This window comes from Pempheris klunzingeri, chromosome 24 (assembly GCF_042242105.1).
Source record: "Pempheris klunzingeri isolate RE-2024b chromosome 24, fPemKlu1.hap1, whole genome shotgun sequence".
In the NCBI taxonomy this organism is placed as follows: Eukaryota; Metazoa; Chordata; class Actinopteri; order Acropomatiformes; family Pempheridae; genus Pempheris; species Pempheris klunzingeri.
In genome coordinates this window covers 10,801,020-10,945,198 of record NC_092035.1, presented here as the reverse complement: position 1 = coordinate 10,945,198, position 144,179 = coordinate 10,801,020, and the positions used below count along the sequence as shown (strand labels likewise).

Here is a 144,179-nt window from a genome sequence, read left to right as displayed (position 1 = left end):
ACATAAGGGTGAGGACAAGGAAAGGAGACAGGAAAATGAGTTTAAATCCAAGAAACCGAGAGAGGTGAGAGGAGAAAAGAGGAGAAGAAACAAGGTGAGATGAAATGAAATAAAAGAAGAGAAGAGGAGAGAGACGAGAAGGGGAGGAGAGATGAAAGGACATAAAAAAAGGGAAATTCAATGAAATAAAAGAAAAGGAACAGAATGTAAAAGAGGAGAGGAAACATGAGGAACGACTGAATGAAATAAAAGGAAAACAGAAAGGACAAGAAATTGGAGAGGAGAGGAGAGGGTTACCCTTCCATAGTACCACAGTAGTGTCACCATAGTAACACACATGGAGAAAACCTTTACACATCATCCCTCTACCTCCCTCTCTGTTTCCCCCATCTCTCTCTCTCTCTCTCTCTCTCTCTCTTACAAAACCACCACCACATTCACAGTCAAACACACACATGCCAACAATATCCCGAGCCCATCTCCTGTTGTAACCCGGCCCCATCATGTGGGGACTGTGTGAGCCACGTTGCCATGGAAACTGAACACCTCACAGCGGCCCTTGGAGGGAAGACACAGAGCCTTACCTCTCCACTTTCACCTCCCAGTCGGTCACGTGACCCGCTCTGGTGCTGCAGCTGGAGCGACGGAGCAGCAACAGACTGAATGGTTGTCATGTACACTGCAAAAAGTGTCCTAAAACCTTCGTGTATTTGCACACGAGGCCACTGAAGAGCTCACTGACAGCTTCCAACCAGCTACTGACAACAAGTACACAAGCCGTGAGAACTTTGACAACGGCGTCTATGTTACATTCGTCTGTGATGGAAAAAAAAATGCTAAATCTGAAATATAAGTTCTGAAATCATAAGTTAGGAAAGAAACTTAAGTTGTGATGATGAGCTAACATATTTGCAATTGCATTGCAATGGCAAGTCCTGCACCTTTGCCTGTGCTGTGTTGTGTTTTCAGCTGTGAATTTACACTTTTTCCAAGTAAAAGAATTTATTTTTGCTAACCTAAGAGGGAGAAGTAAATATGTGCATCTAAATATTGGTGCAAAACCTCTCTATCAAGTAATATCAGTCTAGTTCGAGCCCCGAAAACCCAATTTCCGACCCCATTTTCTAGACATGAGCGTCTATGTGTGTGAATAAGAAAGATGAAGGCAGGTTTCCACACTGGAATCAAGAAAAATTAAACTTGAATTAGCAAAATACCTACAACAAGTTGAGTTTCACTGGAAACAAGTTGAAATATTCCTGTAAAACAAGACTCTCTGTACTCAAATACAGACAAAAAATCAATCTTTACAGCGGTCAAATAATATTTCTCTCATGGAGGCTACATGAATGTCCCCTCTAAAGTATGAGGAACAAGGGTACAAAGATAGGCCATGCCTAGGGGTACAGTAACAAGAGTACATCCCTGGTGGCAAGTATCTGTCCCATTTTACAGTGTAGGTACAACAGTTGATGTGGATCTCTATAAACCACAAGGCTGGGGTCAATTAGAAAAACCTTCATTTCCCATGTCGATTTATTGATGCTTTAACATGAGCGTTTCTAACAGTGAGAAAAATTCCAGAAAAACGTAAAGAAAATGAAAGAAAAGGGCCAAGGCTGAGCAAAAGCTGGGACCGAATGAACAAAATGGGTTGGGGATCCATTGCACAGGGTCGAGGAGATATATAACGAGTGTGTGTGCGTGTGTGTGTGTGTCTGCAAAGGCACTAACAAGCTCCACACGCATTTACACACACATACGAGAGAGTGCGACAAGGGGAGCGTGGTGGGATTGAGCACACGGGTGTAGAGATAAGGAGCTGCGGCAATGGGGCGGGGGGGTTGCTGCTGGTGTTGGCGCTGGTGGGAGGGTGTTGGGGCTTGAAGAGACGGGCGGCTGCAGCACTGCACGCTACGGCGTCACCACAAGCAAAATCCCATCATCGCCAGACTTTATAACACCACCGCTGCCCAGAGAGCTCGCAGTCGAGGGAGAGTTACAGCACTGCAACACTCAAGTTTCCAACCTTTTGACTGATATTTCAGGATGGAGGCATTTCTTGGTGCAGAATTAGAGCCACAGATGAGGGCAAAAAACGAAAGATACGAAGGCACATGAAAGGTGTCTTCGCTTTATGATAATATTCTCACTAGGGGACAGATTATTTTTAAAAACTGCTGAGGATGCATCGCATTAAGCTGATTTGGTCAGTGTTTCCTGCCTCAGGACAACTGCTATAAAAAAAAAAAAAAAAAAGAAAAAAGGTCCCTCTTTGCTCTAGAGACGCTCACGGCGTTTGGGAAAAAAAGGCAGGGAAAGAAAAACCACCTCCAAAAAAACGATCCCACCCATCACCATTCATCAGAGGATCACCTCAGGCACTCTTTCTGGCGTCCTCGCGTGTGTGCAAGTGCATGTGTAAGTGTGTGGAAGAAGAAATAGTGCCATTTAGGCATACCACAGTTGTTACACATGATTGATTATCTAGCTAGAGAGGAGCAAAAAAAAAAAAGCAAAGATTGCCATCCAGGTTTTTGCTAATAACACTGACTCAGACGGAGTGTGCATCCAGCTGATACCATTCAATGAACTCCGTTTGGCCTTTCTTGCTCATACACATGTGCAAATCGGAATATGGCGCAGCGATGAAAGACTCACAACCCCCTCATCGGAAAAAAAGAGCAAGGCAATGGCAGGAAATGAATGGGGGAAAATAATGAGCTCTTTCATTGGAATCCGCGAACCCTCAATAATGGTGCATTATAATTGCAGTTGCGAAAGGAAGGTGACCCTAAGTATCAGGAGCAACTATCATTTGTTCCATGTGGTTGCAAGCAGGCACCTGACTCTGGTGGCATGTCCAAAATCTGATCCCCATGGTTCCCCTCTATCTCCATCTGGAGCAGCTGCCTGGAGATAACTTGGAGATGTAACACTGACCTTGAATCAGCACTTAAGAGGGACACCAACCAGGCTTCCACAGCCAATGGTCCATGCCCAGTCGCCAAGCTCGTTTTCACAACTACGTCATTTGGTGGTTTAGGTAAAGCTGGCTGAATGCATGTCATGGTTGGGGCGGTGTGAGCGAGAACAAGGCCCATCCTGGTGTAGGTTTTCCAGCAGGATGAGAATTGCAGATGGATTTTCGTGGCGTTTATTGTTGGAGAAAGTCAACCGGAGGGGTTGAAGAGAGACGTGAAAGACGACATGTGCAGAACTCGTCCCCTCTAAGCCCGTCGAATCCCTTTCCCGGCAACCCCTTCTCTCTCCCCCCCCTGTCGTGAAAGTCTTACCTTGTCTCGCTTGGCCCCCCGCAGAGGAAAGAAGCAGGCGAAGAGGAACTTGCCCCAGCTGATGACGGCAGCCAGGCACCAGTTGAGGCGAGCCATGCCTGCGTCTGTCCCGTCTCGTCTGCCAGCCTCTTATCTCTGGGATAGGATCCTGCAACCCCCGTAAAAAGAACGATGTCAAGCAAAAAAAAAAAAAAAAAAAAGACCCTGCAGAGACTGGAGACCCTCTTGTCCTAGTCCGTGGAGCAGAAATGAACTGAGAACCTTCCCTCAAGTCAGACAACGACTGGGGATTTATTTTCCTTTCAGGGTTTTTTTTTTTTTGGCAATTTTGTCTACCTGTCTGGTTATGTGTCTGCAATTCCAATTTGTGGGGGAACAAGGGGGGCCACTGTGAAGCTGCTGGCGTCCCACAAACGCACTAGACCCTTGGACGGTCTAGAGGGACCCAAAGCATGAAGAGCCTAAAACTGTCTCCCTGTCTCTCCATCCATCTGTCTCTCTCTCTCTCTCTACCTCTACCTCTCGTCTACTGTGTCTCCACAAGCCTGGTCTAGATGAGTCAGTCCTCAAAGTGTGATGAGCACCGTCGGCTGCATAATGCGAAGAGCCCGTCGCTGATCGACGACACTGTTACACACACACACACACACACACACACACACTGGCATGCCCACTCTCACTGTCTGCCACACACACATTCACGCACACGTACGCTCGCCTGCAAGAAAAAAAAAAAAGAAAAACGCTGTCCTGGCACATACATCCACAGGCAGAAGAGCCCCCCTCTCGTCACACGGCTCTCCTCCAGGCTCAGGATCCACGGTGCTTCGCGCTCACACACTCTCCTCACACACACTCCTCTCTCTCTCTCTCTCTCTCTCTCTCTCTGTGTGTGCCGCTCTCTCACACACACATGCACCGATGCTGCAGCACTTCAGCCAGCGCGGGAGGAGGGGAGCGAAAGAGTGAGGAGGGGTGGTGGTGGTGGTGGTGGTGGTAGGGTGGTGGGGGGAGAATAGGAGAAATGACTGGGAACATAACGGTGGGGAGAGGGAGAGGAGGAGAAAAAAAAAAAAAAAAGATGGAAAGCAGAAGGGGTTTCTGTTGAGAATGACAGATTGAGTGAATTCATTCAGTGTTGGTGTTGCGGAGTTGGAGCCCGGAGGAGACGGGGACGCGCGTGTGAGCGAAAGTGCGCATCAAGTAGTGATGCGAGGCGGAGGAGCAACAGAAGGAGGTGAAAAGAGTGGATGGAGGAGTCGAGATGGACGGGTGAGGAGGAGAGGAAAGGAGAGGAGAAGAATGAGAGAGAGAGAGAGAGAGAGAGAGAGAGAGAGAGAGAGAAAAGGGAAGGCAGCGAGTCACAGAAGGAGATGCAGGAGGGGAGGATGTGTTTGAGAATATTGAGCAGAGACTGCTGGTGGACACGCGCGCCAGCATGCGCAAAACACACACACACACACACACACACACAGGCGGACACACACACACACACACACACAGGCGGACACGCAGCAGCCGTCACGGTGCAAGGCGGATACAAGGCAGGCAGAGGGTGAGATGATTGTAGTGTGTGTGGAGAATTGGGTCGAAGGGAGAGAAGGAGGGAGGGAGTGGGGGGGGGGGGGGGGAAAGAAAGGATAGAGGATGACAGAGGAGGAGAGGAGCGGGGTGTTGAATCATTGTGTCTTGGGTGATTATTTCCCTCTCTCTCTCTCTCTCTCTCTCTCTCTCACACACACACACACACACACACACTCACACACACGCGACTGCAGGTGGTGCACAGGCTCGTTCACTGTGCTGCAGTCTCTCTACGCTTCAGTGGGAGCACATTTTCACTGCAGAACGCTTTTCTCTGCTACGTCCAACCCCCCCACCACCACCCCATCCCCTCTCTACAACACCCCCTTATCCCCAACCCCTCCCAGCCGGCACACCACCGCCACACCAACGCAATCACAACACATCAAAGCAATGAGCGAGGGAGATAAAGTGTAGAGAGGATGTTGTTCTGTCAACCAAAGCTTGCTTAGCCTGAAGGAAGGGGGGGTGGGGGGTTTGGGAGGGATGGTGGTGGTGGTGGGGGGTGATGTTTGAGGGAACATAACACAAATTGTTTTTGGCCATATGGAGAGGGGCTGGCAATAAGAAAAATACAAATCTTTCCATTGGCACAGAAGTGCTCCCGTTAGAGCTTCTCCTCATGTTATCATACGTGCTGAACTTTACACTCAGTGCACACCAGAGTGTAAATACAGAGTGCCATCTGTCCACACGCGCTCCTGTTCGCACAGAGTCTTGCGTCAATGACTATGCATAACCAAATAATCCAGTTTTGCCCTTATTTAAAAAAAAAAAAGACAATGCTCCTGCTAAGCCGTTTACATGGCTCGTGAAAATATATTCCACTGATGTACACTCCAGCTCTGGACTGCGTTTGACAGAGGTTGATGCATTGGTGTGACGTTTATCACGCCAACAAGTGGAAAAGTGAAAGGGCTGGAGTCGTCTGTGCACCAAAGTTTTCCCCTGGTGGCGGACTTGTGCTTTCATTCCTTTAACTATCGTCTTGCATAAATATTTGTGCTCATCCAAAAACTTGTTGACAGCCAAGTCTTTCAAAAATGTTTAAAAGTATCTACTGGCTAGTTGGTTTGTTTCCAACACGTGTCACAACTTTCACCAGAAACTGAGACGCACTTTCCAAATGTGCTCTGTCCGTCCAGAAGTCTTGTGCACCGTGTATGTCCCTGCAACTAAAACACAAATAATATATAGGCGCAAGGAGTCATCAACCACCACAACCATTCAGCACCATAAGATCTCTGCTGGTACAAACCCCAACAGGCAGGAAGGAAAAGCTGCTGCGGTGCATGACATCACTTGCAACAGCTGCAGCGAACACCACACTGGTCAAACAGGAAGGACCCCGGGGGGAAAAGACCGCTCGAGCATCGGAGGCACGCATCAGCTGTTTGCAAACAACAGAACATGACCGGTCACAGCATCAGCCAGGAGTCAGCGGACGGCCGGAGGAATGTCATTCAATACCGGAGACCATCTTTGAGCAGGTGCAGGAGTTAGAATGCCAACTAAATTCATAACCACCTGTTATCACATGATCAGAGTCCTCTGAGGAGGTCTAACGATGACACCTGAGCAAGTTCTCAGCACGCCGGCACGGTTCCTGCAACTGGAAATTTCAGAGGCAAGTTCTGTTACCGCTGAGGCCGGTTGGTATGAATATTTGAAGGATTTTTATGAACAAAGCAGTACAGATTCCACCTGCAAAAAAATATTTTTATGCAAATTGTACCCACTGGATCTGAAAAAAAAAAAAAACGAGTTCATTTTGACGTGTGAAAACTGAACTTTGAGCTCTTGTGAAGTGGAAACTTGCGCACAACGCTGGCTGAGGCCACTGTTGGCGTAAAAACACAAATATCTTACTTTACCATAATGGCGGACGTATGATGTCAGCGTGATGCTGATGCAAAATGGCAGCTCTATAGAAAGAACCCCCTCGCTGTCTGAGTGTGACGGACCAACGCCAGAACTGACACATACCATTCATATTTAGATCTGGCTTTTCTAGATGGAAAAATCTGCATAACATTACACATCAACGCTCGGCTACTTGTCTGCAGGAATAAGAAAAATGTGCCACCGAAAAGCAAATGGGCCCAGAAATGCAAAGCAGACAGTGAATTTTTCCTTTATGTCAACGTTATTGATGACGTCTCGTGGACCTGCTCCTTTTGCAGCGAATTGGTTACTTTGCAAGGGGGGGGGGGGCGACGCATCTACAAACAGCATTTGTTTTTACAGACATATGAAGCCATTTAGATATTAAACAGGTAGCATTTAATACAAGTTTGTAGCAAAAATGAAAATATTTCTAAGATTGGAATCATTATTTTCATCAGTAATATTTCTTTACTTTCGGCAGCACAGAGAAACGAGGAATGTGTTTTGAAAGCGCAGTATTCTACAGCAGTGTGTACTGTACATCGCAGTGTGAGACTGGGCTTGTGTCCCACTCTCTTGGCAATGCGCTGACCTTTCTCATTAGGCATAAGCAACTTGCATAATCACTGCTGACTTCTATTGACTGGCCTGTCACACTTGCCTATCCGTTTGACTGGAAACCCTGTGAAAAAGTGCAGGCTGCCAAAAAAAAAAAAAACTTCTCCCTCAATGACTTTCCCCTGTCATCTGCAGCAGGATCAGAATCTATCATTTTTCACCAAGTGCACAAAAACAGGGGCTTTGTAATGCTAGCTATGATTTCTCCTCTATTGCACCAAGGGCTTTTCTAGTAAAGTGTCTATCACTATTTATCAATGTGAGCTACTTCCCTTCTATTCAAATATATGCACTGAAATATTCACATCATATCCATAGGCTCAAGCTTTGAAAGACCCTCTCTCCATGTCTAAAGCCACACCTGCAAACTTTTAATAACATGTTTTATGCATGCAGGACATCGCTATATTTAAAAGGACTGTTATTTTGGTGAAATGTGACTTTGTTGAGACTGAGATGAGAACACTGATGCCGCTCTCGTGTTTTCTCACCTACGCTGAGGCAATAAGTGTTTTTCCCAAAATGTCAAACTTTTCCTTAAAGATGTCCTTGAGCAAGGAATCTCTGCAGCGGATGATGCAGGATGTTGCCAGAAAATTAGCACACAGTTCTCGGTAAAGTATATAGGTTTTCGTGGCATTTCAGGCACGTTGCTGATTATTTGGGGGTGGCTTCCAAACAGAAAGCAGGGTGGGATATCTTCGGTGAGCTCAAGGATAGTTTCACGAGACAGATTGGAAACGTGACCTTCCGGTTCTGATAAAGTCTGTCACATCGAAGCACGTAATCGAAATAATTAGTAAATGCGCCCCCAGAGTTTGCAGGCATGCGATGATGTCATGCGGGCCTCCCGAAAAGAGACCGACTTGGTCACGGTTGTGATTAACAGCTGGGCAGCCTGGTACACAAGCTGCAAGAGAAACGAGAGACAGAAGGAGGTGCAGAGTTTAGTTTTCTGCACCAGCATCCCATTCGCATTCAGAGCACAGAGTGTGCACTGTACTGAGCAGACAGCAGATTAGGTCCCATCACACACCTCATCATTCACTAACACGCAGACTCATCTGCCTTCCATTTCTCTCCCATTCGTCCTTATATTCCCTTCTTTTTCACTTTCACCTCTCCTCCGTCTGAACTCCTTTGTCTTGTTTCTCCTCCTCTTTGCGCCACATTATGAGCCTCCTTCTCTGCAACAAAAAGATACCGAACTTGCGTTTTCACCCTCTTTACTATTATTCCTTTCTTCTGTTGCTCAGTTTTTTTTTACAATTATTTGACTAAATTAATTGTTAGATTATGTTTAGCAGTGAAAGTGTACATTTCAAACTCTGACACACATACATGGAGCATCAACGCCCCCTCCCATTGCACTGCAGGCCTGCCAGTCCTGACTCCTGGGTGCAGGATGCCATACATAATACATAATAATACATAATAATGACGACACCTCGTTGTTTCAGAGATGTCCCTCTCCATCAGATCTAATCCAGGAGAGAGCACTGCAGAGACAGAGGTGACCCCTGTGGCCTGTGATCAATGATTCAGTCTATTAAGTGAAGGTGCGTTTGATCACTGATTCTCAATGACACTGGATCATTGGACTTCAGTGATTCCACAAACGATTCACCGCTTTAACCAACTGACTGAAGCCGAATTTGATCTCATTCATGAAAAATAATTATTTATTAAGATAAATGGCGCTCATGTACACCACCTAGAGAAAAGGTGTGATAATCATCCTCTTGTACCACGTGCACACACGAGTGCGGAGTCCATCTCTACTGGGAAAAACCTCCAGGTGACAGCTTCATCTTTAGCTGGAGCAAATTATGTGCAGGGACAGGGAAGCACTTGGATGCGCTTAGAGTGGAGGTCTATGAGCGGTGACACTTCCGGGGCCCGCTGCCAAGGGAAACTCAGTTATCCAGCGATGTCTACTCCCCTCCCCCCCAACACACACACGGCGACTTCCAACCTTTCTTCCGACCCCAAGGGAGAAGGAAAGACAAGAGGGAAGGCGTGACGACGAAGCCATGGAAGTGGATCTCCACTCTCTCAGGACATCAGCACGATTAGTTTGGACCCTTTTAGTTTTATTTGCAACATTTCAACAGATTGGAGGTTTAGTTAATGGACAATTCCAGATTATTACAATGTTGGATGTTGTCCTGGTAGTTCTGAGAGTTGGACTACTTGTTGAGAGCAAAATGTCAAAAGAAGGGTTGTGAACAAACCCCAGATAAAGGTAAAGCCTAAAGTGCAACAGAAGACAGCGAAGACTGTAGATCAAAGTTGAACAAGGAAGTTGGTCTGTAAACTAAGTTTGGTTAACCTGGGGTTTGTTTAAAAGCTGCTCATGTTTCTCACAATCTCACCAAAACCAAAAGAAATACTGGTCAAATCGGAAAATATGGGATACTTATTGTAATTAACTTGAATTATTCTTTGATTATGTGTGCTATTTATGCAAATTCCATTATTCATAAGGTTAAATGTGGCACTGGTCACTGCTTTGGAATCATTCAATCATCATTCACATAGTTGTCATTATCAGGAATTCCATGTTTTGTTTTTTTTGTGTGTCAGTTTTACTGTCTTACAGCAAGGACAGCTGATCTGAGGTCAGCCGCAGCAGGCAGAAGGTAATCAGTGATGTAAATGCCCCCGATAAGCCGCAATCAGGTATCAGCCAGACGACAGCAGCGTAATGCAACTCAACAGCACCGTTATCACCGCAATCAGCTGCAGTCCGAGGCCAAATTAGAATCGACCCCTGACTCTCCACTCCATTCCTTTAAATCATCCGCACTACGCAGCTTTCACCTTCTCCAGCCGGGAGCGAGTGGGAAAGGTTGATTCTTGTTTGGCTTTTGTGGTACTGACAAACACGGACACGTGGATGGCACAGCAGGATGATAATTGTGATTGAAGGAGATGCAGTTAGCTGGATTTATGTCACAAATTTTACACTGATATAAAGAGAAAGAAATTCGCTGAATCAAGCTTTTAAACATGCAATTACCGCAATGTATTCCTCTAAATATACCAGCTGTTTAGATCACAGGTTTATTATTTTTAAACCACGTCCATCTCTTCAAATCACGAAATTACCACTCTCAGATTCGGTTCATCGCTCTCTGCGTCTTTTTGTCATTGGAATGTTTCTGATGCGCGATCTCAAGAAAGGCCAGCACAGCGGAAAAAATCTAATACACTGTCCTCCCTCTGGTCATCACACGATGTGTGCCTGGAACACAGCAGCAGGATAGTGTATTGTGGCTATTTTCATTTGGAACAAGCTTGGAAAAAGCCTGAGGGAAGCTATCCACCCCCCCCTTATGTCCGAACATCCAGATCATAGCTCACGTCCTGCTGCTGACTTGGCTGTTTTCCAGTAGGCTTTGTGGCGTGCTTTTAGCCCTGCTAATGTAGCTACCTATGTAGGTTAAAGACCCCCTCGTGGTCGACAAACACACCAGTGCCAGGGGAGACATCTCAAGGTGAACACAGATCATACACACTGCGCCTTCAGTGGCGGCGGCAACAATAAATAGGACAACAGTGTCAGGGAGACACATTTCAGATGTAACTGATTTATTCTGTGTGCCACAGGACAAAGAAAAGATTTAATCATGACAAATAGGAAAAAGCATGTTGACTCTCTCCTTCTCTCAGTGTATAATTTATTTATATGTCGTAAAACGTCTTAAGAATATTAAATGAGATCACATATTGCAGCTGGTCTGGCACCCTGTGATCACCTGTCACTCACAAGAATTTCTACAAATAACTGTAAGCACACGTCGGAATTTTCTCGCTGAACGTCGGGACCTTATCCATTTAATCCCTGGTCCTGTCTGCTGTGCTTAGGAATTTGCAGACCCCTTAATTCCCTAAATGAGCCAAGAAATCGATATGAAGACTACGGGCCTTTACTCAGTCTAATTATACACATTTATCACCAATCACAGCCTTGGATTTGAATACTGGCTGCTGAGACTCCACCGTACTGTAAGGCAAAGTGACAGTCCGGCAATCCAGTTCATCCGTAAAGCAAGACTCAGCAATGTGATATCAGGAGAGGAGCAATTTGCAGTGCCGAGGATAAAGATGAGAGAAAATAACCATGAAACTGGAGGGATAGAACATAGAGTAGAGAGCAAACGTCCTCTGGATAATCACAGAACATGCATCTCAGATCGTACGAGACCAGCACATCGCTTCACGCGCTTAAAGCCGTTCACAAGGAGAAAAAAAAAAAAAAAAAATGCTTTAATCCCAGCAATTACTGTGCACTGGGAAGATGCAGAGATCTGTCCGGACCAATCAGGAGGAGACTTATTGGGCTTTAGAGCTCAAAATCAACAACGTGATCCCATGTTCCTGGCAACAGAGTCCTCGCTAACACTTAGTCGCTACGAGCTAAAACCTAAAGAAGTGCAGATCTTTTGTTTTAGAGGCGCAGTATTGTGTTTCTGCAGTAATGAGAAATACTAAGTCACACAATGCTGAGGTCCAGTAATGCTATGGAGTCCATGCAATGTTTCAAGCTGGAATTATGCGCATTGTTGCATTGTTGGGAATAGCTGTGACAAAAACTAGAAACACTTCTGCTTAGAAGCTGACTGGACAAATGGCCCAAATATTCTGTAACAAACCAAACTTTTAAGCAATTTATTTAAAATTAGTTACACACACAATGTGAACTGGAGAACAGGACTCAAAAAAGCTGCTTTTTTATGTGCAAAAACATGATTTTTACACTAACTAAGGCCAGTTGGGGGCGGCTGGGTCATTTTCCAGCAGGCTTGTAAAACCACGCAACGATGATTTGAAAGCCAAGGTGCTGCGCCACGATTTCCTCAAACACGTCCTTCATGCGGACACACATACAGAACTAGAATTTGTTTCAATAGAAAGTACACCGTGGCCTTGAAGGAGAAAGAGCAAGAAAGATGCAAAGTCTAGACCAGAGAGCGCAAGGACACAGTGGATATGGCCAATACTACTGTCACAAAGAGTGACATTAAATGTGCATGGTGACACTGAAGTCGGCCGGCTTTTAAGCAAATAAGAACATTCGGGAAATGGGCAGAAAAAATGAGCAAAAGGCAAAACATTTCCCACTCGACAGGCATCGGAGCAGTTCCCTTCCCTATAAATCTCCTTATCACAGCTGAGAGGCAGAGAGAAGAGGAAAAGGGACAAATGGGGAAAGGACGGAGCAAAGCAGACGGAGAAACAGAGACAATGACACATAGAGAGGGGGGGGGGGGCGGGGGTCAAATTAACAGCAGAGAGTGAAGGTGGAGGAATTAAGACAATTAGAACGAAAGAGGGATGGTAAGATGACAGTTTTACTTCATATGTGACCAAAATCGGTTGCTTTTGTCAAAAGATGAACCATATTATTGTCCTCTGATCAGCTCTTTTGCACATGGTGTATTGCTTGGTTGAGATGAATTAAGAATTGTGGTCGTGGGTAAAACGGGATGCTAACAGTGATCTCTGGGGTCAAAGTCACGCATCCACCCGCCCCAAACTGCTCCCCGATGGGCTGCTGTGTCACAATAACGTCATGTCATTACTCTGGGTTGAGGACAGCCGCCGCACCACTATGTTTTGGCATTTTCTAAATTAGATCGTTGGGCAAAAAGGGTCAGAACTCAACATTAAAAAAACAAGGTGACATTAACTCCATCGTTCGTGGGCGACAACATGATTATTATTCATTGGTTGCGGTCCGGTTTGGGACGGCCAGTCAACCTTCCCTTAAGCCTGAAACTGTGTGCACTTCGGTTGTGAGGATAAATGTGCGTGTGTCTCCCCCCGGTTTATTGTTTGTAAATGTGAGTTTGAATTGCAGTTCACAAATTGTTGCGCATAATGTGGCACCTCTAAATGAGCTGCTAACTGTCTAAACAGCCAGTTCCACTGTTAAACTAGGTGTGCGTCAAGCACGAAGGCAGGGAGGCCGGGCAAGAAGTGAAAATGCCGGATTCTCCTCCATCCCCCTAAAAGCTCTGGCAAACCTGACCTCTTACGGGACAGAAAATGTCGACCAGATATATCAGCGAAAGACGCCGAGTCTCTCCTTCAGTGCCGAAGCCATAAGAGACAGTGAGCAATGTGTCTGTCCTGGGGGAATTATGGGAAATGAACCGTTCTAAAGGCCTAGTATATCCAACGGGACACAACTTCAGGCATCGCTGCCAAAGTGTCACAACACAGGCAGGCCACAAAACATTGACGCGCACAAACACAGATACGCAGAGACTGCACAGAGGGGACCGACGCACACAAAGAGCATTCCAAATGCAGCCTTTTGGCTCGAAACATAGCAGAGACCAAAAGCGATGGTGGTATCCTGCAAAACGAGATTTTACTGCTCAGTTGTTGACTAAAGGATGAGCTACGATGGACACATTTCATATGCACAGGAAACATATGGCTGCAAACATCACACAGTAAAGCCAGCTGACACTCAGCTGACCAGGCCGATGGCGCTCTGCGTTGACGGGCTCCTCTCCCTGCCTTTGCCTGGCGCCGGTGCACTGTTGCCATGGGAGATGTTTATGTAAGCCATGCCTAATCCTGTTAACTGTTACTGCGGCTACTAAGCAGCACAAGTGTTCGCCGATGCCGCACTGCAAAAAATGTCTATCTTAAGTCCTTTCATTGAATGCTGAGTTTTATTTTTTATTTTTTTCTTGAAACAAGCAGAAAAGGAAAATGGAAAGATATCGTTTCAGACCTTGATTGGGGAGAATCGAGCAAGAGAGGCACACATATTTACATTTTGGAATAATTTTTTCACATTAACGTGTGATGTGCAGAGCTAAAGCTACATTCGATAAATATCATATATAATAAGCAATGGGATTTTTGGGAACATACACATTTCCCTTGCTGGAATCAAACTGAGCCCATTGGAATCTTTCGTTCTCCTCGTTCTAGCAGGCTTCAGCCATAAACCTTGATTTGAGTGTACAAGCCAAAACGTAGAATTTAAGTTGCTTAATTTGAAAAATCCCATCTTTTAACACCTTCCTAGTCATTCAAGCTATTTACAAAACCATTAAATGATGAAAAGAAATAACATATAAACCAGGACACATCATGCTGCAGTGTGAGCGATATCTGGATGCAGAGAACGCTGCCCGTTGTCTTTCGTTAGATGGATTGTTGGCACAAAAGACAGATATAGTGGACTTTTCTAAAACTATTGACCCGTAGTGCGAATGAAATAAGATCATTTTGCATCAGGAACAGAGGAGACAATGAGGACAGGCAAGGCAGAAATTATGTAAAGCTGAGCCGGACCCTGTGATGCAGCCTTGTACCGTCTCCTTTCCTACACTAGAGCAGAACGCAGTCACTAAAATGGATTTTTTTTTTTTTCTGGACAATCTACAGCATCACGGGCCATAAACCCCACCTCACCGGCTTATCGTCAGCCTCCACCACCGTCGTAAATAGAACCTTTAAATAATTTTTTTTTTTTTTTTTTTTACACGATTATGCTTCAATAATGAGAGCATTATTTAGGCATTCCACCACCTTCTGTAGGAAACGAACGGCAAGGGAGAAATCTAAGCCTAATTATCCCGATTAAAAAGCAGAGAGTATGAACGAGTCATACAAAAGAGGATTATGCAGACATGAAAGGGGAGAGAGTGGGAGAGGAACAGAGACGGGAGAGCTCGTGTAAAGACAGACGTGGATGATGAGACGCCACATACATGCAGTCTATACGCCTCACAAAGGAGATTGGACGGGGAACCTATGCATTGCTGTCTCCTGGTCTCCTCCCCCCATTCTCTCTACTCTCTTTTGCTCCATTAGCTTTATTACAGTCTCTTGGCCGAGGAATCGGGCTATTGTACAGCTACTTGATCATGAAGGTCAACAATAGATCCACTGTGGCTTGGATACTGTTCTGCAGTCTGTTTCAGGGTTTTCCCAAAGCCATTGGCCGAGGGACCACAGACGAAGCTGCGCTTTTAGCTGTCGTAATAAATGCAGTAAGCATTAATGTTGGGTTTTCATGCAATGTAAATGTGCAGGGGACGTGGACGTGCGTTCTTTTCCACGTTCTTCACGGAAAACGAGCTGCGGCCACGCTGAGGAAAAGTGTTACTGTCCAATTTTTCTTTTAGGAAACAATGGCAGGCCCAAGCTAAGATAACACTGGTGGTGTCGCAAGTGGCTTATTTCAGACTTCCAGCGTCAAATACTGATTAAAACAGGCAAAAACAGATATTTGGTCTTTTAGTTTTCCACACACACACACACACACACACCACCTCCCCTTCCTGTCCTGTGCCAGCACTGCACAGCAGCCGGGCCTCTAGCCCATTAAACACAGTTTTGTTCTACTCAGCGCGTCATCATCACTCTGATGCATCTGCTGATCACAGTGCGCAGAGGAACATTAAAACACAGGCTCCGCCAGTTGCCAGGGGACCACGGGGCCTCGGCCTCATCCCAAATCTCCTGAACCGCCTCCCTTCGTAGCTCTCCGTTCGCACCTCCTGTCCAGTCGGACTTTATCTGATAATGGAACTAGAAAGAAGCAAAAATGCCTGAAGGAATTTCAGTGTCAATTATCACCCGTAAGATCAGAGATGAACAGGGCCATTTCTTAACCTCATACTCAAAGAATCACATTTTCTAAAGGCTATCATGTAAAGTATAATTCTGACAGGACCATCTTGACCGCAAATTAACCTTTAGTCCGTCTTTCCTACATGCATTTGTGTGAACTGCTGATCTCGAGTCATGTTACAGCTTTAAAGACTCAAATCTGTGAGTGACCTTGGCAGCGGTCAGCTTACTGAGGAATAGAAAAGAGAATTAAATGGAGAATATGGTTTTAAGAGTAACTCTTTTCGATTAGATACATATTCAGTGAAACGCATTTTACCTTCTTGTGACTCCAAAAAAATACACTACCATCAATGTGTACTGCTGTTCCACAAGCTACGGGCAGGAGAACACTGCATGGCTGCATATTGTGCGCGCTGCGTCATAAAAGGCAAAACTCAGGACAAATCGCATTTGAATGCCTTCAGCTAGCAGGATAAAAAAAAAAAAATCACCCTGGTTCAGCACAGCCAACATTTTCTAATTTGCTGTGCAAATGAAAACACGGTTATGGATAAGCAGTTTTGTGTTTTTGATGGGAGATATAGAGAAAAGAGCTGTTGACTCTTACCAGCCAGCACAGCACAGCAGCTCAGTCATGTATAACATTTTCAATCGTAGATGTCCGTGTAGCATTACGGACTACACGTACCGTGATTCACTCGGTGTCCTCTAGCTAATGGTTTAATGTTGTAGCCTGCAGTGAGGCTTAGGAAGGGAAAGGGAAAACCATTTTTCTCCCCAACCTTCCACTCCCATTAAAGGTCAAAGTGCATTTGGCCCTCTTTTGGCATCTGCCTGATGCCTGGTTTAACACTGACAGACTGGCTGGTATTTTTTGCGCAATGCCAGGAGCCAGGGGTGAAAAACAAGGTTTCAGTCTTACACCGAGCTCATTAGTAGAGAGATGAACCAGCAGCAGTCAACCACCAGTTTAGTGCCAGCTCAGCAGTAGCAACAGTGGGGCGGCAAAGTTGACACGGAAGCCATGCCATGAGACGGTGGGAGCTTGGATCAGAGACCCAGGCGTGGACACACACACCAAACGAAAACTTGAACAAACACACACACATTCTTACTTTTTAAATCGGCTATTTAGGTGCGACTTTTGGTGCGTTACAACTCTTCTGTGAATTAGCTGGAAATTTCACTCTTTCCTTGCTGAAGGTAGGAAAGCATCTGAGAAACAGAAGTCTTGCACCCGCTTTTAAAAAAAAAAAGGCCCCCGGCATGAATGAATTCATTTCATCAGGGAGCCATTGCGAAGGTGGCCTGAGGATAGTCAGATGGAGAGAGAGCACCAACGTGCTTCCTCCTGACAAGCAGCCACAAAAAAAAGATGGTAAAACCTGCCCTCCAAAACGCCAATTAGACTAAATGATGATTTGGACCCTGCTATGTCAGAAGTCCGCCCATGAAGACATTAAAACACTTTCTCAAGTGGGGAGACAACATTTTACACTCAAATCACAAGCGGCTGTGGTGTAAAATGATTGTCATTCAACAAAGCTGTCAGGATCCAGCGGCACGCCATGTGAGAATCACAGAGGTGCCTTTACAGGGACTGGCCGGTGCATCAGAGCAGCGTGGAAGCCCAAACGCGCTACATCCTCACAGGTTAATTTAATCCATTAAGTGTCGTTTATTTTCTCATTCACGCGAGGGAAGACGCTTTTCTCTTCGGAGAAGTTTTTGCGGCGGAATCCACTCGGGGACGCTTGACTGGTGCCAAGGTGCACTGCTTTGAAAGGGAAGGGAAACAGGTGATTTGATTAGATCTGATTGGATCATGACTGACAATCCTGCAGCCACTGATGTGTTCCTCTCAGTCCCACTTTGTCAGCCACCGTGTTCAAAGCCGCCGAAGGAAACCATACATTTCCTTTCATTGTTCTCGAGCTGGTTGATGTTTAAAGACGTCTGACGCCGTTTCACTCTGTAGTGACTGTATACAGCGAATCTCATCCCTATGTGAGAGGCTTGAGATATTTATAGTGATGTATTTTGTAATGCAATCAGTATATGTGCTTTCCTATGCATTATTGAGGGGAAATAAATATTTATGATATACAGTCGTGGCACAGTTTTCCCTTTTGCTACTTGAAGATATCATGCAACTCATTCTGTATGACCCACATACTGCTCAAAAAAAAAAAAAAGTCTCACTGTCTAATAAACACCTCTCACCTTCAATCACTCTTCACGCGCGGCCAAACACGAATACGCGCACGCAAATATGCGCATCACACACATTCTGTGCAGATCAGCAGCAGCGGCTCTGCGTTTTCAGGCCTGCTGGAGGGTTTGACATTGTTTAGTTGAAGAGTGTGTGATATGAGGAGTGACCCGAGTGTGTGGAGGGTAAACGGAGTGACTCCCCGGGGGGGCAGCTTGTTCTCTCCAGCTCTCTTTTAGAGTTCAGACAAGTCCCACGATGCCAAGAGATTAATGAAGCTGCACTGGCACTGTGATCCCTACAGGATACACACACACACACACACACACACACACACAGTCACAGGCATATGTGCACACACACTATTCATCAAAGATTCTGACAGTTTTCATATATCTGCACTGTTATGAGCTTTACACCACTCAAGTATTGATTTCACTAAGTGTACACACTTAAGTACGTTTAAGTAAACCTTAAGCACTAGCTTTTAATTGGATTATCTAATTAAAATGGGCATTTCCATCACATCACGTTCTCCCATCACACTGTTTAACTCCAAGCATAATATTTCTAACACGGCATTTTAACGGCACCTGTCATTTCAGCATCATGTCGCTCAGTAATTCATTAACCTGGTCATTTGAGTCTTCACCTCAAAAGCGCAGATGAAACAGGCCCGGTTGTGTCCATCCCCATCCTCCGGTCTGGCAGTGATACAGGCAAGCTTGCACCACAGCTCGGGAGAGCCGGGAGGATGTCGCATTAACACATGGACTAATCTCACACCTGCAGTCAAGGCCGGCTGTCTTCCACACTGCAGCACTGCCTCTCTGTGCTCACAAGCGGGTACTGCAAACCTTGCAAGTAGCAACCTCCCAGCTTGGTTCAGCTGGAAAAAAGGAAAAGGACAGTGAGGTAAAATATCCCCCCAAGGATATACACTACTTTAAAAGTATTTGAGGTCAGGAAGAGGAAACAAGATGCATATTTTTGGGGTCAATTATCACAGATAGAGCACTTCTATGATGATGGGTGTGAACAACAAGTGGGACTGTAATAACACTTCTGGGGATTTGTCTTACTTTTTGCCTTCATTGCATGTTCCATCGCTGCAGCCATACATCCGAGCTTGCTCACACACTATAGAAGAAAACACAACCAAAGCATGTCGCATGGCTCACCCCAACACCACAGCGGATATATTTCTTAGCAGAGTGCATTGTGGTTGCCATAGCAGCTGCTTATATCTCATCGTCAGTAAACACAGATCCATTTTGCTGTGGATAAAAAAAAAAATAGGACTGACTGAAATGTAAAGCAAAGCCTAAATATTCTTTATGTGTTTTGCTGCTCATGTTCTCTTCTTTTTTTTTTTTTTGGATAAGCTACAACATTTCACCTACTGGCTAAAAAAAAAAAAGATGATGTGCAGTCGCTCTGCAAATCAAGTCTGCTGACATTTCGGTAACCTGGCAACTGCATCAGTAATAACTGCTTATCTGACATAAAGGTAATAATGCTCTGTGCCGTGTGCCTGTATAAACACACATATGGTTTGTATAATCACAGTTTAACTATGAAATTAAAGACATATCTATAAAACTAAAACACTAAAACCTGTATATGACATCACATCGTAGTCTAAATGTTTACAGACTGCATGCATTTCCTTTTTTAACAATATCAAGTTGCTTAAAAATGTCTTTAACTCAATGAAAAAAAAGCAAAAGATGTTTTTTTTTTTTTAGTCAGAGCTTTATTTGATTGACTTTACATTCCTGCCACATTGAGCCGCCTTTTCACAGCATCAAGCGTGAGGAAATCTCTCAAACAGTGGAAGCACTTAACAGAGCTGCACCCGTCAGAACCCCACCGGTCGTGAAGAACAGTCACCTAAACTGAACACAAAGGGTCGACGGGGAAGGATATATACGTTTTCCTTTTCTCTCTGGGAGATGATCCGCCATAAGGTAGGCAAATGTCACCGTGATCTCACCAAGCCTCGACACAGGCACCAGCCACGGACCGCTCCTTCAAGGCCAGAAGCATCATCTGGGCTCGGGGGGCCTGATTATGCAGTTTTCATGTTCAAGTAGCGCATGAGCCTGTGGGTGCCATGTGAGACAGGACAGGCTCTTGTGGCGATGGGGCTTCTGTTTGGGACATCAACCATCTATTGCCTCCATGAGGCCAGACTGACACAAGCACCTCCCAAGTCAGACTTTAATGTCAGGACTATGGGGGGGAAATCTTTTAGATTTAATATCTGTCTGCATACTTGTGGAGTGCATGGATGGTTTCATTGGAGGAGCTAGTATGTGCAAACAGAATCAGCTGTAATAGTTACAAAGTGCACTCGTGAATTTATAACGCGCTTCACACATGCTGACATTCACCAGTGGCCGAAGTCTCTTCAGACCTGAATCAACCTGCTTTGCGTGAATCCATTTTTCCCCTCTCTGTACAATTATTAAGCCAAGACCAAGTGTAACGTCTCTCAGCAGTGCTGTCCAGCCAATGTCAAGCTGTGCTTTGGCTTTGAACGGAGTTCAGCTTTTCTAACAGCTGCACGACTTTGAAGTGCTTTCTCTGACCTTGTGCTGGAGAACACTCTGCATTACTTTGTTCCGTACATGTTGAAACACATACGGTAATTCTTCTCATATAATTGTAAAGCCACAAGTCAGTGTTTTTTTCTTTTTTTTTTTTACAAACATCTTCATTCGGCAAAAAGACGTCACGGCTCCCGAAAAAAACGAGAACCACCACGACAAAGTCTCCCACCTAAGCAGCCTCGACTTTAAACAGCGACTGAAATTTATTTGAATTAAATAAAGTCTTGTACATTTCACAGCTATAGGGGCCTACATAGTAAGCAAAACAAAGTCTACTCTTCGTCCATGTGCAGAACTACACCACAGGGTAGTTCGAGACAGTCTGTCATCATGTGAATAAAGGAGAGGGGAACGCGGCTGGTGGAGAGGAGGGGGCCAAAGCCAGAGAAACGAGTCCCCGCAAGATCGGCTGATGAATAAAAAAAAAAAATAAGAAAAAAAGACAGAAAGATGAGGTCTTCAATTTGTGTGACTTCAGGAAGCATTTCCATGCTGATTCCTTCCAAAGTTGCAAGTCCACCATTTGGAAAAAAAATACGACAATCTGCAAAATATTAAACCTAAACACCATGCTTGAAGGCAGATAGCTTAAGTTCCTTGTAATGAACACATAGAGACTGGATTCATACATTAGAGATAGTGTATGGAAAACTTCTCCTCTCCTCTTCCTCCCCAAAGTCCACATTTAACATTTTGTAACGGAACTTTTTAAGTTACTGATATTAACATAATCTACTTTGGAAAAAGTCTCTTGGCGAATGCTGTCTGGCTTCTTGAATGTGGCGTCACATCCTGTAGCGTCGCCCTAAACCCGTTGCTCCGCCTCCTCGCCAGATCTAAGATGGCTGTCGCAGACTTAAGACAGCACCGCCTGGGAGTTCTTGACACCAACCAGGTTGTCTGCGCTGACGGACCTCCTCATAGCAGCTTTACTGAGGTCTCTGTACTTGTCCTCGCACAGCCTGGAGATGGCCTGGAGGCAAAGCCATAAGCACAAAGACTGTTACTACCTCAACACTGACACAAGGAAGACACACATTTTCCTGCAGAAAACATCACAGTTTGGTGAAAATAAAACAATTTGACTTTGGACATGCTCGCCTAGACCGTATAAAAGAAGTAAATGTAGCTTCTGGGTCTGAAAAGTGAAGCCAATGCTGAAGTGTCTTAAACCTGCATTCTTTCCAAAGGCCAGCAGGGGGCGATTCTGCTGACTGCAAAAAGAAGTCTGAAAGAATGGAAGTCTATGAGAAAACATACACACTCAATTTATTACCTCAACAAACACCTTCCTAATGAGTTTATAGTCTTCAAGTCCTCTGCAACACAGCACGATGTTCATTTCATTAATTATGGTGTCATTGTGAGGAAAATAGAGGGTCATCTTTAGGACGGGACTATGTTGTGACTGACCAATCAGAGGTGATCTTCTGGCTGTAATACAACAAGATAGTGATCGCCATGAAACCAAGGCGGCGATGCACGTGAAGCGATCCACACACACACACACACACACACACACACACACACACACCAATGGGTGACGTCACGGCGGATGCGCCCACTTCTTCGAGAGCGTGAACGCAGCCTTGGGCGCACTCACCTCCAGTTTCTGGGCGCGTTTGTTGCTCAGCGGCTCCAGAGGGAAACTGAGGTTGTTGTCGTCAGCCAGCGAGCGCAGGTCAAAGTAATACTTGGCGTAGACGCTGGCTGGGACGTTGATGTTGAACTGGAGCAGCTCCAGGAAGTGACGCTCCATCTCATTCCTGCGGCGCACGGAACGGAGCAGCGAGTCAGTCAGAGAACTTAACGTCTGAATGATAAGGATCGGCCTTATCAGGAGAGGATGCAACGGGGGTTCGATGAGCGGAGCTTTCATGAGTGAAAGCTGCTGCCGATTTAGAAACGATTGATGGAGAGATCTACACTGAGTATTTAGAAATCTACTGCGGCACAGGAGCGCCACTCAGAGACCACATTGTTTGTCAAGACTCTGTAAAGACATGGTTTGTGCATAAAGGCTGATTCGGGCTTCAGAGCCGGCGAGAGCTGATCTGAGCATCGCTACAGTGCGGCTTCAGACCGTCGCTGAAATAAAACGCTGCAAGCACTCAGCCTGATACTCACATGTCCTCCACTGTGATGTCTTTGAGGATCTGGCAGTAGTCGACGTTCCACACAGCCTGGTCGTCCCAGACCTTGGAGGCCAGCAGAATGGCACCGAGAACAATTCGCTTCCAGTTGCAAGGACAGATGTCCATCTCAGCGTATGTCAGCAGCCTCTCCAGGTAAACCTAACGCAGCACCCCAGCCACCCGACACACAGACACAGAGATAAGAGGGTCTGAATGTTTATCGGGATCATTTAGAAGACTGTTTTGATGGAAACGCCGCGTTGTAAACTCACCAGAGTGACGATGGCGCACTCAGCAGTGAGCTGCGCAGAGCTGAAGAGCGTTCGTATGAAGCGGTAGATGAGCTTGTGTTCTGGGTCTATCACTGAGTAGTCGTCTGGAACCTTTTCTCGCTGTTGGCCAGAGGGTCGTCAGCATTGGACAGTCAGCACAGAGTGAACACTACTACTGTGTACGGCCGCTTCATTTCAACAACAACTCACCGAGAGAGGGTGCTTCTTCTCATCAAATATATCCAGCGAGCGGTTTGAATCTCTGCAGGGGCAGAACATTAACAATTAACCTCTCACTTACTTACTGGAGCTTGTATTGGATTTCTATCCCGATGAGGGACATTATCTGTTTTCATTTTCATTTCCAACTGCTATGATGCCGAGAAGGTAAAATACACCCAAGATCATGAAGCAACTACCTGACACAATGACTGAGTACTGGCCATCAGCAAACTCACAGGAATATACTCATTTTCCTATAGAAAACTAGCCTACCAACTATTAAAAGTTGACATAACACCAAGGCATCTATCTGTCTGTCTGTCTGTCTGTCTCTGTCTAAATACCTAAGCACTGGGCACAAGGAAAACAGTACACCACCACCTATAAGAAGTGGAATAATTGAATCTTTTCCTACCTGTTTTTTATGTGATAGTATATGGCCAATGCGACGCTGGAACAGAGAGAAATCGACAGACAAAACAGTGAACCAAAATGACATGCAGAGCAGAGCTAGTATTATAGTAGTACTGAGGTGAAGCCACAGCACAGCGCCGACCACGGGTTAGCAAATAAGTGGAAATGTGTTTTGTGTGAACAGGATAGTTGGACGAATGCCGCAACTCTTCCCAGGTCACGTGAAAAGAAGGCAGCAAAGCTCTGAATGTAAAAGTCCAGCTGTGAAACCATTCCTACAGGGTGGCAGGGAAGTCTCTTACCATTTGATCGTGCTCTTGAGGTTGGGCTGGCTTACTGTGCTGTCATCAATAAATATTGTCGAGCAGGAGCTGTACTTTTTTGTCAGGAGCCCCGGGGACATCTGGTGGGAAAGAGATGATGATGTTCATAAATAAAGGAGGGGTGGCACAAAAGATTACAAAAACCACACAAGACTGGAGAGACGCCGGTTTAAAGGCATCAACGATCTGAAGCACGAACCCTCACAGGAACACCAGTTTGCCGTTTGTGAGTTGATCCTTCTCGGTGGGACTGACTGAAAAAGTCTACCTGCCGTGCTAGAGACACGTCGGGGACGTCACTTACGTGATTCATGTAGTTGCTTTTCCTTTTCTCGCGCACTGGAACGAGCAGAGAAGAGTCAGTGAGAACAGGAGAGTTTACAAATGATGATCTTTAACAGAGAAATACTGACCGTCTGTCTGCGACTTGTTGAGGAAGAGGGTGCTGGCTCTGGGGTGGTCTGAAGGGTTCGCCTCTTGGGCCAGCTCTGTAACACACACACACGAGGGGAAAAGGGGGTCCTTTAATAGCGCTGCACTAAAATTAGTCTGCACAGAATATGTTCGATCCTCATCATCATCATCATCATCATCACCCACCGTCTGGGAGCTCCCTGTCGCTGATGTGCTGCAGGTAGGTCCCGGTGTCTTCGCTCACGTCCTCGGTGGTGGTGATGGGACACTCCTCCAGTTCCACCTCCCTCTTGTGGACTTTGGGACTCTCTCCAGGAGAGATGCAGCAAGACACTGAGCCTCCCATGGTTGACCTACAACAGTCCTGCTACAGCCGGCACTGTTTCCCATACAACTGAGGAGGGATCACCTGCTAGTCTGTCAACTACTGGCTGCAGGAAGTCTGCAACTTCCAGAAAGTTTAATCTAAATCTTTTAAATGGCAGATAAAGATAAATCTGTCTGACTTTTAGAGAAAAACCTAAGTCTTTAAAATGATCTAATTCACAGTGGGTGCATCAGAGTAGCCTTGTGTGTTTGGCTGCAAAGTGAAGAATCAGGCTCCGGAGTATTATGGGATCTATGTAACGACAGCCAACAGGGAATCTGCGCTATGTGCAGGACAGCTGACATATTGAGGGCGTGTGCGCAGCATAGCACTGGCGCACTTTAAGGGCAATTCCATGCGTGGACTGGATAGTTTTGGACGGTGAATGACTGATATCAACTCATTTTACGGAATAAACACTAACAATACAAAGTCACAACCTCCTCTGCCTCCCTCCATGGCTAGCCGGCTAACGCTAGCTTCCGCACCTCAATCCATTCCTGGCTCCTCCAGCGGCATGGATCAATCCATCCTCACTGCAGCTCGAGTCTGTCTCGGCTTCGGGCTTTTCTACCACACTGACGCACAAATTCTCTGCCTGGAAACAACTGGAAGGGTCAACTAAGGAAGAAACGGAGAGGGGGCGAGTGTTGGGGTTTTTAAAAGATAGCCTACGTTAGCTTTCATCTCGTCGCATTTGCAGGAGACACGTCTTGGATGTCAAATCCAGCGAAGAAGCGAGTTCATTGGTTACTTCCGGCGACCGCCTTTCAAAATAAAAGCCCTTGCTAATTTTATAATAAAAACTTTGCATGTACCTTATGACAAATATCAAATATTTTGAGTACTTAACATGAGAGTGATTGTGACTTTGATCATTTAATGTTTGTAACACCAGTGGTGGAAGATGCATTCAGGCTTTTTGCTTCAATAAAAGTAGTGTAGCGTCCGGCAGGACGATGGAATAATGACCATGTTGTTAGTAATATGGCTTTATTACTACGCTTCGGTTACTGTCGGCCATAACCACGCCAACATAATAAAATAGTACAGGTACCGACACACGCACACACCACACTCATGCACATCCACTCGCCCCGCCCTCCTCCTACTCTCAGCCACTCACAGGCCTAGCTCAACTTATTAGGACACATTCAGGAACGGTGGGACTTTACAGACCATCTGCACAGAACAGCATTTAACAACAACAAACAACAGAGATGCTACAGTACTGATGCCACATTGTGAAAATACTCCATTACAATTCAAACTATTAAATGCATTGAAGACCTTTCTGCAGCGGTGTCCAAACTTTTTTCACTGAGGGCCACATACAGAAAAACACACAAAGGGCTGGGCCACTCACTAGAAGTGAGCTATGCTGCTAATTTTAATCCACTAGAGGTGATGTATATGGCCTCACCTCTAGTGGATTAAAGTTGGCAAAATCAAATTCTGCTTTATAACTGAATATGATTCAAGAAAATAAACAGCCTTTCCATTAGTGGGCTTTCATTTATTAGTTGTGGTACAAGCTGGTCTTTGCCTTGTAGGCTCTTGTTCAGTGTGTTCAGGTGATCAGTGAGATCCACTAAAAATGCCAACCACAGAGGGTCACTGAGCTCATGAAGAGCTCCTTCTCTCTTCAAAACTGGTCCATTTCTGATCTCAGGGAATAAAACTGCTGCAGCACAGAGCCACGATTTAGCCAGCGCATCCCCCCCTTTGAAACAGTCTGTGCTAGAGCCCTGGTGCTCGAATTAACAGCCTTACCTCCACTTTCTTGTCCCTCGGCGGACACCGTAGATTCCTTTGCGCTCCCCTGTCCCAGCTGGAGCCCCATCCGTCGTACCTCCACACAGCTCGTCCCATTTAAGTCCCATCATGCCAACTGCACCTGGCACAGCTTCAAAAACATCCTCACCCGTCGTGGTGCTCTTTAGACTGCTAACATCAAGCAGCTCCTCCATAATGCAAAAGTGATCATCATTAGTTATCAGCTGTGCTCTCATCGCACACCGCGTCTGAAACTTAACTTTCCTTAATTCTGCCATTTTGGGTCACCTGTAGCAAATTTCTTCTTCTATTACTCATTTTATAGAGAAGCTGCCTCGTTCAAGACAGTTACTCCACCTAGCGGTGAGACTAAGAAGTACAATACAGTCCAGCGCAAGTTCCATGTGTGGGCTGTATTCCAATACAGTTTTACAATTTCCTGCGGGCCAATGAAAATTGGAGCATGGGCCGCAGTTGGCCCACGGGCCGTAGTTTGGACACCCCTGCCTTACTGAATTAGTGAAGTATTGTCAGCAAAAAGTACTTCAACGTGAAAAGTAACAGTCCCTCTTAGTGTTTTCTTTTTACATGTGATGTTTTTGGATTAATATTAATGCTGCTTTAATGTGTATGTTGTGTTTTATTGCTGTAGTTGTTTGAGGTTTTGCTAATCTAGCTTAATCTACGGCATCATGGTCTATAAGATGTTCAAATGTTTGCAGCATCAGTGTCCTGTGAGATGAACGCACCTGTAAAAAAAAAAAAAAAAATCAGCTTGTCATGCACACAGTATACCTTACAGAAGCAGAGTAAAGAAATAATACAGAGAGGGAAGGTTGACACAGTTTATGGTTATGTCTCCATATGTCTACAGACATGCAGGACTGGGAAACATAATCACAGGGACTCACAATAAAACTATGTGAGTTCTGCAATTAAAGTGATGTGCACTTAAAAAGTGGCTGGTAACATGTAAAGATAAGATGAGATAAGATAAGATAAGATATTCCTTTATTAGTCCCACGATGAGGAAATGTACAACCTTACAGCAGACAGAAGGAGACATGACAAAATATGTACAGTTAAGACAGAGGAATAGAAACAATATAATATATATAGGGGGAATAAGAAGGGGGAGATATTAACAAGTATTGCACATAAATGAAACAGAGATGAAAGTAAAATAAAAGTTATCTTAAATTCATGGTGGTATTTGACAACAAAAACGAGCTAAAACTAAAACTACAGAAACCTCTCAAACCACTCTTGCAGCATAATCCACTAACCATGGGTCATATTTAATATGAAAACAAGTGGTGCCAAATGTGAGGATAAAATCACACAGCTCTCTCTGCGTCCAAAGAGAAATTTTGTAATACACACACTAATGAACAAATCTGTTTCTGTTTGCAGGAAAAACAAATACTCCGTGCCCACTTCCAGATGAGAAGGTCTCTCTGCTTTTATTTTGAGTACAGGAACAGAAATACAGCGGAACTTCTATTGCTGCTAAGTGTTCTTAGCTTTATAAACCCGGAGGGCACCATCTGCGGGTACCGCCCCCTCCATTACGGAAGAAGCGCAGCCGTTCATAAAACTGTATATTTAAAAAAACCTTTGCAGACACGCCCATTTTGAAACCAGGCTTTCCCATTGGTCACTTTCACCCAAGCTGTTACATGATTGGCTGAAAATTGGTCCTTGGTGGGCTGGGAGCGTTTGAATGGGCTCCGTCTTTAGTACCGCAATATTTACAATATTTAAGTGTTTATGAGATGTGGCAGAAAATTGTTGTGACATTTAAAACTAAAAAAAAAGACATTGGAACATATTAAAAGAAGAAACGGATACTGACGGATATATTTAACTCCAGAAGATGGCGCTAATGAATCCGTAAACCAGGCAGCTGCCTTTGGAAACGTCGAAGAAGAAGAAGAACCATACTACGCATGCGCATGTGGATTCAGAATGACTTCCTAGTGTAGTTTTGTATTGATTTCACAGCATGGCTCTAGTTCCGTATGTAGAAAATTCATTACCAGCTCTTTCCAAACTCCACAATTCATCAGCTCAGTTTCGGTTCGCCAATCATGACCTCCGCCTCGCCCAGGACTGGAAAAAGCTCGGGGTGGCAGCAGTTGTGTGGGATGCAGTAAGTGATACATGAGGATCAGCGGTACTTCTGTTTGCCATTCACTACTACTGTTTGATTAAATGCACATTACGTTTGTTTTCCAGGCAGTTGTCATGTGTATGTACCTGGAGCTGGGGAAGGTGGAGGTAAAGGGGAAGGGGGCAATTGAACTGGGAGCTGGTACTGGACTGGTGGGCATTGTAGCAGCCTTGCTGGGTGAGTATATCATTACTATGCAAAGACTTGTGCTAAAAAAAAAAAAAAAAAGGTTGTAGAGTCCCATACTGAGAAGATTCCTGAAAATCACATTACACCTAAATATCAATATTGGCTTGTAATGTGTGAATTAATGTCACATTCTTTATTTTTCTAGGTGCCAAAGTGACCATCACGGACAGACAGCCAGCCCTGGACTTCCTCTCCGCCAACGTGAAGGCAAACCTTCCCCCAGACTCCCAGGGCTCAGTGGTGGTGTCCGAGCTGACCTGGGGCGAGGGCCTCGAACGTTACCCGGCCGGGGGGTTTGACCTGGTGCTGGGAGCAGACATCGTTTACCTGGAGGACACCTTTGTGCCGCTGCTGCAGACCCTGGAGCACCTGTGCTCGGACACCACCGTGGTGCTGCTCGCCTGCAAGATCCGCTACAAGCGAGACACAGACTTTCTGAGCATGCTGAAGGAGCGCTTCAGAGTTGAAGAGGTCTACTACGACAAACAAAGGGACATTCACATATACAAATCCTGGAAACCGCCACATACGAGGGATTTGTGATGCACCTATTCACTGACACTCATAGCGCCTCCTTGGTGCAATGGGAAATGCCATGTTTTACTCTGTAACGTTTACAGTAGAAACAAATGACCAGATCTACTTGAAAATGCTGTCAGATGACCCTCAAGGCCTTGATGTTGCTATGTTACGAAGCTCTTGCGCCTTCGTCAAACGCTGTCCCCGTGGCCACGCCCCCCTTCGCCATGAACCAGGAAGTTGCTGTAAAATGGCCAGACATGATTCAAACCTCACCAAACGTGGAAAGCAGCCCCCCCCGTGCTACGTTTGACCTACATGTATGTGCTTTGGTGAGTTTATAGAGAAAAGCTCTTGAGCTTTCGTGAAACGCTGTCGCCGTGGCCACGCCTCCTTCCGCCATGAAACAGGAAGTTGCTGTAAAATGGCCAAGCATGATTCACACCTCACCAAATTTGGTACACACACCAGGAGGCCTTAAATGAGTAATCTGATGTGATTTATACTTTTAACAAAGCAGCCCCTGCGCAGCGTTTCACCTAGATGTGTCAAATTCACTGTGTGTATGGCCAACGCCAAGACCTACAAAAAAGTCTCTTGGAGCCATGTCCTAAACCCAACAGCAAAAGCGCAATTTTTATTTTAGTTATGTGTCTAAAAATAGGCTCCATGCCTGTCAGAGCAGACAAACTACATAGACCTGAGTTGTGGAAATTTTAACCTTTAAATCCTTCAAAATGCTTCTTTGTGAATCTTTTTGTTTCAGTATAACTATTTCCATGGTAAAACACAGATTATGGCTCAGAATAACATAAAATCCCTACATTCTGTTCTGCACTTATTTCATCCGTCACCAGAGGGCAATACTGGCTTTTTAATGGACGTAAACCTCTTCGGAGGAAGCTGAACATGTGTTTCCAGTGTGTGTTACTCTACTGACAATCCCTGCTTTCCTAATTGTTTTCCCAATTTAATATTTAGTTTTAACTGACTCTCTAATTCTTCCACGCATCAAATGCTGGAAAAGTGTCGACTTTATCAGACATCTGCATGCCCTTATTGCCTCACGGTCACAGCAACAGCTGCAAACAACAGGATCTCAGTCTCTTGTGACACAGATCATCAGATTTATATGAAACTATCAAGTGACACATGTGATGTACGCCTCGGTTTCCATTAAAGCTCGCTGCAGATGTCAAAATTCAGGCCGTGTCGGCCGAACTGCATCGGCATGTCGGCGGCTGAAGGGCCCTTCAATGCTGCTTGCAGTTTTAATGAACATTAGGTTTTCAAAGTAATATTCAAGGACACCCAGTCCTTTACAGGTACGCATACACAACCAAATAAACCGTTTTGATTGATCATCACCATCATCTTTGTAATCTCCACATCCATATGAAAAAAAATAGGCCCTACAAGTGTCCCAGGGATAAAATCTCACCAAAGAGGAAAGTCATCTGTGTCTGTTTAGGGATCCATGACATGAAAATGATTAAAAACCACTGCTGATCATAGTGTAAGACAAATATCTATATTAAAAAAAACCATACAACCCAGGTATCATGCTGCTCATACCTCAGAGGAGCAAAACATGCTGTTTTGGTAATCGGTTAACACAGTTTAGGGAAAGACCCTTTTCCTTGAGGCAATTTACAGTAAAAGAAAATTCACCATGTCTCAATAATCTAATCTTCTTCTATTGGAACAATATGGCGGCGCTGAAATGTAAACAGTATGGGGATGTTAACATGTGCAGCATGTGCACATGAAATATTCGGTTGCTTAACTATACAAACAGTGTGTGTGTGTCTTAAGTTTAAGACTGTCATGCAAGTTTGCAAGCACAATTCTCCAACCACAGAGCTGAATCACTCAAAGGAATAGGATTATTTATTTGTTGGAGTGATCTCAAAAATAACTTTTCCTTCCTCTCTCCACTATAAATATTGTTAATTATCCTTAACAGATAAAAATAGACCCCGTATCACTGGTTTATTGTTTCATATTTCATATCTAGGCCAACATGTAATCTGATTTCTTTTGTTCTTGACCTTGTGGCCTTTTCATTCATATCTGTCTAACAGGCTTGGACCATGAAATGCACACTGATCCCCGGCATAGGAAACCACGTCGTAGCTGTAGCTGAATCTACGCTCATTTTGCTTCACATGGTTTCAGGCAGTGCTGCTCTACTATTGTGCACCAAATATGGACAGTGTGTATATAACACTGAGCATGAGCGGCTGAAGTGTAGCCCTGTTGATTTACGCTCCTTCCCCGCGGCCCTGACTGCGTCTGATATATTTTGACAGTCGCGTCAAATGATCACTGTTTCACATTAAATGCTTTCCATGGTTACACATTAGTAACCTGAGTCCTGAAACGGTCAGATTGTTTGTAACAATGTGATGAAGATCTTGAAGGCAGCGAAATGAAAAGTCAAGGATGCTGCAGGGGTCTATACTTTTTTTAAATCTGTGGAATTGGAACATTTCTGTATAATATCTTCTCAATTATGCATTATTGTTCCATATTAATGTTGTTTTTGGCTTTCTCCTCACATGGAGAAGTAGTAGGGCACAGTTCAATGCAATAATGCCTCAAGTGCTGGCCTCTTTCCAGGACCTTTTTATAAACTAATGCAAAACACCACGTTTTCCGTCTAGAATTCCTGCTTCTGTGTTTTCGCTCAGTCCGTGTCTCATTCTTTCCCCCCGCAGACTGTTTTTAGAAGGGTCGAATCTATCTCAGCTGTTATCAGTGTCATGTCATGCTGTGCTTTGTGTATGTGTGCGAGTGTGTCATGCGGCGCAGCTTCATAAGCTCCTTTATCAGCCGTCCGGCACCCTCCTCTCCAGACTCCTGCTGTCCCTTTTCATTTTTCCCATACTTTCACACACTGGGCCACACATGCTCCTGTTCTCTCTCTCTCTCTCTCGCAGTATCCCCCTTTCTCTCACACTCTCTCCTTTAAAACAAATGCACACAGTCACACAGCCGTCCTGAGAGCACACTGAATTTACCGAGCTCCTCCACAAGCATCTGTGTAAACAAATGTCTGGAACGTAGCCTCTTGCACAGGTGTATAAAGAAAGGCACTGGATATTAATCCTATGGCTCACTTATTGTTTAGCTAATAATAGCACAGCAGGCTTCACTGATAGGCCTATTATTCCCAGACAGCGAGGTGGATTAATGGGAGACAAGGATTAATATGTCTATTTTCATCCCTGCTAAATCATGTCTGTCTGTGTGCATGACCTTCTGCCTGTCTGTGATTATTGTCTGTCCGCTTGCCTAATTAGCTTTACGAAAATGAACTTACTAATTGCTAATAAATAAACTAATTACAGAGGCTCATCCTCATCCACATCTTCAATTGCAGAGGCAGCAGAAAACAAAGTTAGGAGTATCACTGTGGAGTAAGTTCCATGCGCACGAGGATAAAATGATGGTTTTTTTGAATGGAGTTTGGTGGAGGAGATGATCATCTGGAGGTGATTTACATTTTATCAACTTAGAAAAAAGAGGTGGAGGAGGGGGGGGTCTCAAGTTGACTCCACAAATGCAAACTCACCTGTAGAGTTAAAAAACAAAATCCAAAGTGCTTCATAGAATAATATTTGGACATGAAATTGGTTCATAAGCAAAATATACAGTATGTAAGCGCTGATCCCAAGCTTTCCGAACCCCCTCCGTGACTCTCTCTCTCACACACACACACACGCACGCACACGCACCCTCTCCCTCTCTCACACACTGTCTTCTCACTCCACTCCAGTTCGGGAATGACCAGCGTGCAGAGGAACACAGGAGAGGAAAGGAAAACTTGCTCTTGCACTTTGCGCAGCGTCTGCAGCCAAATGCAGCACATTCCAGCTCCTCACCAGCCAATACTCAGACCTTCCTTTTTGATGGGGAAGCACTAAACTCGTCTCTTTTAGTTGCAGGGGGAGCATTCGAGCAGCGCCGATGTGAGATCCAGAATAAGGAGACATGTCTGCAGCTCAAGGACTTCTCAACAGCGTCTTCTCCTGCTCCTCTCCTGCCTCCAAAACCATAGCCAAACGGAGGCTACGCCAAACCCGGAGCTTGGACCCCGCTATCATAAGACACTGTGGCACCAGGACCGAGGGAGTTAGTGGCGCGTCGATCTCTGAAGGGGTGGCTGAAGGCGCAGGTGCGTCTACGGAGCGCTTGGCTGCGAAACCGGCTTTACGCACCAAGATCCCGACCCTGAAAGAGCCCATAACCCCGTCCGTCTCCTCTCCTTCCATACCACTGGATGTTTCTCCATCGTCCAACTTCCACTTTGACTATGACATCGCGAAGGGCGCTAAAGGGAATACTGCCGGGGATCTGGTGAGGGGACCCGGTGCCGCGCAGTCCGGGAGCACCGGCACGCTGTTCTCCCCGCGGAGGTGGCTTCAGAGGAAGGTGCAGCCAGCCAGCTCTCCCGCTTACGTCGTGTGGAAATCTGAGGTACACTTGTTCAACTTTGATAAGCGTCTTCTTCTGTGGTTTAAGTGCAGTCAGCCTGCAGGTAATTGTGACACAGTTTGTGTGTTTGTAGTCAGTGCAGTGCAGAATATATGAAACCTTCAGGTTCCCCTCCCTAGTTCTTCAGTAGGTTCCTATTATGGTCAATGACCCACTCAATTCCTTGATTTGAACTATATATCAGCAAGTATATATGACAGCTCCTGCAACAATTTCTGCTAGAATATAGTATGCAAGAAGACTGCTGAGAAAGTCTTTACAGGACTTGCACATGTTTGATTCTGGGACCCAGAAAGTCGTCTGTGCATCTGAACTTTGGCTGTGTATGAATTGGGACACCGGAGATGGTGGAGCCTAAGTGGGAGATTTATAGAGGGAGGGCTGACCCTGCAGTGACATCTGCACCTGGAAGTTGTCCAGTATCAAACCAGCACACTACAACTGCAGCAGTAGCCCTGCATGGTCTTGCCCCAAGGGCACATGGGCAATTAACTGGGGGAAGGTGGAGCGGGCGTTTCTTCCACCTGGATTTCTTTTGAGACTTTACAAAAGAAAAGCACCTTTGGGAATGCAAGATAAACTCTTATAGAGCTTTTCAGGATTAAATTATTCCATCAAAATGTGCAGTGAAGTGCACAGATAGTTTTCCCTCCAAAAATCTCTTTCTTTTCTCCTACTGTTCTTGTCAAAGGTCTGGTTGGGCTTTTGTCTTTATATCAGCTTCAAATCGAGTGTGAATGAGGAGAAGGCGGAAAAACCCTGGCAAAACATACTTGGGCTACTTATTTTTAGCGGGGGGGCTTTATAGGCTGCATAGTTGGCTCAGGTCCACATGCACTGGTGAAAAGGTATGATAATTTTCCTGCCTCTTTTGTGGACTTACTGTCCACATCACTGGCCTCAGCTGATATGTATTTTGCTTGTTGTGCCACGCAGAGTGGAAGTGTGTGTGTGTGTGTGTGTGTGTGTGTGTGTGTGTATGTGCAGAGGCGTGTGTGTGCTGATGTGAGGGCCTTAAGGACACACGGCCTGGGACTGGGTTCTCACGACTGCGAGCGGTCATAGGGTCAAACCCATGCGGCCCACAAACAGCTCTCCCATCATTTCCTATTACACTTTCTTGCAGCGTGCCTCTCTTTATGTCTCACCCACACTCTCCTCTCCTCCCTCTCTTCCTCTCTGAGATGTGGAGAAGCTCTCACTCTGCAGAGTTTCCCACCGCTGTTGCTCTATTTTCCATGTTGCCTCCCCCCCTCCTCCTGCTACGGCCCACTGAGGATAACATGAGGCCATCAGTTTGGAGTCATTAGTACAATCTGGACCATGAAGTTATTGCACCTCAGAGTGTTTGTAAAAATACTGAGCCAAGAAGTGTTGCTGGTCTGCTGGGAGGTTTCACACACTGCTGGGTATGAAGTAAAATCCTGAAATGAAGTGTAAACAAAGGCTTTATGTTGGGAATGTACTGAATGCAGCAGAGTCTAGATTGATTATTTGCTTTTTTACTTTTTTCAGGTGTAAACTGAACAATAAAAGTTCATTTCATACAGATATCATGAATGAAGGAGAAGCCGCTCAGGTGTGTGCACGGTAGTAGTTTCATATCAGATATAGTCATAAATCACAATCTTGTATTGTTTTTAGTAGCTCAGATGGACGTGTGCTCCCTCTATCAAGTGTAAAGAAAGATCTGACCCATCCCATCTTTCGGCTGCATTACCATGTGATGATCTAATAACTTTAAAAAAATGAAGGTGGTGACATAATGAGTCAAATTACTGCACGATCATTTTCATGGTGTGCTGAAATAAATATCAGCCAATAGCTTTTCCAGAAATGCAATGCTGAAACTGGCTCTTAATCATAGGGATCCTACATTTCCCACATTGCAACTGGATTGTGTCTTTTTTTTTTTTTTTTACCCTTTGTGTTTGATAGGACTGCGCAGACTGAAACATCCCTCATGACATCACTATGACATCATCAGGGTGATTTTTCTGGACAAAGCAGGAGACATCATGTAACTGTTTTCACAAACTGATCAGAATAATCCCAAATAAAACAGCTTAATTAGACCATAATTAGGCCTTATTGATTGAATTTAATCAAAATAGAGACACAGGTTTTACATGTAGGTGCAAGTTCATGTATCACAATGTGTTGAGTGCTCATTGAGCGTGTGTGTGTGTGTGTGTGCGCACGAGCAGGGCAACCTGTGCAGATTAGATGATATGCCTTTTTAAGGAGGGAGACATGCACGGGGAGGCGGAGAGAGAACGAGTGGAAGGGAGAAGCAGAGGCAAAGTGGGGATGCAATGCTTGACAGTTATATCGGACATGATTGCTTAATGGCTGTTTCCGTGGCCAGGCTGTGGATGCTGAAAGAACAATGATGCAAAAAAAAAAAAAATCATCAGAAAGTACCCTCTGTGTTTTTACAGGAGGAGGGCCAGTGACTGGAAGTGGTTCGTCTGCTGGAGTGAGTGACTTTAGAGTCAGGCATCATATAAACACACAGTCTTGCAAAATGGCACAAGCATAAAAACAATTTACACAAGAATGCTGACACACTGGAATCTGTAACTTAAGCGTGTGACACATGCACCTAACGTTTCTTTTTATACATTTCCGCCTCCCATTGCTCATATATATGCACAGACACACATGCACAAAGGCTCGGAGAGGAAACAGTGGTCGGCTAATTTAATCCTGCTTGTTTATGGGGCGCCAGAATGTTGACATTATACCGTCTATTTTTAGAGCCACTTACCCTAATGCTTCAGAGGAGAGCCTAAGTGAGGAAAATCATTCCAAAATGAGTCCTCCGCCGTTCAAAAAAACCCACACTGTTGCTTAAGTGATTGCTAATAGAGGATTTGATGCAATTCAGCAGTGGTTCTCTGAGGCCCGAGCTTTGTCTTCTGCGTGCGTTCACAATCGCAATGGAAATGTTGTAGAAGAAGCTGCAGACTGAGATGCTGACACATCGTGGAGCCTCACGTGTGATCAGCTCAGGCAGTGATAGTTGGAAAGGCTGGAGAGCGGCTGTCAGTGTGCAAAAACGCTTGATCCCGAACTTTAGTCTGTTTTGATTGTCCTTGTGATACCATGATAACAGTAACTATGGTCAGAATCGCCATTTGGGGGGTTTGTTTCCTTCTTCCATTTGCTCTGCAAATTTAATGGAGGATGGCTGTTTTTATAGCAGCAGAAAGCTTCAGAGTCACTCTTGCAAAAGCATGTAAAGTGGAAAAACAACACATAATCTGAGTGTGAGTATTTGACTTGTGGCTTCATTTGGAAAACTAACAGCTCCTTACATGTACTTGTTACCATTCTTAACATTCTCTAAATGCTCCTGTGTTGATTTACGTTTATGCATCATTGCTGAGCGACGTCAGAGCAGACGGAGCTCAGAGAAGGAGAACACGCTTTTTTTAATCTAGTCTAATCAGTCTATTGTTTGCTGCCTCACGATCATCAAATATGTGGGTTTTTTTTTAGTCATGGCTCAATATGGCAACGTCAGTCAGCCCAGACTGAAAAATCTCAACACCTACTGGGTGGATTGGCTCAACATTTGCGACAGACATTCATGGTTCCCAGAGGATGAACCTCACTAACTTTGGTCAACCTCTGACTTTTCCTCTAGCACCACCATGACCTCAAGATACTCATTTATTCAACACTTGGCTTTATAACTAATCACTATCGCCCACACGCTATGTGAAGTACCTAACTAAAAAAAACATTTGTGTTGCAACCCTGCGAAACATTTTTCAAGCTGCTGGCGTAGCGTTTCATTTATCAGAAGTCATGCACTTTGATTCAGCCTGCATGCCCTCTGAAACCTCTCACACTGAACTGCTGCACGTGTTTTGCATTTCTTCTGCTATGAACCGTCCGGGCTGGGGCGTTGACACAGGTCATGGCTCTCATGCCTGACCCGCGTTACTGCTGTTTCAATGAGCCGAGCTTCTAATCAGAACTAGGAGGAGCGAATTTGCATATTTTGGTGATTTTCACTGAAGTTTTTGTTACCTTTAGCTTGTTTGTTTAAAGGGGGCAATGCACATTAATTAACGCCACGCAAACATCAAGTAAATGTGCCAGATGTAGCTGTACAGGCTAATTTTCATCTGGTAGAGCCAAATAGTTAAGGAGTGTCCACGACTCCAGGTTATGACAGTAACCACTGTTTTATATTTTTATTTGAGACATGGATTTCTGTAGATGGCTCAGATTCATATACATTCTACAATTTTATGTTTTATGTGGAAAAACAGACCTTAAGATTCAAAATGAGCCACACATGCAGCACATAGTTCATCACCAGACATGAACTTTCCCCAAAACACGCTTTGTCTCAGGCTTTTCTAATGATCTGCTGTACCATCAGTCACAAACTGAACCAATTGAATTGGTTCAACCTTCTTTATTAGCAGTTGATACAGCATATTGCTGCTGTTTTAATATATTTTTGCTCGGACATAGGAAACAGAGAGGCTTGAACTCGTGAACCGAACAGCCATCCATTCTGCCTTTCCTCCCTGATTTCCTCCCTAAGTTCCCTCAAAATGAGGGGAGGCTGCGTCGGAGGGAAAAGACCACGATGATTTGACATCTTCGGAATGCTCATACCAAAATACACACTAAAAACAAATTCACACACTACCTCGGGCAGTTCACTCTCACAAATCTAGAGACGCGTATTTTTTTTTTGCTTTAGTGCAGAGCTAGCGGACAATAACGTCCATCAAGGAGTCAACCCAGGATGTCATCACACTGCTGCAAAGGCTGCCGTCAAACCTCTGATGGAGTGCAGGTTGATTTTCTTGGCTTACAGCAGTAGTTTCTGATTTGGAGCTGTTCACAGTTGTCTTATAGTCACGGTCTGATCTCACAGCATCATGAATCAGAGCTGATGTCAAGGGAACTCCACATCAACTATTCTTCTTTATATCCTATTTAAAGATCGCTGCAAAGATTCATGCTTCAAATACATGCATCTCTGAAGATTCCAATACATGTAGTGTAAAATACTACTTACAATATTTAGTAGCTGTAGCTTATTAAATAGTCTAAATTATAAAATGTTCTCCAACAACCAAGATATCCTTCAATAAAGACCATTTTCCTGTTGTTTCCTTGTTGCCAAACATTCCCTGTTATGGTACAGATGACCTCTGCAGCATGTTATAGTACAGTTCCTCCAGGGAGAGGCTCTGGATTTATGAATGTGAGTCTGCATGGGCTGTAGTTTGATTACGGTCCTTATTAAGTTTAATGCGCCTGGTTGTTAACGTGTACGACCTACTGACAGGCCAGACTTTCAAAGGAGCAGGTCACAGAAACACCCAGTGCAGACACACGGTAAAATTAAACAGGCTCTTTCTTATGTAACTCTCTTTTTTTTTGGTCAATATTGCAGTTTTGCTCTCCATATATTAGCTGGAACTAAAGTTAAGCTACGTCTAAGACTTAAATACATGCATTACATACATTCTGGGCCATCTGCAAGTGACTTATGTGTATAGATTTCTAAACATAATACATTAATTTCTAAGTAGTTATGGTAGCTTGGCATGATTAGAATAAACAGATGAGATATCAGAGGAGTCGGTTGTCAGCCTCTATCCCACTACAGTGTTAAGATTTGTACTTTAGAGGAGATTTTTCTGAGCAGAGCACAAAATCAGAGTGGTCTTGCGTTAAGCCTACGCTGGGACCAAACTGGTAATATTGGTTTATACCACTAGGTGTCGCACCTGAGTGGAACATAATGAGAGCCCACGAATGAGAATGTAGCGGCACCACAATCTGGACAACTGAAAAACCATTAATCTTAATTTTTCTTATTCTGGAATAAACAAAAAAAGTTCAACTTTAGAAGGAGCTATGAATTAGGCCCACAGGAGGCAATCAGCAGGGTTGTGATAAAAGTGAAAGTTACCAGTTTGTCTCCAGCATCTGAGGCTAAAGCAGCGGTGGTGAAATCACGCTGTCGTAGTTGACGTTTATCTCACAGGTTACGGATGTAGGCCTTTTTAACCCCTTGAAGGTCCTCAGAAATAATCACGTTAAAGATCCTTACACACATAAATGTGTATGCATAAAAACAAGCCATAAAAATGTTAAAAATCTTTCTTTTTTTTTAAATTTTTTTAAAATAGTTTTTTAGACCAGCATCAGCCCTAATCATACTTATCAAATTTTAATTAGTTTTTTAAAAACTGCCATGTTTTTGTCATGATGCGCATCACTTTATGGTCTAAAATACACAAAAAATACATGAAAAATTCACCATCTTGCAAAATTATAAGCAATATGCATGAAAAACTGATAAAATATGCTAAAAATAAAAATCATAACACACTAGAAAGTGCTGAAGACCCTCAAAGGGTTAAAAGTGTGTGCATGTTCTGTCTGTTTGCATAAAATCAAACTGGAAAAATGCAGTTTAGAGGCCAATCAGCACCATTTTATTCCAATGACATGTAACCAACACCTGAGAGAGACCCCTACATACTGTATAATGAATGTGAAAAAAAAAATAATTTCAAGCTTCGTCTCATTTGTGCACAGAAACATGACCCCTCACCGGGCAATTTTTTGACAAGTTTGCATGGTATTCTGCTGAAAAGAACCATATGAAACAGCGGGGACTTGTTTGGCAGTGCTTTGGTTCAGCAATCGCACATCTCCTTTGGGATGTTTTCGCAACAATGAAGGAAAAGAGAGCAGTTTGAAATAGAGACGGCTGAAAGGTAAACATTAATTTCCGCAGCCAGAATCTCTCTCTGTCTGGTGCAGATTAAGCCTCTCTGCCAGTGAGAAAGCAGTGTTGAGTTACTTTTAGTGTATGAATGTGTTTTCTTGTGTGTGGGAGAGAATCCAAAGGCAGTGGGTGGATGATCTAATTGTACACTTTTCGGTCTTGAAGGCAAAAATATCCATCCCCTTGTGTATTTGTGTGTGTGCATTAACGTGACCCCTGTGTCCACTAATGCTCTCTCTAATGTGGTTTGTCGTGGGCCAGAGGGAAAGAACGGATAAGATCCCCTCACATATGCCACGGCGTGTTAGCTTTACAACTTCCCATCTATGTATTTGTCTCAATGAGTGTAAACTCTGGTGATGTGATACTCACGTTGGGTAAAAAAACGTTTCACAACATCTCAAACACACCCGCTCTTTGTCTAATCTTGGAGCAGTGACAGAAAGATAGTTGAGTATATTTAGTGATGCCAGAATTATTTTTTTATACAGTGGTTCTAAATGTCCTCCCATATATTTGGTAAGAAACATGCAATAAAAAAAAGCAGCGCCAGTTTATTTTGGTCAGTATCAGATAAGCAATTAAAAATGTGCTTCTTGCACATTGTTTCACTTCTCTACAGCTATTTCCATGCATCTACTTCCATCTGGTAGCTTGATACGGTCTTTTCCGGGGCTCTGACTAACACGATGTTGCCCTAAAGGATGAAGGCCCGGACACACCGATATAAAACATCATAACATTTGTGAATTTGTACTGTTGAGTAATAACAATCCGTCTTGACAGTTTTGACCTTTGCAAGAATGGAGATCTGGTCTGAGCATATTTCCAGGCTTGCTAGTGTGTTTGGTACGGTGGCCGGGAGGTGCAAAACAATTTCGCAATACGAGAAACACTTTTACAAAGCTGGAGACAAATTTACATTTTAGAAAACATTTTTACAAATCAGAAAACAAAATGACATTGCCATAACACATTTACAAGTCCTGAGACAAATTTACATTTGAGAAAACAAATTTACAAGTGACGAAACACTTTTACAAGCGGCCGAAACAAATTTACAAGTAACTTTTTCAACCGGAAAGGGAATGTACCAACTGTTGAGTAGAACCGGAAGTGGTAAGGAGTTCATGGTGACCCACGATGGACGGCAGTCAAGCGGTCTTTTGCCCGTTTTGTGGCGAACATATAAGCCGATTAACGCGGTACATTCCCTTTCCGGTTGAAAAAGTTACTTGTAAATTTGTCTCGGCGTTTGTAAAAGTGTTTCACGTCTTGTAAATTTGTTTTCTCAAATGTAAATTTGTCTCAGGACTTGTAAATGTGTTATGGCAATGTCATTTTGTTTTCTGATTTGTAAAAATGTTTTCTAAAATGTAAATTTGTCTCCAGCTTTGTAAAAGTGTTTCTCGTATTGTAAAACTGTTTTGCACCTCCCGGCCACCGTAGTCTGGCGTTAGCTTGTCAGATACAATAGTTTACCAACCAGCCTTGTGAGTAGTCACCAAGCCTCAGGACTGACCCATTTTGTGAGTACACTCACATGAATTTCACTTTCCGGTGTTACAGCTTGGGTCTTATTGTAGTTCTGCCGTCGTCATCCTGTCACCAAACAGACACCAGGGTATGTGTAGGAGAGGGTGTGCTTCAGGTACCTGGAAAGTTTCTTGTTCCGACTGACTCTGTTGCAACAATATCACCATGTTCGCAGATCTCAGCAATGCACAGTGTCATCGTGGCCTGAACCACAAAAATATGGAGGTTTTAATCAACTAGAATTACCCTTTAATTTCTGCAAAATATGAGCAATACTGAGTGTTTAATAGTTTCCATTTGAATTTCAATTCTGCTGTTTTCTCGGATGATAGTCATCAAGAGAGTTCCTCCATCCTCTGTGTCTCTGTGTGTGTGTGTGTGTGTGTGTGTGTGTGTGTGTGTGTGTGCATGCAGCGATCTTCATAAGGAATATCAAGAGGTCATGTTCATATCCTGTCCCATTGCAGAAAAATGAGCCCAAAGGAATAAAATCCAATTTTGTTTTTCACATATCAAGCTCTGTTTTTTTTTTTGTATCTGGATGCTGGTTTGTGAAACTGGTGCATCTGAGAAGGACATGTTGCTTACAGCCTTCACAGAAAACCTTCTGTTTCTGTTGCTTTACTGACGTTTAAACGACAAAGTCTCTCCAGTGTTACCCATGACGGTCCCCCGATCTCTCCCTCGGTTTCTACTCTGCGCTTATTGATTGCTTTTACAAAGTGCAAAGCATTTGACCTTAGCGTCACGCCTCGTGAATAAAACGGTTTCATGCTGTAGTTAGTAAGGATTAACCGAATGTCCCTGCACACATACAGGATTTAGGCTACTCTGAGGGCTAAGCTTTGAGAATTAATACCTGTGAGGGTGTTTCATGCATGCATGTGTGTGTGATTTTGTAATCGAGCGTCCGTTGATCAAATATACCCTCAAATACTTAGAAAACTAGTTTAAATAAGCATTGGTTTTGGAGAAATTGTACACTGTGCTCGGTGCACCCCCATCCTCTGTGTGTGTGTGTGTGTGAGTCTCCTTCAGTGGGGAGGTTTAGGGAATTATTTATTTGGAATTCCAGGTCAGAGCTTCATGGTGAGGCCCTGGGGCTCCAACTGAAAGAAGGATGGCTACTGACTGAGTGACCCCCTCTCCTCTCTTCATCACCCACCCATCTCTTTTCTGCCTGGTTTCAGTTTTCCTCGCAGAAGATCACCCCCCGTCCATTCTTCACTTTTACTCACTTTTGCAGACATCCGAGCCGTGTTCTCCTCCTCATTTGGAAGCCCCTTCCGAATGACTCCCTTTTATAGACAAGTGTTTATGTAGTCTTCACTTATTTTCTCTCCCTAAACTCAATTTCCATCTCAAAAAAGCCAATTGCCAGAATGCTAGGAGTTTGTGTTTGGACATATTCATGGTCCCCAGAGGGTGTTCACGTTAATGTTTATGATGAGGTGTCAGGCCAAAGTTCCACTTGTGGACAATTAAAAAAAATCTGAGCAATTAATCTTACTGAGCATGTTAAAGCTCCCCAGAGGATAAATCTTTTCCATTTTTGTTTTTTTCAAGGTCACATTGGATATCTCATCATCTGTAGGGCAGATTGTCTTGAAATATCAGCATATTTGGGCGCCTACGTGGAAGTTTCTTCTTTATTTGTACTGGTTTGCTCCTCATTTTCAGTCACCGTGGCTTCTGGTGAGGATCTTAACCCCTTGAAGGTCCTCAGAAATAATCACGTTAAAGATCCTTACACACATAAATGTGTATGCATAAAAACAAGCCATAAAAATCTTTCTTTTTTTAAAATTTTTTTAAAATAGTTTTTTAGACCAGCATCAGCCCTAATCATACATATCAAATTTTAATTAGTTTTTTAAAAAATTAACCCTTAAATTGCCATGTTTTTGTCATGATGCGCATCATTTTATGGTCTAAAATACACAAAAAATACATGAAAAAAATTGAGAACTCTGAAAAATTCACCATCTTGCAAAATTATAAGCAATATGCATGAAAAACTGATAAAATATGCTAAAAATAAAAATCATAACACACTAGAAAGTGCTGAAGACCCTCAAAGGGTTAATGTCCTGATGAAGGGCTAAATTTATTTTCTCTTAATCTTCTGACTGTTTTCTGGATTAGTTGGTGAATCTTTTGGTTTATAAAACACCAGAAAGTAATGAAAAGTTTTCAGATTGGGTTCAGTCCAAAACCCCCAAATAATCAGTTTTTAATCCTCTAATTTGAGAAGCTGCAAAAAACAAATATCGATTGCATGAAGCACAATACAAGCTCCGAGTGTAGCTCACACTGCAGCCTAAAGTTGCACGAGCATGGCCTCAAACTTTACGTTCCACAAGAACTTTTGATTGGAGTTCTAAAAAATCTATATCTATATGAGAGTAGGAGGATGAGGAGGAGGAAGGCAAACAGAACTAGGAGGACAACCGGACAGATATTATCCAGACTTTCGTAATGAGCCACGTGTAACTATCTCCTTTATTTTCCCATAATCACACACACACACACACACTTTCCAGCATCTTATCTCCCCTGTTCTCTCCTCGCTCCTCTTTCGCCGGGTTAGGACAGGTCACTGTTACACTCTTGGAGTACAACTGGACTGCAACTTTGCGCTCAGCCGTGAAGCTACGAGGAGAAACGTGCTGCAAATGGATTAAAGTGAAAAAAACGGAGGAGTCGGTTCGCTGCGTGCATCTGGGTCAAGAGGTCAGCGGGGCGTGAGGATTAGAGTTGAAGTCATGTAATGAAGATACTCAAGTGACACTGATGCAGATACGCTATACTCTGTGCCATAATTTGAACATCTGTTTAGCATAGAGCCCGACAAAAGACAAACTCTTGTAATTCCCGTCAAAGGCCCCTCTTTTGTCACTGCCTGTCTCAATAGCCTCTATGAAAGCAAACCCCTGTCATCGAATCAGACGTACAAATATGACTCCAGGCCCTGAAAAGCAAAGTGATTTAAGCCGGAGGACCCCTCGCCGCCCCCACCTCTCCCGAATCTGTCAAGGAGTAAGGAAGCAAAACAGAATGAGACAGCAGGCATTTTAGACCCAGCCGGAGCTCTGCGGCTATAAATAGAAAAATAGCTCAGCGGAGGAACACTCAAGTTCCAAAAGCGAGGCAGGGAGAGTCGTATTGGTTGCAGGTGTGTGCATGTGTGTGTCTATCTCTGTGTGTGTGTGTCTTGAGGATTGTGCACCCTATGCATAGACCCCCCCGGTTAAAATGCAATGCACGTTTCATTAAAGTCACAGTGCAAAGTTTGTGGTAACAAAGTGAGGAAACCACTTCCAACTGTGGAGCATTTCTTTGTCAGACAGACATTATAGCAAGAATGCTGAATGAGAGTTTGTATCAGAGTGTTTTAATGCCATCTAGTGGACATATTTTGAAATAACTTTTCTATTTCCAATACACACACATCCTCCCTGCAATAATCTTACCGAATAAATCAATATAGATAATAACAGTTGGCATAATGGTGCATTATGTCTTATTTCCAAACATCTCTACATCATGCATGGTTTCCAGATTTTGTTATATTTCCATTGCCACACAATGAATCCTACTCAGTAAGCTTATCACTCCAGGTCAATAAGTAACTTTATTAATAATATAAGTTCATACCGACTCAAATGAAGATCTCAGGTTAATATCTCAATGATATATGCAAAGGGAGATCACATCAGAAGCAAAATTGAGACTCTTAACATAAAAAATAATGACAGCATTAAACAGCTATGAGGATATTTATGTAGTTAAGCAGGAGTTAGTTAGTTAAGTCTGCATCACCCAACTAACTTAATTATGGTTTGGGTTAAAGTCACTTTTTTGAGTGTAGTGTAGTTGTTTCCACCACCAGAGGGTGCTGGTCAGCCTCTAACGAATCCTCCAACAGTTGGATGGACTTTGCAAACATTCAGCAGTAGCCGTGCACACACACACTAGCACACACACACACTCACACTCGTGCACGGATACAAATGATGAATCACAGTAAAAATGTGGGTGGGCTGCATTGTGGCTGGTCACAGCTGCGCACATCTGTCTCCTCAGCCTCTCTGTGTCATAAGTATCTTACAAAAACATTATAATAGCTGACACCAGCTGCAGTCAGAGCATATTTCACAGCACCGGGGCCAAATAAAACTGTTTAAAATGCATCGGACAGGGAGACAAACCCAACAATTTGTTCCTAGTTCCTGAAATGTTTCAACTTTAAAGGGATATTTTACAGGCTGACAACATGTAAGACCACAAACATTTACATATAAACCAGATTTGACATGTTGCAGGCTGCAGAGCACTTATATAATCAAACTGCATTGACTTTCCTTTAAATAGCCCCCCCTCCTTACTGTTAAAAACACTTAACTAATAAAATCTTCTGGTAAATGCCGGCCTGTATTGTTATTATTACCCACTTTCAAAGTATTCTCATAAGACATCTCCAGTGGAGAGGAGTTGTTTGTACTGTCACCAACACCCACATATCCACTCACACACACTCACAAACATAACAATGTGTGTTTGCACTGCCTTAGTGTGGAACAGCGTCACTTCCAAGCAGAGATCATATTCTCTCCTGCTGAGTACCTTCCCAGAACATTAATGTGTGTGTGTGTGTGTGTGTGTGAGAGACACAGGGAGTATGTGTGTGTGTGTGTAAGATATTAGTTTTTGAGATCCAGTAGTCCCCACAAAATAAAAAAAACAGTATTGTTGGCTTGATTTTTGGACGTAGACTGGGAAAAAGATGTTTTCTTTCTAAAAAGTTTAAAGGGGGACTTTGTCTTTGGGCTTGTATTCCAGTAAAATGAAGTTTAAGCACGCAATTAAGAGACTAAAAGCTATTTACATTTGTTTTTCTAATAAGTAAACGCTAAATAGGCTACTCTATATGGATGATTACTATAACACAAGAGCAAATCAGACTAATGCCAGCTCAGGACGGGTTTTAGCTCTATGAAACACCTGGCATCTAATAGGTCTTTCCTGGAAAAATTCCACCAGTGCAGGAAGCTTTACATTTTCCAGCCAGAGCAACGGCGCTTTGTTTGCAATAAACAGATGAAGAAGCGGGCGGCTGACTCGAGCGGCACGCTAAAGAAAAGACAGTATACCGATGCGTGTGACTTTTACGCTCTCCGAGATAAAGGCATCATTCATTTGGATCCTCTGCTGCCATTCACTTCTTCGCTCTGTCTGTTTCCTAAGCCCGTTGTCACTGTGCATCATCTTTCAGCCTCATTATTCAGGCTCTCAGCTGAATAGAAAGCAGATGCTTCAGAGTTTCTCATCTCAGTCTGTCTAGTTTTGTCCCTCAGACATTTTAGATGGATATAAATGGATGGGGAAAAAAAAAAAAGAAGCCAATTAGCGTATGGGACAAAACACTTAAATAATCAATTGGTGCTCTTAACCTGAGCTGAGGATGAGGAGAGACGGACTGACTCAAAGAGGAGAGATCTACATCTGTCTCTTTGTGACTGGAGAGATGGCCGTGCTTAATAAGATTAACAACGAGGTGTGTCGGGGTGGTTTCCTACTGAGAGCTGCAGTTTGCCTTAATCTGACCTAATTGGAAGAGGTGTGATGTTGCAAGTGGGGAAGATATAAAGACACAGAAAGATATAGACAGAAAGTAGAGAGAGAGAAAGGTCAAAAGAATGAGGGAGCAGTGGAGGGACGAGGTAGAAACACTCTCACACACACACATACACACAAACACACACACCTGGGTTGGATTAGCTCGGCTAGCAGGGAGGCTGTGTGTTAATGGAGATTTAATAGGCTCTGAAATGACTTACTGCAGTCATACAATGTGTGTGTGTGCAGATGCGCAGTGTGTACTTGAATTCGTATTTTTGAATGTTTACCTGCATGTCTTCATGCCTTTTGGCTTTATGAAGTTATTAAATCTTTCCATATTACTTTCCCCTGACAGCGGAGACAGGCGGCTATTGGAAAGCCGACATGCTGGGCAATCATAACAATACAAATTAGATGTTTGGATTTGGTTCATTGAGTGTGTTTACAGGATTTAGTTGGGAATCTACACTAGATTGGAGGATGCTTGTATACTGTGCGTCAGCTTTCTAGAGCCCAACTGATCCTGGACTTTTGAGGCTGATGCTGTGGATGTTTTAGAGTTTAAAAAAACAGAAACACGTGACACAATGTGATATAAATTTTGAAAGAGACATAGACACGTAGTGAGGAGGATATTTTACAGCTAAAAAAAATCGACCTAGCTGTTGCCTACCTAGCTGACATCTTCTCTTCTCTCATGTTTCTTCATCATCATCTCATCAGGGAGCTAGTCGCTACTTGCAAGGCGATTTTGCCAGCATTTGCTAATTGCATGGCGCCGATTGAGGGTGACTGTGCTCTTCAAAGATGAAATGAGCAGGTGATCACACCAACATGAGCTAGAACAGGTAGTTCTGAGGAGCACAATGCAGCGGCGCCCGGCCTTACGCTTCGCTTTCGTGCTACTTTCAAGGATTTCTGCATCCAACTCCGCAGACTCTTTCAGAGCGGGAGGCTCTGTCTGTTGCCGCAGCAACAGCCCAGCGATGTAAACACGGGCGCCGACCCCGTCTGTAGGAGTGAGAGCAAAGAAAGCATCCCTCTCCAACGTAAGCATTAAGAGATAGTTTATACGTTCAAAGGCTCTGACGCAGTTTGTGCAAGTTCCCCGCAATGGAAAAATCAGACACGAGGAACATCGAGTGGAATTATAAATAGAATTGAAAACAGCAATAAAGCTGTTGTGAGGTGCCAAACTTCTCGTGCCTTTGACATCCTTCATACCTTACCTGACATGATGGACGCATTATGGTATGTGTAGTGTGATTGATCTCTGTAGAACAGTATATATAGTATAGGTCTGAGTACATTTTCTTGTAACTCAGAGCAGACTGTGGAAAGTACGTCACGTTTTATAGGGGAAAAAAAAAAAAGCCTAAATCATCTGGAGATCGTTACTTTCCTTCCTTTCTGTTGACCACAATGCTACCGACTGTGGAGAGCATGGTTGGGCAAATGCAACAAGTGCAACAAAGATCTTAAATATCAAGGGTCAGTATTGAACTCCATAGAGAAAATGCAGAATTTAGGAATTATTCATGCCGACGCTGTGGAAGAACTCCAAGACCTCAATCCCTGCCTGTGGTTCACAGATGAAGTCGGTTTTGGAGCATAGTATGATCTGGGAGTTTAATGTAAGGTTACAAATTCATATCAAAGACTTATTGATTGAAATATTGACTAACTGATTCCAATAAAGCATAAGAAGCTTCAATTGTGCATTCTGCAAATGTTAGTCTACTATTATTATTTTTGAGACAATATTAGAGATCCTGAGGGGTTTTTCTCAGCAAATTCCATTGTAATCATGTTATACTTGTAGGTTATACTATGCTATATGGTATATTTATACATCAAATATAAGATATGGCAACCAAAAGCTGAAGCACAATCCGCTAGACAGGTTAGAACAGGCAGCCACTTATTTCCTGGTTAAAATGACCTAATAGAGGGAAGCATTAACCCAGAGTGTGTGTGTGTGTGTGTGTGTGTGCGCGTGTGTGTGTGTCTGTTGTATGATATGAGGTGGTGGGAGTGTGGGCGGAGCCAACAGGGGAGTCAAGCTTGGATTCCAGCTGCATTCCAGAGAGAGAAAAAGAGATGGAATGGATCTGTCAACCCCCACCTCCTGTCTTCCTTCCACTTCTTTCTCTTCTTCTCCTCCTCATCCTATGCTTTCCACCCAAACACACACACACACACACACACACACACACACACACACACACACACACACACACACACACTGAGCCTGCTTGGTGAAGATCATGTTAAACCACATGACAATCCTGTCTGGGTAATTAAAAACCTCCTCAGAACATAAAACCTTTGTGTATTTGAGTGTGTGCGTGCACGCAAAGCTTGAGTTCATACTTTAAAGGAGTATTGCAGGTTTTTGGGATGGTGGCTCATAGGTCAACTGACTATTTCTATGTTGGTTTTGTTTTTTTTTTCTTAGGAGATTTGTTGACATTGACAAAAATATAGAATTGCATCAGACTTAGGCTTTAAGGAGTGTGAGAATAAACTGTAAAGGCTCTACCACTGTCCACTCCAGGGGAAACAGGAAAGTAGTTCCAGGGAGTTCAGATTAGCGGACGGTTTTTCATGTGGAATCTACCAATTTACTTCAGCCTCATTATTGACGAGTAGCCGCCATTTAGCTGCAGAGCTACTACAAATTCACATTTTAGTTCACTGCAAGTTCTCTCCAAGAAGCAGATTGTTTCTCTCCGAAACATCAAACATCTGATAAAAAGAAATAATTTCAGAAGACTGCATCAGATTTGTTACCTGACAGTTAAGCCGGGCGGCATAACTTCATAGCCGCACGAGTCGCCTATTCGGATGAATCGACAGTTTTGCCTTTCACCTGCGTTATCAGCAGAAGAATAAAAGCATCGCTGTCGTTTGTGAACAGGGCATTCCTAGAAGGCCGCTGTGTTTATACTGCAGACTAAATATTTATACCCTGAACTGAGAAGCACTGAGGCTGCTCAGTTTGACTTTGATAAAGGTTTGATATGCTTTAAGCCAGGTGACTTACATTCTGCAGTCACACTCGTGGAGTGTGTGTACAGCTACGCAAACATAGTGACCCCACACACACATATGCATGCAAGTGAAAAATCTAAATACACACACAAAGACACACTCTGATGAAGGGTTTATCCAACTATTGTCACTTGTGCTCATTTGTTATGGCTCGAAGGGTTCAAATGAGTTCATAATTGACAGATAGAGAGAATTATTAACCGCATCTAACAATACTAAGTAAAATAAGACTAAGACTAATAAGAATAAGAAGATTCCACAGGAATGTAGCTGCATTTTTCCTTAAAACACCCTGTCTTCATGTAACTAATATCAATTAATCCCCACCGACGCACACTGTAGCTTTTGGTTTCCATTCTGCACAATAACAGAAACAATTGTCAGGGGAGGTGGGGTGAAACGGGGTAAAGGGTGGGACCGACTGTACCGAAAAACACAAGCCACCAAAGAAAGAAGACGCAGAGGAAAGAGAGAGATGCAATGCAAATGAAGACAAAAAAGAAAATAAGGTGTGGCTGAGAGAGAAATACAACTCCGGGGAGAAAGAGGAGGAGAAGGGCAGAGGTCGAGGAAAATATGTCCGTAACATAGATCGGATCTTGTATTTCTGCATAATTCCACATTTCCCAAGAAGTTTCTCCTCAGTTGCATCATTTCAAGTGCGGAAAAGTCAAACTGCGTCCAGATTGAGGTGATTATCGTCGATGAGCAGAATAACAAAGGCCATGTATGATATTCTCTAGCTGTTGGGTCCCATATTGTCTCTGCGTCCTCGCCTCTGTGTGTGGTGCTTGTGTGATTTCATTTAAACTGGATTTGCATGAAAAAAAAAGTGATTAGACAAAGCACTGGCAGCACGAAGCAAACTAATTTGCATGCAAGCAATTAATTGGATGGACAGTGACCAATCACCCTGTGGATCAGTCACTGTCTGCAATATATGAGCTTGAACTTGGAACATTTAAAACCAAAGGGAAAGTGTAGTTTGTCTGGTCTCTAATAGATCTAAAACATGCATGACAGCAGATTCACACACACACAAAAGACCCACACAGGCACACAGAGTGTTTGGATGAACGTGCTGAGAGAGATGCTATCCCTCAGCTGAAGGAGGCTAAGCCAACACGCTCACGTCACATCACTCAGTGGACATTTTATTCTATTATTCAAGCTATTCCAAACCTTCCACTCGGGCGTCTCTGGAGATTTGCTCAACAGAGAGCGGCTCCTTCAACGAGAGCCGGTCTAAAGCCTCCGTCTGCGTCAGGCAGAGCTGTGTCAGCGACAAAGCAGAGAAGACGAGGTGAAAGGGAGTTTTAGTTGTTGTTTTTCACAGTGGGGATCATTTGATGCCTCATAGCAGGTGTGGAGGTGGGGGTTTTCTCAAGTGCGGCCACTTTTTTTTATTACAGAAAAAAGTCTGAATTTGCAGGAAAGCATCCAAGATTTTTTGAGATTGAAAGAAAAAGAAAAAACAAGAAGGAGTTACAGTGTGTTTTACTGTGTTATGAAGTTTTTCTTGTTAAACTAATGGCTTACATTGTCCCATAGTTTATTTTTGATCTGTTTTTCTAGTCTAGTCTCATGTCTAGACTGCGTACCTTTGGAGTTTGTTGTTTTAAAGAAACATTAGTTGATATATAAGAAGTATTTAAGAACCTCAGACAATCTGGTGACTTTGCATCCCGGATCTAAGCTCATATGAGCGTGTTGATCTCGCATCGCTCCCCTTGTTTCCCATAATGATCCAGACGCTTTTACTGTGGTGCCATGGCAACGAGTAAAGGCTATTTTCTTCTTTCCTGCTGCCAGCGAATGCATCACGCAGCATAAAAATACAGAAGTCTTTGCAATGGCTCCGTCAGACATTACACAAATGTTTGAGCACTTTGGAAACGCAGTACTGATGTGTTTCTGGGGGCACATCGCTGGGTTTAAAATTAGACTGCATTGGTGCATCACATTATATGCTGACTCGTGGATATACAAACACATGCATACACACACTATCACAGAAATACACAGGTCCTTGTTATTGTGCTGTCCGGCACAGCTGGCTAGCTGAGACACCATGGCAACTGTTGTGGCAGAAAACATTAAGGAGGCGTGGGAGGTGTGTGTGTGTGTGTGTGTGTGTGTGTGTGTGTGTGCACATGTGCATTAAGTTGGAGGAGCTGGAGCTGAAAGACAAGGCATCCGTATGTGGAAAACAGCCTTTATTATACAGACAACAAGGCCACTAGAGGAACAAACAGGTTGTGTTCGCCGTGCTCCATGTGAACAGTATTAATGTAGAAGCATTAATGGAGAAATAAATTAGGCTAATTTGAATTCAGCCGTTCCTTCCTTTTCCTTCATATTTGCATGCATATGACACAATGACTCATTTCCCAGGATTCATGTAAAAAGAAAATAAGTTTAAAAAAGAAGAAAGAAAGATTTTTAGTGTTTTGGAAATTCCTTTTGTGTCCGTGGTAATCGATAAATACAACAACAAGACATTCCCGTGAAAGGCAGACGTCAGACAGCCCCACATTTTTTTGGTGAGATGCTAATCAAACTACAGGGCGGTTCATCTTCATGCCTGTAAAACCTCCACCACATACTTCACATTTCAATATCACACCCAGATTTCATTTATGACGTTTGCAAGGCTCGTAGAAGTTATCCAAGATGCAGTAGATGTTCTTTTATCACTTTTCTTTTAAAACAATGCATCCTCTCCAGTTTTTCTGCCATGGATATGTCACTTTAGTGCAATTCCAGTGCCACATCTATGCATATATATCATTTTTCATGTGCATTTCAACCGCCTTGTGTTTTACTACCTCCTAAACAAAGTAGAGGATTTAAATAAACACAGCTTAGAATATCACAGGATGAAAACAAAAGACACGCTCTGGTGCATGCTCCATTTATGTCTTTACCCAAATGGAAAACCTGCCCAGCATTACTGGCAATTCTAAGGGAGAAAGCTGCCAGCCAGTCAGGCAGGCAAACAAGCTGACAGAGCAGCAGGCAGGAAGATGGATAGATGGGTAGGAGGTGGAAGGTCAGATCGGCCGATATATACATGAGCTGAGACACAGACAGATGAGACCAGACAGATAAACACATACGCGGATGAGTGGAAAGCCTGACACACAGGCAGGCTACGCTAACAAAAACCTGACTGACAAAGACCTGATTTCTCTTCTTCCTCGGAGATGACGTCACTAAAAGTCGGGTGATGAAAACTCTCTCTGGCTCTGAGAGGAGTGCATGCTGAAATGAACACCTGTGTGCACATACACACACACACACACACACATACAGAAACACATGCTAGTACAAGATCAACCACAAAAATGTATTGAAATACATTCTAGTTTGTTCTTTGGACTTCATTCACCTTTAAAACAGATTATGTAAAGATCTACTTTCGACAAGCATTAACAAGTGGATGCGTCTCTACTTGAATCTGCAGTGATTGGAAGCACCTAAAGAATAACCCATGCTCTGTTGGGTAAAATTACTGTTTTTGTCAATGGAGTCTGGTGGCTTTAGATAGAGAACCACAACGTCTGTTTCTGGTTAAACAAAAAAGGATCTTGCAGGTCTGTCTCTGCAGGAATGGTTTCTGTAATGTTGTCAGACTTATCAGGCAACAGAGTCAGCATTACTGCTTTTAAATGAATATGTTTCAACTTGAACAAGACCAAACGCATTTACCACCTGTTTTTACTTGGAAAATACCCACTTTTCATTCTCTATGTTCTAATGAGGAAGACTGTCATTTAGATGTCAACACGAAGAGTTGTATATCATTTCAGGCATGTTTGCATCATTTATTTTTTCAATGCGGTGTGCACTTCCCTTTAGTTTTATTCATTCTCAGACAAATAAACGCCAGCTACACAAACTACAGGAAACCACCCAAAAGAAGAAGCGAGGGAATGAATGTTGGCATGTGATAGCAACTGGTTCCTCATGTTTGGAGAGCTTGGTGTAACAAAAAGAACTGTGAGCAAACAGTTAGATACAATAAGACACTATGAAGAGACTTGGAGAAAATGCACAACTCTTAAACCACGACTTAATTTCAGTCTGTTGTTCCTCAGCAGCCACGGAAATAACTGTTAATAACTGTTGCTCAAGAGCTCAAAGTGGATTGCTTGTCCTCGCTATGTGAGGCAGGCTTATACTTTCTACATTTGCCTTCTTAAAAGAGGAGATTTTTTAATGCAGTTTTGAATGAACTCTGCTCAGTTAATGCTTCCTTCAGAAATACCTGGAACACAGCTGATGTTAGATACTTTACACAAAAATTTGAGATCATAACGTGTTTGCCCTTTGGATATGGGGCTATTTGGCATGTTGGTGTTGTTCCCATCAAGTATCATGAGATTGTGAGAGTCAAAAAAGCTGGACTACTCTACTACTATTTTGGATTAATTGCACAACAGCATCAACATACAATACTCAGAATCAAAGCTTCCACAAGGTACACTGGGGTCAGGTGTGCCTCTAAATCACAACTATAACATTCACATCATGATTCTCAAATCGATGCACTTCTCTGCTTTCATATTATCACATTCTCACAAATTATTTCTCCTGCAAAACACATTTTTTCTTGCAAAGACGTAGCAGCCCACAGGTCCGGGCCAAGCATTTCCACTGCAGAGCAGTCCTGACCTGCCAGCAGCTTTAAGCATGGTCTAATGGAGGTGGTATGGAGATGAAAGCCATATAGCCATACTCGGCTAGTGCCCAAAATTCCTCACTTACACCCCCGCCCCCCCCCCCTGCCCCTCTCTCCCCTTCTCTCTGTCTTTTGGCCCCCAGGACCGCGTATGGAGATTTAGGACAAATGGGTTGGCCTGTTGATAGAAGCGTCCAGATTGAATCCAGACCCACGCTGTCGTCACGTTGAGTGTGTGTGTGTGTGTGTGTGTGTGTGTGTGTGTGTGTCCTATGTTTAGTGGATGTTGAGTGATCAGTTCCTCTAAAAAAAACATCTTTTCCGCTGGACGAGGGTCGTCCCTGGAGGGATGTTGCCGTCTAAGACCCTTTTACAAGACATGATAATATTTGTTTGCGCGTGTGTGTTTTCGGTGTTTACCTCCAAAGTGAAAGAGTGAACCCACATTGGTGCAGAAGCGCCATCTTTCTCTCTCTCTCTCTCTCTCTTTTACTCACAGACACACACACACACACACACACACACACACACATTCCCCAGTTCTGAGGTCATCCCCCAGAGCTGCTTTGTGCAGCTCCTGCTGTAAATTCGTTTATGTGTGCCCAGTTTTTACCATTTCCCCCCCCCCACCCTTTCTCTTATTTTCTTTCTCTTACACCCATTTTTTTTGGGCTGTCTTGTGAAACCGAGGTCAGAGTTCAGCGTTTGAAAGAAAGAGAGATAAAGCCCAAAGGCCACATGCTAATAAGCAGGAAAACAAAGGGCTGAACTCCATAATTTTGCTGTTTTGTCCTTTTTATCAGCTGATAAGACTGTTATACATGATACATATTTAGTTATTTTCTTATTTTATTTAGTTTTTTTGCTCAATTTGATCAGCTGGGACCCACTTGGCATCATTTGACATATTACAATATGTGAAATATTTGGGATTCTTGTGAATTACTCTCAAAAAATAGGAATCTTTTTCAGATACCTTAATCAAAATAGGGATACTCAGACATGACCGTGAGCAGGATGTCATACTTGTGAATACTCAAAACAGTCTAAGTGCATTGTAAAATCATACAGTTCATCTTTGCAAAATATTGGTGGGTGCATTGGAGAAATCATCCATTCTCATGTTTCATTGGAGAAATCATCCATTCTCATGTTTTTTAATGACTTATCCAACTGTCGTCACGAGTTATGACCAATAACGAGATGTCACTCTTGACCTTGTGCTCACAGTTTTCACCCAGCATCCTCTGAGAGCGAGGTGGGGGCACGCATGTGATGCAACACATGCAAATACTTTGATCCGGGCCTTGCGACATCTATTTCACGAGTGTTTATTAAACAGATCGCCTGCCTCGCAGGATTTCTCTCTGTCATTTACTGGATCGTCTTAAAGCACTTTAACAGAATACTTTCCACTCCATGGAGTGACTTCACAGCTCAGGCATTCGGCCTTTGGAAGGAGGGCGCTGCACCTCCCGGCTGAACGATGTAAACATTAGCGTTTTGCAGCCCGCCTTGACCACGCAGCACTGAGATTATAGCCTGGATTCACGTGTGCGCTGCAGAATAACACTGGAAATCTGAAGACGTGCATTTATAGGAGATCATGTGGCTCCAAAGTATTCATATTTTGTTGTTTTTTAAATTGAAAATAGGTGTATTTGAGGGGAATTAGGATTCCAAAGAGAAAAGAAATCACTGATGCATGTGCATTTGAATGTGCAGAAACTCCAGAACTCCATGTGTGCTTTGAAATTGACAACAGCATCATTTTAGCAGTTTCAAGATGATATGAGATGTGACGGCCATCTTAAGGGATGCACAGATTAAAACAATTTAGCCGTCCTCTAATGTGCCGTAGTAGCAGAGTCCTGCCAATTGTAACATGCATGTAAAACCGCACATACATACATACATTAACATCTGTATTTTTTCCCTCCCCTGCCTCCTTCTCTTCTTCTTTTTTGTCTTCCTCGTGTGCTTCCTCTCCTCCAGCCTTCCCTCCCTCTCCCACAGGCTCTGTATATTTAGTGTGTGTGTGTGTGAGCCATGGTCACACTGGGACCATTGAAGCACCATTTTAGGAGACAATGGGCTCCTCCTACAGGACCATAAAACATTGCTTCGAACCTCACCACTGAATTTGAGGGGAAAAAAAAGCTTCCATCAGTCTTTACGTCTTTACGTCTCTATTTACAGGACTGTTTTCTTCCTGTATGTTTTTGTTGTCACACTCCAGACAAAGACATCACTGTTTAATCGCAAGACAATTATTTAACTTGACAATTCAAATGACGCAAATATTACTCTACTTACTTTTTACATCAATGTAATTCGTATTGGATGGTTTTGTTTTTGACATATTTAAAAGACTAACTTGCACCACTGTTCACCCATCATTCATAGCGAATTTGAAAGTTCATACTTGACCTTGAAATTAGCAGTTCGACAAAACAAACTCAAGTTCCATCTTTTTTTTTTACTGCTTTTGACTATGTGACACTGCCTTCATCAACGTTTTTCGCTAACAATGACTGAGAGTCGTAGCAGTACTTTCATAAAATAGAAACACATCGTTTCAGAAAGCCCGAAAAATAATGTCACAATACAAAAGGACTTTGCAGAATCATTCAACTCTGCAGAAATATTTGGTTTTTGGACTGGACTTTTTAATAATCACATACCCTCACATCAGAGCTAATCATTCCAAATGGTTTGCATGCAGCTGATTAAAAAAATGACCAAAACAAAGGATTAGATTGTTCGTGTTGTTCAGTTTTATTGTGCATATTCAGAAAATGACTCACTGATGTGTTGCATGTTTCTCCAGTTTCCCATCTTCTTCTCTTCTTCTGATAGGTATGCAAACATGAGTTAGAAAATGCTCCAGCTCCTCTCAGATTAGTAAATACGACGAACGGACGCTCAGAATACAGTCACTTGCATGCATCCATGCGATACATCTGAACTTACAACTTCAGCTTCTGTCCCACTTTCATTCAACCTGCAGTTTTCTGCAACTTTATACAACACCTGAAATGTTTGAACAAACCTCATTTAGACAGAATCTGATAAGCAGCCAGCCGATCAAAGAGCTATTCTCTGCCAGAACAGGTTTTTTGTCATCCGTAACCTTATAATGCCGCTGGGTTTTGATGATGTGAGACGCACACTACGGGACAGTACCGCACCTGGTTAGTGGCCGAGTCAGTCCTCAGCTGTTTATCTGTTCCCTGCAGATTTCAGAGTAAAGTGTTCCTCTTAGCTTCTCTGCATTCTTTAAATGGCTACAGGACTATCTGATAAGCAGAGGGGAATTCAGTGTCTTCTTCTCACTCATTAACCCACTTGCACATTTACGCACAACTACATATAAAATTAGAGAAAAGAACATGGTTAGTTAGTGTCTTTCTCAATAAACCTACTCCTGCAGAGCGAAGCAAATGGTTTTCATTAACTCTCACTAAATGTGTGTGTGTGTGTGTGTGTGTGTGTGTGTGAGGCCAGCTCATATTCCTCAGCCTCTGTGTCCTTGATAAAACCTGGTTGTGCTCTGTTTGTTGTACATACTTCTGTTTTTTTATGAGGTTGGATGCAAGCGGAGTCTTTTGACACAGATTGCCCAATGCTGGTTCTGAATCAAGTATTACACAAACCCAGACAAGCCCCCCCCACCCCACCCCCCCGGCCTTTCATGATCGCCTTTAAGAGCATATTTGAAAAGGGGAATGCTCATAAATAAAAATTAGCTCTGATTTTTACATTGGAAGCACATTACAGTTGTGGTTCTGCAGTTTGTCCAGTAAATTGTCTTTGCCTTGATTTATTTGCAGCAGTAATTGGGCTTACAACAAGCTATTTGTCACAGCTCAAAGAAACCTTGGGTCTCAGAAATATCATCTTTCCAGAAGCTAAGATAAATGCATTTGTTTTTAGCTTGACCACAATGCATTTCTGGAATCATCCAGTGAGGATGGCAGCAATTACTCTGCTCACAGGAGATCCATTTCTTTTAAAAAAAACTCAAATAATTCAAATGGCAACATCTGATTGTACTTTTTGTTCTTGATAAATTTGAGATATGACATGAATCAGCCCAGAATTTAATGAATAATGAGTAAGTGCATTTGTTTTCTCATTCATTTCTCAAATACCAGGCTGTATCCTCCTTACCTACTGCAAAATCAGCCAGAGCTCTGCACTGTGAACTATCCAAAAACTAAAACCCCCCTATATGGAGTTCCCCGAGTCAAATCTTATCTACTGTGGAGCTCCATTTGTGGATTACTGACATGAAAACATTCAAGCAGCCCTACTGTTGATAGTGAAAAGCCTCTTCCACTGCTAGTCCTCCTCCTTTAGTGCCCTGCCCCTCCCCCTCCACCTTTTCTTATTTTTCAGTGTCAGAGCCCTTATGCTAATGCAATAAAAGCACAGTGGATGTGTAAAAGTGGGGCTGACGTGAACAAACAGGTTGCTTGAGTGTAAAAGGAGTATTAGATATGCCACAATAAAGCTGGGCTGCATTCTTTGCACACATTACTATTTCATGGTGGAGGAAATATTCAGATCCTCGAGAAAAGTAATGATACCACACTGTGCTACTTCAGTAAAAGTATGTGAGAGAATCAGGAACAGTATTTATTGTAGAAAAATGTCTCCTGTGACTATTCTACTACTTCTTCTACTGTTTATTCTGAAAATAGTGAGAAATGGTGTCACAATGACCCAGAGCCTAAAGTGACACCTTCATAATGCTTCACAGTGGGCTAGTTTACTTTAGGATGAAACACCATATTGTATAAACTCCTCAGATGTTTTGTGTGTAAAAAATCTTTACTTTGTAAAGCAACTAAAGCTGTCAGATACATGTAATGAGTACAACATCTCTCTCTGGAATGTGGTGGAGTTGATGTTGATGTAGAAAGTGGCATGAAAAATACTCCAGTTAAGTATAAATACCTCACATAGGAGATTTTTCTTCCAGTTGGACATCATTTCTCATGTAAAAAAAAGCCATTTGTTCCAGTTATACACGTCGTTCCTTCCTACTTTCTGACATCATGTATTTGTTTTCCAAAGCTGGTAATATTTTGAAAATCTCCACCGGATGCTGCATTTGTCCTGTCGCTGACTTGACACTGGTCTCCCTGCTCCAACTCGCTTGGTTCAGCATCTGTCTTCGCCCGAGTCCGCGGAGCGCGCAGTATGGATCCGTTACGCATTACGCACCGTGGTGTCCTCTCAGGCACGGGCGGGTTTCTGACACGCGCTTCTCTCTGGTGTAGAGACATCAACTCTTGAAAGCAGGCGCTGCGGTGACTTGCAGTAAAAAAGATAGTGTAAGATCCCTGTTTGTCTCTAATGTAGAAGAAGGAGAAGACACAAGTGGTCAGCGGTGACTTTTTGTTTCTACGCACCGCTCCGACGCACAGAAACACTTTTTTTTGGACTTATTACTATTTTTTTAAAAGGATATCATTTGTTGCATCTGCATTTTTTGGGTATTTACTATATATGTGGATACTTATTCGGGACCATGGGAGACTCCGTGTTCCTCGACAGGCAAAATTCCTATCTTGTAAGTACTTTATTGGCCATAAATCCATTAGAATGATTCACCGATAAGGCTTGAAGGCTTACATCTTCTGTTGAGTCTGGGGAGTGCACGCGTGTATTAGTGTGTGTGTGTGTGTGTGTGTGTGTGTGTGTGTGTGTGTGTGTGAGGAACAGAGAGACAGATGTTTATTTCCTGCATGAAGATGAAATTTGCATATAGAATTGAAAGCCTCTCTACGTTTACAAATGATATCATGCATAAAAAGTGCCACTGAATTTTTAGAATCATCTTAATTGTGCTCAACAACATGACTTTTAAGATTTTAGCAAATCAAAAGTCTTCCCCTGTAAATTGTTGGAAACTCCGAAGCAGAAATTTGAAACTGAGCAGAGCACAGGGGCCTCAACATGCAACAACTTCCTGTGATGGAACGGTGTAAGTGACATGTGGTGTGTAGAGTACGTATACATGCAAGCACACAAGACCACACACGTTTCCTGGTTCGAAGAGGAGACTTTTTGCTCTGCAAGCTGCCCAGAAGAGCCGCAGAGACCTGCTGTCTGAGAGCCACAGGTGTTGCGTTTGACACTCTACGCCTCAAAGCTTGGCGGCCAGATGAGGGCAAAACACACATATATGGGTCAAGGCCGAGAGGAGCGATGAAGTGCACCTTCAAAATGAAAGCCTCAGCGTTTTGCAGCATGTTTTCTGACAGAGATGAGAAAGCTCTCAAGGTCTGGAGAAGCAACAGGTTGCTTGCATAACAGGTTCACTAAAATGTGGGAATGCAGCTGGTTTTGTGCAGTGGACACACATTTAAACATGCACACATGCTAATATTTTCTCATCCGTGCTCTCTCCTCTGTCCCCTCCTTCTATTTCCATCTCTCCCCCTTCTTCTCCTCTCCAGCGGTGAGGAATCCTCTGCCGACTGCTCCAGCGGTCTGTCTCCTCTTTATGAGCTATGTTTCTGCGGCTGCAAGCCCTCATAAAGCTGCACGCATTTATTGGAAAACAATACAATTTTCATTGGCTCGGCTGGCAGCGCGTGGTCTGGATTTGTGTCTTCTTGTAGCGTAGCTTTGTGGTGTGAAAGCCGTCGCCACATTGCCCACAGTAATGATTTCTAAAAATTCATCCAGCACAGGCTTCAGTGCACATACCAAATTGTTCTTGATGCACTTCCCTGCAGTGCATGCCAACCTTTTAGAGTAATGAAGTGAAAATTGATGTATGTGGACTCTTACTGTCTTTTTTTAAGCATAAATTTCTATCACATATTTTCTAACTAGTAGCATTTAAGGCAAGGCAGCATTATTTATATAGCATGTCAAACACATTTTCAAGTAATTTTGATGAGTTAAGACAATCCTGATGAAAAATGCAGTTATTTTTTGTTAGGTTTCCAACACTCGCTTGTGTTATTGGTCTCTGGGTAGTGACTGAAATAATGAGATTATGAGTACAAATGTCTAAAATGACATTTCCCTTGCTGGATGTCAAGGCTCTCCCTTGGGGTCAGGGTGGAATCCAGTAGGTTTCCAACTGCATGCCACCCTGTGAAGGTATTCCTGTTAAATCCAATAGGGAGGATGCCCGGGGCCGAGAAAACACTGGATGGATTATATGTCGTTCTTGGCTTGGGAATGGTTCAAAAAGATCTGGTGGGAACAGCAGAATAGCAGCAGAAGATATCTAGATGCACAGAAAATTAATCAGCAACTTTTTTGATAATCAATTAATTGTTTAAGACATCTGTTAAACAAATGATGTGAGCAATTTCTAACTTTCAGCCTGTTTTGGATAAAACAAGGACAAATTTACCCAACAATAAAACAAGAAAATAATCATTAGGTCAATCATCAATGAAAATTTGTGTTATTTAAGTTTATCACAATTTCCCAGATGGGAGCTAATAATGGTGATAATTTTGAATTTTGTCGTGCAAAATGACTAAAATGATTAATCAAGTATTTATATAGTTGCTGATTCTACTTCTGTTGATGGACTAATTGAAAAATCCTTTCAGTTCTATAGCAGTTATTCAAGCTAGTGTGATTTTGCCAGGAAATTAAACTGCTTGTGTGGAAAAAATGGTTTTGAATCCAAAATCTTGAATGGCAACATCTCATTAGGCTTTAAATGAGAATATGTAGGATCTGTTTTGAGCACTAGCGCCAACAATTTTCCATTGGCTTCAGCTTGAAAGCTTTGGTGGTGCTAAATGCCATTTGTGGCAATTGCAGAAATTAGTCCTCAAATGACACCAGAGAGAAAAACTGCAAGAGCCACGTGTCACTGTTGGTTAATTTGATATCTATTAAAACCTGATGTCTTCATTTGTGAGGCTGGAACTTGGTTTGCCATCCCGGCCCGTGCATGAGGACAAACTATGAGTATGAGTATACGTATGCAAGGCATGCGAACACATCTCCAAAGTTTCTGTTGATGCGCCGCATTTCATGAGCAAGCAGTAAAAATCTAGTAATTTGGTCTGGAGCGCTGACTGTGATTTTACCAAGCTGTGAAAATATATATAGTTTATCTTGGAGAATGTGTCTAAACAGAAGTCAGAAATGGTTGTCTACTTTTTTGAAGCTTTATAAAAGTAAAAAAATAGCATTCAGGCTGCATCCATTGATTGTAAATACATTAAATCTTTCATCAGGACAGACTTAAACCATCACTTAAGCATAAATAGCAGCAGGTAAAGGCATAAGAGTTATGTCCTGACGGTGAATCACAGTCAGACACTCGTGCACGATCAGCCAGGTTGCTCAAAGTTGAACTTGGTACAAGAATGCGGTTAAAATACGACAAAGAGGCATGTCCAAAGAAAATGCATTCGCGTTAATGGAGGATTATGGCCCTTCAAGCGGCTCTTCATCATTAACAAACGTGGGTTTTCATCATTACTGCCAGGGCAGATGAATATTTCAGATTCTAGGTTACCAGACTGGATGGATTGAAAAGACGGAGGAAAAAAGCCAGAGCGCAAGTGAGGGAGATGTGTAACAGCACCTTGCGGTTGCCAGTGCGTAAACGCTTAATCCCCCCTTGAGGCAGCAGTGCATTTGTTCCTCTTGTGGTGACGTGTGATGTATTCTGCTTATGGCGTCAAGGCATTGCACTAATGGAATACCATCAGGGATAACATATAACAGTCTGGATTGATCGCCCTGCTCCCGTCTTGGAAGGAATTCGCTTTTCGTTTTGAACTTTAGAAGGAACTAAAGAATTCGGCCCTAATTAGAAGAGCAGAGTTAGGATGAAAGTCAAAGTTACCAGCTGGTGTCTGGTCTGCAAACCCAGCGAATGCATGCATATTAATTATGATGCAAGCCAGTGTGTACTTAATTGAATTGTTTGTGCGGCCACTAACTCACTAACATTTAATTGAACCAATTGAACGACTGAATCAATGTTTTGCCATCTGAACAACAGGCCACACGAGAATTATCATAATTATCAAGGCAGGAAATGGAAGCCATGTAAGACACATCAGGTGATCGTCCGTTCATCCAAACAGACACCAATCGCAATTGAGATGTGAACATATTGGAAAAACAACTGTATAACCATTACAACGATGGCTTTTACTAGCTGATTAGTGTTCTTGACTGACATTGAGTTATAGGTCATGTGCACGGTGGAGTAATAGGCTGGATGTCACATCTGGATGCATCAGCGACATTAATGAACAAGGAAGTTTTAGAATCCATGGGTCTGATGTGAGTGAGGTAATCCTGGAGGGCAGCCAGCCAGCGCGCAGGCTTTTGCCAATAGTCCAATAATGACCGTCTTTGTCTTGAAACCTTGCTTTGCGCTTTGGAGTTTTACAGTGTACAATTTAAAGTAGCCCATCATTCAAATGCAGGATTTATTCGCAAACCCGATGCTGCATCCTTTTGCAGGTTGTGCATTTACATCTGAAATGACTTAAAGGTCAGTCTGGAGAGGATCTGAGTGAGAAAAGAGCAATTGATTTTTTAATCAGCTCAGACTATACTTTGATATTGACAGACTGTTAGATGATAGATTAGTCAAATGTCAGACAGGGCAGCACAAAGGATGTCGTAATGAAATGATAGATTACCCTCCTTCACTATCGTGTGTTTGATCTTCAACTCTGTCTCCTTTTGTCCGCCGGAGTCTGTCTCTCATCACTGACCAAACAGAAAATTCGGTCCTTCCTCAAGCCATCCAGGGACCCTTGTCAGCCTGACCACAGCTACCTGTTTAGACAAGCACCAAATCCCCCACCCCCCTTGCCTCCAATTGTTCTCCCCTGCTCTATCTCCTGACATTTGACTTTGCTGCGCTCCATTGTTTTCAGAACCTTGAAATTCGTCTTTTTCCTTCCCCTTCTCTCCGTCTCCAACTCCGTAATGCTGAGAGACAGTTTTTTTTTTTCCCTTTCTTTAACACTCTATCCTCTCCTTACCTGCCGATGTGTGACCTTGTTCTACTGCAGTAGGTGTGTTTGCTTTACTCCTGTGCCACTCCCAGTACAAACAGCTCTGGCAGAAAGAGCCACAAAGCCTTCAGTCATATGGCGAACTGAAAGGAGATTTTACAGGATGGTTGACCGAACTATTGATTCTAACGTGCTCCAAAAGAGAATTTTTGTGAATGTCCTTCCTTGGTGTTCTAGTGATTGTAACAAACAGCTGTGCTCATCCGTGTGTGTGTGTGTGTGTGTGTGTGGGTGGGCGGATGGCATCAGCCATCCATGCAGCTTCTTAGTCATCAGCACACTGAGTTTATTTACATTGATCACAAGTTTTCCTAAGCACACTCCGACCCAGAAGGAGAACTTAGAAGGAGTGGACATTTTGTTCGCAGGACTGCAGTTACTAGGAATGCACAAAGATACTGAATTAATTTCTTTTTTTTTTTTTGGTTTCGCTACAAAACCCTGTCAGGTCTATTTTAAGGGGAAAAAATGTCCCTTTTTATGTTTGAGCAAAATGCTAGTTTCAGGTCAGCTGTCTTTGCTCAGGGCTTGTTGACCTCTTATCACGCATGTCGTGTCATGTGTCGTAACACACGTTCCTATACATTCATTAACCTCGCAGTGGAAAGGATCCTTGCTCTGGGATTGCATGTGCAGCACCGTTCTAGCGTGGCAAGAAAAAGGGAAAACACAAAATTGAAAACTGCCTCTTCACGTTCCACAGTCGTCACTTCTGGCTTGTCATGACAACACCGTCTGTCCCTCGTTTTTCATTCTAGACCCTGTCAGGGAAAGGCACTTGTTTTATTATCAACAGCGAAAGAGAAGTCCGCCTCCCTAAGACTTGTCTTTTTATGGAGATGGTCGAAGGCTGAGGGGAAAACAGAGTGGAGGAAATGCAGAAGAGAAAGTTCTGGCAAGATCTGATCTGCTGTTCGCTGTGGGACGTGTGCTACCAGAGGCAGCGCCTTTCTGTGGGCCTGAGCAAAATATGTGCTCTAGATGATTTAAGCAGCTTGATTTACAATTGCTGCTCCTGCCCTGGTTTCTCTGTTCAACCAGAGGTGTTTCTCTCTTCAGGCAAAGTTGAGGGAGTTGATCAGCAAGTTCAAGAGAAGGTTAGACAGGTTTTCTGGCTGTTTGTGTAAAAGCCATGTGGGCATGGTGTCGATCACCACGTTGCTGTGTGAAGCGCAGAATTATTACATCATAGTTTGGGAATTTAACCCTTTGAGGGTCTTCAGCACTTTCTAGTGTGTTGTGATTTTTATTTTTAGCATATTTTATCAGTTTTTCATGCATATTGCTTATAATTTTGCAAGATGGTGAATTTTTCAGAGTTCTCAATTTTTTTCATGTATTTTTTGTGTATTTTAGACCATAAAATGATGCGCATCATGACAAAAACATGGCAATTTAAGGGTTAATTTTTTAAAAAACTAATTAAAATTTGATATGTATGATTAGGGCTGATGCTGGTCTAAAAAACTATTTAAAAAAAATTTTAAAAAAAGAAAGATTTTTAACATTTTTATGGCTTGTTTTTATGCATACACATTTATGTGTGTAAGGATCTTTAACGTGATTATTTCTGAGGACCTTCAAGGGGTTAAATGACCATAACAGCATGTTCTCCCTGATTTCCCCCCACAATGCAACACAGTGCAACGAAGAGGAGTCAAGACAGAACTAATCAAGGCATCATGGCCATTACGAGTTCTGTAATCCACCATCTCACACACACACTGATGTTTGCATCTCAGCGCAGCCACACAAATGAGTCATGCACACAAAGCAGAACTAGATGCTAAATAATAAGAACAGACTGTGCTCTCCGAAGGAGAAATCCCTGCTCATGCTTTCAACACCTCAGACAGCTGTTGCTCTCCGGTTGACCTTAGCAACACAGCTATGCCAAAACTAGCCAAAGCTGTTAAATCTCAGCAGAAAACACACCATGGCCTTCATTCCTGTGTCAAGAACAGTGCATTTGCATCTTGTAACAGTCTTAAGATGAACAGTCCTGCTTGCGGACCCATCCTGGAACGTTAAAAATGGCAGGCCGGCATCATGTCATCTGTTTTACTGCTTCGGTGTGTCTCTGAAGGTCAAAGGGCACGGGACAAAGTGTGCCTGTGAGTGCTTTTCGCTAACAAGGCAGCATGTGCTTTGGTGTGCTTATGTACCAATCTGTGCCACACACACACACTGACCTCACAGAGGATGTCTTTGTATCAAATAATGGAGAATTCATACACCAGACAGACATACAGTAGATTGATGGAGGACCAGATCTAATTATCATTCACATGATAGAGATCCGGTTCTGGAGAACATCTACTCATGAGATCCTGAAGTCCTGACATCACATTGGGGCTAGCCGCTGTTCCGACGGCTTGACAAACTCAATGCAAGATTTAGGGAATTCACTACAGCACTTCTGATTTTGATTTAATAATGTGAAACACTGATTGATGAACTGCACAACATACTGATGAACAAACTTAGATTCCAGGGATGGATTTTCGTAATTTATTTAGTCATTGCAACTGGACTTATGACTGGAATCGGCTAACTGGCTGTGTCCGCATACTTACAATTGCTCAAAGTTGCTCTTATCTCATAATGCTCCCTGCACAATGGAAAGAAATGCAAACAAGACTGCACACACCTTTTCCCAATGATACTGTATGACACATTTAGGAAAGCCTAGAATGGTTATTGTGACCAAAATAAGATGCTTGATTTGGTTCTTATGACTTGGAAAATGATCCAACAACGTCAAGTATTTGTGTGATTCAGATACATTCACATGAGGGAAACTAGTCAGTCATTCACCCTCTTTTGGAATAAAGGACTTGCGGTCTCTGTTAATCCGACAATGTGTGAAGTCTCGTTATGTGCCAGTGATCATATGAGGCTGTTAGACGTGATCTGATGGAGTGTAGAATGCCTGAAGGTGCTCATTTTGTGTGCAAAGCATAGAGAGCATCAAAAAAACATGGCACATGGAGACAAATGGACTGACAGAAGATAGACAGATAGACACAGATAATGAGTTTGGCGACATCTGAGAGAGCCTCGATGAAGAGAATATTCCTAATTAGACAAGCAATAACACAGATGATTCCAGATTTTTGTGACCGGAATAACGCACACATTTGGTGCATTAGGGATAGCATGTGCAGTCGATACTTGCAGCGGGAGTGTGCATTCATGTGCCTGGTATGCGCATATTTGCAGACAGGACGAGCCCATTTAATGTGTGTGCCCATGCATTTCACTTGTGAGCATGTGTGTAGAAGAAGTGTGACCCAGGAGTTCAAGAGGCCTTGGGCTAAGACTGGATTAGCTGCTCTCAAGGCTGCCGAAGGAATGCGAGGATCAACAAGTCTGTTGTGGCAGCGCATGCACAAACACACACACACACCCATTTCATCGCTGTTTACCTTCCAGCCTATTACCGCCTATTAATATTGCTCCACTCCTCCTCTCCCTCTGTTCTGTCTACTTTCTCAGCGGGAGTATAGACAAAATTAAATTTCATGAAGGGAAATAAGAGGCCATTTCTTTTCATTTACATCAGCGCAATGCTTGGTGTGGATATAAATGCAAATTTATTGACCTTCTATTCGTTAAATGTGCACACAGAGAACTCCACATGTGCAGCGATACCCTCAAAAATGCCGTGCTAGGCAAAAATATGAATGAATAATAACAGATGCAGGAGAAAAAGAAAAAGCTGAAATCAATGGGAAACAGCTAATATAACCATATGCGCCGGTACACAGTTGTTTAAAATGATGAGAGTAGGTTTGAGAGAAGGTTTTTGTGTATGTGCTTAAACACTGAAGATGGATATGTGAGTGAGGACCTGCATCCACTGAATAACTCCTGTCCATCAAGCAGCATTTGAGCAAGGCTGCATCTTCACTTTCATCACTCACTGCTTTAGCAAGCATTTCGTGTGATAAAAGCTTTTTACTAGAATTTGGAAAAAAGTGCAACTAGCAGCATTGAAAGACACAGAGATGTGTGTTCGCTCCCTGAAGGTAGTCTGGTTGTATTCTTCTCAAAGACAATTCTCATGCTCGTGGTGAGGAAGAGAACAGAGTCTTAAAGTTGAAGAAAGGTTTTCGGTTGTCTCATTAATCTCCACTAATCTTTGATGGACTTGATTGCCAAAGCAGCAAATGTTCCAGGAACCAGTATCTCCTTTTATTTGTATTTCCTTCCCCATGTTGAAAATGTGTTTTTAGTTTTTATCTAAGTAGATGCAGGGGTCATACGAGGCGCTATTTGTTTATTTCTCAAAACAGGTGGAAGGGAGCGGGAATGTTTCAACAAAATCATCTGTGTCCTTTGCAAATAGTTCACTGCAGAGCTCCGTGGTGTAACTCAGAAACACTGTGCTGACTGATAGCTGGCATCTACAAGTAGCATTGACTTTTTAGTTTTACTGATGAATTTATATCATTTCAAGAATAATTCCACAAGCTTAGAATATGTGTCGTGTTAGAGTTTATTTTTCAGACTACATTAAGGGAGCAAATCCTCGCTTATGAAAACAGTATAAACAGAGAAAGTAGTCCCTGGAAAGTAGTGATGTGTTTTGTGTAAATTTTACTCTCGTCTGTGCCAGATTTTTTTTTTTTTTAATTCAAGTTCATGCAGTAGCTCCAGGGAAAACACTTCTTTGTTGGCGCCTAATTTTCTCATCAGGCATCAGTCGCCCCTCGCTTCGTTCTGCGTTATGACAGAACAACAGTACAGTTAGATGCAGCACGTAGAGTTAACCTATTACAAGATAAAAGGCATGTTTAGCACAGCCCAGCCTGTTCTACTGATGCGTGAGGAGGAAATATCATTCAAGGTGGAAACAAACTCACTTGGGGCTTTGTACGACAGATCGTGTGAGTGTTTTGCTTCAGAAGTTAAATATAAAATCCATTCTCTTTACACCAACAGACCTCTAGACCCCATGTTCTCCATTTTCATACAGTCTCCAACTGTGACAAATGTTCTGTGGGAAAATCCAAGGGGTTCATTTCCACTCACTGTTTGTCAAAGTGTCAGCAAAGGGCTGCGGAGCAAATTTTGGATGATTTCGTTGTCATCATGTTTCACTTTTGGATCTTATTTAAACCTTGCGGTACACGCTGTGTTGAGCTGCTTTGCCAACTCTCACCACTAATCAAAGATACACTCAACAGACCCAGCGAGAAACAGACTTTATTTGAGCTTTGATTGCTCTCACGGAGCGGTGCCAGTGGGAAGGTGATAAGTCGTTTACCGTGTTAATTCAACACCCCATTAGCACTTATCAGACACTGTTTAAAGTGTTCCACGCCTTGTCATTATTGTTAACACTTTATAGCATTCTTTGCTAGCACATATTTATAGACACACTGACATGTTTCGGTCAGTGGAAGGTTGGTGGGTGTGTTGGGCTGGGTAGCGGCACTGTGTTCATTCTCTTTCCGCTAGGAAATCAATAATAGAGCAGCTGACCCCGCTATGACCCGTGTTGCACGTGCACACACGCATGCACACGTACATGCATGCAGTGTCACATCCACTGTCCGGAGGGAACAAAGCATCGCTGGGCAGTGACGGGTGTGGCGTGGGTCTCCAGGAAGTTACACTTGGCTAAAACTTCCTGGACTGAAACAAGGCTGACGCTCTTAAACTGGGATTTAATTGCTTTTGAAGTGATCGATCCTAACTGCAGTGCTTCATTGTTTTCGAATACGTTGCATCACATTGTTGTTGATTGCATTTAGCTGAGAATCTCCAGTTTATGATAATAATATTTAGAATGTGTTTACCAAATCCATGGAAGGGACCTATTTTGACCTGGGCTGCATCACAGTGGAGTTGTTGTGTTTCTTGCTGCAAGAAGCTGCTGATGACCAGACTTTACATTAAAAAAAGGTCTTCTTGTGATGAGAATAGCAAAGATGTTGATTAGAAAACACAATATTTTAGAGTCTCCCCATAAAAAACATTAACCAAATGCTGAAATCTCTGCTTTAATAATGTTGTTTTTCTGACATTTTATCTTGTTTGATACGAGCTTTTCAGTGGAGACTGGATTGAAATATAAAGAAACAGACTCAGAGGGGCGTAAAGTATGTGACCATGATGTGCGTTAACAACTACCAAGACACAAGTTCCACCCATCAGTAGCCCCGAGGGCTGAAATCTGCTGTGTCTCAGCCTGGTCATGCATTCCTGTCCAGTCATGGAAGACGTGTGGTCTCCATCTGAAGCTGCAAAGTCAGTCCAGACTCCACCTTGTCCTTCAGGAAGAGTCCTGGGGCATGAAAGGGGGCCCTAAAAATGTTTGGGGTTAAAAATAGAGAGGAACTCATTGATCATATTGTCATGTAAAAATGAAGGGATGCAGATGTTTTTACCCGACATGGTGAAGGCATCCCATTGCCAAACTCACGAGACAGAACTATTTCACCCAACTTTTCTACAATTTCCAAGCAGCTCATGCTTCTTAAAAGTCTTTGAAGCGCATGTGCAAGACTTTCTCCGCACGTACATGTTTTTTCCTCAAGCGTGGCACACGTGTGCGATCCTCTGAACACATGTGCGACTGCATGCGTGGCCCGTGCGCACGCATTGCGTTTAAGTTGTGCTTAAACGCTGCCATGTGTCTCATAAAGTCACCGCAGCTCTGTCAGCTTCATCATCAACATCATCCGGATTCTGAGGAGCAGAGCAGCAGGTTATAATCCCCGCTCTTTAACTACCTCACAGGATTAACGAGGTGGATCTGGCACCCATGTGGAAAATAAAGCGTCTTATGGAGACTTTGCTTGATCCTGCTGTGTTAAATGGATACAGTGAAAGAAAAAAAACCAAGTGCATATGCTGTACTTTTGTCGCTGTTACCAGCTCTAAAAGGATCAACATATAATCTCGCACACTCTTATAACCATGAAAAATAAAGACTGAGGCGTTAAGTAAATAAGCTCACACTCTGATCACTCTGTTATAATGGAACATGTTTAGGTCTGCAAAGAAGCAGAAAATCTCAATGCAAAGTACTCAGTTCAAGAATGTTCTTTTGAAATGGCTCAGTCAGAGGACCGGCTTATCTTCAACGACAGTTGTCGCCCCACTTCCTCAAAACACATCCTACATGTCAACTGTTTTTTGTGACATCTTCGGCGAGGAAATCTTGAGCAAAGAGAAGGACGCAACCGTCAACTGAAACGTCGACAGCCGGACTGTGTGAAATCGAGTTTGTCTTGGAAATTTAAACAAGGGGGTAGATTTTTCAAGCTCTGAAGAAAAGAGAAAGTGTTCAGAAGACGGCAGCTGTTAGAAAATGACAGATTAATGACACATGCGTGGAATTAAGAAATGAATTGCCAGAAATTCTTGGATTGGTTGGTTGCGTTGACTTACTTTGCTGTCTTTTTTCCAACGTCATAGCTGTCATGTGTTGTCAACAAGTTGTTTCGGTCTCCGGTTTGATCGTCCTGTGACCCCTAATGTGTATCCTCATATATGGGTGTGTGTAATTGCGAACATTTTTGCATATACTGATTTTGGTATCTGATGGTGACTTTGAAGGTGTTATAGGTATTAGGAAGAAGCTGGATGACCCACGGCAGCAATTTCAAGTGTCTTGGTATGTTGGATTTTGCTCTTCACAGTTGTGGCGAATAAGAGAAGGCGAGTTGGGGCCGCATAAGTTGCATTCCCAGCTCACATCTGAGGCCCGTAGCGTTACGGTTTTTTGGCACAGATGCCAATTCTAATCTCTGAATCTATCTATTTAACATTCCAGGATTGATGGAGTGGCACATTATTTCTCAGGGAGTGGTTTCTCTGAAGCCTGTATGTGTGTGTGTGTGTGTGTGTGTGTGTGTGTGTGTAAGGATCCAGTTCTCACGGTGCCGACTTAGGAGAGCTCTCAGACCGCAATGGCTTCGATGGGAAAGTAATGCCCATGAGGCTACTTACACAACCGTTCTGAATGATTGACAGATAGTGCCCGCACATAGACACACTGTGTAACGTATGTATTGAACGTCTATCTGTGTTAATGGAGGAACATTGGATCCAATAATTCTATTGATTTTATTCCATAACTGTAGCTAATTTATCATCTCAATCACATGTGAGCCGGTAAAAACAATCATTTTCACTTAAATGCTGCCAGTTTATGGCATTCGTTTGGGTAAAAAGTAAAATGGATGCGATAAAACCGATGAAGCAAACTCAAACTCTGAATGAATTAAATGATTGGTCAAAATTTATTTGCAACAAATTTGGTAATAAAGCAATAAAAATCTTCCCCCAGCTTTTCAAATCTGAATATTCACTGGTTTCTTTATGTTCTAGATAGTTTTTTTTAGGTATTGAACTCTTGATCAAATAAAAGAAGCAATTTAAAACTGTTAAACTTGAGCCCTGCAAACTGGATGTAATGGCATATTCACTATTTTCTGACATTTTGCACGCCAAAAGCTTCAATGATCCTAATAGTGAAACTGAAAAATAAGTGTGAGGGCCATTAAAAGTGAGCTCCGTCGACTCTATGACTTCAACAAGGCTACACATACTGTACCCCAACATTAGAGCATCCATCCAGCATGAAGTAACCACACCTGAGGACAGTCATTAGGCAGAACATGCACCACTGGGAAGCCATAGAGGGATCGATGTTTGTCAGTGGACTTGAGATGGATGGTGGGATCTGGAGGGGAGTTAGGGTGGGGTAGAATGAACATCTCCATCCAGTCAATCACTGAATATGGCATCCACAGTCATTACAGCACTTGTAGTTTTAGTGGGTTCCTGATTGACAGGAATTGACAGGAGCCAGTGCCTCCATTGTTCAAGAAGCTTTCATCATTTGTTAAACTAAAATCAGTGTCTGAATTAAGCAGTGATTGATGAAAAGGTGCCATCATCACTACAAACGGGACAAAAATGTACACCCTAGTTTGTTCCTTGGAAATAATCCTTCCTTTTTCTCTGCTCCGTGTGTCTGTTGACTGAAATCAGTCAGACTGAACTGCAAGTGGTTGAAATACTGCAAATGTCATCTGCTCCGTTCTGTTTGGCAGTGGTTTGGCTGCTGCTGAGTTGTGACCTTAATTTGAGTTTCAAATCACTCCATAACACACATGGAGTCCTGGAGGAACTCACATAAACACGCGCACACGTGCACTCCGGTGAGGGGCTGAGGACTGATCGCCCACACTGTCTCGGTCTTCAGTGCTGCCATCAGGCCAAAATCAGTTTCTCTCAGTTCAAGTGGAGCAAGCGGTGCATTTTTCCACTTATTTATGCGTAAAATGCACACAATCCCCAATCCGCCTCCCTCACACACACACACACACACACACACACACACCAATCACTACAAGGGCTCTACTCTCCATACAGGATTAGTAATGATTAACCAGCTTCATTAGTTCAGCTGGCTAGTTTGGTCAGAAAGAGACAGGAGGAGAATTTATTGACTTGCATACAGTTGAATAGCACTTGGATAGAGCTTGGTTTCTGTGTGTGTGTGTGTGTGTGTGTGTCCAGGAAGACTCAGAAGTCCTATGTGAATTGCTTTTCAATTCACCAGCCTTATCTAAAACAACATTTACTTCAACTTGCAGAAACCTGATACTTCACAGTTTCGCAGAAAATGTTATATTTTTATTTTCGGTAAGAACTTCAGTTGTATTGTCATCCTGTTATGCTGCATTCAGGGCAAAAGTTCCCCGAGAGGCGGAAGTGAGCACATCAAACTGAAGCTATAAAACTGGGAGGGACAAAAAAATGAGGATTTTCAAAAGCCCCTTTCTCAGATTACAACCTTAGATATGGGAGGAAGTGCAGGAATGAAATAAAAGAGGAATAAAACAATGGAGTTTTGCATTATCTGCAGTCTCGTTCTTCACAAGCAATTTGAAGGTTTCCCCAACACGCTTTGCAAGCAAATCAGTGGTTTGCAAGGCAAAGTAGGGGTGAGGACCAGTTTCTAGCATGTTAAACACAGCTGTAAGCTACCCCGCCCTGGTTTTTAAGTTCACTCATCGTGAACAGAGGGATCAGCATGTCTTTTTACTACATCACCATTAGAATGAAAAGGATGAGCTATGTCACTTGTCTGCGCAGTGTCATGAAAGACCTTCGCTGAGCAATGTCCAGTTCTTATGAAGCATGAGGCTGAATTTCGATGGAGATATAAATGTGGATCTTCACACTCACGATGTACAGACAGAAGTGTGCAGCATGGCAGCGTAGAGAGAAGTCCTAACAGAGACAAGAAGAATTAGAGGTATATTTTGGCCAGAATAGGAGAGAGGGTTAGTAGGCTGACCACACAAACACACAGTCCAAATACTCGAAGTTATTATGGGTAAAGTTCAGTGTTGCAAACAGGAGTATAATGTCTCTGACATAGAGCCAGTCTGCCGGTGACAGCTGAAAGAGAAATACCCTGACACATTTTTGGATGTAATCTATGATTGTACTGCCATCCACACATTGCTTTGAGCCAATACCACACACACACACACACACACGCTTCACACACACATACACATTACCTCAACTTCTTCCTCTACTATCAGCAGTAGTGTTGATACAATACCTGATTTGCTTTGCTTTTGCTCGCCGCTTACGTAACCATTACGCAACATCATAAGTTTTCAAGGTCGGGCCTCATTATTGCCGCGGGCCCTTTATATTAATCTGTCTTTAAAATGTTTGAAGTTCGCCGGAGGCTTTAGATGTGCCTGCCAATGATCGGGGGGGAATATTTGGAGCCCACACTCCAAGTTGCTCATTCTTGCGGCTGCGCCAGCAAGGCCTCATTAAATTCAAAAGCAGATGAAAAACAATATGCAGTGAAAGCTGATACCCACATATTAATGCCAGAAAAAAATAATATTTATACATTTATTGCTAATTAAGATAACAAAACTTTTAACTGCATGAAAATGAATTATATGATATCAGAAATACAACTAGGAGATGTAATATCTCTGAACTCAAGTCAAAAACGTATCATTTCTGCTGGCAGGTGATTCTGTTATTTTACCAATGCAATGATTGTTATATCCACAAGTAATAAAAGGATAAAAACATGATAAAATACTTCCATAGAGTGCGTACAGCATAAAACTGAAATTCAGCAAAGGCTCATAAAAGTCAACTGAATCAAGCTGTGCATTGTGGGAAAAAGTTGTGTAACTGTTCAATGAATCAAGTATGGACTTCAGCCCAACAGTTGTTTTGACAGTTATACTCAAGTTTTGCATTTTGGTTCCTTTTTGAAAATAAGATAAATGATCTCCAGTTTATGCTGAAGTAAACATGACTTTTGTTGTCAGAATGTGTGAGCTTCGCACAGATTGGCCTCTTCTGCATGCTGGAAAAGAGAAAGACTTGGTTTAAAGTTGTGTGGCCTCCTGGCCAGAGCTAGTTTAGCTTATGTAACCATAATGTAAATATTATTTTTATTTCCATACAGCGTGCACACATACTCACTATGGAAATTACAAGGCAAGCAAAAATACCCAGAGCTGTTCAACTTCCATACTCTTTATTCTGTTAAATTGTCAAACAATTCTTCCAGTCCATATTAGAAATCAAAGGGAAACTTTCAGCGAGCTTTGTATCTCTGCGATTTTGGTAGTATAAGTTTAACTTCCATCTGTGTCTCGGCGTCTGCTGGAAGCCAGATGATGTGTTTTTGTGTCACCTGGTGGACACAAAGGGGGGGGTGCTCTTGGTGCAGCAGGAAATCGTGGAGGAAAGTTGGAACATTTGCTACCAACGTTGTAGTGATACGAAGCGAAATAGGCAAAGTATCCCTTTAATGTGACTCAGTGCACTCCGCCATCTGCGACCATGGTTTGATCACAAATGGGTGCTTTTGCTTCATTAAATGGAGTGCAAATATGGCTTGTTTGGAGCTGATATAATAGGTTTACTTAAAGCTGGGTTCTAACTCTCTGACCATGTGATTTAAAATGTCAGAAAACAGTGAAAAACACCAATGCTATGAAAAACCCAAATATCCGTATTGAAAGTGTTATAAAACATTTGAGAGGCTGGAAGCAATAACTTACTTTTTAATCATTTTAGCATCAAGTGATATAAATGATTTCTGTTAGAGCTGCATATGAACACAACCAGTTATGTCTAAATCACAGCTAGTGCCCTTTTCTTAGCACTGGAATGGGTGGTATGATAATTGCATTTACAACCATAACTGGATGTTTTCCTCACATTATACTCGATCTGTATGACCTCCCATACTGCAGGCTGATAACCTCCCATTTTGCAAGCAATGATAATCCTGTTACCCTTGAATTACTTTGTGTTATGAAACTTGTGTGTGAATAACAGGGATCCATAATTCGGTGGTTATTTTCCCCCGCAGGCAGTGTCAGAGACAACCCAAAACAGGTGGAGGAGCCTGTTAATCCTTAGTGTGTGACAGATACACGTAGAAACGTGCACACACCGACAACGTGTGGAGGGTGGTCAGTAATTACAAGCAGATGTGAACCTTTAGGAGGTTCCAGGTCAGTGAAAGCAATCTATTACGTAGATGCATGGAGCCAACCTGTAAAAGACAAAGACGGGAAAAAAAAAAAAGTGTTGAAACATACTTGTGCATTCCTCTGGATCAGCGTTGTGGCACAGAAACTCTGTTCAAGGGTCATTTAAAGCTAGCTGCCACACAAAAGGGAAAGAAAACAAACCAAAAGTACAATGTGAGGAATTTTGGAATGTTCCTTTAGTGTACATATTAACTATATGTGATTTTTTTTCTGGTCCATCTATGTATAGATGCAGGAAATAAATAAAGGTAACGTGTTGCATTGACTATAGTGAACCACATATCTTAGTATGGGAATAAACATGACTAACTGTGGGTTACTACCAAAAGTAAGAGGAAATTTGTGTGGGACAATGTGAGAGACAGGAATTTCGCATGTTGCGCGATTTTGCACATGCGAGTAAATCTACAGTCAAACCCGCAGAAGTGAGGAGAGGTGAAAGTGACATTTACTTTTGGTGTGGGCACGCAGTGAGAGTCTACAGCCACGATGACAGTGCTAACGTGCTGATGTTTAGTAGTAGATCACCATAGTAGTAGGTAGGTAGGTAGATTTTGCAGGTGCTCAATTTAAAGTTAAATAATAATTCATCTGTGTGTGGCAAAATGTCAAGCCATTATTGCTGAGACATTTCACCCCCACTTTCATCGCAGCACAGCAACAGATTACTTTATGCAAAAAAGCTGTCAGAGCTCTGTTACAGAATGAAAAAATAGGGCTCAGCATAAGACACGCTGACAATTGATATTCGCTGCCAGTGGCATTTGTCATTTGGGCTTTCTTTAAGGTCAGAACTCATTGGACTCTTGCAGGATTTTCACCCTGTTCATTGCTCAAACCAGTGGATTAAAGGCTTTATAATAGATCCTTTTTTTTTTCGTGAAAAGAGGATTTGCGTCATTGTCTCTATTTTCTGTTGCACAGGGCTGTATGAAGGATATTTCCAACGGCACTTGAAGTCAGTGTGTGCATGCGTATATTTCTTTGAGGAGCGGGGGTTGTTCTCTCATAGCACTTGTGACCATGACTTCTCCCCTGTCACTCACACAGGGTCACGTGTGAGGTGGAAACCAGTGATAACACCGTTTTGTCAATGCGTTGCCACGGCACTGCAGGTCAATAATGGTCACACTGATGCCTTTCTAGTATGGAACATTGAGCGGGAAAGCTGTAACCGTGCTATTTATTATTGGCTATTTTATAGCATGGTGCTGTCAATAAGTAATCAAGGACAATAATGATCCTGAGAGGACAGTCACATCAACTGGTACTGACATTTTTACGTGCTGTATAACTGTAATAATACATTTTACATGCAAGGATGTTATAACTGGTTCCAAATCAGCTTGACATAAAACCTGGAGGAGGCTTTCTATCTATCGTCAGAGTGATGCTATTCACCTTGAACTGAGAATGTTTTACGCAGTGCATTACAGCAACAAGTGTCCTGCTGCCTGTGTGTGTGTGTGTGTGTGTGTGTGTGTGTTCAAGGTGCGTTACCATAGTAATATTTCTCTCACTTCCCTAGCCCTTTTGATTTTCTGTGCATGCGTTGCCAGGGAAACCGACATATTCTTTTGCCCGTGGCTTTTTGCGCCATTTGTCCCATTGTCTGAAATAGAACAGAAACCACATGCTGCAGTGCACTGTATGTCAAAACGGCATTAGTCATCTAACTGCACAGTGCCTGGCCGGTCAGTAAAGCCATTAAGCTTTCCAGTGTAACATCTGGCAGATGTGAACACAGAACAACAGTGACAACACAACAACTGCTAGATCTAACACAAGCCTTGCAGCAAGACTTTGGACAGTACTTTATATACATAACATGCTATGGTAACACTTCAATCTAAGTTTAGCATTCATAAGCAGATTATAAATAGTTAATGAGTGCTTTAGAACTATGATGCTTATATAAGCCAAGTGTATGTAAATGATATATGAATGCTAAATAGGGAGACTTCTCTCCAAGCTTTGTCGCTTCAAGAACAGGATGAGACACAAATGTGGTAAAAGAATGCAAAGCATATTCATGATTTATACGGACTTATTTCTGCAAATGCAAAATTGGATTAAGTGGCAGAAAATAACATTTGTTAACCTCAGGGTTATCTGATTAGATCTGCGCAGCCACTCCAGCAAACATCCTCTGTGGGGGGTTTGAAAGTTCTAATAAATACAGAGGGAAACAGATGATAGCAGGTGTGTGAAGGCTTAGCAACCAGCTATATTTTGGAGACAAACATTAGCAGTTAAAGGATTGCGACAATGGCGCATTGGCAGATTTGTCTCTATACAGCCAAACAGTGCTACGTCTCACTAAGCAGCCTCGTCACGCTGACTTCCAAGTTTTTCCACAGTGTTAAGGTGCACTGTTGCTTGACATGTGTGAGATGAGCAGCCTATATGAGCACTGAATCAATGAACCAATGGGTTTGTGGTCCAGTTACATGCGATCCCATTAACGTCAATGGGTTTGACTGGAGAGCTATTATAATATTATCATCCACATTTGCCTTGTGGGTCATTAACTCAACTGATACAGCCAAACAACTCAGCATTTCGGCTACTGCATAGTAGCTGACCATCATTACCTTGGATGACTGTTGCTGGATGTGAGCAGTTTTCTAACCTGGCAGGATAAAAAAAACATTAATCTCTACGGTGTTTAATCATGAACTCAAAATGACTCTTTATTGCTGCAGTGCTGCTCGGATGTCTGAGTAGGTAAACTTGGCCGTTGACTCACAGCGATTCAAGGCCCTAAAGCAGTGTTTTTCGCACCATTAAGTGGAGCGCTAATGTGGAAAAGGGGTTTATTAAAAGAAAAATGTAACTTTCCACACATTCAGCATCATGCTCACATCCATGTTTTTTGAGTTTTTATCCATCCTCGTCTTAGATCACTTTTTGTGACTCTCCCTTTTGGCAGAGGCTTGTTTTGTTTTTTTATGAGAAGAACACAGCCATAGCTAGCACTGAGGACACTGAAGTCATACCCTCTGTATTTTTTTTTCTGGGGATTTGGGGGTTTTAGCAAACTATGGGAAAGTTCTATTAACTCCACCGCAAAAAACAGCAACAAACAGTTTGGCTGATTTTGGTATTTTTAAACTCATGACATATAACTGCTTTAAGGCCAAAAAAAGAATCTGTGTTTCCCTGCCAGAATGTTATTCCTTTCCAAACACGGTTTTAAATACATTTCATCTGCATACAACATCTGCATTGGGGAGCAAACTGCTACCCACAGTCATAAGACTGAATGGTGGTGCATGTTTACAAGTTATTCTAAAATGAAAACTTTTAGCGAAGAAATCTATCAGTGTGATTGGAGGTGGTTGGTTGCAGATGTGGTGTTTTGACCCCTTCAAAGATATTTAGTCTAGAATTTACTTTGTCAAAAGTTAAACCATGAAGGTTGGCTTTGGAACGTCTCGGTTTGTAAATCTGAATGGGCGTCCCTGCAGGTAACAGGCTTTCAAGCTCGGAGTCCAGCCGTTACACCAGGATTTAGTCTTCCCCCTTCGCTCTTCTGTCAGCATTCCACAGGTTGACACTTAAGAACTGAAGCTCATCCATCCCCTTCAGAAACCCTGCTGGGCAGAACCGGCTCGACCGAAGAGAGGCCTCTATTTAACTTTTCCAACTGTTTGTCTTTTCTTTAGCAGTGTGTGTGTGTGTGTGTGTGTGTGTGGCTGTGTACAGGCATGTGCATGTGTGTGCGCCCCCTCAAGCTGCGTGTGAGGTCAAGCAGGAGGGAAAAAGGTTTCCTCAGCCAGCGATAAGGAATGGCATACACCAAAAACACACATACAGTAACAGCTGGATAAAATGCTCTATTAGAGGGGTGGGGGGGGCACATGCAGCTTTTTGTTTTCTCGCTGGACTCGTGACGGACTCGTTCACGCACACATGCGCACACACTCAGGTGGCTCTCCAGGTTGCCCGTTTCCACATCTTGTTTTCCTCCCATGGCTGAATGAATGGCTCTGTTGCTTCACTGCACTGAGTGGGGGTCAAATAACAAGGGAGTGAACAGCAGGAGGAAGGACTTCAAGAAAATATCATCGATAGATAAAGTGAAGCTCTTGGCATCGAGTCTCCAGCGCTGGAAGACATGATGGAATGTAATGTTTTTAAGATGTAAACTGTGATGTGAAATGGTTTTTTTCTCAGCTTGCAGCAGAGCAAAATCAAGACCACATAAACACAGACACATTAGAATACACTTGTAAGCCCTCTGTCTGGATAAGGCATTAGATAAATTGTCTTTCTTTCCCCCCCTTATTCCTTAACCTCTCCCTCTTCCTGACCTCTACTCTCAGTAGACATGGAGGAATGCATGACCAAAGATTCAGATGACTCACATGTTCAAAGCCAAAGCGGTCCATGGATCTCCAGCAATTCATTACAGTTTCACTTTAATTCAATTCCACCTTGATCACAGATTAAGCCGAAAGCAGCAGAGTTAACCTGTCTGTGGTTGAAAAACGACCGCGATGACTCTTTCCGTATACGCTCCGGCGCTATACTAACATCTCTTCCGTTATGCATTCTTTATGCTAGTTTATGTGCGTGGAGAGCATATTGCAAATCCATCAGTACGAGGCCACTTCTTGTCCTCACTTGCTCCTCAGAGAAAGACAGGATTTTATATTTTTTTTCCAAGGCACATGCTGTCTGTGTAGGCTACTTCAATGTTATACATTCAGTCTGGCCTTGGTTCCACTGAAGAATAACATCCGGTGCAGGTGTTGTACTTTTCAGACTTTTCACATTTGTTTTCTAGTTTGTAGGGTTGTGCATGTCATTTTATCTAATATAATGTACTCCTAAGCTCATATGTTTACTCAGGTTAATTCCAGATGAAAAGATGACTCTTTTCAGAAACCTAGACTAATTGTGGAGAAAAAATAGTCAGTGCTATAATCACCAGTTTTCAAATCAAGTCAAATGACTACTGTACCCTAACTGCCCAGCCCTGTGTATTTGTGGAGCATTCATCAGCCATGGAGCCAAATATTGTCTCCACTAGCTGGTGGAGACCAAAACAGAGCTATTTGTTGACATTGCTGAAGCTAATTGCCTTTGAAACTTTATTTAACAGTACTTTTTCAAGATGAAAAACAGCAGCGGAGGGTTTAACAGACGACATGAAAACCCTACTTTTCTATTGTATGTTCCGATAGTCTTATCCTTTGTGTTAACTTTTGTGTACCTCAGGGTGATTTCACCTGGAGCAGCCTGTCGGGGCGGAGTGTGCGGCTGACACCAGTTGATATCCAGAGCCTATCAGAGCTGGAGAGGGCCAGGCTCCAGGAAGTGGCCTACACCCGCTTACACCAGGACTATGACCTAGGATGTCAGATAACCATGCCAAAAGGTGAGAGCATGTGTGTGTTTTTATGCGTACTGCAGACCTGAGTTACATAATTTTTGTGTTTTGCGAGTTCTGGATGGGTGGGATTTACTGCTTTCACATCCTTCAGATAGCATGTCAGACCCTGACATTTATGTGGCCGTTAACTCTGTCAAAGCACATCCGTGATTGACTCCGGAACTCTTCCATGCTGCAAACGCAACTCATTTGATATTCTTAACCCAAGTTTGCTTTGCAAGCTCGAGCAGCTCCCTTAAAGTGTCCAATAAAGTAAAGCCAAAGCTCGAGTCTCTAACCACATCCTCTTGTCATCCCTCAAGTGTGTTTAAGGGAAGTCATGTATGGTCTGTGTTTGGGGAAGCTGGGACAACACACGAATTCAGATGTAAACCATACTTCACACTGGGATCGGGTGCTTCCTGTTTGACGTGGTATCTGTCGACCCCCCTTCTCATGACGGCACGCGACTCTTTTCCGCTGCAGCTGAGACCGAGACCGAGTGCAGCCACCCCACGAGTCACCATGTCGACTCCATTAAAATGTCCTAAATGTTGCAAAAGCAGGCTGTATTTGTCCGTGCGGCCGTACCTTAAAGCTACACAACTGTGTTTTGGTCTTTTAAACCAAACCATGAAGTGAATGAGGGTTTGGAAAAGGACAAAATTAGACAGATTAACCCAGATATGGCAGGAATGGGCAGAGCACTGAACTAAAACTGGCAGGCTTGGTGGTTTGTTTCCCACTGGGCCCGCCCATGCTAAAAGTGTCTACATGCATCACAGTTTATAGATAGAAAAGAAGAATATACATAAAGCCACACGATATAAACCAAATAAGTGAGCAAGATATAACAACTTAATAACCTTCACAATTCTGTAATCAGATTAAATATGAATACTAGAGTGAGCAAATAAATAAAATAATCAAAAGATCCTACATTTCCCATTATGCAACTCAGTAGTATCTTTGCTTAGGTTTCCCTCTCCTAGTAAATTATCACCACCTCTTGTTACAGGTTGCATATTTTTATGAGTTATGAACGTGATTTTTCTCACTCTGACTCATTAATTTGGGTTAATTGGTTTGGGTCATTCTGGTAATTCAAAGATTAGAAGAAAGTAGTAGTTTTTTTGCAGCAGAAACATGCTTTTTCTCCTTTCCTGTCATGTTAATCATCTCGTGACCACTCAGATCTCTCTTTCAACCCCTTGGGTTGAAGTGCCAGGGGTTGTTCCAACCTGGAGGTCCGGATCACTGGTTTGGATAATTTGGCTAAACTTTGTCTGATTGCCTGAACACTTGTTTCTAGCCCCATTAGACTCCATTACAGCGTTGCTGCTTTGGTTAAATGAAATGCGATCATAATCAATAGGATAACACTGCGAAAACAGAAGTTGAAGAAAAGAATTTGAGCTTTCAGTTAATGTTTTACATTCTGCACAGTGTGTAGCATTTTTCTCTGTACTGTATAGGAGTGGAGTGGCCGCCATAGCAGCCAGTGGATTATCCCGGGCCTTGCATTCCAGCTGAAGGTTAAACCTCTCCCCACCATGATTTAATACGTACTTGTCTGTGTTGCTTATGAATTCCAGAGCCCCTAACAGCCGCCATGTGCTTGCGAGGGAGATATTTCAACTCGTGTGTAAGAGCGTGTGCGTTTGTGTGTGAGTGCTATTTCAGCGCCGCTAATGTGGGTTTCAGCCCTGCTGTTTCTCAAATTTACCCGAGAGCCGGGGGTCATGTTTCTAGTGTTTCTTCAACAACGCAAAACAGATTAAAGAGAGATAGAAGTGAGAGAGACAAAGAGGGATGGGGGTGTGATGAGACAGAAAGAACCAAAAGGTTCATCAGACAGTTTCACAACTGGTTGGGAGTTGGACTGGGGAGGTTTGGGGGATTTCCGTACGGCTTTGGGAGCCATCTGTCAAAAATCTAAACCATTTCCTATCTCTGCTCCCCCCCCCCCCCCTCCTCTCACTCTCTCTCTCCGTCTCTCACTGCCTTCACTCTCCATCACAACATCTGCTTTCCTTTCTCCTGTGTCACACCCCCTCCTCACTTTTTCCCACCTAGTTTTCTCTCATACACCCAAAGACTTCACGTCTCATCTCTCTGATTCAAGGCTGCACTTTCTTTTCCAGTTTGGTGTCTTTAAAGGACACGCAGGTTTCTCACGCAGCACCGCAGTGGCAATGAAATTGCAAAAAACAGCAGCGATGTTGAACTTGTTCAGATTTGTCAGAAATGGTTGGACACATGGAGGAGCTGAACCTGCTGCTGACGTAACAGAATGCCATCGAACGTGCTGTGGGAGCAGGATTAAATTTCCTGAGCCCCGCAAGTGACTCATTGGAAGCAACAGAAGGGAACATCTGGAGGTTCAAACTGAGTTTGCAAAACCAGCAGATCAAAGCAAAGACGAAATAATCTGAAGCGTACTAAAAGAGATGGTTTTGGATACCAAAACACCAAACAGCAGAGTGACAGAATGATAGCATTAAAAGTTGCTGAGGTTTCACAAACTGACATCCTGGCCCGAGATGAGGATTCTTCTTAAGGTTGGAAGTGCCACAGTTTCCAGATTTTCCTGATCATTAATCAGCATATTCAGGACTCATTTATCATGCCGACAGCTGACAAAGTGGCTTTCCTCCTTTGAGAGCACTCCAGGCCAAAACCTGGCTGTGAAGCAGTCACGTACGCACGTATAAACGTCCATTTCAGAGCAGCTGATGTGATTGTTTGTAATAACTCAGGTGCTGTTTCTTGTTCCATTTGACAGTTGTTGTACATCTGAGATGTCTATTTGTAGTAAACATAGTCTCAATGCTGAGATGCTAAGTTGCAAAATGTGTTTTTGAGGGGAAACCTGAGTAAAGTCTATAGATGTATTGCACTGCAGTTCAATATTTCCTTGGAACCAAATGAAGAAAACCCTTAAAAGATAACTGGTATTTCTAAACCTGGGCCCTGGCTGCCCACTCTCAGGTGCCGGCAGAGGTGATCCACTGGACCAGTTCCATACGTTTTTGTACCTATCAGTCATTTCACACCCAAAATACATAAAAACAGGGCCCAGTTTATCCCATATTAGCCAGTGCAGATAAACGACTTGATATGTTTTGATGTCTGACGTTTCAGTTAAATGAATTTGAGTTCAGAGACAGTCCCCCCCCCCCCCCTCCGTGGTTAATTTATGTCTGCATTCCTGACATAAGCTCATTAGATATAATAAGGGAGATAAGATACAGCAGATATGGAAACCATTATGTTTCAGATGATTTAGTTTCTTGTTTTTGTTTTTTTCCCCCCGGCACAGATGGACAGAAGAGGAAAAAGTCGCTGAGGAGGAAGTTGGACTCTCTTGCAAAAGAGAAGAGTAAAGACAAAGGTATGCCAAATTCTTTTAACACGCACTCTGACTTTTTGCCAGTTCGCAGGGTTTTCTCTCTATAACTTGTCTCTAACATCTGGCCGTCCTGCCAGTGAGACAGAAGGCCAGTCTGTGGGCTCCACCCCTGAGGCAGGTGAACAGTGAGGTTATAAAAACACAGTTTCTGTATAGCAGGCTTTGACAGTTTATATTTAGCTTAAGAGAAGGGACTCCTTGTAAGGGGACTGGCTCTGAGAAGCAGCCACTCTGCTGCACTAAGCAAAGCAAATTTGGCAGAAAGGGGAAAGGATCGTCGTCAAAGGAGCTCGGTTACAGAGAGGAGCTGGAGATAAAATGAGTCGGCTTTTCTTGTCAAATTCACGAGATTGTGGGAGCTTGTTTACAATAAATACACATGGGAATGACAAAAATACATTCAGCAGTGCTGATTTTTGCTGAGCCTGCAAAATTCTCAAGTAACTGACTGTACAAATGAGTGAATAATGGCAAGTGGCATTAATGGGGAAGGATTTGTTTTGGGGGATTTTCATGCAACTTAATTATGCTTTAGAGGATTTTTGCCAAGAGCGCAGAGGTAGAACCTAAGAGTCCGAACAGGAAGAAGACAAGCTGAGAACTTCAGCATTCAAACCGTGAGTGGCAACATACATACACAGCATTTGTGTTGAGATTTACATGAAAACATTACATGTGTTAGGAGCAGCTACTCAATCCTGCAGACTAAGCGTGTAGTTTATGCATGTTTTGGAGCAAAAGGGTATTAAAATGAGAATTAATTATGTTATATCATATATTCACTGCTCCAGTAAATACAAGAAACAGCTGCTATAGTCTGTCACAGCTGTGTTGTCTGAAAATAATGCACATGCTTTGGCCAGTCAGAACTGGATATTGCTAATGGCAACTGGCAACTGTGAATATAACAGCAGTTTACCTCAGACCTACAGTTGATTATTATGAGGCAAACAACCGGTCTTATTCCCAGAGCGGCATTAGATTTAGGACAAATACTTGTTTTTCTGGAACACAAGAGTCGAGGTGTAGGTGTGTTTTCCCTCCACCATACATGTCTGGCTCTACCCCCTCCAGAGCAGATGGCTCAGACGTAACTGCGGTCTAACCTGCCAAGCAGATTCTAAGTTTAATTTTCTCCCCGAATACCAGCCCTGCGATTCACTTTGAAGCAGGCTCAGCCTTCTCTCTGCAAGAGAGGAACAGAGAGAGACGGAGAATGCAGGCTTCTTTGATGCAGCCACAGTACTCTGAGTTATTGTGACCAGACCTCAGTCAAACTATACTGGCAAATAAGGTTTAACTGCTGTTATAATCTGCTTTGAGTACCTTGCGGGCAAGTTTCTGCCTCAGATAGTATCAAGCAAGTTGTCAGTCAAAGCAAATATTTACTAATTGGTCTCTGAAATACTTTTTGGGACTTCCACTGTATTGTCCTCGCTGGTAAACTGCACAAATCTTGCTTTTTGTGCCCATTAAAACGAAACTTTCATGTTATTTATAACTTTCAGGAGACTGCGAGAGACTCTCCTCATGAATCCATCCAGCTAATATAATATAAGAACGAGGTATTAAAAAAAATGGTGCTGAAAAATCAAGGCTGCAGTTGCGAAGGTGCTGCAGGACTGGAAAATGTAGATTTATGAAAAGATGACACATTTTAATGAATGTGTTCTGGCCGTTGATACACTGTGAGGTGCTGTGCATTATGTCTGCAAAGCAATGTACACTTCAAGCCACTATGTGTGTGTGTGTGTGTGTGTGTGTGTGCATTCACTGGTTACATAAGCCCCGCTAACGCTGTGAAGCTGCAGAGCAAATTCGTTGTGTCACAGTGTTAGTGGTCATGTTGTTCACGAACCGCAGCCCTCCACTTGTGGTTGTGGAATGCATTTTGCTTTCTCTGCCTCACACACACACACACACACGCACAAAGACACACACACACCTACCGAACAGCTGGACTGTTTTTTCTCAGCTCTTGGCTCAGCCTCTGGGACTCTGTATAATGGAATATAGGGCCTGTGATGGCCCAGTATGACATCATCTCTCTCTCTGAAGCGAGCCCTGTGCATATCCTCAAGTCCCAAGTTAATTGCTACTGTATGGTTTTGCTTAACCAGAGTTGCAGCTTCTTGCCAAAGCAAACTCTCATCATACTTTAAAATAAGTGAAAATGGAATAAAGAAATAAGAGCTAGTCAGATAGCACGCTAGCTATTATGTATATATATGTGTGTGAGCGCTGAGCAGCTTCTAAAAGTGACCTGCATGGAGAACATGACATTGCTTGTGGGTGAGAGGCATCGGAGTTGTGTTATTTCGGCCAGAGGCACTAGAATTAGTGGTCTGTCATAGCCAGATTTTTGTTTCCAGCTTTCTCTTTGTGATGTCTTATTTTGGAAAACAGATGTAGTGCTGCAGCAGCACTATATGAGCTTTAACTGACACAGTAAACATGTGTTGTGAGGCTTTTACCGGATATAAAAGGAGAGTTTCATTGGAGATGTGTTTGATGTTTCTGCTTAAAAGAGTTATTTTTGGAGGAAGAGGAAGAAATAAAAGAGAGAGCTCTCATATTGTGCTTTCAGTTTTCACTTAGAGGAAAGTTTTATTCTACACTCATCCTTTTTCTGCCTTTATATGCTCTTTTTCTCCAGAATGCATACCCCAGGCCTTCAGCATACCACTCTCCCAAGTCATAAGTAATGACAGAACACACAGGCAGCGTCAGGACGCCTATCGTCAGGACCCCCCACAGCGCGAAGAGCACAAGGACTCCTCCGACCTCGTCTCGTCCATTTTACAGGTTTACCTGTTTGTGAATGAAATACTGAAAATATCCCTGAGTTCAGATACTTCCTGTTGTTTAATGATCGATATAGATGGAGACAAATTGTCTGTGATCTGACTTTGATAATCTGTCCTGCAGTTTGCGACCAAGCGGCCGTCCAATAAGGAGCTATCCAGCAGTAACTCCTCATTGAGCTCCACGTCGGAGACAGCCAATGAGTCAACGTCACCCAACACGCCCGAGGCTGCACCTCGAGCACGCAGGAGGGTGAGGCGAAACAATAAAACATGAATCCCTGTCTGAGCCACAGACCAGGGATCAGGTGCTTGTGTTTTATTCGGTTGGATCTGTTTGAATGAAACGCGCGATTGACTTCCAGGGAGGCATGTCAGTGGACTCGATCACAGACCTGGACGACAACCAGTCCCGCCTGCTCGAGGCTCTGCAGCTCTCCCTTCCGGCCGAAACGCCGAGTAAAAAGGAGAAGCACCGGGACAAACGGCTGAGCCTCAATCCCATCTACCGGCAGGTGCCCCGGGTGGTCGACAGCTGCTGTCAGCAAATCGAGAAATACGGTGAGCGGCAACTTCACCACTGACGTATTCATTGGTTCATCTGATCACTACAGTGGCAGGTGCTGGAAACATATTGTCCAAGAACTTTTGCCCTTCTCCTCTCAGGTTTGCACACTGTGGGGATCTTTAGAGTGGGAAGCTCCAAGAAGAGAGTCCGACAGGTGAGTTTTCCCTCACACCGATTTCTGACATGGAACTCCATAATCTCTTGTTCTTTGTGTGGAATCCTCGCTTTAAGCGCCACTTGTGCCCACAGATTTTGGCACACAGCGCCGCACTGCGTGTTTCCTAACAACAAATCAGAGGCTACTTTTGCCGAAAGTGGAACGTTTTCTGTGAAATCACACATTCTTTTCCATCCATGTAGAGGCAACAGCATACAAACAAAACCTCCTTTCTGAGAATAGATTGTGTGGTAACCAACACGTCATTGCAAAATGTTGTGTTGTCCGTGGCGATGAAGAGCCAAACACACGTTCCTTGATTATTCCTAAGAAATACACACTGACGACAGCGATCCAACAGAGTTGTGTAGTTATTGTACTCCTACACCTTTCATCATCTACGACCTTTGACTCCAGTGATACACAGCAAAAGAATACATGAATTGAGGTTAAGCTTCATGGGTCAGTCAATGTGGGCAGCATGAGTTTTACATAATCCTTTCTGTTGCATGTTTTTACAACACTGACTTCCACTTGTGGCAGTTACAGGGAATTAGAGACTCTCACTGGTTATTTGCAGGGGGGGGCGGGGTTGTTATTTATTCATTAACAGGTACAAGCACATGTCTTAGGTAGACGTCCAAGGCTGCCTGCATTAAATGGTAAATGGGGCTGTGCTTGTGCAGCGCCGAGTCTTTGCAACCACTCAAAGCCTTACATTCACCCATTCACACACCATTCATACACCTCAGGGTTCAGTGTCATGCCAAAGGACACAAACCAAACCAGCGATCTTCTGATTGCGGGCTGCCTGCTCTTCCTCTGAGCAGGTTTTATATCACAATGTACACGCCACATAATTAAAACGTTACCCCAGTGGATGTTTTGTATGATAAAATCAATTAAACATATTTTAGTGGCATATCTCAATATAAGAGTAAGCACCATTTAGTTTATTCAGCCTGTTGCACAAAGACTTATTGCAGAGACACTTTTCCTTTTTTTTTTTTTTTCCCCCATTTGAACTTCTCAACTGTCACTGACTCAGCAAGAGCGTTCACAAAAGGTTGTTCTGGTTATGAAAGGCAGTGTTTTGTTTGCCTTTTTTTCTAGAGGGGAATTCAGAGGCTTTCATACCGGTGCTGTGGTTCTGGAAAGTCACTAAAATACTGCCGTACGTGCACTTCATCAGATAAATTACCTCGTACCAATGACTTTTCTAGTCATCAATTAAAATGTTGAAGTCATGATGGAAGTGGTTAAATCACTTCACTGTGTAATCCCTTGAATCTAATCACTTTGTTCCCTTGAATGGATTGATCTGCTGTTCTCTGATTAAAGAAAACACAGTATTATTTCCAGACTAGTCTGTGCCACCATTTGGGAATTTGCAGGAGGCAAATAGATAGAATTAAATAGACCTAATTACTTATGTATTGATTGTGATGAGTGGCACCACTGCACCCGCGTATGCTCATAACACCTCGTCTTCCTTATAAACTCACTTATAAATGGTTTGTATTCACACATCTGTAACATCCATTTCTCTTCTGGTCTGTGTTGATACAATCTGATGTCAACATTTACACATATGTCTGTGAAACCAGAATTTATTCGTTCAATTTACGATGAACGTTATGTGAAAACTGGTATATTTACGGGAATGTGCTGTGTCATCATGGCTTTCTAATTCTCTGGAAGTCATGCAAAAGGTGAGATCGAAACAGTTCAAGATGCATTCTGGTAAAACCAAGAGGACCAAGAGGAAGTCAGTGTGTGTGGGTGTGTGCGCCACCCAGAATATAATGTCCATTGTTATGTGCAGAGGATGTTTCTAAACCCCGGCCTTTTCCTCCCTTTTTCCTCTGCTCCCTCTTTTCTTTTTATTCCCTCCTTCAGCTGCGTGAGGAGTTTGACCGCGGCATCGACGTGCAGCTGGATGAGGAGCACAGCGTTCACGATGTGGCCGCTCTGCTGAAGGAGTTCCTCAGGGACATGCCCGACCCTCTCCTCACCAAGGAGCTCTACACGGCCTTCATCAACACCACATGTGAGCCTCCCTCTTTTCCCTCCCTTTTCTTTCTTCATTCTTTGTTGGAGTTTTTGTCCATTTGTTTTTTCTTTTCCACTCAATCCGTCCCAACCTGTGTTGCAGTGTTGGACTCAGACGAGCAGCAGAATGTCACTCAGCTGCTGGTCTACCTGCTCCCAGCATGCAACAGTGATACTCTCCACCGCCTCCTGGAGTTTTTGTCCACTGTGACCGACCACGCCCACGACCGGCAGGACAAAAACGGACAGGAGGTGAGCGGCAGCTTTTATCATTCGCTAAATCTATGAATTAGGTAGCAAAAAAAAGAAACATAAAGAAAAAGCTCTTAGTCGTGTGCACACAGCATTTTGTTTAGCTCGTCTTTCCACCTCATTGGAGTTAAATTACCAAAGATGTGATAGGAATCAGTCTGTGCGGCGGGTATGTACACATATTTCTCTGTGCCTCGTCAGGCCTGAAACCTGCACGAGCCGTCTGTTCACAGGTCGAAGGAGGCAAAACTGCATGTGTGAAAAAAGTTGTGTGAAGCCTCGTGTGGCTCCAGAGGGAGCTGCATGAAATCTAAAATCCTGACTCGCTGACTCGCTTGAGTCAGCCTCGGTCGGGACTATTCCTGATTATAACCGTCTAAATTTCCTACAGTGAAGTGTCATTCTTCATGTGCTTTCTTTGGTCTATAGAAGAAATAGTAGACATGAGAGGATAGAGGAAGTGACATCATGACCTATGATCAGGACTCTGCTTGGTTTCAGTGATATCCTTCTCTGTTCAGTCTCTTTAATGACCAAACCATAGACTTGGACGTGCATGTGTGTGTGAGAGAAGCAGAGAGTGTGTTTTGGCATGTTAGTGCACAGATAGAAGTGTGTTTTGTTGTTGTGCATACATAAGAATGGACTCAAATACTGGTGTGTGTGTGTGTGTGTGTGTGCGGGTGTTTTTTTCCCCCTTCACAACTCCGATATCGGTATCTGAGATCGTGACAGGAAATGGGAACGTTTCACACTCGTTTCACGCTGTGGCCCGGAGCAACACATCAATACTTTGGGTCGCTTGTGGCTCCCGTCGCTCCTTTGGGACTGGGAGTGGAAAGGCAGGAAACTCGGAGAGAGGCAGAAAAAATAAATCCATCACTAAAAGAGTTGTTAAAACTTGTAACTTTAGATGCTAATTGTGTCGCAGGATGCGCATCATCGCCCCCACCCTCACAGAAACACATTCAGCTGTCACACACGGCAACATTTTTTAGAGTTAACAAACCCCATGTGCCACCTTTTATCCATCTTTTGCTCCAAGTGGCAAAAACCAAGAGAGGGGAGGTGGGTGACAAGAGCTGCAGAATGTTTGCGGGAGAAGTGAGAAAAGCGACATGAAAGGATGGAGGATGGAGATGTAAGTGGGAACTGGAGGAGAAAAAGGGCGGAGGAAGAAATGTCTCCAAGGACTGTGATGTCATTTCTGCAGTGCTTTTCAGGTCTCCTTATAAGGGAGCAAAACAGTTCCTCATATCTGCAATAATGCACAAAGATGCACTGCTGCCAGCCTTTTGGAACAATCTAAATTCTACTACTTCCATACGAGTCATTTAAAACTGCTTTTAAATTGAATGCAAAATACAAATGACGTGATGTTTTCCCTCTCAAGTTTTACAATAACATCCCTGTGACGCAGCAGGCCTGTCAATAGCACCGTTGGCAGCACCCACACTGACACATACACTTTCATGGCACACATGCTGCACACACACTAGCAGCAAGCTAGTACATTCATTCTCACTGCTGCTGTCCTTTCAGTTAGCCATGTTAGTGGCGTCGTTCTATGGAGGGCGGTTTTGAAGTATCACAACAACTATTAAATGGCCATGACATTCATGGTCTGCAGAAGAGAATTCCTTCAACTTTGTTGATCTCTTGACTTTTCAAGTAGCACCATCAGCAGGTTAAACTCTCCACTTATATGACAGTGAAGTATCTCAGTGTCTACAAAAGTAAAAGTAGGCAAAAGGACAAAAGTTCTGTACCTTTTCGGTTCTGTAACATGTACAGAAGTGTTTTTTTTGTCTTTGCATGTCTAGAATTTTTGTTGTGAACATTAACTCTGATTGATCTGGAAAAAAAAAACCCAACGCAAGACTTTAACAATTGACAAGGCTGTACTTTTGTCTGACCCCAAACCGTTTTTCCCCCAAATACAGATCACAGGGAACAAGATGACGTCTTTGAACCTGGCCACCATCTTTGGCCCCAACCTGCTCCACAAGCAGAAGAGCTCGGACAAGGAGTTCAGCGTGCAGAGCTCGGCCAGGGCCGAGGAGAGCACGGCCGTCATCGCCGTGCTGCAGAAGATGATCGCCAGCTACCAAACCCTCTTTATGGTCGGTCATTGAGCATGTGTGTTTCTAACTTTCATCCTCACTTCCTCCTTTCATTCTACTGTTCCTCTGCTAAACACACACACACACACAGTCTCACATTCACTCATCCACACTTTCCATCTCACATTCTTGTGTAGGCTTAAAGTAAGACAATCCCTCCTGGCTTAGCAGACAATGGTTGTGTCTTAGTTAATGAAAACAGCGCTCTGCCTTTAGCGGAGAGAAAGGAGGGTTAGAAAATAAAGGAGGAAGCTAAGACAAAATGTTTTTTGGGTAAAATCATACCTGAATTCTTAAAATCTCACCAGCTAGCTGGCAGTAACATCAAAAACCTTTCATTGAGAAACTTGAACTAATTCTTTCCAAAATAAAAGCAGAAAATTCAAGCATGAAATCCTTCATGTGGTGTCAGAAGAGGTCAAGATTTTGCACGGATTACCGCCTCATCAGTCGCTTTTGTTCCTTTCTGTTCCCGAGATCCTCAAACAGCGCAGACAGGCAGTTCAGGTCATTTCAGGTCCGAAACCTTAAACCGTAATGTTTTGTAATCTGCCACTGCCCTTCCCCTGAGGCTTACATTCCTGCAGTAAGCCAATGAAGAGCTATTAATCGCACATAGTGAATCGGCACTGACTTGCACAGTCCCAGTGAGTAAAAACAGATTTGTAGGGAGCTCAAGTTCTATGAATAACATCTGAAGGTTACTTCATAACCTGCTTATGTCCGAATTTGGCAACTTTTTCCTCTCAAATCATTTGAAGGTGAGCAGCATTACAATCCACATGTTTGATAAGCTTAAAATTCAACTAATAACATTAAGATCAGATTAATAAATGCGCTGGACGTGTCCTGTTGCTTTCACACTGGGCTCTTGAACAAGCAATGAGAGAAAAAAATTAGAATTAGAAAGTGAGAGATTGTAATAAAATCACGCTGAATACGAATTTATTGTATTTTTTCAGGTGCCTCCTGATCTGCAAAATGAGGTTTTGATGAGTCTGTTGGAGACTGATCCAGATGTGGTGGACTACCTTCTGAGAAGGAAAGCATCACAGTGAGTTAACCATGTCAACAAACAATGTGTTCACATGTATGTGGTCTGCTGCTTCCTTCTCTCTCTGTCTTTGTGCGTTTCATCCTTATTTTTGTTTGTAATTAACCCCCAGGAGCCCTGACCTGTTGCAGACAGAGGAGCCTTTCACCCTGAGCGAGCGCCGGTCCTCCAGCGACTCCAACAAGGCGTCCAGCGGCGAGGTGTCCCCTTATGACAACAACTCTCCAGTCCTGAGCGAGCGGAGGGGGGAGCCGGGTAGCCCGGGCGGGGAACAGCTCTTCCGTGTCCCAGAGCAGTACACTTTGGTGGGGCAGGTGGCCGGCTGGAGCAGGGAGCCTGGAGCTGACACTTGGGGTACCAAAGGTGAACTATATAGTGCTTATAAATTACATCTTGAGAGGCTGTGAACTGAGTAAGGAGGAGAACTTGACCTCTGTTTTGCTTCCCTCAGACTCGATATCAGAGGAGCATGCTAACATTTGGGGGACATGGCACACTACTCTGAAACCAGTACTCAAAGATCAAGCATACACAGGTAAACAGTTTTTAAAATGAAGTTACACCTGGCATACATTTTGTCAATGAAACATGTGTTGTGAGCATTTTTCCCTCATTTTTATGTCAAGCACCTACTACTGATGTGTGTATCCCTTGTTATTCATTAAACTATAATTAATTCCACTGATGTAGCTGATGTTCTGTTTCTAGGTTCCCATGGCAACATGTCAGAAGGGAGCTCCCGCAGCTCGCAGGAAGGTCTTGATGGACTCCATGGCGATGGCAGGCAGCAGGCAGGGCTACAGCGGACTCAGACGGCGCCCGGCACCCTCTCTGAGTGCAGACCCCACCCCCCGGTCACCAGAGTGTGTACCAGCCCTCATCTGGAGGCGATACATCCGCGCCTGCAGCTCAGCATCAGCCCCCCTGCGACGTCGCTCCTTAACAGCACGCAAGGGGTCCATCGGGCAAGTGGACTTAACCCGACATCCCGACCTCAAGGCGCGGCGAACACTGGCGACGGAGTCCCCGCCACGCTCAACGACAGCCGCTGTCCTCCCCCTTATAACGCCTCCCATCGACTGGCTAGTTCGCAAAGTTCACCTCAGCTCGCAGCAGCTCAGCAGCACGGGAGGACGAGCGCAGCGCAGAATAACTCGGCCGCAGTGACGGAGGCCCAAATGGTGCCGCATAGCGCAGAGTGGCAGGACTGGCAGAGGGACCGGTGGCAGATCTGGCAGCTGCTGTCCTCGGACAATGCTGACGCACTGCCTGAAACGCTGGTGTGAACACAGAGCGTGAACTGCAGCCAACCAACGGCACGCTCAAACCCCCTCTAATGACAATCACTCCTACCTTTATTTCACCCATTGTGTTTTCTCTCAGCCTGCCTTTCATCCATGGATTTCATTCTTTCTACGAGCCGCCTGTGCTTCTCCTGCATCTTAGCGCCATGGCGTTGTTGTTTACGTGTGCAGCTGCTGCCTTATACAGACTTTTACATCCAAGAGCCACTAGTATTTCTTGTTTAGTATGGATGTTAAAAAGTTGCTTCTGTTCCTACCCCATGTGTTGATGTTTTTTTTTTTTTATATATATATATTAAAAATTGCCCACCAGAAATACCTCAAAAAACTCTCCTTTCAGAATGTTACCAAGACCATTTTTTCCTATTTAGAGCTTTAGAGTTCAGTCTTCATATCTCAATGGAGAACAATAGGAAAGCATTTGTTTCTTTAGTGTGTTATGTTTTTACAACCTTTCCATTAAGATAAGACACTAAGATGTATGCATTAGTAATTGCTGCTAAATGTAGAATTTTGTGTGTGTGTGTACTGGTAATGTATAGTAGTTCAGCCACACCTGTCTAAAAAGATCAAATGTTGAAATACTTTACCTTCAGATTACGTTGGACTGTATATATACAAACATGCATAAACAATATATATGTAAATTGACATGTAAAGTATATTATTTTCCAATCTACTTAAAAGTAAGTCAGCCCTTTAACTGGCAGTCTAAATGTTGGTGTATGTCAGACTGCTGTTTTTTTTTTTAATGTTGAATGTAAAATATTTCACTTACGGCAAAATGCTTAGACCTAAATATGAAGCACTCAGCTCTAAGTTTGCTTATATGTGCTCTTGCCACCTGCTAGACTGCAGGAACAATGTGCCAAAGTCTCTCTCTCTCTCTCTCTCTCTGTCTCTCTCTGTCTTTTTTTTTACTTGGGGATATTTATCGTACAGTTGTGTTCATTTCGTTCAGTCATTCATTTCTGAAAAAGACTCAAGAGCTTGTGACACTGGTGGGAATTTCATACAAGTATAACTAAGAGGCTCATTTTAAGAGCCAAACAGGAGTTCGTCATCAGGACGGTGTGAGAATCACATTTGTTCACATCTGTTCATAAAATGACTCATGCTGAAGCATAAATTAAGAAAGTTAGATGAAAGCTTGGACCACTTAATGAATATCCATTTTTTTAATGTCTAAATGTGCATCGGCCTCCTGAGATTGTGGGAAAAATGGGATTTATTTGACCTAAATCTGATTATATTGGAACAAAATATGAACGGCGGTCTGGAACTTCACTTCCCATGTTCAAAGCTCACCAACACTGGTATGAATTTCCACTAATAGTATGAGTGACCTGACCAACAACAACACAAAACCCTCTGCAGTCACTAAGTTCCATCGCAGCACATTACAGTGTGATGATAAACGGTAATCCATTCACATGACTTTTGTTTTACCTCTCATGCTAGACTGAATATTATAGTGTAAGAGGTTTGAAACCATTTTTTTTTTTTTCATTATAATGAAACTCACAAAGATTAATGATTCTCCAGAGGCCCAACTAAGGTGCTGGGAAGTTAAAAAAAACGTTTCTCATATATTTTCTCATTTCAATTTCACTGTTCTTCCAACCAACCTGCTCAAACTCCCCCAAATGTCACAGTTAAGTGGGTATTTGCTGGCAAATATTTCACATTTTCTCAAGTTATGGTGTTAGATTTGCTCATTTGAAGCCACGTCAGCATTAAAAATAAAATCTGGAGACCCACCGTGGATAATTCTTCTTTTGCTTTGATTTGCCACCTTAAAGTGGCTTTGGGGAGTCGGTGGTAGCGAGCCTGAGGAGGGCAAGAGGCGGACGGATCGTGGTAAAGGTTATAGCGCCATCTATTGTCGAACCATCTGCAACAGCACGTTGCTGCCGCCCACAGCTCGCCGTTCCTGTTGGGCCCATCTGTGCTCAGTTTGGAACCAGTGAGCTTTCTCATTATAAGCACCTTTTGTGAAAATGTGTAAATCTGTGTGAGGAAATAAAACGTGCCATAGGTGTTGCTCTTAAAAAGCCGTTTCTCCATGCATTGCTCAATTGCTCATATTTTGTTACATTTTTTTTAATTTACTTTGTTTTCTGTTGAGTGTTGTAATATATAAATACAATATAACAATTTTTATTCAAGGGGGGGAAAAAAAAAGGAGAGAATAATCCTAAAATGGTCCTAACTTTCTCTCCCCCAAAACCAAAACCATGTTTGTCTCGTTGACTTCACAACGGAACTGAGAGGAACGTAGTGCTACGGTGTTTATTGTTGCTATTTTTCGGTGGGGTTTACTGGGTCCAAGTTGTAATTGAATGTCTGGTAATTGCTTTTGTTACTGTGTGTCATCAATATGCTACAACAATGGAATTAAATATGATACAGTTTACGCCTGCTGTTGAAGTCAATGCTTTGGAAAGTACAGTAAAATGTCCTAAAATATAATAGAAAATGAGTCCGCTCCAGCGCGTACAAGCTGATTAGTATCTCCCTCATTCTTCTCTTGCTGCACCTGTGAGAGTTGGACAAGTTACAGCCCCCCCCCGCTTTCACCTTGCTGGAGGTCTAATCAGTCAGGGTGATTGAAAACACCTGTGGTTAGTGCAGGGAGCTGTGCTCGCTCATCAGGAGGGTGCATTTTCCAAATCTGGCCTTGAGCGTTGCTTAAGGTAGAGTTTGCACTGTATTAAATCATCATAGCAGGAACATTGGTGGAACTTGGGCTAGTAAGAGGAGGTGATATCAGTGAGCCAGCACCCGTAATACATGATACAACAGGACTGGGCTGCAGCAGCCGTTAATGGTATTAATTACACCTGTGCTTTTCCTGCCATGCATTGCAGAAAATAGTACCTCATGGTGTGGTGTGACATACATGCAGGAGCATGATACATCAGAACAACACTGTACCGTGTGTGTTGAGGATGTGTTTCCATGTGTTCTCATATTCTGACTTCCTGGTACCAACCTGTCCATCATCTACCTCACAATGTTCCAAAGTTACTCAGACCACACGTCACGCGTGTCAGTGTGGATGTGAAGTCAGTCGTAATCGTCCTCTTGAGTGTTCGCCGCTGTCCGGCCACATTCAGAAGCAGACGCCGCTGTTAGCTGGGTGTGTTCACGGTGCTTTTTGTCTAAGAAAGAAAGTGGCGTTGTCAGTTATCTTCAGTTGGCAGAGCAAGAAGATGCTTTCTTCTTTCTATTTTCTACAAAGACAAGTGACATTGCTGCTTTTTAAGTCAAAGTTCACCATTTAGGTGCTTTTTAAAGACGCCTAAAGAGCCAGAAAAAGTCCCGGGTGTGACTTCCTGCAGCACAAAGCTGGTTCAGTCAACGCTGGGACATATTTTGCTGGTGGGTGGCTTTCCATTGTTGTTACGTGTGGTCATAGTGGTGTAATTTTTCCCCATAGCGGGCCGCTCAAGGATCCACAGAACTCTCCAACTTCCCCACACAGAGTGCACTAACGAATAAGAATTTGCTATCATGAAAGATAAATGCAACATTACTTTTTGAGACATTTTCCATTATGAATTGAAAAGAGGTATTTTTCTTTTTGAAAAATTCATATTTGGATTTTCAATTCCAAACTGAGGGGGGAAACACAAACTCATATCTCAAAGAACTAGTGTTGGAAATCTGAGTAACACTTAAAAAGGTAGAGACTAGGAAGTAAAGTGTTTCTGTATGAGTGTGTTGTCTTGATTATTTTGGCAGCTTTTTGGCTTCAAGAGGAAATCAAAGCGACGTAGACTGCTGACAGTTAGCAGGCAGGAGATAGAAGGTGAGATCCAGTTTTGAGGGATCCTCCACACTGACAAAAGCAACGTAAGCCAGGAAGTCTGAGGGAAAGATTTTGCTCTCAGCCTTTAACCGTGACGGCTGTGCCTCTGTCTCCTGATGCAAGGACAAAAGAGAAAACAAAGCCAACTGGGAGTCACTGGACTGTAAATGTCAAATTGAGTGTCAAAGTCTCACCTTCAAAAACTTGACGAGGGTTGAACCGCGGTGTGTAAAACCCCTTATTACACTTGAAAAATACATGACTGAGTGAAGCGGTGCAAAAAATAGAAGCAGTGGTCTGGTGAGCAATGGAAAAATGTCAGATGGTCAGATGAGTCATCTCTCAGAAAGGCAGAAAAGTATAAGCAGGGCTCAGGCCAAAGCAAGCCAACAAGTCTGGGAGCTTGTATCCTGCTCAGATGTCTGCCTGTTCCTTTCTTACCCCATTAACAGGAAAGGTGCATGCTAATAAACACACATGTGCTCCATGGGTCTCCCAGGATGAAATCACCCCTATTTACCAGACCACCGATTGGTTTGATGAGTTGATACAAACACGACCGTAAAGCAGCAACAGATTCTAAGCCAGCTCAGCATTCATGGGAAATTACATAGATGTGCCCGAGGTGCCATTCTCCATGACTATGATCAAAACACCAAATAATAGAGCTGCTTTTAGAAAAGTGATGTCACAGTCCTGCAGGGGGAGTCCAGCAAACACAAGCCGAGGCTCCTGTAGCTGTTTTGGTAGTCTGCCTGGTATGTGGCACACACTCAATGATTGTTTCTTTGGCGGCTAACTGGAGCATGTTTTTCATTATCTAAGTAACTGCTCTTGATCAAATGTGTCTGAAAAAATGTTCTGGAAACTGGATTTTGTGTTGGGTGTTAAAAAGGGATGGGTGTAGTGTCCCAATTATACCACTAGAGGTCAGTCAAGAGCCTTGAATAGCTTTCTGAAGCAGGTGCAAACTTTGATGAACTCATTTTTCTTTTTCTCTTTTTTTTAAATTGCATCTCACCCCAACCACAAACTACAAATGATGAATTAATTACATGAATTTAGCCACAGAAAGTCACAAAGCTAAGTCCAAGCCGTGTGAATGTCGATGGCTTTGCGATGGGGAGAGAAAGGAAAAGGGAATTGAGAAAAGATTCTTTTTTTAATTCATGGCTTTTTCTTTCGATTCTGCTCGGCCCTGCTTTATAGCATTCTAAATCACCTCACAGACCCCCAGATACGTGAAATTAACTGCTAGAAGACCATTAAAACACATTGGAAAAGGTAATGGATGAGCATTTGGGCGTCTAACTCTGTGTGCAAAGGGGACAGACTGAGAGAGTGTGTGACTGACAGATGGGAGAGGGCTAATAATTGAAATAGAGATAATGTGGAGGATGAACACTTGCTTTCCCTCATTCCTCGGAACGGACTCCAGGAATAATGAGAATTAAGTCACTTTAACCAGTCCCTTAGTGGCAGCTTATCTGAGCTCTGATCAACCCCAAGTCTGCAAACTTTGGAAGGTAATTAGAATCTTTTCATGCGTCCTTCGATCCAAAAGAGCAACCCGAGGAGCAGTCTATTCGCTGGATTTTTCCTCTCTTTCTGCTCAGCTCTCCCTCGCTCATCAGCTAATCCTAGGAAATGCGTTTCTCATTCCACCGTCCAGCCCTCATAACACCAATTAAAGTGTCTACTGTGCGCCAGTGATGTTTGAAATGAGCATGTCATGTTCTGCTCAAGGAGGTTGTCATTAATTGTGATTAGTGAAGGCAGAGAGGCAGTTTTATTCAGATACTATACTCTGAGTGCGCTTCTTCTATTTTCTTTAGTCCCCTTTTTTTTTTTTGTTGGTTTCTGGAAGGGAGCCTGATTTTAAATAGAATTTTGTGGACCATGACAACAAAACAAAGCTGCTTTATTTCAGTGGCTAATGACTTGGCTCGCAGTAACGTTATCCAGTTGGCCACGCCAAAACACAACTTGCCAGAAAAACACACATGCACGAATAGGTACGCATGAACTCATCCGCACAGAGACACTTGTAATTGCCAGTACAAGAGTTCATCCCCACTCCTGGAGCGAGTTAAGAATTCATGGATTTTATGTTGTTTTATCACATTTTGGAGGGGCGTGTGAGGTAGTGCATGTTTTATGAGCACAACAGTCTGAGCGGGGCATGCACAATACTTTTTTCTTTGTTCCTACACATGCCAAAACACATGGTCACACACACACACATCTTGAAAGGAATTTGTATCCACAAGGTCCTCATTAGCAGACACAGTCGGTTTATTCCCATCATGTGTTGCTTCATGCAGCCCAAAAACTGCCCCGAAGATATGAATGTTGGGAAACACGGCAAAAAAACCAGGTTTCTAACCTGAATTAACCCATCTGTAAATCATTGCTGAATAAATCACATCAATGCCTGAGAAAATAACATAATCGCATATTCGCCCACAGCTTCAGTGCTTTCTCATGCATAGGTCGCTGACAGCCAGAATAGGGCTGCGATAACTGTATTTACGGTGTTTCACCTTAACCCCTTGAAGGTCCTCAGAAATAATCACGTTAAAGATCCTTACACACATAAATGTGTATGCATAAAAACAAGCCATAAAAATGTTAAAAATCTTTCTTTTTTTTTTATTTTTTTAAAATAGTTTTTTAGACCAGCATCAGCCCTAATCATACATATCAAATTTTAATTAGTTTTTTAAAAAATTAACCCTTAAATTGCCATGTTTTTGTCATGATGCGCATCATTTCATGGTCTAAAATACACAAAAAATACATGAAAAAAATTGAGAACTCTGAAAAATTCACCATCTTGCAAAATTATAAGCAATATGCATGAAAAACTGATAAAATATGCTAAAAATAAAAATCATAACACACTAGAAAGTGCTGAAGACCCTCAAAGGGTTAAAAGAGTGCAGGTACCTCCAGCAAATGTGCTACACAAGTTTCCAAACAAATTCCAAACATTTTTCTTCACTTTTCTTCATTTATTTTAACTGTTCTCTTTGTCCTAGTTTTCTCTCTTTTCCCTCTTGCATCCCTATTTCACGCGGCCTCACTCTTTCTGCTGAATCGTTCTGATGGCTCATTGATTGCACCTGTGTCTGGTGTATTTAAATGACCTGGATCCATGCAGCTGTAAGCACTGAGGTCGGTCTTGGGGACTGAAATGTTTGCTGTTGACGCTGCTCTCACTTTGGCAGCATGCAAAAGAAAAATGTCTTGATCGGCTGCATGCTGACAGTGTTTCAGTTTTTCTTTTACCTGCTCATGAACTGGAAGAAACAGCCTCTGATGACTTTTTCTAGTCAGATACAGAGCATCGTAATGTTTATTCTGCAGAGAAGACCATTGCCTGTCAGTGTGGAAAACAACGAGGCATGACCCTGTAACAAATTGACTGTGGCATTTTATCTAACAGTATTCTCTCATAGATGTGGGTCATCTGGCCGATGGATTGGCCCATTACTTCCTATAAGCTGCTGAAAAAGGCTGTGTGGGTGTCTGTGTGTGTGAACATGTGTACAGCACGCCTGCATTTCTGCTCCTGAGGGCAGATCACTATAAGTTATGGTTGGCCGGACAGTGGCCTTCCGTCACATGGCTGCAGCGGTCTGCATACACACACACACTGGTGAGAATGAAGCACCTTCCACCACCGTGCACACAAGCATTTTTGTTATCATTTTAAGATATTGTGACGTGTGTGTGTGCTGTGCGTCATCCCTGTCACCTTGACTCATCTGCACTTTAGAAAGACACTTCAATTTAGTTATTGTGTCTTGGCTTTGTGGCATTTGAAGCCTATCTCCATCTACAGCAGCCCTTTATTACTGACTGTGTTTGCATGTGCAAAACGTTCCTGTTTCTGCCTTTATTCCAGAAAAGATAATATTCCTCCTAAGCTGCTCACATGGCTAAAGAAATTAGTGGAATATTCCACTAATTTTCCCATTTACAGCAGCAGTGCACGCTCCAGTCTGGAGCACAGTGGGGATAGTTGCACAGAACCCAAAACCTGTTGACATCCAAGTTTGTTTCTCCTTCTGAAAAGAAATATGTTTTTTTTTTTTTTCTTTTGGACAGTGTCCCTACCCCAGCCTTGCAAACTGTTGGTTTGTTTACAGAGCACAGAGCTGCCCACAAAACAGCCAACAGGCTGTGTGTCGCAAACTGTGGGGAAAAATATTGAGACTCATATTCTGAAAGTGCTGCATGCATGTCCACAGAATGCTCCTAAAACCCAAATAATATATTAAAGCGAGGAGAAGGAATGGCATCATATCTCTGAAATATATGATGTCAGTTGGAATCTTTTGTTTGTTGCAGCCCAAACAATACAATACATGTGCAACCTCTATGCAGAAAATGGGAGCACATGCAGATGATACTGTACGACAGATGTGTAGGACATCTCAGTGAGAGTCTGCTGTCCTTGAAGACTGTAATTTCACTCCGTGTCCTGTAAATGTGCGGGCCTGGTGATTCAATCCGTAGGTATGTGTGTGGGAGAGAGAAAGCGAGAGATCGTTGTTAGCCATTCATAAATTTCCTTGAATAAATTATAGTAGCTGAATAAAACATTTGAAATATAAATTGCAGATGAAGGGTTCACTTTTGGGGCTGTTAAATTAGTCAGCTAAATCAATGCAGTTTAAAATGTGCACTGACGTAAAAGAACAGAAGCACATGAGCCTTAAATTTGACTTTTAAGGGGATTTTAGCTTCAATTGCTGCATGATTGTAAGAGGTGCATCTGTACAAACAGCTCATGAAAGTCCCTCTGAACAGAAGTTTGGATTTTTTGGTTGTTTTAGTTTAGTTTGCTTGAGCCTTTAATGAGCGTTGTCACAATTTCCCAACAGCACTTGAAGGCAACAGGATACTACATTATGCTTCTGCATGGGATGCTTGCAAAACTGACACTCCTTGCAAAGATGCTATTTATAGCTTGACCGAACGGATGGATCATGATCACATATGTGTGCTCATGTGCCCTACGTTTCTTTCAGCCCTTTTTCAATGTGCTGCGAAAATGTCGCGCAGAATTTTTGAGCATGCAGTCTCCAAAAGGACCTTTGGAAAATCTCTGTGAACTGAGCATCCAAGAGGGCTTTTAAAGGATGAGCCTCTGAGCGTGTTTGCCAGCTGGTTTGGGTTGAATCCATCGCTGTGCTGTGTGCAGAACTGTGATAGTGAGAAGATCCCGTTTGTAGTTAGTCTCTGGCACATCATCATAGCTGACCATTTGGCTTGGATTCGCGCCTCGCCAACGTGATACCCCCCGTCCAAACAGATCATTTCACCTGCTGGCCTTTAAAGCAGGACACAGTCACACTGAGAGGAAACAGGGGCTGGTGTCACACAGATGTAACAGGATCAATGCTTGCTCTTTGAGTCTTGTGTGGAGCATTCAACGGCACTTGAAGTACCTCTGTAGCTGTTGCATTTGCCATAGTGTGTTTGTAATGACACAGTTTGTGAGTAATGCAGAAGGACTCAGGTGTGTGAAGTTGGTGTGTGTGTATGGAAAAGTTCATTAGGATTCATCTTCTGACTATGAATATCTATCAAAATAAGAAAAATATCTATATTTCATTTTTATTTTTTTCTTATGCAGCAATTTGGACTACAACTTTGCATTTTGTTGTGCAAAAACCCTGTGTTGCAGAATGACGAATAAACGAACCTTGTAAAATCCACCCCACAAGTGTTTGAGGTATTTCAGACCAGACCAAAGTGGGGGAGGAGTCCATGCCCACAGTTCATAAAACAAGCTTTCCATTAAACACGTGCTGTCCCCAAACCCACAGGCCCAGGCATTACTCACACCACCACAAGAGCCTACTTGTCACGTAAACATGTTGCTTTAGGTGTGTGACTAATAGCTCTTTTTTTGGGCGAGGACTCAGACCTTAGCACACTAGATACTGATATAACCAGAACCCGCTGACTAAAATGCAGTCATATTATAGTTATGCAATAGCACAAAGAAATTCAGTGCTTCTTTCAACTTTTATAGCATAAAAATGTACTTTGCATATTTAGGATGCCATTTTACAAACAGGTGATCAGTGGACAGATGTCAGCACTCATGAGAAGCGAGTGTTTATGGACTTCATGCGCGTTTCTGCACTTCTATCTTCAATTCTGTCAATTTGAGGTTGAGACCGTCATGGAGAAGTGAGCTTCTGTAATTCTGGCAGGGCCTCACATTAATAATTGTAAGATTAGGTTAAACTTAGTGACAGATATGAGGGGGTAAAATACATCCTGACACATCTTGTGCTTTCCTGAAATCCTCCTCTGGTGTCTGTGCGCTCTTTAAAGTCACTTTGAATGTTGCGATTGACATTCCCTGCCCTCACTCGCATCTAATCAATGTGCAATCAGCTCCACATCCAATTCTGAGGCTATTAGGTAGCCAGCTTCAGTAATGGTCCGGAGCAGAGATAATACACTGATTGAGGCTGAGTTATCCTCATCTCCTCTGTTAGGACCCTCTGCACGCACACATTATTTGAAGTCCGTGTCTAATTACATGTTATGAAAAGAAATTAGGGGAAAACCTTCTAAAAGCCATGAAGCATTAAATGTCAAGTTCATTAAAAATGCTGCCAGCATTTGAACCATTTTGTAATAACTCAGTTACGCTTATTGGATCCTCAAAGTTAGATGTAATGATGATTGGAGTACTTCTAAAGATAGATCTGTATCCATTACCGTTGCCAGAGGGCTGACTTTCACACATTTCTGATACAAGTGGACACTTGTGAGGCAACTTTGGTTCATGTGGCGGTTTTTTTTTTGTTTTTGCCAAAGAAAATGATCGTAAAAATTCCCAATAAATTTAGTTTGCTTTGCTCATCAACAGTGGGTCAAACCAAGAGGCTTCTGGCATGTACTGTGAGATATGAATCAACGTGGTTAACATTATTAGGGACGGCACAAGGCCACTCAAAGTACCACAGATGTTTGAAAATGGAGAGGCAGACGTTTTGAGAGGTTTTCTTATCTGAAGTTTAGTTTGGGAAAGTTCAATTCCCCCGTGTGTTCTTTGTCTGAGTCAGACAGGAGTGAATGAGTGAGGGATGAATAATGCAGGTCAGGATCCTATTGTTTGGCGAAGGCCCTCTGCAGCCTAGGGTGCAGCACAGGAGACTTCGTGAAATATTGATTCATCACTTAAGAGTTGTTGTTTGGATGTTGCCTGGCTTGTAGGATGTGAATAGCGATTTTCCTTTTCTTTTTGGAGCTTCCCCGGGACGTAAAGACACACTTCAGATTATTATCATTATTATTTTGCTCACATTTTTGGCCAAAAATTCCAATGAGACATAAACCACGTTAGTGTGGAGTTAGTTTGGCACAGATGGCACAAACACCTGGATTGTTTTTCTCAAACTATTATTGTTCTGATAAGTTTACAAATGATGAAGTCACACGGTGTCCTTTCTTTCAAGACTGGAACTTTCTAAAACAGCTTAGAAAATTATTTGTGAAGGCAAGATTTTGACAATTTGATATAATATATATTATATAACATACAGTACAAAATAGTTCCTCCTGGTAGAAAGGAGTTAACCAAGCCTCTCCGCCTGAATTTAGTTAAATTCTTGCACTGTTAGAGCAGTTTTGAGCGACAAAACAGTCTTACAATCTGGAGATGGACTTGTCCCCGCTAGGTGAGCTAACAGCCGAGCCTCTCCCAGGGGTGAGCACAAAGATCAAGTGGCCCAGATATCTCCAGGACGAGCGGAGGAACGCGGAGGGAGGAGTGGTATGGAAATGACAGATGACAGGGCAAGAGTGGAATGAAGGGGAGAGAAAAAAATGTGAAGAGACGGCGACCGTGGAGAGGAGGTGAGAGGTCGGGGGTTAAAGAGGAGGAACAACGGGACAGGAGGTGAAGAGAGGACAGATGATGGCAGTGCTGTAATTATAGGATGTGAGAACCCGGCTGTCACATCTGCTCCTCTTTTAGCATGGCTCAGCCCAGCTCTGCTACACCTCCTCACTCATCCTCCTCCACCTCTTTTATTAGGATGCTTTTCACAATCCTTTCTACATTAATTTTCAAGGATAATATTCAAGCATATTCTGCCGCTTTTCCTCTTTCCTTTAATTCTCTTAGTCTGCAATGATAGTAACTAACATATTCTGCTGTTATCAGACAGCAAAACTGTGCAGAAATAGTAATTTCATAATGCCAACAAGCAGAAAGAGACACTGATAACAAATTCAAGTTAGCTGTACCAGTTGGAAAGGCGCGTGACTTGTGCTTATCATCGCCTCTATTTCTGAGACTTCCTCCTCCATGCCTGCCTCACCCATGCCTGCCAATTCCTCCCACTTCCTCATATCAGAAAAAAACCAAGCATCAGAAAACATTCGCAATTAATATTCTAGCACAGGACTGCTGAGATCCTGGCTGCTTTCTGGTCCAAAGTGTCTGCTTTTGCTTTTCTTCGGCGGGGAAAGTTACTGACATTTTCATTGTCCCACAGCCAGCCGGCCCCCGTGTTTATGACGCCTGAGGAAATTGCACAAAAATGTACATGCCTGCAGTAAAAAATTTTGGTTTGTGAGAATGTATTTAACTGATTCATACATACAGTTTCTTATAAGCATGGCTCTATTTTTTTTTACAGCAGGAAATGAGTCTGACAGAAAAGCACAAAGATGCCCATGCCATACACAGCGGGCATATTAATGTTTCATTGCTGTGCTGCGCGTCGTCTGTTCTCTACTTTTTCCATCTTTTCCAACCTCCACATTTCCCATGTAATTTTTCTTTTTCTCCGAGTGTCTTCCTCCACACTCTCACTGAAAAAAAAAAAGAAAATGATACCTCATGATTTACTTAACTGAAAGCACCAGAGGCCACAGAAGCTTGTAATCTTTGATAGAGATTTTTGGTTATGGCATGTCTAACTTTACATGGGGCTTTCCCCTCTGGGTTGTGATCTCTTATACGATCCATTGCTATGTTATTTTTAACCCTGAGAGTGATGCGGCTATCAAGACTGAACAAATGGTCCATGCTGAAATATTTCAACAGCTACTTTCATGAAATTTGCTGCAGATGTTCATTGTCCCCAGAGGATGAACAGGCCAAAATATGCTCCAATGTTTTGCCCCTCTAGTGGTAAAGATCTAAGAAATAAAGTTTCATTTTTCACCCTTCAACAATGTCATTTTCTGCTGTGTGGAGCATTAAAGCTCCTCGGGGACGCCGACATGGCAGCAGTCTTTTGGGATGCTTCTAATAATCTTGCCTTTCATTTTCAGTGACGCACTGAGCATCCAACTAGTTTTAGTTGTCTCAGGCCAACAGTCTTACTGATGCAAAGAAAAAAGCTAACAAGGCAAAAGTTTTTGGGTTTATGTTTCTCATAAAGATAAGACTTAAATACTCTTTTGTGCATTAAGGGCGAGATACGTGCTCCTTATCCTGTGTTTGGTTTAAAGAGCAAGTGCAAAGACTATAAATGAGATAAGCCTTCAGCTGTAGATTTGCAAGGACAAGGTCAGCTAATGTGAAGCTGAAACTCTGCAGTTGGAGAAGTTTAACTCAAAGTTATTTACTACCTGCATCGTAAAATACCAATCTTCTGTTAAGTAGTAAATGAGCTCAGCAGATTTCAGCTGGACTAATGGCTGCTGATCTTCTAGGCCAGGGCATTATTTGTTTACAGCAATTTAACAAATGTCTCCGAATGAATATCGTGACATTAAAATGCTACGCACTGCGCCATAAAAATGACAATTTATGTCGACAGCTCCCTCCCATGTCAGTGACACAAGATTGTAGAAGGAGTGAACAGGAGGAACTGAGAGCTTCTGCGCTTCAACAGCCCGGAAGCAGAATATCTCTACAGTACTGTAAATTCATCATCATGTAATTCACCATCAAGTACAGCCTGTGGCTTGAGCTAACCTTGTTTTACTTTCAAGAAGCATCTGACTTCACACCTCATCTTGTATTCCCTTTTTACAGCTTTATATAAAAAGCTGTCTCTGGAAAGCAGAGCTCAAAAGAACCTGCAGGATATAGTGTTGACTGCAATCACGTCTGAATTATGAAGCTTATACGGAATGAAAGGTGTGTTCGCAGCTGATGAGAGGATGACATGGTGTTTATAGTCGCACAGGCTTTTTAAATATTGCTTGGCACATCGCTGAGCACGGCGTTTCAGCTTTGGACGATGAATGACACAAAAGCAGAGCCGATTTAAGTCTGTTGTCCTGCTGTATCAAGACCCGGTTTGCTAAAGGCACATTCAGTAGAAATACTTTTCTCTTTGCCCCAACTTTCTTTTAGAAACATCCAGCTTGTTATACCTTCAGCACATTACAAGAACAGTGATGCATTATTTATTTTCCTTATGCATCGAAACGAAAAAGTTGTCTGATTTAATGTTAAATAAAATCACACTCTCACTTTTTCAGTTTTGCCTGAAGTAGTCTAGTTAAAATTCTTTATGTCCTCAGTGAGTGGAAATATCCACTGTGTGGTTTTGAGCAGGGTGTGCCGGTCCACATCTGCGGTCTTTCACCAAGTCACAAATGACTGCATCAGCAACCAGTCCTTTCCATTTCCCTGACACTGCACAACTGTCTTATTGTTTTCACCGTGACCATGATTATATGATGCTGTAGCTTTGTATACGTCAAACATTCAGTTTGTCAACTGCTAATGGAAATATAAACTGATCATTTGGTCGGCGTTCCAGAGGGTAAACCCGCTGATTTTAACTCACATCTGTCAACAATTTGTGTCTAGTGCGCTTTTTCCCTGGACCTCAGCTTGCTGTGTCATTCTCTTTCTGTACTGTGCTAATAATTAATGAGAGAGTGTCTTTGTGGACTCCCACAGAGTGTGCAATTTCATGCAAATTTGTATTTTCCTGTGATCGTTGAAGCTTTTACTTAACTAAATTATACATGCTGAAAAAACCATCTTGGATAGAATTACATTGACGGTTATTTTAAGATTCGTGAAGCTAACTATTGAAGTAGCTTTATAGACAATTACAGACGACATATTTTTCTGCTTACTTTGAATTGTGATCCATCAAACCATAATTAGGTGGCAGTGCTGACTCCAGAGTCTGCAGCCATGCTGTGTGAGCCTGTATGCACAGTGTAATTGTCATTGTCAGCATGCTAACATACTTATGATTAGCTGTTGTGATGTTTAACATATTCACCGTCATAGTTTCGGGTGCAAATATTTACCAATTAGCTCCATATATTCTAAAAGTGCCTCCTTTCTGATGACCAGCAGGGGGCGCTTCCACCGGCTCCAAAAAAGAAGTTAAAATGTATGGAAGTCAATGAGAAAATGATCCAAGTGATGGACTAATTAACTTTTTGACCCTATAATGATGGATGTTAAGCAAAGGGATCACCAAAGTTTTGAGGTGTGCAAGAATGTCTGTATCAAATTTCATCGCAAGCCAACCTGGAGTTCACATTTGTGCCACCTCAACCGAATATGGTGTTAAATATCTGCTGTGGATTCAAAAGTTGTGTGAATAAGAGATACAGAATGTTGCCAAAAACATCTGAAATTGAGTGATATTCCCCTCATGTTTAAGACTTTACGAGAGGAGACAGATGACTACAGGAAAGTTTGAGCACATGAAGATTGTTTGGCTTTAGACTTGCCAGAAAACTGCTTAAGATAGCCACAGGCTTCAGGAAATAAAGGGGAAAAAGTGACTAACATGGTGTGTACGTGTGTTTGAGTGTTGCCTAAAGAGCCAAATATCTCAATCCCATATTAGGATCAGTCCCAAAGAAGGATTATATCCTCATGAGCATAAAAATCTGGGCTGATCACATTGAAAGATTTTACTTTACAGTTGTTTTTTTCCCCTCATCTTTCACAGCTTAGTTTTCTACCGCAGTGTTTGACAGAAAAAGCTTTGCTTGACATCCTCCGTGCTGTAGGTCCACATGCCTCAGAGGAGCAGGAGGACCATGGTGCTTTGCTGGTTAGTGTAACAAACAGATGTTTTGCCTCTTTACAAACATCAATTCCACATTTACTTCAGTTGTGCATTTACTTCAAACAGGCCGCATCTGCCCACCTCTGTCTTGTGGCACGTACACATGCGAGCTTCCCTTTGTATGTGTGTGTCATCTTCATCCGCGGTGGAACCAAACTCTGCTGCATGCCTGGGGAGAGTGCATGAACGTACTTGGGCGCACCATCTGCCAAAGACATTTCCATATTGGGGGCAACAGCCTAAAATATAAGCTCATTAAATCAACATTTGCAAGAATCTGCTAACTTTGGGCAACTTATTTTAGGACAGATTTGCAGAAATTGCCCTTTGAATGACCCACCAGATGTTTTTAGGTATTTTAAAGCATTTAGAATTCATCTGCTTAAAACTGATAGTGTGAATCTTGAGTTCAAGAAAAGCCAAATGTCTGGAGCAGTTCCTAAGGTGGCCCTGGGAGCTTAACGCACTGCAACAATGGACAACAATACACAGCTTATTGCATTTGTGTTGTGGCTTTTGTATTCATGTTTTCTGTTGCTGCAGTGCGTTGAGCTCTCGGTGACTGAACGCTACCTGCCCAGTTTTAAACAGCCAACAAATTTAGCCTGCAGCTAGTGAGCAAATATTCCAAATATTTCAGCCAAAGAGTCAAACAGGGCTAAAAGGAAGATGAATATTGGGTGACTTCAAATGCGTGCTGAATGTTTAAGCAGGACATTGATTGGTAATAAATTCAGCATTGGAGAATTAGCATCAGAGTAAATTAGCAGAATCAGATCTGCTTTGTCTACCAACTGGGCTATTGAGCTCATGCTAATTTTTATGGATTCTGGTTCATTTAAAGTTGGGCAGCACAATTAAACAGGGCAAATACTAAACTGAGATCCAGAAAGCTGAAGCAGTAGAGTTAAAGTTAGAAAATGAACCATCTCAGAGGTCCACAGAGATTAAATACAGTGGGTAAGATACTATCCAACCCAGATTTATAATTTCAAGCACAGGACAGAAGATATGTGGAAATAGTGGAGAATAATGTGACAGTCAGATGGGATTATTATCTCTGCAAGTCCAAGGTTTGCACATGAATACATTTGGATCTCAATATACTTTAAGTGCCCTTTGAAGAAAAAAAAAACACTCTCCACACTCTCTGTCTTAACAGTGTTGGGTTTCGCCTTGTTGACAGTCACCATATCTCAGCCGATCAGAAAACAAGTCAAATACAGAACACAAGTGTTGCACATCCACCGAGAGAAACCTTTAGGTTGGTTCAGTGCTAGTGCTGTTCGCCAAATGAAAAGAAAAAAAAAAAACAAGGCTGAAAAAGTGTTTAAGATTTCATGTGGCTTTTGAGAGCTTTTCATTCCCTCTTGAAGCGTGATTTTTCCGATTCATCTGACAGGCCTTAATGCCTCCTAAGAGCGAAAGGCTGCATTGTTCAAGGGACCTGCTTGGTAAAAGTAGAAATATGGACTTATACAGATGTAGAAATACAGTACAAGAATCAGAGAGCATGAAATATACATGGAGGGAAGTGGATGCTGTGGTTTGCCTTTTCATTTGAAAAGCTCTCAACATGATCTCAATTGGGAATTTAGAGGTGGATGATAAAGCAAATATAGAAATGCTATTTTATACTACAGGATAAGGTCTTTCTGCTGTACTACGGAAACAAAGGGTCGACTGTTCAAGTCAGGCGATGCATAATGGCTGAAATCGCGATAAAAGAAGGTAAAAAGGTAGAAAATGTCACAAAAATATTTAGAAATACTCTTAAATAAGCACAGATTTTTAAACCTCCCAAAGGTTGCTTAACGACTGCTGTAATTCTAAATAATGCATTGAAATTCAAATGAAGTCTCCACGAGTGACCTCCCCAAGCTCTGCAACATTACCTACATTACCTACATGCAGAAACACACACATGCGCTATAAGTACTGTATGTTTGTAAAGCGGTGCGACTGTGTGCTAAAAGCAGGTGAGGAGATGTATAATTCAGGGCATGCAATGGAAAACAGATGTTAGTATACTGTGAGGCCGGGAGACCAATAATCCTTTCAAAATGTCTCGCATGTGTCAACAGTGCCACACATGTGGTGCAGCTCTTAAACTCATGCGGGCAGAAAAAGCAAGATGATGAAATACACAGCAACTAGTACAAATAATAGGACCCTGAATGCAATTTGAATTAGTCTTTATTAACTTACCACATATGCATGACCCACCCAGCCACCCACATGCTCTCCTAATCGCATTTTTTCTGACAAACACAATCACTGCCTGAATTATGTTCAGTTTTTTCGAGTGAATAAAACTCGACCAAACTGCATTTACGCGCTGTGCTGGACTCCCAGGAAGGCAGTTGGGGTGCACAAAGTGCAGGACTGTCACTGCATCCAAACTTAGGTCTGTGGTTAGGTTTACGCAGCTAAAGCACTTTGGTTCAGATGAGGGGAAAAACATGCATTTTGGTCATTTTGGTGGAAATCAAATGGAAATAAATGAAATACATCCAGACTTCGGTGTTTTGGTTCAGGCAAGAAAAACACTGAGAATGATTATGGAAATTTTTTTAGTGGAAAACAAGTATGTATGAAATGAAATACAGAAAAAAAAGAACTATGTTGTCAGTGAACATTTTACTTTTAGAATCAACGTTTTACTGACTTACCTAGTGTGCAAAAGAAAGTGTAATTCAATCGGCATTACGTTTCCCATAAAATAACATATTGTGTATAAACATAATGTCTAGGAGGCACGGCTGCTCCATGTGGATTTGTTCGGTGACCTTCTACTGGTGACTGCATGACCAATGTATCCTCAAACCACCCTTATGGAGTAATGAGTGTGTGTGTGTGTGTGTGTGTGTGTGTGTGTGTGTGCCAGGATTATGTTGAATAAATAAGCAGCTTAGATTTTATTGTTATCTTTGTTGATTCGTCTTTTTGACTGTCAGCTGATTTTTTTTTTTAAAGCTTTATGCTTGTTATTACCGCAGATGTCCATGATATGTAAAATAAATAGATTAAATAAATACATTTGCATTCGGGTCAAGATCTGGAAACTTAATCATTTTTGTGCTCTCTGCAGTTCAAGGTCTAAATGTAACTTCTGATGTAGCAGCCAGCTGAACAGATATTTGGCCCTGGTTGAGAATCATGTGAGAAATTTACTCTGAAATGTGAAACATGTGCCCACTGTGAAGTGTGTCATATTGATAAGATCTGGGTTTGATATGCAGATTTTTTATGGTAAAAGTTCAAGATACAGCACAAAAAATGTGACTTTGAGCAAAGAACTATAGAAGTCAAACAACATAAAGGCTTAAATGAACAAGTTGTAAATTACCCACAGATTTTCTGCTGTATATTATGAGCGGTTGTCTTTAGACTAGGTCGTGATTCTTGCTAATTAACCTCGTTACACTTTGAACTGTCCTATGGGACCCCTGAGCCATCTAAGCGCCGCAGCCAGTCTGCTAATAACCCTCAGTTTTAGAGAGAAATCCCAAAGAGAAGCGACCATTTTGGAATTGACATCACCAGTTAAACACTGACATTTGGGAAGGATAAGTAGACTCCCTGAACACCAAGGATGTGTAGGAGCCACAAGCTGACACCAGTGAGCCAAAAAAATTCAGATCACGCCATGCAATGATAATAATAATAATAATTTCTCAAAAATGCAACGCTGAAGTCTCAGTTTTGTAGCTTCCGTGTGCTGCCTCTTGCATACAAATGATTCTTCCACTTGTCTATACTCCTAAAATAGAAGGTTTGTCAGACCTCCACTTGCTGAATTCTTCATGTGCTATTTACTTTGTACTTAAAGTTTATGAATAATAACGAGAGAGAGGCCAGATTTGACTTTTCTAAATGCAAATCAAGTCAGGGGGCCGTGAGGGGATTTTGCTGAGCCACTCAAATGAGGAGAGAGGAACAAAGAGCAACAAAGAGCAGAGGAGTCGCCCATTTTATTAATTGTGTTGGTTCTAGCAGTTGCCCTTTAGAAAAGTCAGTGGACTTAATTAAATTACAACGCACGCTTGGAGGAGGAAGCAGTAGGAAATAGCCTTGTAAAACAGAGTATTCAATCCCTTATCTAATGAGAATGAGAGCCATGGGGATGCTCAAAGGTCTTCATATGTCCTCTGAGTCCTTCACTTACTATAATATCTGGATTTAGTAAAGAGAAAAGTCTTCAGCAAACAGCAAAACTCCAGCACAGCTACTGTCTTATGCATGAAAGCTCGCATTTGAAACCAGCAGTTCACGATGAACAGACACAGCCTGGATGATGGGAGCGATATTTCCAATGGTTTCAGCCCTGCGAGCCGTCCTCCTATATACTGCCCTTTAAACCCTCCGGGTCCTTTGAAATAAAGGCGTTCTTTTTCCAGGTCAGTTTGCTTATTTGCTTCTCACAGCTGAGTCGTGCTGCCTCCTGTTAGCACAGCACATATAGGAAAAATTAAAGGCGACCCATGGGTCAAGACAGTTGGGCATGAGAAGCTGGCACGGAGCAGTAAGCAGGCACGACATGCTTGCCCTTCCCCCTGCACATGTTCCAAAGCCCTGAGGCATTGCCCGAGGTCATGAAGGCTTAGGGAAGAGGCAGATGCATACGGATAATATGGCAAGCGGAAAAGCCACAGAAGACTGGGCATGGAGAGGCAGAGTCTAAATGTCAGGTTTCGTTGTGTTGTTGCATTGCAGCGGAATGCACTGGAACACGAGGAGAGAGCCACAGTGCCAAAACACAAGGACGCGGAGAGGTCGGGACTTTAGTAATAAGCAACGCAGACAACCTGCTCTGTGGTGGCAGTAACGAGGCCTCACAATTAAAATCTGTATTAGATTAAACTTCACTCCTCTGCCAGTCACAAGCTCGGGGCTGTGCGACCACACGATCTTAAATTTGAGTGCACACAGTTAGCAAAGATTTTAAGTTGAATTTCAAGCTTTAAGGTTCAAGGTTGTTTAATCCTCCTTAAAAAAAAAAAAAACAACATAAATATGGAAATGAGAGCTGAATGTGTAATTTAAACTTGAAGAACCCGTTGAAATTAAACTAAAGTAGGTGCTGAGATCTGCGAACACTTTTACAATAAAAGTCAGATTTTCTCACACTTGCCCGTTTGACTTTATCTTGGTTTTGGTTTTAGATACACTGGGTATTTAAAGTCAGGTTAAAGACGCCGTGTGAACCTTGTATTATTACAAAATATTGTGTCATTGGATTCTTTGGATTTCCAGTGTAATACAATACACTCAGACATATTGCACTACAAAGCGCAAATAGGTCACCCATGCACGATTACATGCGCTACAGGCAACACAGTCACTTATCATATCTGGGAATTCATCTCATTTGTCTTTCGCTGTGATAATGTTCTTACTATGATTGTCCCTGAGGACACCGAGACTTCCCCGCTTTACGTCGTCCCTCAACTGTCACGCCGTTTGACTCCTGCGGATGTTTTGGAGTTATATAAAGTGACCCCTCGTGGGGCAGCGCGGTTTGCTTGTCCAAGCTGCTGATCACGGTCCAGCTGCCTTGTTAGAGCCTATTATGTAAAACATTTCCCTCTTTGTTCCCACAGTTCTTCAGAAAAATGAATTAACAAACAGTTTACTTCCAATTTGACTCCCTTTGCTGCACTCCCTTTACAGCCCCCCCCTCCGGCTCTGCAGTCAGCCATGTACAGGGTTTTTGAAACAGAAAAGAACATTTGTTGTCATTGGTTCAGCTGATAAAGTATGTGAAATATTTATGGGATGACTCACTGGCGGGGGCATTATGTGACCCTGCCGTATTTTACCGTAGATGTAAATGATAATAATAGTGGAATTGCTGCCCTGAAGACACAAAAAAGAGCACATATATCGTGTAGCATGGATTGCTGTTATGTTCATGCTTTTATTTTTGCCTTATGGAAGGAAACAATAAACATTGTTATCATACAATGTCCCCTTTACAATCTAGGGTCATAAAACTTTTTGCTGCTGCTGAATTGCAGTATCAACCAGGACACTATGTTGATTAGTGTGACCTGTAAATCTATATTGCCTCTAAATACCAGTAATACTGTATATTTTTTGGCCATTTTTGGCTGTACAGATGGGCTAAATGGGTCAACAGACGGCGGATGTGTGTCAGTGATTCCCTTCTGGTACAGAGCTGACCTCCTGCCTGTGGAGATCCACCAGAGAGAAAAGCTGCTGATGCTCACTTAAAAGCAGCCTTGACCTGTTTGTTTCACATTCAGACTGTATACAGTACACAGGTAGGATCTGTGCGCCGGCACTGAAATAAACTAACAACTCACTTCCGAACATATTGATCTCATTAATTATTCTCTTTGCTGTGCAGCACTTTGGGAGGTTGCGGACCAAACTCCTGCTGTATGAGGGCAGGTTTGCACCTTGAGGCAACAAGCTAATGAACTGTGAAACTTGAGCATCCAGACATGACTTAGCGCTGTGTAATTAAACTGCAGTTTCCTTGATGTTAAGTTTCTCCTTAGTAGTTGTTGGCACTTAATGTGGCAGAGCTTCTGTTCCAACTTTTTCTGTTAGAAAAAGTTTGTGTTTTGCTCTTATACCCGATGCTGTGTCAAATTGGCCCAATCTGTAAACATGCTTTTCTTCTGTCGACATTAAGACAGCTTTTTTTGCTCTGTGGAATGGATAAAGACCAGAATACCATCTGTAACTACAGTAAATAGGGAGATTTGATGTGTAAATTAATTTGAATATCAGCAGCGATCAGATGGGTTTGCAACTGCAAAATAAGGATTTGATCCATATTTTTTTGCTTTTAATGTTTTTTTTCTATATTCCTATTAAAATCATCATATTTTGTATATTTTGTAACTGTTCTGTATATTTCTGGTAAATTTAATTTCCCAAAGTGAAGGCGTAAATGCTGGTTCAAAGCCTCATCCATATTGATAGTGAACTACTGAATCATTATTCTATTTATTTTGTCAGCATAGAGGTTGTAGAATTTTGATATAATGAGAAATACCAACCACGTGTAGGTTTTTAACTGGAGAATAAAAACCCCATCCAGGTTACCAAACCTTCCAAACTCCCCCCCCCCCCCGAAAAAAAATACAGGATATGACTACGGTTTCCTCAACTGCCACCAAAAAAATTAAACACAGCTGAACTCAAAATTATTCAACCCCCACTGCAAAGTTGGCAAAATGTACAAACTTTCAGCTGCGTTCACTCAAACAAGTACAATTGAAATAGCTCAACACAACTAATATTACAGGTGGTTTCTCCAAATTAAACACGTGTGTTTGCGTGCTGCCTTCTTCAAATCCCACCAGAGATTTTCTGTGGGATTCAACACAGGCGACTGTGACGGCCACTCCAGCATCTTCCAGGATCTTTTTGGTTATTGTCATGTGAACACCTAGAAGCATCTCAGACGCATTCCACAGTTGTCTCATGTGCATCTGACCAACAGATACACTTCTGATGCACAAACTGTAACCGAACAGCTGGTGGTGTTCCTACTCAATCAAATCTTTGCAGAAGAAAAAGCCACCACAGGAAGAAGTAAATAAAAGAGGAAGAGTGAAACCTGAAATGATGCAAAACAATGAAAACATCGATGTTCATTCAACCCTGTTTCCTAGAAATTCATGCGTATATACAGTTAATTTGCTGTCCTAATTATGCTTTGCCTTTTCACAGACGTCCAGAGTTTGCATCCACACTCTAGGCAAATGAATGAAAAACATATGAAACTAAATACAGAAAACAAATGTAATATATATGAACATTTTTCTGACTTGCCAGGTCTGTTAATGAACAATGTTTCCTTATTATGTTGATAGGAAAAGTAATTTGGTCAGTACTATGTTTCTCTAAAGATGTATTTGCTGTTGTAAACTAGTTGTATATAAATGTATTAAACTACTAGGTCTGCTGACATTTATTCTTAGATAAACATCTTGTTCATTGTGAAATATACATTTAATCACAGCATTTTTTTCCCACTCTTTCCATCTTTGGACATGCGACAAAAGTTTAAAAACAAGTTTTAACCCACAGCAGCCTGACACAGCTGGTACACAGCTAATAAAATGAAAGCAAATGCCCCACTCACCCCTAGGTTGCAGTAATATAAGACACAACAGGCCTTTCATAATGTGTTCCACTACAGCAAAGAAAGGATGAAAGCATTGAAATGTGCCAGAGGTTGGCATGGAACAAATATAGACTGATCCTTGAACTCTCGGGAGATATCGAGACAGCTGCAGACTACACAAAGCAATATAGCTTTGAAATGTCTCGTGGGAGCTCCAGTGTGCACGGTCTATTCCTCCCTCAGCGCTCGCTCGTGCTCTTGTTGCATCGTTTGTAGCGCACACGTACAGCCCTTATCAAAGCAATGTGCAACAGGAGGGCCGTGTCAGTAATTTAGCCTTTCAGCACAAACCAAAAAATGGATGCACAAGCATAATCTGACGAAGATAATACACATGAAAGACCAAAGACCCTCTCCTGGGTGGCTTGTAAGATTATCCTACCACTTCCCTGGCAAACCAGCACATCTCCAGATTATCTCCATGCATGTCCATGGCCATGAGGGAGAGAAGATACGGACATGAAAATCAGCTCTACATCCACTGTAATCTTTATGAAGTATGAAATAGTCGTCACTCAAAAGCACGGTGCATTCACGGTGCATTCACTTTAATCGCTTTTTTTTTTTTTTTCAGTAGCACTGGAGCAGATGATTAGGCATGCCTGGCCTCATCAGCAGGTCTTATGCCTCCCTGTGGAGCTTGACTTAGCTGCTGATCATGTTGTTAGGGGCTGTTGGAACAGCTTAGGTCATTCAAATCCTAACGACTATCAGCAGGGGGGGGTGTCCAAATTGCTTTACTTAGGAGGAATATGTGCAAATGGGTTAATCTGTATGACTGAGCTTTATGAATTCCTCTCCAGACACATTTGTGGCTGTATAATCATCCTAAAAATATGCCAAAAAGACAGAAAAGATCCTCATTTACTAATTAGTGTTGAGTCACTTCATGTCCCTGGTCTGGTTAGCGTGGAGAACTCTGTACACTGACCTCCAGCCGGATTTTCAGCCTCAGGTTTCGTGTCATCCGAGACGTCAAGGGGAGGGCAGCGTGAGCCAGGATGAGGTTCCTGCCTCAGACTGTGGAGAAATGTTTTGAGGTTTTGACATTTTTGAGGGGCAAGTGTTTTGAAGCTGTTCTCGCCATTGTTGCTGGAGCTACCAAAGAATCCACATACTGTCCTGGGCTGAGCTGAGGTGGGGACACCTGTCAATCAACACTATTAATAAAAAAGAAATCTTCCAAACCACTACCAAGACATCCATGTGATCAGCTCATACAATTGGATTTCATATTATATGTAACTGTTGCAGTAATAGTGATTTAAAGTGAAGTAAGATTGCCTGCATGCTTCCTGTTGGGGGGGGGGGGGGACTGAACAGCATTTCAATCCTTTGTCAATGTCAACAACAAAGCCAGTATAAGATCAAGGTGATGAATGCAGCTTTCTCCCACTGTTTTCTCACTGTCAGACACCTCAGTCTGGAGAGAAAAACTATTGATTATAACCTGGACACACACACACACACACACAAAAGTGATGCTACAAAATCTCAAGCCATGATTAAGCATGATTATTGTATCTTAACTACATGCTAATTACTGCATTATGTTAAGTAAGGCATAATGCCCGACGATGTGTCCATTATCAGGAATTAATGGACACTGTGGAGTCCATTAATTCCTGATTATGGACACCTCGAAGGGCATTATGCCGCTTAAACCGTGGTCATTAAGTTAAGAAGTGATGAGCATCTTCTCGGAATAGTCACTCATCTTCTTCCCAACTTTGCAACTGTTAATTATGTGTTTATGGGGTACAAAGGTGCCCTTGATAAAGAGACATAATTAATTGGTCCTCATTAATACATTAAATGTGCTACAGAGATACTTTGACTTATGTTGAGCTCTCTGTGTAGCTTTGAATGCCAGACTTAAACTAGTTTCAGCTACTCAATCCCAAATATGAGAGGAGTAAGAAACTTTTAGTGAGATCAAGATCCTCTCCTCCAGTCAAGGGCAGAATGATTAAAACCATAAGCAATAAAGTCTCATTAAATGAAGCTTAGAGATTCTGGGCACAACTCGCCTGAAATATTTTCATTCATCTGCCTTGAAATGTTGAGGATTTACATTTTTTTTTTTGCAAATACCAACAATTGGTAAATCAAATGTTCTGTATCAGTCTTTAGAACCCCAGTTTCGACCCCAAAGCGCTCAAAGTTTAACTGTGAAGTTTGAGCATGAAAACATCTGCTGATCCTGCCGCTCTGTGCTTTTAATCCCTTGGGTGACAACCACTAAAAGTTAAAAGCGAGTCAAAGCTGGAAAAAATTGCAAACATTAGTAAAAATTGAGGCAGTTTGCATCAGCTCTTTCAGTGAGAGAGAAAAAAAAACACACTGTATACCAAGTGTAATATCTTGTGTAATCAGCAAATGGTTGCACAGCAAGATCCCTTCATTTAATTCAACTGAGAGCGAGTGCACTCAGAATGCATTTTGGGACTTTCATTATCCTTGTTGGGACTGACTGAGCTGAGATGTACAGCTGTAGCCAACTGTTTCTGGAAGCTGGACACAAGCCTCTGAAAGAGATTTATCTACGTTTTCCAGAGGAGGCATGACTTTCTATTTTTTTTTTTTTTTTTTTTTTTAGGATGAGATCCCAGGAAGGTGTGATGGACGAGCCAAGATGCTGGCTATCGTCTCCCGCCTCACCATCCATCTGCTCTGGATCAAACACCCAGAAGGGGCCAAGAAGCTCAACGTTCCACGTAATGGAAGCATGAGTTTCCCAACCGCTGGACAAAGCACTTGCAGCGCTGGTTTCCTCAGCCCGCTTCACGCTTCCCTGAGCCTGAACACATGACAAGTAAAACCCGAAGGCACGGGTTGGGGGTGGTAGAGGAGGGGGGGTGGGGGGGAATAGGGGATGGGGGGTGGCGGCAAAGCTGAACAGGAGGAGGAGGGGAGATGCAAGAAAAGATCCTAAGTGTTTTGATTTGCGTGTACGCTGAGTGTGTGGATGCATGAATCTTCGTCCTCTCTCTCTCTTTCTCACCTTTCTTTCCTTTCTCTCACTCACTCTCTCTCTTTTCCCCTCACTTTCCCTCTCTCTGTCACTCTCTCTCTCTCCCTCCCTCCCTCCAAGGTTACTCACTATTGTTTTCTCAGCCTGGAATCATTGCACGCTTCTCTTCTTTTCTGTCGGAGGACCATGTGAGGCTCTTGAATGTAAGTGCCTCCTTTGTTGCTTAATTCACTTTCATTGGGACCATTCCTTTAGGTGTAGGGTCTTTTCTTTTTCTTTTTTCCTTCCTCGTAGCACATGCACAATGGGATGTCATACATCGGAGGGGTGGAGTGGGTCAGGGTGGGATGGGGTGGGGGTGTTTAGGGGGCTTGATTGCTCCATGTGCTCCAAGCGTGGGAGCTGAATGCACGTGTGTGCCGCTGTCATTGTCTCAGTGCGGCTTTTTGCACAGCTTTCTTTGTCTTTAGTTTAAACTTGATTCACTGCATGTGTTCACCATTGACTCTTGTTTGGCTTTGCATTCTTTGTATTTGTATTGAACAAAAAAAATGCTTCATTCGTCTGCCTTAGATCCTTACTTTAATTGTAAGTAGGTGATGAACTGAATATGTTTTTACATGTAAGCAATAAAATTTAGTAGTTTATCTATATAACTGTTAATTAATGATGGAGAAACACAATTTTGAGGTACAGAAAACAACAAATGTTTTTATTCCCATGCAGCCATTTCATTCTATATAAATGATATTCATCCTCATGCAGCCCCTGTACATCAACTAACTAATCTAATCACACAGTCGAGGTGCGTTTTTGAGTATTTTACATGTGCTTGAAACCCAGTTTAACCAACTGAAACTGAGCACTCAAACTATATATTCACTTATGTTAAATTTACAGAATGCCATGTTGATGTTTTACCACTGGCTTGTTACCACACTACTGCCCATGAGCCCTTTGCTTATTTATACCAACATATTATCCATTGTATCCTTTGTTCTTTATGTACATGAGCCAATGGACAAATTGCTTGTTTGGACTCATGATGGAAGCCAATGTTCCAAATTTGAAGTAAATCATGAAGCCTTATCTTCTGCTAGCCAGTATAATAGGCCTTGTTTGTTGGCTTTGTTAGTCTCTGTGGTGACCTTGGAGAATCTAAATCACAAGGCTGCATCTTACATTTTAGTTGAAGGTAAAACATAAGATAGTACACACACGTGTGAAAAATGTAAGTACAACTGAAACTCAATTCAAGTCACTAATGCTAAATCATGTATGCAATGGTTTGAAAGCACAAGCACACTCCTAACGTCTTCAAAAGCAACAATTTTGATCGACAGAAGGGTGTTTTTCTCATTACACTGCAATATGAGGATGATTTTTGTGGGATTATTCGGTTTCGTTTGTTCTCAGATTGCTCCAAACTGAATATCCTTCATTAAAATTCTTCCTCCTGCTTTGTACTACAGGGTTTCACTGCATGCAAATATGCTTTCACTCTCTGTAAATATGGGAAGAACAGTTCAACTTTGACTTTATATGATGAGTTCCTTCAGGTCTGCATGAACTTCTGTGATGTTTCAGCATTAGACACCCTTCCACGCTTCACTGAAGTGTCTGAAGTGAATTGCAACTGACGTGGTCAATGAATAATACAAATAGTGTATACATGCTGCTATCAATTATGGACAACTTTGCTGAACATAGAGGTCTGTGGTGAACATGTGACTTTACCTACACTACTCTTCGACATATTTGTGATTGCCAGCTTTAAATGTCGCTGTGGATGGTTTTCAGTGGTGTGTTGGGTTCGTTAAAGGCCAGCACACACACACACATGCACACACACACATATATACACAGACAGCTAAGCTATAAATAATTAATAATGATGTAAAGTACATTTAGCTACCGGTACAGTCACTGGCATTTCTCTTTGGCTGATTGAGCAGCATGAATCTACAAGTTACTTAAGTGCAAAATTCATGAAAGGTATCTTTGCAGTGGACTACAAACTATGTATCACTTTTTTTCGATTCGTCATTTCATTTTTTGAAATAGGCTTTGAAATAGTTTTGTGAGTGAGAAAGCTTAAAAAATGTGATGATGTTTTCAAAGGATGTGATATGAATGTTTGAGGAACAGCTTTATCTTATTCATGAGGCTCGAGACACACACTAAATGATGCCTATCCTCTGTAGACAACATTTTTAAGAGTCCTGGTAGTATGCTGACCTTGTGCTTCAAGATGGCTGAGCCGATCGTGACGTGGCCCTCAGTGCTGTGGTCATGGAGGTATTCACAGTTCATAACATTCTCAGTCCTTCCCTTCACTATTATGGTTTCCACACACTAGATTCCCTTATCAGTGCTGACACATGGAGAGGGAGGTGTTGGTGGATGCAACACGATGTGACAGTTGTGTACCTGGAGCTACTGGCGCTGAGCTAAAATGAAGTGAAACTTAGTGCAGATGAAGGTTTTGGATACGTGACACTAACCTGGAGCACAGATGCAAGTTCCTGGCAAATCACAGCAAGGAGTTGAGGTGTTGGAGGGAGAGTGAAGTAAAGCACAGGTATTTGTATAATTGAAGATTTTGGTATTCATTCCGGAGACCACTTTGCGGTTAGACTGTGTGCCCGGTGCTGTGCCAATGATGTGAGATATATGACTTTCTTGATAGCTTTATTTGCTAATGCTAGCTACCCAGTTCTCAAATTTTCGCAGGAAATAAGTATGCTGCATCATCACTAGTTTGTAATAAAAATTAGAATATTAGAATATTACTTGAACACACTATTTGTAGCATGCCCAAATTATTTTCAGTTTCAACACCCTCTTTGCCATATTTGGAGCCCAGTAGGATATCAAGCTAGGAGGCCTTGGCATCTGCGGCTACCAATGTGTCCAATCTTTTTCATGCTCAGCCAAACCCCCCACATTCCAGCTATAAAATCCCATCTCTCCGCTGAGGACTCGAGGGCTTGGCATTCAGATTTGAGCTCCCCAAAAGCCGAACTCTGGCTCCTGGCCACCTCCTTGTCTTACACCAAAGCCCAAGAATATTAGTTTGAATAGAGAGAGAGGACGGGGGGGAGAGTTTAGAGAGAAGTAGAGAGAGGGGAGTTATAATGCAAGTAGAGGCATTTTATTTGCAATGACCCCCTTTTATCCACCCTGGGGCTATTGGTCTGTATGAATGGGCTGGTTTGTTCTATGGACGACCAAACATGGCACTTGAATGTTTATCTGCACAATGACAAAGCTTGAGAGAGCCAAATACACTTGGTGATGAGATGGACCGTGAACTAGTCAAGTGCCCTGTTCTCCGCTAAACACAGAGCTTTGGCTCCAGTGCAGCTTTGGCTGAGATGGCGATCCAACTTCTCTCAATACATTGTGTGCTTGTGCCAGCCACTACAGGACAATAGTGGAGTCTAACTCATTGTTAAATGTGCTGGGAATCCTGTAGAGGAAGCACTACCCACCACTACAACTCACAATCAGAGTGATGATAATGTTGAGGTGGAATAGAATTACAAACAATATTTAGGGTATTGTACTCACGTTTAGTTTTTTTGTATGCAAGCGGGCATTCAGACAGAAACATGAGCTACTTTAAAGCAATGCAACGAGCAGTGTTGGCGGGGGCACGTTGTTTCAGGTACCAGTGAGACATTAAATATAATCCAGGGAGGCCTATTTGAGTAGTAGATCTATGGGTTTGAATCAGATGCCAAAACATTACGCAGCAACTATAATACTTAAAGACAGGATTTTACCACTCTGGACAGTCATCACAGTTGTAATCATGTTAGCTTTGATTGCAACCATTGCCTGGCAAACAGCAGAAAAATAGTGGACATATAATATGTGCAATTGCACATATTTGATTGGCCAACTGCCATAAAGCTGCACTGCATTATGGAAAAATTTGAGATTCAACTTCTTGTTTGCCAGATGCCCTCTGCACCAGAGCCCTACTGAGCCAACTCAGTGGTCCCTTTCAAATGAAAGAGTGGGTTGCATTTCTTCACACAGTACTGTTACCTGTCTGAACATGGCTGAATAGTGAACTCGCACCAGACGTAAAATGTCAGCGGCAAAAATAGTCGTCAAGTCAGCTCCTTGAGGAGGTTAGAGGAACAAAACTGCAGTTGTTAGCTTTATATTCCCATACTGGAAACCTTCAACCTTCGATCAATCATTCTAGATATAGTTAATTAACTACCCAGCATATAGACAGTGGGACATTAGTGTAATTTAAATGGCTTTTCTTGAGTGTACAGAGAAAGACTTGTGTGTTACAACGTCTGACACAGATCCCTTGGAACGGTATGATGCTGCCCATGTGGCTTTGAATGTGATAAAAAGACAATGACTGAATGAATGGAAAGTGGTGTCTGGAGTACTGCCATTACAGACCTTGATTTGACCGATTGATTATTTCCCTAGCTGCTAGAGTCAACAAAATATGATCTGTGATTGCCAACAGAACAGAACACAATAGAGGAGAGTAATTCTAACAAGATCATTCTCAGTAACATAATAGCCGACGCCATTTGTCTCATCTACTTCACAAAGTCTTTGTGCCTGTGCAGATTAGTATGCCATTGATTAACGCTGTAGCTCGTTGTGCATACTGCTGCCTGCATTAATTGGCTCTTTGATTAGCTGAAGCTCGATGTCTGACCTACAAGCTAAAGAGGATCGATGTGTCCTCGTGAGTATCCATGAAATGGGAGAGCGGGGGTTCACAGAGCTGAGAGATTCTAGTTCAACATTTCAAATGGGGCCACAAATGAGCACTTTTATCACTGTATCATGATATTACATCATGCTCCCCCATGTGATTCCAGGAAAAGATGCTGCCTAATTATGGGGGGCAGGTTTTCCAGGTGCAGAATTGTGATTTGTAACCCAAACCTCAAAGCATAGCAGCGTGCTCTCATTCATTACAAGTGTATATTTTTGGGACTTGCTCCGTTCTGTTGAGGAAAATAAAAATCAGATCCGACTAAAACAGCAACAGGAATAGCAAGCAAAGGAATGAGGACAAGTAAAGATGTTTCATACATCCAAACACTGTGGTGCACCAGAAAACACAATCTTAGTCAGCATGTACAGATGTATTGTTACCAAGACAACCCATGCAGCAATGACAGAGGATTATATTGCCCAAACACAAATCCACAATGGAGGCTTGTAAAATACCAAGTGGACAAACCAATTTGATTTGATACATGTTTGCTGGAGATTTGATCACTTTTGGTCCACGTTAGCCTCGAGGGAAAACCACAGAAGGAATGTGTCTCGTCAACAGGATCCCAGTCACTTAGAAACCATACGGTCTTGGAAGATTGTGCACAATACGGAGCTAAAAGGGGAGTTGAGCTCAATATCTTGGAGGATAATTCAACTGTTTAATTGCTCCATGATGATATCCCCCTATCACCTATATCAGCTATGACCCTCATCACACACTTTATTTGGGACTTGAAGAACTAGTGCGACACATCATCATAACAGAAACCCAAACACTTGGTCCATCATCTTAAAAATTTAATTAGTATTTAATTTCTGATGTGAAATAGAGAGAGATATATTCTAACAAACTGTTTTAACCCACGGCACCCATTCACAGTGAGGAATCCTTTCAGCTATACAAACTGACACCAGCTAGAAAATAAGGATCTATTTTAGGCACGTACAATACAGAACTCTACATTATTTAGAATTGAGGCAGTGGTGGGAGAGATCATATAATATTCAGTGTATCCAACACTTTTTCTTTTATCCCTGCAGGTAGTAACAAAGATGCTTACACTATAGGTACAAAATACAAGTGTTCCAAGCTATGGAGTATTAATACTGTTCTGAGAGCAGGTGTTCAGCTCAGCTTATGGTGCTCAGCAGCACTGTGAGCCCATTCTCTATCATCAAGGATCCAGAGACACAGATATCTTATTAAAAGGTTTATTAATCATTATATGCAACCGAGTATAATCAACAAATACATAAAAACAAGAATACATTGTTCACCATGGCTGCCTGTAACCATTAGTTCAAAAGAAAATAAGTAAAACCCTGAAAAAGCGTGAAATTACAGTTCCACTGTGACTTGTTTACAAGATCCAGTAATTAGACACCAAATTATAACATTTCTCTTGATATATAGCTCATATATCAACAAATAGCAATTATTGTTTTGCACATAGCAACTGTTGCCTCTTCAAACATGGAGGATGAATGTGCATTCGAAGCATTCTGTGAAAGGCATTTATTGTGTACTATACATACTAGAATCGTATTTTGACACATCCTTTCCATTGACAAAAGTGCAAGCGGGTCTCAACTTCTACATTTGAGGTCTGATTCAGAGATAATGCCATGATGGTGGTTATCAGCTGTCAATCTGAGCACTCTTCCGCACACAATCGATGAAAAAAAATAAAATTAAATTAAAAAAAAATCTAAAAACTGCTAAAGAATAACTGAATCTATTCATTTTACCTCTCGGTGACTCACAATGCCTTCAGTTTATTTCTAAAGTGGCAGCTGCACATCCAGAACCATATTCAGATGCATTCTGAATCTGTGGAAAGCACTTTAGTTTTTGGCCAAATCAAAGTGAAATGAATTTATTGATTATCATCTGTGATAAATGCCAATAACGACATTAGTAAGTTTTCTAATCAGAGTAGCTGCAGTATCAGTAGTGTAAAACTGACTTTACGGCTAATGAGGAGCATAAAAGTTGAATCCACAGAGGTCTGTCGCTGCTGAGCCTTCGGTTAGTCAGTGTGTGTGTTAATATTACAGAATTTCTGCATCACCAACTGCACATAGGTTCCCGTGACAATGTGGTGCATACAGTTTGCACTACTATAACTGCACGCCCTTTATACGATGACATTGCTAACGAATGGGTCAACAAATCTGCATCATGCTCACTGATTATGACAAAGGCAAATTTGCATAATCTGAAGAACTCATGGAATATCTCTGTAAATAATTCAGTGAATGTGGTGAGATCTATTTTGCTGGAGGGCCTCTGTATGCCAGGTTTCACTTTCACTCTCAAGGATTCATTTCATTTGGCACATCTCATGTCTGCGATCTTCTATGCTTCCTTCCCAAATTGAGGCAAATGAAGCGCTCCTTGGATACATTATTTCATTCTGGTGCTATTTTGGTGGTGTGAATCATCTGTTCAGCTCACTCAGCATGTTATCAAGGACAGGGTAGATGATTCTGGCAGGGAAAGTGTCCTTGCTCTACCTCTTGGGGACATTACACTATGTTCATGAGGCTTTATCTGCTCTGCAAAATGATATGTTTTGAGTCTTTGCTTTGCTTTTTAAGAGACAACGCTGATTAAGACACAATAAGATTTATTTTAAAATCAATTCAACAGAGACATCTTGCAAAGCTTAGCCCGATGGACTGCGGGTCAATTTGAGCAAGGAGGCATCAGTTCTGTCTCCGCTGTTTTTCTTTCCTCAAGGACATGGATAATGGCAGGCAGACGGTTAAGTACAGTGTAGTGAGCCATATGCCGGCAGGCCCACCTTCACTTCATCTCTGAAACTCTCACGGTGCTCGGTTACGCATTTCTGTCTGTATGTCAAGCCTAGCCAGACATAAAAACATGTTGTCTCTTCAAAATCGCAAAGAAGCATTCAGATGATAAGGATGCCTTCGCTGTGCCAACAAGAACCAGATTGAGGCTATGAGCGTTACAGCGGAAATAAAAAAAAAGGCCGCCTTTGTCACCACCTTGATAGACTGAACGCCGGAGCGCTCGCTCCTCATGACAGATCACCATCGCAGGCGTGCTGAAACAGGTTCCATCTGTACTCCAGGACATATCTCTCAAGGACTTGAATTAGTTTTTGTGTCAATCCTGCAGGATCCAGACGGTCTGAAGCTTCAAAGTGCAAGACGCTGTCTTTCACAGCTCCCCTGTAATAACACCTAACACCTCAAGTGATCTGTTCCTTCTTTTTTTCTGTCTTTAGTCTGAGCCGCCATAAGGGCAAAGGTCTCACTTTACTTCACCTCATCTATGATGGAGGAGTGCACCATCGCTGCCAAAGTATCCAAATCTTTACTCTGAATTTAATGGCTGGTGTATTTTGCATTTAAACCAATGGGTCACAGCCACCAGTCGCATCCAATTTAGCCAAAATGGATGTTTTCTGCATCTTGTCTTCCCCTATTTTTGGTTATATTTTGGGTTGCAGTTCACAGTAAGACTTCAGCTACACTTTTTACATAGGTTTGATTTTCCTCTATCTGCTGTCTGTGTTCTTTAGTTAAGATACTCATGAAAGATGCATTAGCTTCTTCTCCTCACTCACATTCCTTCCAAGCCATCATCGTATTTAGGTATGCCGCTCCCTTTGCATGTGCAGCAAACCCTCCATCTCTGAATGTTGCCTTTTTCCAATCCCAAGGCTGAAGAAAGCACTGACTCTGCGTGCTGTTACGTATGCTGGCTCTGGGACTATTCTAGCAATGCTGCACAGCAGAGATTAATAACAACATCAGCCATTAAATTGAACTATTTTCCCCATTCCCCTTCAATCTGCTTCGAAAAGTGACTTGCGGCCATTCACGCTGCTGTATCAGAGTGGCATTCATTCATCCTATTCATGAATTATTAGCCCGTATGTTGACATTGCCTCTGGATCTGAGTCAGCAAAACAGCCCAAGTGAATTGAACTTTATGTGTAAAAGCCTGTTGTTCCTGCTGAGGTCTTTTGGGAAACACATGAAAATAAAGCATGAATAAACTATTTTTATCTGTTAACCGTATGGACGGAATATGTTAGCAGAAAGTGTCAGAGATGGTGGGGAGCACTGGAGCAGCCTTTGTGTGAATCAGTGTGTATGCCCGGAGGTCCACTTGAGCCAGTACTCACTGGTGGAGGGGGGGGGGCTCCACTCTCTCGCTGTCTGAGTCTGCCTGTTCTTTCTCCATCTCACCCTGTCCGTCGCTCTGCTGCGCCTCAGCTGTCTTGTTCTTGCTACTTTTTACTGAAGAAAGACGCCATACCTGCTGTCTCTACATGTCTATTCCTCTGGCACATGGTGCCTACGCAGAACGTACAATACATCAACTTTATCATCATTATCGTAACAAGTCCCAGCAAAGTTAACAAAATAAAAATGTTGAAGAAATTGCCCGCTCAACTTATCGAGCCATGACGTGCCATTTTATGGATTATGTATCAGCAAGCCCCACTGGTGTGAGTCAAAATCAAACAACACAGCATTCCTTTGAGCTTTTCTGTATTTATAGTGACCAATTGTTTCATATCTTGTTATGACAGTCGATATTTTTGGTTTTTATACATCTGCAAAACATGCACCGGAAAATGATGGCAGGAAAATCCACCTGTCTTAGTTATGCTATGCTACTTTCAGTGTTTACTGCTGATTTCTTCCATACCAACAAGTTTCAAATTGAGTTAATGTAAATGTTGCTTGTTTTTTATGTGGTAATATGCATTAAAATAACAGCATATATATCTTGTGGCAACCTTGGAAGCTAGTATGCTGCCACTGGTCGAGGAAAGTTATTGTGCATCCGAAAGCAGCTAGTCTTCCCTGCAGGTTATACAAAGGTGTCACAAGCTTGTGGTTGGAAGAATGCAACAGTTAGAGCCTATTCATGCGCAACTGCATCTACAATTTGATTTGGGCTGAATGGGAGGCGATGCTCTTTCCAAGATAGGGTCGAAACTTTGAACAAAACCCTCAGATTCTCTATTTTTGTCCGCGCTGTAACGGCTGAGTTCCTTTGCACAGACAGATAAGGCGTGTTGAGAAGCAGAAAGCAGCGTATTCCAAAGGAGAGTAAAGCCATATCACTAACGGTCTGATAGATTTTGTTTTGAAGTGCAGTAACACACACACACACACACACACACACACACACACACACACACACAGGTTTAATTAGAACACATTTGGGGACATCGCATAGACTTACATTCATTTCGTGGAGACAAACCCTAACCCTAACCTGGCTGTCTCTAATTGGACAAGCCCCAATTAACTGGTCTTTAGTGGCTAGAAAATGTGTCCCTGAAGGCAGCCTAAATCTGAAACTCTCACACACACATACATACACACACACACACACACACACACAGTCCTCCAATGTCTCTCTCTAAAGCTTTGGAAAAGTGCTGTGGGTGGTTTATTGATTGAACTGCTGAGGTCAGTGTGTGTGTGTGTGTGTGTGTGTGTGTGTGTGTGTGTGTGTGTGTGTGTGTGTGTGAGTGAGTGAGACTAGCCCTGCGTCTCTGTGGCTGGCAGTATTTATCTGTGCTGGTGTTAGAAGAATAGAGACGAGGTGTTGGCTCTGCCTGAGGGGACAGCTCAAGCTCGATAGAGAAACAAGACATGTAGAGAGGGCAAGCAACCGTGTTGGAAGCAAATGTCATTCGCTTTAAGAAGCTTTGTCCCCTGGTACGCCACTCTGTGGGCCGACAAAACTACCCGTCTGTGTGCCTGGCTGTCTGTCTGCCTGAATACCGCAACAGAAGTGACTTAGATATTTGTGTCCCACCATTTCTTTTTTTCTAAGTGGGAGCAACTGTTTCTCTTAGATACCCAGATTTGCCGTGAAGTGTGAGCTTGTGCGGGCGTATACTTATGTATTACGTCTGCTTTTTTATGTTCTATTTTAAAGTGGTATCCGAGTGTATCCGAGTGGTTAAGTTACATACAGTCTCAAGGTCTTTGATTTGATTCTGGAGAAAGAATGAACATATCTTCCAAGAGTGATGCTGAACATATGTTCATTTTATGGTTATGTTGGAAGGAGGTGATAGAAGATTGTGGCACAAGACAGGATATTATCACTTTAATAACAATTAACCAAAACCACAATCTTTCTCTGAGCTTAACCAAAGACTTTCTGTTGAGTCCGGATGCAAAACCTGGCCTGGTATTGTGACCACTGTGTGCTTTCTAGGGGACATAAACATAGCATTTCATACACTTTTGACAGTGAACATATCCAACTACTTGTATGTGTCCCATCAAAACATATGAGTAGTATGTAAATGTGATTTCTAGGGTTGCATATGCTCATGTTCACGTGGTCATGGACATTTCCTGTCATTGCTTTGCTACTGGATCAATCATCATTCATCAAACAGTAAAGCAAAAGCAATATGTCCCACTTCTGTTATTGGAAAAACTCAAGATTAAAAGGCAGGAGAGGAAAAAACGAATTATTGCAAAAAGTATATTTGACTATTTATGTGAGCCATACTCAAACATCCATTATTGAAGAGTTTAAATCATAGAAGGAAAAAAATTGAGACAAATTGGATTGTGCCTTTAAGAAACCCTACATTTAGTAAAACACATAATTTAGGATTATTAAAATAACACCTGAACTCAAATTACTTTATCAATAATTCAAACCATTAATGACCCCACTGAGACCATCATTTATTCCATTTATAATTCATTGCTGTCTTATACTGTAGTCAGACTGCTATCCCACTCTACGAAGCCCCCTCCTGAACTTCATTCAAAATGCATGTCCTCTGATTAATGCTCCAGCTTTCGATTCCTCTCACTGACTTTGCGCTAGCGTTTCTGATTCTTTTTATGGCCACAGAAGATACATGGCTTTTATATTCACTATGAGCAAAGTGAGATGTTCCCACTTCCGCCTTTTGTGTGTGTGTGTGTGTGTGTGTGTGTGTGTGTGTGTGTGTGCGCCTGTGTGAGTGTGCACTCTCCCTGTCACAGGTGATGGCAGGCTCATAAATCAGAATATTTTCTCACTGCCAGGTGGACTATAGTACATTAACCATTACATTACATTTCCCACACACACATATGCACACAGAGCTGCACTACACTGCAGGGAAGAGAGCAGGGGAGGTCGGAGAGCCTGACTTTCACTTATAACTTATTCATGCTTCACGCTGTCATTCGGCACACCTGGGAAAAAGTCAATTTTTTTCACAGCAGGAGGCTGATTTAAAGCAGCAGTATAGGACTTTAAAATAACAAATTGCCCCTCAAACATCTTCACATTGCATTTCTTATTGGCTCCAAATAACAGAATTGCACTTTTTTTTGGTACCCAAACTGTGGTACGGAGTTATTAATGCATTTTTGTGCCCGCAAGTAGCAACCGGCGTCCCTGCTGGAGCAGTTTCAGGCTCGGCTGATTGAATCATTGGCCCTGGATTCAAGAGATGCAACCCAAAAGGTCACAAGTGCAAGACATGTGATGCAACTTCCAGTCTGCCTATTGCTGTAGGTTATTTCATGCCCTCATAAACTGTGACATTAATTCTACTTGAGCTTGTTAGGGTTTAAACCCTGCAGGGATAGAACACTATTAAGTTTGTGCCAGGTTATTATTTGTTGTCTTATGCCTATGAGCTGGAATAAGCTATAACAACTATAGCAAATGTGCATTTGCTACCCAAGAAACTGGAGGGAATTGGCTATAACTCACTGACTATTTGTCCAGTCATCACAGATCTTAGTAGGCATCTTCAGAATGTGTTTGGGAATAAAGCTACCAAAGTTAGGAGGCACCATAAATGCCACAAAACCCAGTGAGTGGGTGTGGTCTATCACATATTTACTCATAACTCAAGCTGCCTTTAACCAATCCTGATGAAACTTACTGAAGTCATCCTGCACTATGTTCTGATCATAGACACCAAGTTTTGTTCACATCCGATAAAGTGGGGGACAATGACTACACTTTGAGTGAACAATTATTGGAATGCCGCTGGCTTTGTAATGATGAAACAAATGTGTGATTGGTCTCAGTCCTCCTTTATACAATGACTGCAGTGACTTTGCTTGGATTCGTGAAGCCTGAGACTTGCTTGTTTCCTGCTTGCGGCTTTAATTTTGGCCAGTCGAGCTGCTTCCTCCTGTTGGCCGCAAAAGGGTCTGAACCGCTAATTGCTGCTCGTGGCTATATTTTTGATTATTGTGCTTGTTTGTCTGCCAATGATGATTGCTGTCCTTTATGAGGTGACCTCTATTTACTGTAGAATGAGGAGTTATTGGGCAACACAACTTCTAGGGACAAACAGCGAACTAATTGGGTGCAAAATACAAACAGAGCATTGTGAAGAGGTATGTTAGAGGCTGGGTAACAGGAAGGTTACACATTAGGATTTGGCATTAAAAGCTGTGTGACTGTACATCATATGATGATCTTACTTCCTGCCACGAAGTCCAAATACATTCTAAATTACATTTGCGAAGCGAAGAGCATTTTCTATGCCTCATCACACCCGTATTTCACTCAATGCAAGATGGCAGCTATACTGCACTTTACTCTGTGTGAGAATTTTAATAGATAATGTAGCGACGCCTAAAATAGCACATTAGCTTGAAGACAAACTCAACTGCGTGTGGCAGTGACCGCCTGAGCTGATGCTCTGATGAAGTGATGCATGATATTCGGTAAATGTGCGCAGGACGTCTTTGTATAGTTGTCTCTTATTAAACCTTCACGCCTTATGACTTGATGTTGATTGATTGGGATTAATAACAGTATTAGAGGTCGATATTGAGCTTCCTGCAGCAGCAGCAGCAGCAGCAGCACGGTAAAGCCAAAACAATGAGCTGAACGACAGTAAATGAGATGAAGGGGGGGGCTGCAGTTAGATGTTCAAATGCTCATTGTTGTTTATTCACAAGCAGCAGGGCAAGAAGTTGAAGCTACAGAAAAGAAGGCTAAGGATGTATAGGCCTGCATTGAATTGCGATTAATTATTAATATCTTTTCATCCCTTCAATTAAAGAAAAAAAAAATATAACTTAATCTTTAGCTCTGTTGACACTTCTATGCTAACGCATGCATGTATTTTCAGATCGATTTTCCTGATTTTGAGTCTGTTTTCTTTGGGATTATGTGCTGTTTGTCATCGTGTACCAGCTGGCGTTGGTTTGAGTTGAGGGCGAGCAGCGTGGATGTGACTCCTTTCGTGACAGTTTGAGGACACACTGGTGCCCGCTGACAGCTAATGATGATGCTGCCTGACACCCATATATATATATGCGTGTGCTTATGTATGTGTGTGCGAGTCCATCTGTGTTTATCAGCATCTCTATGTGTGTGTCCTTAGGTGCATGGGTTTTGTTTGTGCACTTGACTGTGAATGTGTGTATTTGCATTAGCCCGGATAATGCTGTGGTGAATTTCTTTGCTGCGACAGGGAGTGACCTTGAGCTGTGAAAGTGTCAGATTCAGGCAATGGATCTAGATGTGTGTGAGTGTGTGTGTGTGTGTGCATAATGTACAAAATGCCAGTGGATGCTCTAAACTTTATCTGAAATCTGACAAGGACTGTATTTTCTTACTTCATCATCCTGGGTGATGCTATTTTTACCGCACTGATGTCATGCTTGAAAGGAGCCAGCAGGGTAAATATGTGCACAACTGCTGTTGATTTGGAGTTTATTATTATCACTGACGCTTTGACCTCAGTTGGCTCATGCTCCTTGTTATATATTCACAAATAGCAGTGAATCAAAATATTTCCGTTGATCGGCTGACCCCAGTTTGATTTTCTGACTCACAGCAGTGTTTGCAGTGATGTGCACAATGTTCTGTGTCCTTCGTTAGAGAATCCCGTGGTCCTTTTACAGCACCTGAGGGGATGTTTGTCACGTTTGACTGTCGTTTCACAAACACAGATGATCGCACACAAACAGACACGCACGCGCACACCTCACATTCCTTGTTGATTCGTCTGGCAAACGTGTGATTGACTGTGACAGTGAGGAGTCTCTTCAGTGCTTCTGGCTATTCATAGTCGGCATATTTAAAGGGTCACTTCACCCAAACTAGAGAGAAGAAGAAAAAAAAAGTCAGCCCTAGTGGTATCTATGGCCATCCAGATTGTTTCACTTTTCTTTTCCCTTTTTTCTTGATTTTTTTTTTGCCACACTGCATACCAGAAATATCCATTTCAAAGGAAACTGTGCAGCTACATTTAATGTTTATCACCTAGACTTCTTTATCTCCTGCTCCCCCCTCCCCTCTCCCTCCATATCTCTTAATCTGTCTGTCTTGCCTCCTCTCCTCTTATATAATCTGTTTTCAGGGCTTTTTTAAGTATTAGTTTCTCTCCGATTAAATCAGTTTATATACCGCGGTCAATTGACAGATAGCTCACAGATTTCTACAACTGATTCTCGATTACAAAACACAAAATGCTCTGAATACTGAATACAACAACCTCTTCCCCTTTTTCCTTCCTTCCTAACCCCAAACCGTGCTTCAAAGCATCTGCTGCGTGTCTGCTCGGCTGGTACCAGCTGTACATCTTCCCCTCCCTGATTGAAGCCAGTCCTTTTACCGCCCGCATGTGAACTCACTTAGAAGGCCAGAGGTCAGTTTGAGGGGAAATGTGTTTGGCATTTTCCTAAGGGCCCCTAGCCCAAGCAAGACGCATTAAAAAGCACATTTAAAAACAAATTTTTTAGGGGGCAGAAGTGAGATATGCTCACTCACAGAGGCAAAAGTATGTAAGACCAGCTCTTTCAGTATCCCCTGAGTCATGCAATATGAATTCATCTGTAATGCACTGTCCAAGATAGCGATCAGTGACTGGGGAGGATGTAAGCTGTGTATCTAAGTCATAAAGATGCCTCTGGAAGATAATGTGCTGATGAAACTCATGTGTGTATGGGTGTTTTAATGTATATGTGTGATATGCCCAGCTCAAAGGATGCTGACTTGCATTGTTGGATAGCCTACAGTGTGTCTCTATTTGCATTTACTTTACCTGGAAGACTCACTAAGACCCATTTAAAAGAGTGTCGTGGTCTAGAGTCTATCTCCACATGTGTGAGATATAAATCTTAATAAACCCAGGCTACCCACAGCGTTGATGCCCTCCAAGAGGTCTTGGTCATAACCCTGTCGTGCTTTATCCCCGTAAGTGTCTCACTCTGAGAAAGGAGACGGATTCGGCCACATTCCACTCATTCCAAGCCGTAAAAATAAGACCTCTCTAAACTCAGTAGAGGCCAGCCTTCCGAAATTCGGAGTTGTCACGGGAGGTTTGGAAATGAAAGGTAAGACTGGACTCAAAAGTACATTTTGTAAAAAAAATTTAGCAGCTATAGAGCAAATTATAAAAAGCAAGTTTTTACCTTTCATACATCCCTTGGGCGGCTTTCTTCTGTGCCATTAAAAGTGAAAGAATAAACCTCAGTAAAATCGTGACAAAGTGTGACAAATTAATTGCATTAGACAGACCAACATCTGATAGTTTGGCCTTGAAGAAGACCAAGATTAAACTCAACATCTAACTATTGTGCCAGTATGCTTGTGTTGTATGTGTGTAACAGTCGTACAAGGACAACTGAAACTTTTTGGAATGTACAAAAATATGTCCGCATTCGGTATGATTGGCATTTCTTTTATCATATGCACCCACAAGCCTCCTTGTCTCGAATGTGAGTCACCGTGTACCGCTATCTTTTCATGCCAAACATGACCATTGTGCCGGGCAAAACAAGTCATTATGATTCTCAACTCAATTCCCTCCATCTCTGTTGCACAATGTCATCTCAAGTACAATAGAAATATCACCAGAGGCGAGCCAGGAACAATGTCAAAGCTTCACCGACTTCACCTGCTGAGACACTTGAATGAATGAAGAGGCCTTGTGCTGCTGGATAAACTCCAAGAGGAAAAATAACTGTAATAAGACATACAATGCAGCTACTATATGATATCCCTATATACGCTGCAGCATCAGTGAAAATTATATAATTGGAGGCTGTATTCTGCACAACTGTCTTCTTGCAGGTATAACTATGATTAAAAAGTAACTTTTAAAAGTTCAACGTGCTGCAACTTTGTCTATTGGCATGTGGCTAAGTGCTCTCAGGGCCACGATACTTTTTGCATTAAAAATGCCAACTTAAGGTACCGACATTACAGCTTGTTGGATGGTTAAACAGTGTCTGAAACAGGCTCCCCCGCATCTTTCCAACATCAGAATTGGAGGGACTGCATCCAACTATTTCCGTAACTAAGCCAAGAATCCGACATGCCGCTCACCTTAAAGAGTTGTGTGGAGGTGAGAAAGTAATCTAGTTCTTTTTGAGCCCTTATAGTTTAATTTGTGACTTAAAAACTGTATAGCTGCTTTTGGAAAGTATTAAGTCGGGTCTGTAGCTTCTATGAGACCTAATAATAAATGATAATAAAAACATTTAGCCTTTTGGCTGTTTATTATTATATGCTGTTAGAAGATACTGTAGTTTGCTTGGCTTTAAAAGAGACTTTGAAAGAAAGTGATTGACCTATGAAGGGTTTTTAGCAACATGTTGAGAGTCTCTGTCAAATCTGTCACTTTGCTTGAAAGCACGACCTTCAAGCAAAGCTACTGAGACGTACGTTCAGTTTTCACAGCTTGTGTTTATTCTTAGTGCATTGTAAAAATATTTCTTTTTCAATTCATACCGCTGTGTGTGTGCATTGATTTTCCTCTGTGCTGCTGTGGGGGAGTGTTTCATGTCTTGGTGGACTGGTAGAGTGTTCGGAAAGTTAGTGGTTTTGCTTTTGCCGAGAACTGACCCGAGATGGAAACTCTCCCCTTGTCCTTTTCCAGAATAACATTCTTTAGCAGCGGCCTCACCCCGACTGATCCCAGTCCAACCGCCAGAAACACACAGCCACAATACCCACTAAAACACACACACACACATCCAAACTCTGTACATAAACATATTGTAACTAACATGCCATAAATACCCCTTCAAATGGCCATGTGGCATTTTCGACAATCTTGTTGTAGGTGTAACATAACTTATCCTCCATGATCTTTGGAATTTGTGGATTCTTTAAACTTACGGGGAAGTTTTGGTGTTGAAACTCCTTCCTGACTTCACTAAACAACCTTCATTTTTGGATTTAAGAGCTGAAGTGGTGAAATTGACCTCACAGGAACACTTTATCTAACTGAAATCTCTGTCGGTGGTGCATTCAGTTTCGGAGATGCTTTCTGGAACTTATCAGACCCAAACAAACAGTTCAATTCGATGCTCAAACCATATCTGGCTCTACGATCCTGCAGTCCAGGATACAGTGCAGAATTAAATCCAAGACCCTGCACGATGTAAGATCGATGTTCTACACTTCCAACTACAGGACTCACTCCCCAAGGGCAAAATGTTAGGGATTAGTTGTGATCTTGCTACCAATGAGCAGTGGGTGTTCAAAGCGTTCCCATCACATGTAAAGTTCTGAATAATGGTTAGGACTGAGAATTTTTTTTTGCTGTTTCATGTTACGCCCAATTACCAGAACTAAAAGCGCCATCCACAGTGAATCAGACATGATGGAGAGATATAGTTTACAGCGAGGCGGCTCATGAATGCTGAAGATTTCTGATCAAAGATTTCAGCTATGGCAGGGCAGCGTGCCTCATGTGGGAGGGTAAATCACTGACTCGTATCTCGGAGATTAATTTAAGCTGCTTTCCTTGTGGGCTGCATAAAAATGGGAGTTGTTTTTATGAGTAGTGGCCGAAACGGCTGAAGTTTCAAGGTAGGGGAAGAGACAGCAGGGAGACTTTAAAAAACTGATTGCTGCCGAGGATGTGTCATGGATGCAAAAGTGGAGACAGATGAAAGTTAATATGCAATAAATTCATCAAAATGGGTGTATAATTAGAGAGTTGCTTGTGTGAGAATGAAAATACTGTGCTGTGATGCTATCACACCATAGCCACTGAGTTTTGCTTTAATCCTACTGAAGCATCCTTTTATTTGTTTGGTTTTCAGACACTTTTAAGGCACTATTAAGTGCCAAGTCAGATATTTGGATGTTGCTCTGATAACGCCAATATGACATGAATGCAACATAAGCTAGTGTCCAGGATCAGACGTTTCAAATTAAAAGCCTTCATCAGCTAAAAGGGCACAGCACCTTGCTTCCTTTATAGGCTTTTAATGTGAAATATCCAAAAAAAGTAACAAAAAAAGATAAACTCGGAGCAACAGAATAGTGTGTGTTAGGCTTCTGTTTGACAAAAGTGTCCCACACTCCTAAATACAGAGCAGAGCAAGTTCTATAAACACTGCAAGAGTGACGCTGTGAAACTCTGCAGAACAAAAAGGAGCAAGAAGCAAGAGAGAAGTCATACAGTCTTCAATTGAAGCGAATGGGAGACGGAACAAATACTTACAGGATGTAAGTTCAATGTGATTGTACTTATAACAACTGTAGGACTTAATTTGTCCACGCTGGACACAACACACAGCCTAGCTATTGACTGAATATCAGGTTTTTATCTGAGAATTAACAGTCAAAGAGATGGAAATCACTGCAGAGTGTTCTTCCTTAAAGGCTTTGGACTGCTTGCATGTGTACATACACACACACACACACACATGTACATGGCCACATATGAGAATGCACGCAAGTGAGGATTTAAGTAAGGACACACACACACACATACACACACACACACACTTTCTGTTTGTGTGACACATCTGTCTGCAAACTCATACTTGCACACAGCCGGCCCAGACTCCTCCCCTCGTGGTTCAGTGATTGGCCTACTTAGAGGCAGGGCAGCCCACTGGCAGATTTGAATACAGGGAAAGAGAGAGAGA

At 42.6% G+C, this 144,179-nt stretch overlaps 3 protein-coding genes across 4 annotated transcripts; 2 read left to right on the top strand and 1 right to left on the bottom strand.

Moving 5' to 3' along the window:
- Positions 1 to 19,967: 19,967 nt before the first annotated feature.
- On the bottom strand, positions 19,968 to 24,958 carry LOC139223631 (cyclin-Y-like protein 1). Its single transcript, XM_070855596.1, has 10 exons — positions 24,789 to 24,958; positions 24,602 to 24,676; positions 24,493 to 24,527; positions 24,168 to 24,268; positions 23,867 to 23,902; positions 23,440 to 23,491; positions 23,230 to 23,349; positions 22,950 to 23,116; positions 22,426 to 22,588; positions 19,968 to 21,795 (listed from the first exon to the last, which is right to left on the bottom strand). The coding sequence occupies exons 1-10, from the start codon at positions 24,946 to 24,948 to the stop codon at positions 21,679 to 21,681; spliced, it is 1,026 nt and encodes a 341-aa protein (XP_070711697.1). The 5' UTR covers positions 24,949 to 24,958; the 3' UTR covers positions 19,968 to 21,678.
- Positions 24,959 to 28,717: 3,759 nt separating this feature from the next.
- Positions 28,718 to 30,950, top strand: mettl21a (methyltransferase 21A, HSPA lysine). Its single transcript, XM_070855779.1, has 3 exons — positions 28,718 to 28,897; positions 28,984 to 29,095; positions 29,253 to 30,950. Exons 1-3 carry the CDS (start codon positions 28,751 to 28,753, stop codon positions 29,648 to 29,650), a joined length of 657 nt encoding a protein of 218 aa, XP_070711880.1. The 5' UTR covers positions 28,718 to 28,750; the 3' UTR covers positions 29,651 to 30,950.
- A 2,515-nt stretch (positions 30,951 to 33,465) lies between these two features.
- On the top strand, positions 33,466 to 99,940 carry LOC139223725 (rho GTPase-activating protein 6-like). 2 transcript variants are annotated; one of them, XM_070855708.1, is made up of 14 exons: positions 33,466 to 34,108; positions 83,645 to 83,804; positions 87,121 to 87,192; positions 89,867 to 90,015; positions 90,139 to 90,267; positions 90,380 to 90,575; positions 90,681 to 90,736; positions 92,639 to 92,789; positions 92,895 to 93,043; positions 94,987 to 95,166; positions 96,129 to 96,220; positions 96,333 to 96,583; positions 96,672 to 96,755; positions 96,929 to 99,940. In XM_070855708.1, the coding sequence occupies exons 1-14, from the start codon at positions 33,623 to 33,625 to the stop codon at positions 97,504 to 97,506; spliced, it is 2,733 nt and encodes a 910-aa protein (XP_070711809.1). In that variant the 5' UTR covers positions 33,466 to 33,622; the 3' UTR covers positions 97,507 to 99,940. The 2 variants fall into 2 exon arrangements, with proteins under 2 accessions (XP_070711809.1, XP_070711810.1); XM_070855709.1 differs by lacking the exon at positions 33,466 to 34,108 and adding an exon at positions 61,275 to 61,381.
- The last annotated feature ends 44,239 nt before the right edge of the window (positions 99,941 to 144,179 follow it).

What these genes read in the sequence shown, in the direction of transcription:
- LOC139223631 (XM_070855596.1), bottom strand. Translation starts at nt 24,948, where the DNA reads ATGGGAGGCTCAGTGTCTTGCTGCATCTCTCCTGGAGAGAGTCCCAAA. An exon ending in AGAAGAAGCACCCTCTCTCG is followed by an intron (nt 23,350 to 23,439) that starts GTGAGTTGTTGT and finishes TCTGGCCAACAG; the next exon opens with CGAGAAAAGGTTCCAGACGA. An exon ending in GACATCACAGTGGAGGACAT is followed by an intron (nt 22,589 to 22,949) that starts GTGAGTATCAGG and finishes CGTGCGCCGCAG; the next exon opens with GAATGAGATGGAGCGTCACT.
- mettl21a (XM_070855779.1), top strand. Translation starts at nt 28,751, where the DNA reads ATGGCTCTAGTTCCGTATGTAGAAAATTCATTACCAGCTCTTTCCAAA. An exon ending in CAGCAGTTGTGTGGGATGCA is followed by an intron (nt 28,898 to 28,983) that starts GTAAGTGATACA and finishes TTTGTTTTCCAG; the next exon opens with GCAGTTGTCATGTGTATGTA. An exon ending in CATTGTAGCAGCCTTGCTGG is followed by an intron (nt 29,096 to 29,252) that starts GTGAGTATATCA and finishes TTATTTTTCTAG; the next exon opens with GTGCCAAAGTGACCATCACG.
- LOC139223725 (XM_070855708.1), top strand. Translation starts at nt 33,623, where the DNA reads ATGTCTGCAGCTCAAGGACTTCTCAACAGCGTCTTCTCCTGCTCCTCT. An exon ending in TCAGCAAATCGAGAAATACG is followed by an intron (nt 90,576 to 90,680) that starts GTGAGCGGCAAC and finishes TTCTCCTCTCAG; the next exon opens with GTTTGCACACTGTGGGGATC. An exon ending in GCTACCAAACCCTCTTTATG is followed by an intron (nt 95,167 to 96,128) that starts GTCGGTCATTGA and finishes GTATTTTTTCAG; the next exon opens with GTGCCTCCTGATCTGCAAAA.